A 144,179-nucleotide genomic window follows, 5' to 3' on the forward strand; every position below is an offset into this window, starting at 1 on the left:
TAGCAAAGGAGTTTAGCTATTTAGGGAGTAAAATAACTGATGATGGTCGAAGTAGAGAGGATATAAAATGTAGACTGGCAATGGCAAGGAAAGCGTTTCTGAAGAAGAGAAATTTGTTAACATCGAGTATAGATTTAAGTGTCAGGAAGTCGTTTCTGAAAGTATTTGTATGGAGTGTAACCATGTGTGGAAGTGAAACATGGATGATAACTAGTTTGGACAAGAAGAGAATAGAAGCTTTCGAAATGTGGTGCTACAGAAGAATGCTGAAGATATGGTGGGTAGATCACGTAACTAATGAGGAGGTATTGAATAGGATTGGGGAGAAGTTTGTGGCACAACTTGACTAGAAGAAGGGATCGGTTGGTAGGACATGTTTTGAGGCATCAAGGGATCACAAATTTAGCATTGGAGGGCACCGTGGAGGGTAAAAATCGTAGAGGGAGACCAAGAGATGAATACACTAAGCAGATTCAGAAGGATGTAGGTTGTGGTAGGTACTGGGAGATGAAGAAGCTTGCACAGGATAGAGTAGCATGGAGAGCTGCATCAAACCAGTCTCAGGACTGAAGACCACAACAACAACAAAAGGAAGGCTAGTAATGAGAAGGTGCCGATAACTTGCCTGCTGCTTGGAGAAAGTTTTAAAGCTGTCCCTAATGCAAATGGTCACCTCCAGGGTCCAAAAATCTGTCTCTATAGCCGAGTTTAATTCTCCTACTGCTACACAAGTCATACAAGTACTGTGAGATCAATCAGTAGCTTACCCTAACCCCAACAGTCCATCAGATTAATATCAGCCATGGAAAAATTTACACATATCGAAAAAACTTTCCATCACTCCGGTTGCCCAGAATTCCTGAAGATAGATGTTGACTGTGGATATTGTATCACAGACACAGTCCCACTGACTGTTCAGAGATTCACTAAACGCGCCCAAAGATGTGAACAACCATGCATTAGCAGCGCCTATTAGACGGAGGGGCTCTGACAGCCGATCAGTTCCAATCATTCCACCAGGGAGGAGGTACACGGCTCGTGTTGTCTAGACGGTCAATACCGCGGTTCGATCGCGTCCGCATTGTTACTTTGTGCCAGACTCTCAACAAGCGAGGTGTCCAGGAGTCTTGGAGTGAACCAAAGCGATATTGTTCGGACATGGAGGAGATATAGAGAGACAGGAGCTGTCGATGACATGCCTCGGTCAGGCTGCCCAAAGGCTACTACTGTAGAGGATTTCTACTTACGGATTATGGCTCGGAGGGACCCTGACAGCAACGCCACCATGTTGAATAATGCTTTTCCTGCAGCCACAGGACGTTGTGTTACTACTCAAACTGTGCGCAATAGGCTGCATGATGCGAAACTTCACTCCCAATGTCCACGGCGAGGTCTATCTTTGCAACCACGACACCATGCAGCGAGGTACAGATGGGCCCAACAACATGCCGAATGTACTGCTCAGCATTGGCATCATGTTCTCTTCACCGATGAGTGTCGCACATGCTTTCAACCAGACAATCGTCAGAGACGTGTTTGGAGGCAACCTGGTCAGGCTGACCGGCTTAAACGCACTGTCCATCGAGTGCAGCAAAGGGTGTTTTGCGGTGGTATTATATGGGGCCGACGTACGCCACTGGTGGTTATGAAAGGCGCAATAACGACTGTACAATACCTGAATTCCATCCTCCGACCGATAGTGCAACTATATCGGCAGCATATCGGCGAGGCATTCGTCTTCATGGACGTCAATTCGTGCCCCCATCGCGCACATCTTATGAAGGACATATCTCGACTAGAGTGGCCAGCATGTTCTCCAGACATGAACTCTATCGAACATTCCTGGGATAGCTTGAAAAGGGCTGTTTATGGACGACGTGACCCGCCAACCACTCTGAAGGATCTACCCCGAATGGCCGTTGACTAACAGTGCCTTGATGAACTTGTGGATAGTATGCCACGATGAATACAGGCATGCATAAATGCAAGAGGACGTGCTACTGAGTATTAGAGGTACAGGCGTGTACAGCAGTCTGGATCACCACCTCTGAAGGTCTCGTTGCATGGTGCTACAACATGCAGAGTGTGGTTTTCATGAACAATAAACAGGGTGGAAATGATGTTTATGTTGATCTCTATTCCAATTTTCTGTACAGGTTCCGGAACTCTCGGCACCGAGGTGATGCAAAATTTTTTTTGATATGTGTACATTCACCAAAGGAGAATGAAATTGTATGATAATCACCAAAACACAATCAAAGGGATGATGCCTGATGGGTACTACCACGGCAGTGGCCTGTCCAGTGTTCATACCCCAACAACACTTTACTTAACATAATAAAAGCTATTTTGTTACTGACTGCACATTTGTGCCATTGCGGATACCAGAGTTGATATAATCAATCATGGACACATGACATATCAATTTCGACAAGGCCCTGCACCAGTTCTACACCTGTAATGACACTATCGCCCCGTTTTCTATTCGTAAAATACGATGTTCTATAGTTTCACTGTGGGTGCTCTTGAAACACAGCAGCCATTTCTGCATGCCGTTTACATCAAAATCAGAGTGTGACTTTGTAACCCAGAGACTAACAACAGGGTTTATTGATGAAGTGTGATCATCGTGACTGGGAGTACAGTGCTCTATGTAATTGTCATTTCTTTCCATTATTAAGATGGTGATGCACTCACTGGTTTGTGAAAGTTTTTGGTGCATAGGCGAATAAAAAGTATATCATATTACAAATGGCGAGCACGGAATGTGACGGACAAATAGGGCTGATTGGGGTCAGGGACAAGCCCTCAGGAGGCCAGAATGCGCATCCTGAGAGATGGCAAGCTATTGTCCACCTATAAAACTTTACAGCCTTATGTCCAGTTGGCGATTAATACAGCTTCGAAGATAGTCATCTACCAGTTGTAGCAAGTATGGGCTACACGACACAGTCTAGGCTCACAGCGACTCTTGATTTATTTCTCGAGTGCTGAGATGCGAGGCTAATGGTGAAGGTAGGTGAACGCGCGATGGTAGAAATAGTGTGTGACGTCAGGACTGCAGCTCTGAAGTCAGTGATGTTCTTGTTGCGATTGGCGTCCGAAGTAGACGCGCTATTTTGGGGGGATTCTCTAGTTGAAGGGAAACATCGCAATTGGGCAGTAATACCTCTTAATTTTGCAATTGACAATTAGCACTGTTTTGGCTGAAAAGAATTAGGAGGTCATAAGTGAGTGCCACTGCAGGTGTTTTTCAAATCCTGTATTGATGATCCCTACGTGGGTGATACTTTGGCGACTGAGAAATATCTTTAAATTCGTCACTTAATAGTGGTTCTTGGGCTTTTGTCACACAATTTGCAGATTTTTTCAAGAGCCTGCAAAATGATCTTTCTCGACATCTCTGTGACATTCTCCCATAAGTCAACAAACCTGTGACTTTTTGTGTTGCTCTACATTTGTATGCAATACACGTACTGATATGGTAACACTGCTCTGCACTGCACTGAAATTGTAAACATCAGCATCTAAGTTGTTAATTTGGTTAATATGGGCAGTAGTTCAATAATGAAATGTGCAGTAATAGGACAATAATTATACTCAGTCATCTCACACACAGAGTGGTTTTTATCTGAATGCTACTTGTAAAAAGTAACTTTCTTGGCACATTGTCAGAAGCACTCAGGGTGCTGTCTGACCTATGCTAGTGATTTCTAATGTGTTCTGGGGCTCATTTTTCAGAGATGATTCTAATGTTTCAGTGTATAATACCTATTAATTTGACAGAATTTGATGTTAAACTTGTTTTTCTTTGCTGCTTTCAGCTGGTCTTGCAGTAGCTGTGTATCCATTATAAATAAACAGTTATCAAATCGGTTTCCTAAGACAGCATGTACTGTTGTTTTTACAGAATGTGACTCTACTTTAAGGTCTTTTGCGTCAGTGCTTAACTATTATTCTGCAAGAGCATATGATGATAGCAAATGGGGGCAACTTGTTTCATGAAAGATGCAATTTGTATGTCCACAGAATTCCTTCGATGTAATGGTTAGTGAATTTATGAGTAAGAGTTTAAAATGACTGTATTTCTGAACTTCAGTGCTCACAAGGGGCACCAGTGGTTACTTGATAATCACGTGGTATTACAGTCTAATATGACTAATGCTGTGAGAAAGCTTGAAGTCTTTTCCTCACATAATGAAAAGTGGATGCAAATACAGTAACCTAATCATCTTTGAAGATTACTGAACAAGATTTAAGATAAAGTATACTGATTAATAAGTTGAAAGTTTGTTTTGTTTGTGAAAGTGAAATAAAAATTTAATTAAACAAAGCACTGGAGTATTGTTTTGTTGCATATAAAATAATCACTTATGTGTATAAACCATTTGTTGCTGTAATTCCTTTTACAGATTCGTAACTGATTGTATGCTCCCAGTGATTGTAATGTAAGCTGAAATCCTGACTGAAATATGTATTGCCGACTGTGCAAAGCTGTTAAACTGACTTGGTAGTATGTAGAATGACCTAAGCATTCTTAGAAGGAGCAAAATTTCTGAGAGAGATAAAAGAAGGCTTTACTTGACGTTAAATATGAGCTTTTGATTTTAATATTAATGTTTAATTCTACCTAATCTCAATAAATAATTTTCAAACAATATTGTCGTGTGCCTCTGGCTAAAAGGTGTCATTGCAGTATTTACTTTCTGAAAACCATATATTTTGGTAGTGAAATGATTGGAAGGATGTTGTGCTGTTTATACTGTTAACTATTACAGCTAATAGTTCGGTTTCAATTAAAAAGATGGACTATTTTGCCATGATTTTGGCAATGTTTAAGAAATGAAATTTCGCATCAATGAATTAAGTTCTCAATCATCTGATTATGTGTATGCCTGCACAAAAGTAAAAAATCTAATTACGAACTCACATGTGATTATCAATTCAGTTGCTTGCATTAGAGAGGTTAAGTTTTGCACAGGATTTTTAGGGAAAAACCCTTGTCTTGGTCTCAACAAAGTGGAGGACTGCGATTGCCTTCTGGCTTCAGCAAATGCCTGATCTCAGCATATTTAACACCATCTCCATTTTTCTAACCTCCTTAATCTGTGGCATAAAAATAACCTCAGAATGAGGAAAATTAAATTATGGAATGCCACTGGGTTCAGTACTCGGTCCATTCTTCTTTGTAACCAACATAAATTATCTCCCAGTGAAGTTAAGCGTGAGCTCAAAAACTGTGAGGTTTCCTTTTTATACAAGCACAGTAATCAAGGGTCCAAACTCAACCTTAGCAAACATCACTGAGTAGATAGTTTAAGTTGCCTACATAACTTCACATGTAACAGTTTAAGTCTTAATATCACAAAGACTCATGTTAAAGAGTTTCAAAGAGCAATAACGAACTTGTAGCGTCAGAAGTAGGCAGTAATGCTAACAGAGTGAAAGAAATACCATGTGTAAAATTCTTTAGTGTCCTACTGGATAACAAGTTAAAGTGGAGTGTATCGATGTATAAACTAATCAAGAAGCTCAGTTCAGCATGTTATGTTTTTAGTAGGCTCTCTCTTTGTGGTGATCTAAAGACAAGAGTGTTGCCATATTTTGTACACTCCTGGAAATTGAAATAAGAACACCGTGAATTCATTGTCCCAGGAAGGGGAAACTTTATTGACACATTCCTGGGGTCAGATACATCACATGATCACACTGACAGAACCACAGGCACATAGACACAGGCAACAGAGCATGCACAATGTCGGCACTAGTACAGTGTATATCCACCTTTCGCAGCAATGCAGGCTGCTATTCTCCCATGGAGACGATCGTAGAGATGCTGGATGTAGTCCTGTGGAACGGCTTGCCATGCCATTTCCACCTGGCGCCTCAGTTGGACCAGCGTTCGTGCTGGACGTGCAGACCGCGTGAGACGACGCTTCATCCAGTCCCAAACATGCTCAATGGGGGACAGATCCAGAGATCTTGCTGGCCAGGGTAGTTGGCTTACACCTTCTAGAGCACGTTGGGTGGCACGGGATACATGCGGACGTGCATTGTCCTGTTGGAACAGCAAGTTCCCTTGCCTGTCTAGGAATGGTAGAACGATGGGTTCGATGACGGTTTGGATGTACCGTGCACTATTCAGTGTCTCCTCGACGATCACCAGTGTGTACGGCCAGTGTAGGAGATCGCTCCCCACACCATGAGGCCGGGTGTTGGCCCTGTGTGCCTCGGTCGTATGCAGTCCTGATTGTGGCGCTCACCTGCACGGCGCCAAACACGCATACGACCATCATTGGCACCAAGGCAGAAGCGACTCTCATCGCTGAAGACGACACGTCTCCATTCGTCCCTCCATTCACGCCTGTCGCGACACCACTGGAGGCGGGCTGCACGATGTTGGGGCGTGAGCGGAAGACGGCCTAACGGTGTGCGGGAACATAGCCCACCTTCATGGAGACGGTTGCGAATGGTCCTCGCCGATACCCCAGGAGCAACAGTGTCCCTAATTTGCTGGGAAGTGGCGGTGCGGTCCCCTACGGCACTGCGTAGGATCCTACAGTCTTGGCGTTCATCCGTGCGTCGCTGCGGTCCGGTCCCAGGTCGACGGGCACGTGCACCTTCCGCCAACCACTGGCGACAACATCGATGTACTGTGGAGACCTCACGCCCCACGTGTTGAGCAATTCGGCGGTACGTCCACCCGGCCTCCCGCATGCCCACTATACACCCTCGCTCAAAGTCCGTCAACTGCACATACGGTTCACGTCCACACTGTCGCGGCATGCTACCAGTGTTAAAGACTGCGATGGAGCTCCGTATGCCACGGCAAACTGGCTGACACTGACGGCGGCGGTGCACAAATGCCGCGCAGCTAGCGCCATTCGACGGCCAACACCGCGGTTCCTGGTGTGTCCGCTGTGCCGTGCGTGTGATCATTGCTTGTACAGCCCTCTCGCAGTGTCCGGAGCAAGTATGGTGGGTCTGACACACCGGTGTCAATGTGTTCTTTTTTCCATTTCCAGGAGTGTATATTTTCACTCCCTGTTGACTCGTGGAATTATGTTTTGGGAATGCAGCCATAAAGTAAATAAAGTGTTTGTTCAGCAAAAGGGGGCATTAAGAAGTGGATAACTGAACAACTCGCAAAAACTTTTTTAATGGTCTTGGAATTCTTACACTCACATCCCAATCCGTTTACTCCATAACGATTTCTAATGTCGCTTAAATCAGTTTGAAATGTACTGTGATATAAATTGTCACAATACAAGAGACAAAAACAATTTTCCTTAGCACTTTGGTTTCTTCTTTAGGATTCAGACATTAATTGTATTCACTGATGGTAAGATATTCAACAAGCCCCATCTAATCTAAACAGGAAATTGGGAATCCCTACCAACTGAAAACAAAATTAAAAACATATCTCATTAGACACTCTTCTACAAGTTATTCAGGGACTCAAAAATTTTGTTCATTACATGGTCAGTGCCAATATTTATTGTAACTTTGTATGACTAGTATTAATGCACTATAAATAGGACTCAGTATATAAATAGGTGTAAAATATCATTGTAATTAAGTAAATATTAACCGAGGTACTTGCTTCAGAAAATTGTAGGAGCTGAACCATGTGGCACATATGGGAGCCTTTATATTTTATCAAGTAACAGCTTTTTCATGAGATGAGAAAACATTTTATTTTCCAAGCACAGATCAAAAACTGACAAGAATAAACAACTCGTAACCAAGCAGACTACGGCAAAGACAAATATCTATCAGCTGCAGCTTTAACCCGCTGTTTTTGGTGCAGTGGATAAATGACGTCGCCACATCAGCCCCCCTCCTTTTGAAACCAGGTGCACCAGGTGTGTGGTTAAACTTGCACTTGATTTTTCTACCAGCTCTCGTGAAAACATCTGGTGCAGGCAATGGCTGCTCCTGTTCTGCACTTGCTGCTTCGTTGTCCTCTTCTGAAACCGAGGGCTCAGCGAGACTCTCTGCTGTTTCTTTGGCCTCCACGTTTGAGGGTGATTTTTGCAGACCGAGGAAGGAGTGTACCCTCTTCGGTGTAAGCAGGTTTAAGCCGCTCAATTGAGACTGTCTCTTCTTTACCATCCTTCTCAATTTTGAAGCTGTGGCTTCCTCATGTGATTACCCTGTACGGTCCAGAGTAAGGTGAAACAAGCGGCGGGTGCACCATATCATCCCTAAGCCACACGTGGGACGTTGCTTGCAGGTCTTTATCTACAAACACTCTCCGGTCTCCATGTCCGACAGGGTTAGTGGGTTTGATGTTTCTCATTCTAACGTTGAGTTGTCTCGCGAATTGCGTGCATAGCTCAGGGGCGAACGGCTGTGTAGATGCTGGAACGATAAATTCTCCAGGAACCCTCAATTGCTCGCCATAAACCAATTTTGCGGAAGAGCATTGTAAGTCCTCCTTCACAGCCTTTCTCAATCCGAGTAGGACCAGCGGTAGTGCTTCAGGCCATGAAGTGGAACTACACATTAATGCAGCTTTGAGTGTGCGGTGTAGTCGTTCCACCATTCCATTACTAGATGGATGATAGCTTGTGGTGCGTAGGTGGTTGCACCAGCACAGTAGTAAAAGTTCATTGAAAAGTTGGCTCTCAAATTGCCTTCCGCGATCTGTTGTTATGTTTTGCGGAACGCCAAACCTGGAGAACCATGAATGCAACTCCGCAGAAATGTCTTGTATTACAACTACTTCTGGCCACTTGGTAAAGCGATCAATGATTGTGAGCAAATAGCATTGTTCTGAAGAGCATGATAGCGGGCCCACAATGTCCACATGTATATGTGAAGATCTTGCAGATGGCGTCGGGAAGTCAGCAACAGGTGTAAAGACATGTTTGCTGATTTTATTACGCTGGCATGTTAGGCATGCATGCGCCCATGCACGACAATCTTTTTGTATTCCAGGCCACACTACTTTGGAGGAAGCTAACTTGGCTGTAGCTCGTACTCCTGGATGTGATAGGTTATGTAGTGCACTATAAATCTCGGGATGATATTGTTCTGGTATGTAAGGTCGCTCCTTTCCTTTTGCTACATCACACCAAATTCCGTCTGGAACATTTGGGACAGACACACGTCTGAGCCGCAGCGCAGTTCTCTGTTCCTCTATTAGACGGCGCAGGAAAGGATCTTCTCGTTGTTTAGACGCTAACTCGGTCCAACGAATTGAATTTAAACTGGCACAATTCCTAGACAGGCAATCTGTGACCAGGTTGTCTTTTCCTGAAATGTGACGCACGTCAGCTGTGAACTGTGCAATGCACTCGACTTGCCTGCACTGACGTGGTGAATTGAGCTCTGTGTCTCGTTGAAATATAGCTACTAACGGCTTGTGATCGGTAAAAATTGCAAAGTGTCTCCCTTTGACAGACGTGCGAAAATGCTTTATGGCTAAGTAAATAGCAAGCAACTCACGGTCAATAGCATTCCATTTTTGCTGCTGTCGAGTCAGGTTTTTAGAGAAAAATGCGAGCGGCTGCCATCTGCCATCAACTTCTTGCTGTAGCGCTGCACCCACTGCTGTTTGGCTCGCATCAACCATGAGCGCTAAAGAAGCGCTCAATCTTGGATGTCCCAGTAGTGTTGCCCGAAAAAGACATTTCTTTAAGTCATGGAAAGCTGCTTCAGCATCTGGAGTCCATGGAATTTTACGATTTCCTGTTGTATAGCATGCCTAAAAATCTGCAAAGTCCTTTGTAAGTTGTGGGAAGGGGCATCTGTTGTACTGCTTCAACCCACTCAGGCAAAGGTGACAGGCCTGCTGCTGAAACCAAATATCCCAGGAACTTAACCTCCCGTTTTCCAAACGTGCACTTTGCTTCGTTAATAATTATGCCATACTCTGTCAGACGGCGGAAAAGCTGCCACAGATGTTCGACATGCTGATATACAGAACCAGAGAATACTAAAATGTCGTCCATATAACAAAATACGAATGGTAATTCTCGAAGCACCTCATGCATGAATCTTTGCCATGTTTGGGCAGCGTTTCTGAGATCAAATAGCATAAAATTGTACTCAGACAAACCGAATGGTGTGATAACTGCTGTTTTTTTAATGTCAGATGGAACCATGGGAATCTGGGAAAATGCTTTGGCGCAATCAATCACACTAAATATTTTGGCATTGCTAATCGTACTGTTAAAATCAGTCACATTGGGTACTGGGTAGCGGTCGGGAATTGTGCGGGCATTGAGCGCCCTGTAGTCTCCACATACTCTCCATGAATTGTCTTTTTTACGGACCATGTGCATTGGAGATGCCCATGAACTATCAGACCCTCTTACAGTACCTGTTTTTAGAAGTCTGTCGAGCTCAGCTCGCGCAGGTCTAGTGTAGTAGGGGATACAACCCGTCGGCTTTGAACAATGACGTCATTCCTTAGTCATAGATAGTAATGTCTTCACTTTGAGGCATAGATAATAAAGCAGTTCTGTGTTCTAATAAGCGCTACCATTAAAATAATTGAATGTGAATCTAAAAGCGATCGCTTGATATTAGATACAGATGCTTCAGTAGCTGATAAGTGTTTTTCGGCTTTTAAAAAAAAAATCTCTTGAGATAGAATAAACTGATCCTAAGATACAGATGCTTCAGTAGCTGATAAGTGTTTTTTGACTTAAAAAAAAAAATCTCACGAGATAGAATAAACTGATCCTAAGATACAGATGCTTCAGTAGCTGATAAGTGTTTTTTGGCTTTAAAAAAAAAATCTCAAGAGATAGAATAAACTGATACTACTTTATGTTAGTAATAGCGGAGACGAAATAAACAGCACATCTACAATTTGTATCCCGTGTTCCACTTAGGGTTTACTGTAGCGGAGGATACATCGTTCAGGTGAAGAACAGGACAGTAATGTTAGTGAAAACGAAGAAATCGCCTTACGACAAACTCGTATTCCGTACTGTACTTAAGCAACACACTTCGAATTAGCTTTTAATCTCTATCGGGTGTTTCATTTACGGTTTAGTGAAGCAGGGGATACAGAGTTCAAGTGAACAACAGGACAGCAATGCTAGTTGAAACTAAGAAATCGACTACGCTGAACTTGTATCCCGTACTGCACTTAAGCAATACAGTTCGAAAGACTTTCGAGATACAACTGACATACATGTAACGTGATGTATTCTTTGCTAGTAATTTCATTCATTTCTTTCCATTGTATTTTGCGGAGAAATACTGAGATACAAATACACGATATCGTTAACGTGAAAATACTACTGGCCCTTACATATGTGAAATAAAGTTTATCTCTCTCGCATTCCTTTGTTTCTCAACATTCTCCTCAGCTCTTTCATCTTTGTAATACATGCTCTCTGGCGACTTGTGACGTCATTGTTCAAAGCCGACGGGTTGTATCCCCTGCTACACTAGACCCGCTCGCGCCGCGAGCAGCTTCTCTGGAGGCAGACGCCTCGGGCGGAAGGCAACGGGTTGACCTCGTGTCGTGCTGATGTGGTGTTGAGTATTGTGTTTGCATTCCCTGGTTGCGTTGACGGGTTCGGTAAGTGCTGGAAAGTCTTGAAGCAGTTTACGGAAAAGTGATTCCTCCGACAGTGCTCTGATATTGCCTACAGTATACGAATCGTTACGACTGTCGGGTGTCTTCTTGCGTGACGCACACGTGTGCGCCCCGCTTAGTTGCGGGTACGAAATCGTATCACAATATCCCGACGCGGATGACGCGGTTGAGGAGCCGGAAATCTTCGTGCAGAAAGACACGGGCACATCGCACTGCACTTGAACCGACGCGGAAGATGCAGTAGGCATTATCCCTTCTGTGGGAACTGTCACCAAATGACGGTTAACCAGGTCGGGCATAAGTCGGTAGTTCCGCAAAAAGTCCGCGCCAATTATAGGACTCGGCACATCAGCAACCACAAAAGTCCATTTTGGATGGAAGTTGAAATTCAGATGTAATGCCTACTGTTTCTCACCATAGGTAGATATTCTGGAATTGTTTGCTGCAGTCAGCACATGTTGCGTTGTTGTCGTGAGTATATCACCTCTCTTTCTTGGATAAACACTGACTTCTGAACCTGTGTCAATCAGAAACTTCTCACCTGAAGAGAGGCCCAACACAAACAATCGGTGTGATTGGTTGACTGCAGATACTGTGGCGTCTTCACCTCTTTGAATTACGCTATGACTCGGGCGCCTATGTTGTTGTTGACGAACGTTAGCGCCCTTTAACGCCCGCCTTTTAAGTTCGGGTACCTGCAGGGTTGAATACATTGACAGGCAGTGTTACCGAAGCGTCTGTGGTACCAGCACCATTGATCTGTCAAATCCTGTTGGATAGCATTTCTTCGTCTTTTCCAACTGCGACTTCGTAGCTGCTGGTGGTGTGAAGTTACTTGCACGTTGAGTTTTGCCACTTGTGCTGCCAGTTGCTGTATGGTGGGTTCGGTCGATGAGCACTGCTGTTGGGAAGTATTATTGCATGTTCTTGGCTCACTGACCTCAGATTCCATCACACTACACGTTCTTGGCCCTCTATCCTGGCTATAGTTGGCCGGCCGCGGTGGTCTAGCGGTTCTAGGCGCTCAGTCCGGAACCGCGCGACTGCTACGGCACAGGTTCGAATCCTGCCTCGGGCATGGATGTGTGTGATGTCCTTAGGTTAGTTAGGGTTTAAGTAGTTCTAAGTTCTAGGGGACTGATGACCACAGACGTTAAGTCCCATAGTGCTCAGAGCCATTTGACCCATTTGAACCTGGCTATAGTTGAATTCGGAACACGCAGAAACTTCGGTTAAGGTGTTTGCGATGGTGTCTGCCTTTTTTGCTAAGACTTGCAATGGTAAGTCTGTTTCTGCTGCAATGACGGCACGGATGTTGGCAGGAAGTTTACAAAGCCATATTAGACGTAAAGGCTCTTCAGGTAGGAGTTACGGGCCGGCTAATGTACGTAAGGCTTTGAGTACTTGTGACGAAGACTTGTCGCCCAAATCTTCGTATGCGAAAATTTTTTGTAGTCGCAAATCTGGTGACAACATATAATGCTGTATGAGAGCTTCCTTTAGCACAAAGTAATTTTGTTGCGACAAGGTTTCTTCTACTTGCTCTGTCACTTCTAAATTTATATGTGAAACAACTATATTAAATTTGTCAATGTTGTTAGACACCCCACGCTCCCGAAATATGCATTCAGCCTGCGTAAACCAAAGCTGGGAGCGCGTCGGCCAGAACGCGGAAAGCTTAACATTTCCGTGTAGCGCGTAGGTACTCCCATCTTTTGCATTAACATCTGTCGTTCCGTTTTGTGGCGAATCAAAGGGCGTGGACCGCGATCCTTGGTCGAACAGACCGTAGTCTTCAATCTTGATTCCACTGCCCCATGCTTTTGTCTCTGAATTCATTATTCTCGTCGGTATATATATTTTCTTTATGCTTCTGTTACAATTTTTCGGGGTCACCACTATGGGAGCCTTTATATTTTATCAAGTAACAGCTTTTTCATGAGATGAGAAAACATTTTATTTTCAAAGCACAGATCAAAAACTTTTCAAGAATAAACAACTTGTAACCAAGCCGACTACAGCAAAGATAAATATCTATCAGCTGCAGCTTTCACCCGCTGTTTTTGGCGCAGTGGATAAATGACGTCGCCACACACAAATAAATTTATGTTGTAATGTATATTTTACATTGAACAGCGGAAGTCATAAATAATAGACTGGTTTGAATTTTTGACCTTTTGTCACCCTCAGAATTAAAACAAAATATCGACATGTTAATTTCTGTGCCTCAAATGGTGGTAAATGATAAGCTTAAGGTATTTTTCCATCCACTCATAATTTAGTACTGTAGCGTATAACATATCAAGCACACATTAATATATTTTTGTGGGTGTATATAATATGTACAAACATTGGACAGGAATGGGGCGAGAGCAACATTCATTACATCTTTGAGGATATATATTGATGAGAATTTAAATAGAGAAAGAATTAATTTTAAATTAAAGTATTTTGTTTATCATTTGAATATGTCCTGTGAAAATATAATTTCTGCACTTAATCTTCGTTAAGGAAGAATGTTTCTATTGGAAAAAGAGCTGAATGTGAATAATCTGTAGATCTCAGTGCTCTAAAGAGGCAGTTGACAGTTATTTTGACTTCATCATGACTGCAAGCCCTACATATGACTTTTGCTGTGAAATGGGATGCAACTAGCTGATGTCAGCTGAGAACGAGTTACGTATATGCAGTTACAATACCGGTACTAGAAGAAAAAAGTACCTTCCTCTCCATTTATTAATACCTACCTGTAACTTGGAATAGAGCAACACTGAAGATAGGAAAATCGTCGATCACTTACTAATGACAAAAAATGCTTCATAGACGGCAAAGCTAAGGATCAAGGTTATGTAAATTGTTGCTTCTCACCAACTACTTTTTAATTGTCAAGTTTTTCATTCAAAGTGTAATGTATTTGATGCAAAAGAATTACAAGTTTAATTCCGTTGTTAATCTAATTTTTTCTGTTATGTATATTCCTTCACAAGTGGAATGTATGCAATTATTTCTTGTCTTCATGGAGGTAGTTTTCGGCGTTCGTGAACATTGGAATTTCGATTTAAATATTAATTAAGAAGGAATTCCATTAATTATTTTATGTATGTACTGCAGCCGTGGCTAGAGAAAATACGCTGTGATAATTCTGGACAGATTTTTCATTCAATGTGTTCAATGTTCTACTCCAGAAATTGTAACAATAGCTGTCCCTCTTCTGTTTAGTGATAACTGGTTTTAACTGTTACAATTAAAAGAATTTTTAGGAAATTCATGTTTATTAGTATTTTGAGACTCTTATCTATCCTTTATGGCTATAAAATCAGGGAAACTAAATGGTGCCCATTTGTGTAGCAGCATCATGCATCTGACGGCAGACACTGAAATCCGAGCTGCAGTTGCATCTTTGTTGAGTGTTTGTGCGCTTGTCACATCTTTGAGCACTTCTTAGAAAATTGTGGCAGTGTTTAGGGTATAATGGTTGTTTGGAATTGACGCAGCAAATAGGTTGAGGGCTTTGTCGTCGAAGGCTTTTCGGAGGTAAGGAAGTAATGTTAATATAGTTAACTGCTTTCCAGTTTCTTTGAGTCACTAATTTTATATGCGTGATGAGTATTTAGCGTCTGATACAAACTGCAAGGCAGAGGAACTTTTACGGTAAATTTATTAATTTCTTACAGCATGGAAAACAAATCGGAGCCTGTCGGCATTGCCGCCCTTGGAAAAGGAGAAACTGATGGATCCCAAAACAGAGCTGTGGGAAATGGAGAAAGTTCGGACCATCAAAAAGAAAGAAAGACAGACGAGCCAAAACCACAGACATCAGACGAAAGTTGCCGCAAGAGAAAAGTTAAGCTTGAAAGCAGTGAAAAAGTTCACAAAAGAAAACGAATGCTTGTTCAGCGTTTGAAGCTGAGGTCTTTAAGGAAGAAAAATGGTGAGTAGTGCGTAGTATGTGTAATGCTCCCTTTGTTTGGACTGTTGTCTTGTCTGAAATTACTTACAGCTGTTTAGAATTATGAAACTATACTAACAACGCTTTGAAGAATGTCGTTGTGTTATGTAGGTCTAATGCAAGCGAGTGGCTCGCTTTGGGTATATGTTTGGATGGTACAGTAATTTGCTTTCTTATTCTGTTAGTTTCTTTCGAAATAAAAAGAGACGCCACAGTTAGTGCCTCAACATTTAACAACTAACCCCTGTTACATTATATGGAAGAGATGTAAACTATCGATGAATGTTGATTTTTTATCGCACTGACGTTCTCAATTACAAAAACATCACGGTAGAGCCTATTTAAGTGTTGCGGAGGCCACACGATACCACAAAAACTTAAAATAGATCTAATACAAGTTACATTTTAAGTCAATGGAAAACTCATGTGATAAGCTGCAATTTGAAAGTATAGATATCATCAGATTTAAGTGGTTAGTTTTACCAATTTGGACAGTGCAAAATGTTGACGTTTTTGGTTGCCTGTTTGTATGTTTAATCACTCCGTGCACTTGAATCTGTAGTGAAATATCTGTTAACTGGTGCCTTTTATAAGAATTAAATGATTTTTACTCCTGTGGCTTTTAATTATGTTGCATTTTAAGTATAGGCCCATTTTGTAGTGGTGGTATTGTGTGTGGCAAATGTCAAAGTGTTTTTCAAAGCACTGTCTCAACCACTTGTTTTTATTTTCAGAAGCGGCTAGAAGAAGTGCTCAGCAGTACGGTCCAAGTCTCACAGACTTGTCAGACGAGTTGCTGCTGGTGGTGTTGCGTTCACTGCCACCTCGTGACGTGCGCTCTCTCGGGCAAGTGTCATCACGGTTCGTTAATGTGGTTGCTGACCATACGTTGTGGGTGTCTCCAGACTTCCGTCACCAGAGAGGATTGTCTTGTGATCAGTTCTGTGAGCAGTACTTGCCATTCTTAGGCCCGTGGACAACTTCGGTGGCTACTCGAGGTCCTCTCCTGTCTCCAGAACCAGCAAGGTACTTAATGTAGATGCAACTGTTACCAGGTATAAATGAAATGTAAGCTATGTAGACAGTAGAAGAAAGACTTATTTCAGCAGACGTGAAGGTTTGCAAATTTACAGGTACCTACATTTAACACAATAAAATCAGGTCAATGGAAGCATCCGATTCCAGTTGTATGCTTTGACCCATGATGTGATAGTATAGTGTGTGACGCCATTACGGTGTGGAGCTTTAGAGTTGGTTCTGTTTGTAGATATCGTGTTGTTTATATTTGATGGTATCCTCTGGTAGTGGAGGTTTACGTGCCAAGTTTAACTTCCTGTATTGCGTTCAGTTGAGTTTCGGTTGTCATCATACTAATGTGGTTTTGAGTTTATGTAGTTGGTGCAGTAATGGGAAGTGTTTTCAGTGGGAGATTAAGATTCGTTTTTGTTTATGTGTTTGGTGTTTTTGTTAGGTCTGGTTAGTTTGGTGTTTGTTGTGCTGAAAGAAGTTTTTTAGTACTTTTTCATTAGATGTGGATATGACAATGAAGTTCATGAGTGTATCATTACGTTCTGAGATGTGTGGTGGTATGATGTCTGTCATACAGTTTCTGCAGCTACTCAGTCTTCTTGCTGAATATGTTGTGTGTCACGTTTGTGTGGTTGCATTGTCGTGTGTGTGTGTGTGTGTGTGTGTGTGTGTGTGTGTGTGTGCGCGCGCGCCTGCATGTGCATACGTACGTAGGTGGTAAGTGATTTTTGTCATGGTTTTATTGTACATTGTGATGTTTTGTGTTTTGCATAGTTGTTTATGGTAGGTCAGTTGTGTTGTTTTAATGTGAATGTGGCATATTTGGGTTTTTAAGTTGTGGGGGTCTAGGTTCCACTTTTCAGAGTTGTAGGTGTTTGTTTTTTGGTATTGGTAGCCATGTTCGAGCTGTATAGGTCAAGGGAAATGTCCAGTTCCTGTGGTTTTGTTGGTGTACCAGAATGTCATTAAAATTTTTTTTTATGTTATTTGTTTTGGGATAGAGGGTTGTTTTTCATTTTATTGTACATGTAGCTTGTCCTCACCCTAACCCTACAGTTGTCCTGTTAGTTTCATTTTATTTTTGGAGTGAGAAGTTATTGGTTACTTACTTACTCCGTGGTGCTACAGCCCATGTAGGGCCTTGTCTTTTCTGATGATCACGGCCCAATCCTGATGATTTTCTGCTCGCTTCCTCAATCTCCTGACTCTAATCTTTCTCAAATCATTTTCGACATCCGCCAGCCATTGTTTCTGCGATCTACCTTTGCCACTCGGATTTCCCGTGTGAACCTTTCTGGCAGCTCGATCCTCTGATATTCGCTCTACATGGCTCAATGGCTCAGCCATCTTAATCTGTTACACTTAATTTCAGTCACCAAGTCAGGATTTCTGTATAGTTCTTCCAATTCCTTGTTTCTCTTTATCCTCCATTGCCCCACCTCATACACAGCTCCAAAAAATCTTTCTTGATATTTTCCCCTCCCATCTTCTCAAGAGCTGCTCTTCTGCTAAAGTCATTGTCCATGTTTGAGCCATACATTACCACCGGTCTTATGACTGTTCGATAGACAGTCACCTTCGATTTTCTGCTCAGTCTATGTGACTGAAGGATCTTGATCAGGGCAATCCTAGATTTTATTTCTTCTCTTATTCTGCTATCCTCCATAACCAGCACTCCCAGGTATTGGAACTTCTCACATCTCTCATAATTGCCTCTGTTCAACTTAATATATTTCTCTTCAACAGCAGCATTTTTCCTGAAGCAAAGTGATACTGTGTTTTTGTGTTGTTTACTCTAAGTCCCAACCGTTCTGCCTCCTTTTCCAGTCTGCCAAATTCTTCTTCCATTTCTTTCAAACTTCTAGACAACATACACACATCATTGGCATAAGCTAGATTTCGGTGCATATGCTTAAACAGTGTCACCTCGGTTAACAGTCTCCACCCTTCGCATTACTCTCTCCAACACTATGTTGAAGAGTAGAGTGGATAATACGTCATCCTGTCTTAACCCTTGGTAGACCTCAAATTCTTTAGAAAGTTTTCCTTCTACTTTTACCTGGTATTTTGTGCTGGTGAGGGTCATGTGTACCAGTCTAAGTTTACTTGGGAATTCCATCTCCATTAAGGTGTAATATAGCTTTTTCCTTCTAACACAATCATAGGCCTGTTTAAAGTCTACAAAAAGTTGGTGTACATCCACATTATATTCATAACAGTTTTCCATTATTTGCCTTATAATGAAGATCTGGTCTATTGTTGATTTGCCCCGTCGAAAACCACACTGGCAGTCTCGAGTATTTCTTCTGTAATTGGTGTAAGTCTCACAGCAGTGACTTTGGCTAATACTTTGTACACATTGCTGACTAAAGCAATAGCGCGATAATTTTCACAGTTAGCTTTGTCCTTCTTCTTATGAATTGGGAATGGAAAGGCCATGTTCGACTGGTCTGGCATCTCTTCCTGGAGCCTTATTATTCCTCTATTGTTGGTATAGTTACAGGTCTTTCAGCCTGACTAACGTTCTGCCACAGTTGGTGACCCTCTGTTTCATTTTCTTCCAGAACTACTCTTTCTGTTGTAATATTCAGCAGCTCACTGAAATATTCTGCCCATCGGTCTAGAACCTGTTCTTCTCCTCCTATAAAATTTCCTTCTTTATTTCTACAGAATACCGTATGAGGTTTTCAGTTCCTGAACTCTCTTGTGGATTTTTCTTACTTCTTGATCATTATATTCTTCTTCTAGCTCCGTAATCCACTCCTCTCTAATTCCTCCCTGCAAATCATTTCTGCCTCTTTCCTTTTCTTCATGAATTCTTCTGTGTTAGATCTTGTTGTCCTGTTTATCATTTTCTTCCTTGCCTCATTTCTCTCTTCCACTGCCTTTTTACAGTCATTGTTCCATCTTGTCCTTCTCACCCTTTCTTCTAAACTTAAGACTTCTGCAGTTTCTAGTGAAGTCTTTTTAATCATACTCCACTTCCCTTCGATGCTTTCCACAGCTTGGCTTTGCTTAACCTCACACTTTTTCTGCAGTTCTGTTTCAGACTTTTCAGATACTCCCTTCTCTTTCAATTTGGAAACATTGTATCTTCGTGGAGCTTTTGTCTTCCCTCTGGATCTATAGACAGCTATGTGTTGTCTGTACTTCACTGTTACTATATAATGATCCGAATTGCGGTGAGCCCGCCTGCAGCTGTCAACTTCAAGGATGTCAGACACATGTTGGCTGTCGATTACCACATGGTCAATTTGATTAAAAATAGTGCCATCTGTCGAGCGCCATGTGGCTTTCCTTATGTTCTTTCTCTGGAGCCATGTACTCTTCACTACCATTTCATTGCCCATGGCAAAGTCTATAAGTCTTTGTCCAGTTTTATTCGACACCTCGTACAGGCTTTCATTTCCTACTGTATCTCTAAAGGCTTCTTCTTTTCCCACTTTTGCATTGAAGTCACCCATCACCATCTTTACATCATTCCTTGGTATGCCTTGTAATTCCTGTTCCAGTCGACCATAAAACTAATCTTTCACTTCACACTCCTCATTTTCTGTGGGTGCATCCACACATACTAGAGTGATGTTGAAGAAGCGGGCTTCATTCTCAAAGTACACATCCTTTCATTTGTTGTTGTTGTTGTTGTTGTTGTTGTTGTTGTTGTCTTCAGTCCTGAGACTGGTTTGATGCAGCTCTCCATGCTACTCTATCCTGTGCAAGCTTCTTCATCTCCCAGTACCTACTGCAACCTACATCCTTCTGAATCTGCTTAGTGTATTCATCTCTAGGTCTCCCTCTACGATTTTTACCCTCCACGCTGCCCTCCAATGCTAAATTTGTGATCCCTTGATGCCTCAGAACATGTCCTACCAACTGGTCCCTTCTTCTTGTCAACTTGTGCCACAAACTCCTCTTCTCCCCAATTCTATTCAATACCTCCTCATTAGTTATGTGATCTACCCATGTAATCTTCAGCATTCTTCTGTAGCACCACATTTCGAAAACTTCTATTCTCTTCTTGTCCAAACTATTTATCGTCCATGTTTCACTTCCATACATGGCTACACTCCATACAAATACTTTCAGAAAAGACTTCCTGACACTTAAATCTATACTCGATGTTAACAAATTTCTGTTCTTCAGAAACGCTATCCTTGCCATTGCCAGTCTACATTTTATATCCTCTCTACTTCGACCATCATCAGTTATTTTGCTCCCTAAATAGCAAAACTCCTTTACTACTTTAAGTGTCTCATTTCCTAATCTAATTCCCTCAGCATCACCCGACTTAATTCTACTACATTCCATTATCCTCGTTTTGCTTTTGTTGATGTTTATCTTATATACTCCTCTGAAGACACTGTCCATTCCATTCAACTGCTCTTCCAAGTCCTTTGCTGTCTCTGACAGAATTACAATGTCATCAGCAAACATCAAAGTTTTTATTTCTTCTCCATGGATTTTAATGCCTACTCCAAATTTTTCTTTTGTTTCCTTTACTGCTTGCTCAATATACAGATTGAATAACATCGGGGAGAGGCTACAACCCTGTCTTACTCCCTTCCCAACCACTGCTTCCCTTTCATGCCCCTCGACTCTTATAACTGCTATCTGGTTTCTGTACAAATTGTAAATAGCCTTTCGCTCTCTGTATTTTACCCCTGCCACCTTCAGAATTTGAAAGAGAGTATTCCAATCAACATTGTCAAAAGCTTTCTCCAATTCTACAAGTGCTAGAATCGTAGGTTTGCCTTTCCTTAATCTTTCTTCTAAGATAAGTCGTAGGGTCAGTATTGCCTCACGGGTTCCAGTATTTCTACGAAATCCAAAGTGATCTTCCCCGAGGTCCGCTTCTACTAGTTTTTCCATTCGTCTGTAAAGAATTCGTGTTAGTATTTTGCAGCTGTGGCTTATTAAACTGATTGTTCGGTAATTTTCACATCTGTCAACACCTGCTTTCTTTGGGATTGGAATTATTATATTCTTCTTGAAGTTTGAGGGAATTTCGCCTGTTTCATACATCTTGCTCCTTTCATTTATAGGATTAAAATTTATGATTGCTGCTTTATACTTATTGTCTAAATGATAGCCAGAACCACCTTCGATACCACTGTCTCCTCCACTATACATAATTGTGTGATTACGACTTCTTATGATGCCATCTCCTTTCCATATGACCTCTTGAATTGCTGCTACTCCTATATGCAGGGTGTATACGATCTGGGAAAAATCCAGGAATTTTTCCATCTGGGGAAAAACTGGGTATTGTTTAGAATTCCGGGAATTTTTAATTGTTTTAGTTTTCAGTTAAAATTTTGTGATTTTGACTGGTAAAAACCAATATTCTAACAAAGGATATTACTGTATCCTGCTACCGCAGAATAATACTGCAGCAACAAAACATGAACGAGAGAAAAGAAAAACGAAAATAAAACTTAAGTTGCAAAGGAAATGCGCCGTATACAACAATAAAACTGCTCATACAAGCGTCTGCCAACATCAAAGTGTGTCAAAGGCTTTAGGAAGACTATGCAATGCTTTATAATAACAAATTGCCTCTGATGAGTGTGATGTGAAAACTGTTTAAATGAGATTCATTTGAGCTGTTGCGGGCGGGCTCTTGAGCATGCACAGTTGAGTCGCGTTGAGTAGTACGTTTTCCCACTTCTGGTTACAGAAGTGTGGCTGGGCGCCACTACTTAATATTACCCGGTTCGGAAATATCTGGGGCTGATGCACAGAGCAGTCTGAGTTGAGGTGAGGAGTCTCCACGTGATCCGTATTTACGTTCAGTGATTTTGTTGTTTCCTCTTCGTTTATTGCTCTCACATTAAATAATAACAAAACGGATTTTTGTAGCCGGGAGCTATTAAATGAATTAAAATACGTTCGCATAATTACGGAAGGATAACATATGTTATTAGTTTCAGATTTTATTTCCGTCTTTCTGACAGTTGAGCATTAATCGCCTTACAGAACAGTGAAGTTTATTTTGCCGGCTTGCTAAAGAGATTTGGCTTAAAATTAATTTTTTCTGCTAAGGGAGTCAATTTATTTGAAATGAAGTGTTTAATTTCACTATATTAGTTAGTTTCAACTGTTCGCTGCATTTCAATAGCACACATGGCATTATGCCATAATAAAGAACCAAATATTAGATAATACAGTACTGGTACTCCAAGAAGATTTACATACAAATGTCCACTTTAAGCCAAATTATGTGTTTTAGTATGGTTCACGAAGTTCCGAAGCTCTTGGAGTATTGTCTGATGTCTTGTTTATAACATATGTAAGATCTCTTATGTTTTACACCAACAAACATCTGGGCTTCCTGAGTCATCGTAACTGCACAAGCGCAGTAACGCCTGTTATCTGGTGCTCTCTTGCAACTGCTGAAACAAACCTATTTGTAACTGGTCGCTGGAAAATATTGTGCGAATGGTGGTTTGAAAAGCGTTACATTCAAAGCAGATTTCCTTTTACGCGAGAAGAACTGTTTGCGATAATGTACGATGAATTTCTTAAATCACAAAGCATTTGAATCTCATTTAAAAATCAACTTTTTAAGGGCAACCATTTAGAAGAATTTAGAGCCCAGATGATCAGACATTTACGTCGTTATTAAAAATTTTACTGGCACATTTGTGTGATGTATCTTAACCCTGCTGTTCTGTTCACTTTTACTTGACATATATACTGTTCGGGTCAATATGACCCGACATATCAAAATGCTTTAGAAACATAAATTTTGGTACAGTTTTAGCTATCGACATTGTTGTTCTATTCCAGTACCTTGTTAGTAATAATAATAATAATAATAATAATAATAATAATGGTAATAATAATAATAATAACAATGCATACAACTTTATTGAGGGATATTTTTCATTTAAATATGCACATAAATTTGAAACAACAGACAGTTTCCATTACAGGCATTCAACTTAGAAAGCACTACAGTTTTTCCATACTTCTATTCTTATTGTTGACAGTTTAGACGTAAGTATTGACATTTTCTAACAACAGACAGTTGTCATTACAGATATTCATCTTAGAGCACACTACAGTACAGAACACACTACAGTTTTTTTATTACATTCCAACATAGAAAGCACTACAACTTTAGAATCCTCTCTTCTTACTGATTGTAGTTTAGGCACAAGTATTCACATAAATTTGAAACAACAGAATTTTCAATACAATCATCTTATAAAATACTACAGTTCTTTTCTTACTGCTTGCACTGTGGACACAAGTAGGTTACATGTTTCTTGCAAATATGTTTACTACATTTTCCACACACCATGTTTGTTTTATTGTCATTACTTGATGGACAGAACTTACAGCGTGCACGTTTTGTAGATTTTCTTGTTGTTACCGATTCTGACACACCACCCACATCATTCGGGTTTTGGATGCTTGTGACCATTCTCAAAGAATCTTCTGTTCTTGGGAAATGCGTTCTTGATGCAATATGTTCTTTTATCAGTGACTTTCCAAGTTCCTCCAAGAATATTCTCCTTCTAGTCAATTTGCTTGCATTCCAATTAGGGTCAACCGAAATCCACAAAACGTATGCATTATAAGCAGAAACATCAAGAATATTGTAGAAAACTATCATTGGCCACCTATTACTTTTTCGTTTGCATGTATATGTACCTAATAACTGATCAAGCGTGTCTACAGCACCTTTGGTTGAATTATAGTCCAAAATCATTTTTGGCTTCTTATCAGCCCTGTCACTGATTTCCGCATCATGGTGGAGAGTGCTCATAAGTACAACATTCTTGTGTCTCTTAGGAATATAATTAACCACAGTAGTGTCATTTGTGAAGTAAAATGAAGAGCTGTGTACCTCCTTGTTGGTCATTTTGTGTGGAAGCTCCGGCTTATTTTTCCGTATAGTTCCCAACATAGTCAATTTCCTTTTCAGAAGCAGCTGCCCCAAATTGTACGACGTAAAAAAGTTGTCACACGTGATATTCTGACCACGTAACTCAGAAGTGAGATCAGATACCACCCTCATTCCCTGATTTCTTTCTGGTGCCGCTCCACTCACCTTTCCTGTATAAATTTGGGCTTTCAGTACGTATGAAGTTTTGCTGTCACACATGGTCCATATTTTGATCCCATATTTTGCCGGTTTACTTGGGATATACTGCTTGAATGGACAGCGACCTCTAAATGCTACTAACTGCTCGTCAACAGTAACATTTTCTCCTGGATTATACAGTTTAGGAAGGACCTCTACCCACTTCTCCCAAATACTACGAATTGCGGCAAGTTTGTCAGTACGTCGTCTTTCCTCTCTAGTAGATTTCTTGTCAAATCGCAGGACACGTGATATCTTACAGAATGTTTCATGAGACATGGTTGCTCGAAATATGTTTCGCCCAGTATCTTTATCCCACAAACTTTTTGTAGACTCCCCATGAGATCGATATACACCCGCTAGGAGTAAGAGTCCTAAGTATGCATGGAAAACAGAACCATCAATATCTGTCCACTGTTCACCATAAACTCGCTGCCCTTCAATATTTGTCATCTCTATTATTTCATTTTGAAGCGCTGTGTGAAATACTGCTTCAAATGAACATTTTACATCAGATATTCTGCTGACTGCATACCTGGTAACTCCTGGGGTACTCTTGATGATGTTCGAAGCTGGTAGGCGACCATGTTGTGCTGGTGGATGCAACTGCCATTCTATATTCCCATTTTTAGAAAGAAAAGTCTCTACACTATTTTGTATGGGCTGTGGACTGTCGTAACTGTCATCGGAACACTCGCTTTCAGATGCATTGCTGATGTGATCTTCAAACTCAGAAAGTGATCCTTCATCTGGTGAGGCATTTACTATTTCTTCCAACTCACGATCATTCAATGGTCTCATCGCCATGGTGTCACAAGTCAAACTGGGCAGAAACAAAGCATTCCAATTATTGAGAACTGCCAATTATTATTTCCTGGGGAAAGCAACAAACAAGCCCATTGTTGTGAACGCATGGAGCTTTAGGTGATTGTTGAGAGTAAGTTGGAATGATGCAGTCACTATTCCCACACAACACAACAAAAATAATTTTCGCCATTTCCAGATTTTAGAAATAAATACGAGTTACACTAAACATATTTGTGTCGGGTCATTATGACCCGAACATTACATATGCAACTATTACAGTTGAAGCCCAAACTTCTTAAACTTTTTTAAAACCTTTTAAAACACATGCTGCTCATCCATTTTCAGACAAAGTCACAAAGTTTCATAAATATATATTGGTATTTACATAATGTAAAATAACGTTCATATTCGTTTCGGGTCATATAGACCCGAACAGAACAGCAGGGTTAAAGTGTAACATGTGCAAAAAAGGTCAACATTATAGTGGAAACTTAGCTTCTCTTCCAGCTTATTAATCTTAGAGACACAATATTATATGTGAATGCTATGTATATTAATTTAAACCATTAACTTTTCTTATTTGTGTGTTCGCACTACTGAAGAGTGATCTTACTATTGGCTCACTACATCATGTGTTCTATGCTGTCATCAGCTGGGGAGATCACATGACATGAGCTATGACTGTCTTACTAAAGCGCATCGCAATCTTGATTTCAATGTTTCGGAAAGTAACACGGGGTGTTTGGTGGAATTCAAATTTATACCTTCGTAATACAAAAATATGCAGCGTACATGTTGCTGCACATCAAAGGTCTTTCAAAAAGTGTTTTTTTCCCCCTGAGTTTCTATTTCTGAGGTGCTGGGAAATTCTACCCTGGTATATAAAACCACAAACATTCAAAGGATTGATGAGTTTTACTGTGCCGAGGAAGAGTATACTGTCACTTGACATGGAGAAAGTGTATTTTTAACCGGGAAATCTGGAAATTTTTTTTCCTTGTCCATGTATACACCCTGTGTATGATATTTCTCCATCTCTTGTTTGAGTCCATGTACACCTCCTGGTTTGTTCAAAGTTCTTAAATTCCAAGTAGCAAAGTATGTATCATTTCTCCATTTACATTGTCCTTTTCCTTGCATGGGTCGTTCATCAGTATTATCAGTCCAGGTGTCCCTATCTTTTATTTAGTATTGTAACAATGTTTTTTCTTATGTGGGATTGTTAACCTCGTGATCAACCCCAACCTGGAGGTCTTTGATTTGTATTGGGTTTACGTCGTTAGGGAGACTGGCTTCACCATGCGTCTAGAGCCCTCCCTGCGCTATGTAGGAAATTGAAAATGATAAGGAAAAAGGATCGGATAGGATGGGAGACAGGTTATTGATAGGACGTTGAGGGACACACTTTGTCTGGCTCCTTCCCTTTGGCCTCTCCGGCATGGGTGACCCTGTTGGTAGCTATGCTACCGCCGGCATAGTCCTCCAGATCCAGAGCACGCAAACCTTGCCCACACGGACAGTGCTACATTAATGCGGTGTCCCCTGAGAAGTTATTGTGCCTTTTTTATTTTTGTTTGTGTTTGTTGGCGTGTGTGTGTAGTGATGCCATTTTCGGCATTTTGTATATGCTGGAAGAACCTGTTTCTGCCATATTAATGATGTCATGGGTTTAAGCAGAGGGGTGGAAATGGATGCTTCTGTAATGCCTAAAGTTCTTATGCTGGGTAAAAGTGACTCTATAACTCGAAGACGCGAAACGGTATCGGAAATTTGTAAAGTTTTTTATGGGGTGTTGCTTAAGACTTTGGAAAATTGTAGGTGCGGTAGACATCATAATGTTCAGCTGGTTAAGAGTTGGCTAGAAAATACGATTTTAGGGGTCAACAGAAGTGTCCGGCCCACACGTCGGCTTTGACCCGTGACGTAAGGGTGTTGGCGTGTGTGACGTCATGAAGGCGAGGAGTTTGGTTTGTGATTGTGGCGTGTTTGTAGATGTTGTTGTGTTGTGGTTTGTTGTGCTCTCTCGTGGTATGCTCAGGGTCTTTATTTGTGTGGTGTGATGTGCTCAGTTTGCTTTTGCTCGTTATCCAAAATTGTTAGTGTGTCGGCTGTGTTTGTAGTGGAATTCATTTCACCGAGTTAATGGTTTTGTGTGAAGGTTAATTTAGTGTTGTTCGCTGTATATCGTGTGGTAATTTTAGTAAAATTAATCGGTTGTTGTTTTTGTTCAGGAATGGATGTGACGGATAAAATTAACAGTGTGCAGGTCAACGGAAGTGTTCGATCCCAATGGTTGGCTGTGTATGTTGATATTGGTATCAGGAGATGTTTTTGAGCTATATAGGCCAAGGGAAGTGTTTGATCCTAATTTATGGGATCGGGAGCTGCTGTTGAGCTATATAGGTCAAGGGAAGTGTCCGATTCCAGATGATGTGTTTAGTGGTATATGGGGAGTTTCGTGATGTCGGTTTTTTTTGTCGTTCTGTGTGGTTTTGTATGGGGGTGGGTGTCCAGATTTGTTTATATTTAGTTTCCCCCTGCCCAAAACACCCAATTTCCCACGCTTGTCCCCTTTATTGTCATTAGGCTTTTTGTGGAAAGTGTGTGTGTTTGTTTTTCAATGTATTTTCGTCCTCATAATGTGTACATACCGACTTTATATGCGCCATATTGGAATCGTGGTTTATGGTCGTTTCCGCCATATTTGTGACGTCATGGGTCAAAGCAGACGGGCGGGATCGGATGCTTCTGTATTTCCGTTTTTAGTTTACCTTGCAATTTAGCTTCGCCATACCCCTGAAATTTATTTTGTTGCGGTAGTATTCACGTCTTTGAGCCGAACTATTTTTTTTTTTATGCAGATTGACACAGGTCAGTTTTTAATTTAGTATTGAAATTGGGTATGACTTTAGCCCTTGTGAACTTATGGGCAATGATGAGTGCTGGCAATTGTGTGACGTTTATATTAACAGGAACGCCTTGTTATGAAATATTCAGGTTACAAGGATAACTAATTTACTGAGCGGAACAAGGGTATATAAAAGAATGTGTCAACCCTAGAGCAGGAACAGCATTGATTATTTACTTCGTGGCCAGTTGTTGCCTGCATCACCACACCACACCGCCACTGCCCCAAGTAAAATGTTATCTGGTTGGCCACTGGACAATCATGTGAGAGCACCCCCTGTCGTGCCTACCTGTTCAGCATGCTTAATGCATGAAAAAACTTTTATTCAAGATTTATTCTAGGAAATAGACAGGGAATGGACATTGATTGAAAATATTCAGTCTGTTAATTTACTGATAGTTTTAACTCAGTTCTTTAAAAGGTTGTAAATGACTCTTTTTTCCGTGTTTGAATTACCATTGATATGCTGTGCAAAACTTTTGGAAGGAATTTGAGCTACTTATTCACAATTTAATTAATTATTATTACATTTTTTCAGTGCAGTGTTGTTAGTAAATAACACCATTTTGCTGGTATTTTTCTGCAGATCAGTTAGAACAGTATAAGGCAAAACTGCTGTATTGTGCTAGGAAGGAAGAATTGCATACAGGTGCCCATTTCTAACTGTTAAGTGAAGCAACAGACTTCACAAACTTCAAATGAATTTCTGTTGGTGATAAACTACTGGAAATAAAGAATTTTATGACTGCGTAGTATTCCAGTTATTCAGTTTGAATGAAATGCTCAAGTGTGCTTTAAAGTTCCTTGTAAACAAAAGTGGTCCACATATAAGTTGACAACTTACTTACAGTGTTCTGCAACATTGTAACAAAAGCATTATTTCACTGATAACTCTGTGTTTATGCTGGTACAAGGATTTGTCAGGGTAAGATCTTTGTGTACAATGAAACTGAAAAGGTATTACCATTTAAAGGTTGTTTCCTGTGCGTGTGCTATGTACTTTCTGCTTTCACTGGGCATCTACTGGCTTCGGGTATGAATGTTTGGCGTACCTTCTGTCAAAGGATTGCTGTTTCTGAAGAGCCTTTATCTTATCCCTAAGCTTATTGATCCATTGTTTGTTTCTGCTTCACTACTCTTCTAACATTTGTAGTCACAGTCGATTACTTTTCATTTTGCGCAGGGAATACCTAACTGCCTCTGACAGCAAGTCCTTCGCGTGCACTGTGTCCACTTCTTTTGTCGACATAGATGGTGCTATCCCTTGCTGGCCCAAATCCCTGGGGGACTAGGAAGCCTGGCCCCTAAGCCCCAAGTATGAGAGTTGTGGTCTAAACTTTGCAATGGACCGTCCGTGTGCTGCATTTGTTAGTAGTGTACAGCAGATTTTGGCAGTGTGTTTCTGTGTATGTTGGAAGCAGTTTTTCACAATAGGAGGATAGTAGTGGTAGCCAATGAGCAAAGTGATAAGATTTACACTACCAACATGCAAATGAATGACAGTTTGGTGACAGCTGTTCCTTCACATTCTGCTTCTGCCACATATTGAAGTTTTTGTTATTGTTAAATAGCACATGCACCTTTTATTTAGGCATTTTATTAAAGATTTTGTCTGAATATGGGAATTACTTGCATCATTTTGTGCCGCCGCCCCCCCCCCCCCCCCCCTCCCCGTTCTTTTTCTGCTTTTACTACTTAACATCCATTTCTTTTGGGGTCAGGACAAATATTACATTCGTGAGCCGTCTGTAATGTTAACGGCTGCTATGGTATCACAGTTTTGTTGCATATATTCAGTTTTGTTGTTAGCTGGCAAAGCTGACGAATGGGAAAGCATATGAATCTGGTTGTGGCGAGTGAGTGATCTGCAGCTTAGCCCGAGGTTTAAGTTGTCAGAAGTTGTCAGTTTGGTTGTTGGTTACTGGAGTCAATGAATGTGAAAGTAGAAAAAATCCTAGCTATGGTGACAGATTGATCTGTGTGGTAGCCACAGGTCTGTGTTAGCTTCACAAGCTGATAGTTTTATTTCCACCATTTTCTGTTCATTTCCACCCAGAGTCCTGCAGCATATACGGGGTGGACATTAATAAAACTGACAAACTATTGGAAATAGAGGAAGAAAGCTCCAATGAACATGCTCGGAAATGGACGGTGTGTGTGTGTGCGCGCAACGTCAACAAATTGTCCTGGAACACAGAACAGAGCTGCAGCACATCCACATCACACCAGATTTTCAAAGTGGTGTCTGTGAGAGACAGTGCACGTGTTCACACGTTGCATCACGGATTGCCTCACTCTTCGCATGTTCTGGCCTCTCTCCGAATAGTACCACAGGTGTCGTGAACACACCGTTGAAAGTTCTGCACATTAGAAACTGGTTTAGCATACACAGTGTTTTTCAGATGCCCACAGACATAAAATCCAGGGGATTTAAGTCTGGTAATCTAGCAGGCCATGCTAAAGGATCTCCACATTGAATTCGACATCTGGGGAAGATGTCCTGTTGAAACCAATCCTTCAAATCTGGTGTAGACACAGTCTGTATTTCTGAAAGGACCCACGATCACACAATCTGCCACAAAGGGTTCGAAACGCTTGTGGTTGTTGTCTGTGAGGGTACTTGTTTTGGTATAGGCGTGCTGCCTCTCAACTGTTTCCATCTGTTTGGCCCTCCACAGACACCATCTTGGCTTGTTCCATGAATACCGGACTGTTCTGCTGCTTAAAGTATGCTGCGTCAGTCACATAGTCTGCAACATACAAGGAACACCCTGCATATGTTCAGAGAACTTTCATTCGCTAGTGCCATCTACCGAAGCAACAATGCATTTCCAGACACATGTTCGTGGAACCTTTTCCCCTCCATTTTCAGTTGGGAACCTATCACTACAGTGTGTTGGTTTTATTAATATTACCCAGTATATCTATAACAGAAATACAAAGTTGCAGCAAAAGCAGTTAATTGAAATTCGGTGTTAAATTATTTTTTGACCTATGTGGGCATTTGTCCCTGAAAAGTGCTTTTGTGCAAAAATTTGTTTTGGCTCTTTCTAGCCTGTGGTATGTTAACCCTTTTGATGCTGAGAGTGCCGTAACAGTGTGTGCGTACCCGTGTATGTGGTCGGGCCGCCGTGCTGGCCATGTTATGGCGCTACGCACTGTTGTGCTGAGCTTTTATCATTGCGGGCTCTTCTTTTTTTTTTTTTTTAAACCTCACCATTAAGTTATTAAATTAAAGTTGGAGCTTTGAATATTCTTTATTGTTGGTGCTCATAAAACTGTATAACATTACAAAGAAGCACATTTATAAAGTTTTTTGTGTGATATGTTTCAAAACAAGGTGCAACACACAGTCCCACATCATTTCACATACAATATACAGTCCCACACCACTTCACTTAAAACAGTAACACGTTCTTGTTGCATTCAGTGCATCTTCTTAGGGGCCGTGTTGTTTTACTGACAGTTCAGCAGTGCCATTAAAGTTCCTTTCTTGAAGCCACAATGGATTTTCTTCATCTGATCGATGGTCTCCAGATGCATTCCTTTCTCAATACTATGTCTCTAAATGGGGATGAAATGAAATTCACTAATTGAAGTATTGTTTCTGATTCAGCCCTCATAAGTGACGTGAGAATGTAGCATGCGCTTGTCGAAGAGATGAAAACAGTTTTTCGTAATGTTTCAGTGTTTTGTGAGCGCATTGTCGAGATGTGCAGTGTGTTGCACTTGTCCGCTCCTCCCATAGACTGATTGTAATGGGACACACATTTTGCTTTAAATTTTTCGGTATTAATTTGATGGTCCATTTTCCTAGCTGATTTTGTGTTAGCTGTAAGGCATGTAATCACCATACATATGTCTTTTGTCATACCACTTAAAAGCCATCACAGTGGATGTCTAACCTAAATGCCATCTCTCCTCTTTGCAGTTTGGCTTCAAGTTTTGGTGTATCTTTCCTGTTTGTACTAACTGTACATTGCATTGCAGTACAGTATTTGTTCTCCTTCGGAAGACAGATAGACTTGTGTAATAATTGTCCACATATAGTGTGTCCCCTTTTCCCAAACAAGTTTCCAAAACTTTTGTCACAGTGCTTTCAAATCAAATGATTTTATTCTGTCTTGAAGTATTTTACAATGCACCTGATGCCATCATACAGAAACACAGGAAATACAGTAGATAAAAACAAATACATAGAAAATACATGGACATTTTATACGGAGGATATGAACTGGTTAAAATAGAGCCAAAAAAGAACTACAGGACTTCAACAATCTCACTTGTAAGAGTGTCATCAGTAAATAAGGTTTTCTTTACATTATGTGTGAAACTCTTCTAGTGTATAAAAAGCTTTATCTGTTAGCCATTTCTATGTGAATTTTTTAAAAGCAAATGGTGGAACATCATATGCAATGAATTAAAAAAAAAAAAAAAAAAAAAAAAAAAAAAAAAAAAAAAAACTTCTAAAGACTGGTAGCTGTTAATTCTCTTCTGAAGCCTAGTTGCAGGTGTGTCTGTTTTCTTTATTAAGAATGAACATGAACTGTCACAACCGCAAGAAGCTTTTTTTTATGAGATTATCAGTTTTGGTCTGTTTCACACCATCTTCAAACCTCACACCGTGATGACAGGAGGTGGCAGTTATCAATCGTGAAGTGAAGCGCCTGCTCCGTTCACAGCCATTTACCATCATGGTGTGAGGTCTGAATGGTCTAAAACAGACCAAAACCGATAACCTTATATAAAAAAGTTTCTTGCATTGTGACTGTTACTTTTTATTTTTAAGTAATAAAAAGCTACTGAACCCCAAAAGAAACATTATCAAAAATTACTGTTTTCTTTCTGTCATGTCATGTAGGTGAATAAATTTTCATAGGGGACATTTGTTTTGATTTTCCTTAATGTGTAGTAAACAACTGAATAAAAATAATGATCAGATGATCAGTATTTTCAGGCTTTTAAAGTGCACTGTGCAAGAAGCTCTACTATCAGAAATTGGCTTTTTTCCAACTAAAGACTTTCTTTGCTCCTGGTGAGTTACCGCATAGCAATATCCCATGTGTTAGGTGTGTATGAAGAAGGCACAGTATGAAATAAGCAAAGTTCTAAGTTTACCCAATAAATGACTTTTGGGTAATTTCCAAGAATGATTGCCTATCGAAGTTGTAGGGCTACAAACGATACATGTCGGAAGTGCGATAGTAAATCGATTATGGAAGTCTCGTGGCGTGCGTTAAGAGTATGTTTGAAGGTGTCACTGCAGAATGACAAAAGAAAAGCGTTAGAGAAGCACTTGCAAATTGAAAGGAGACAACTTACCTTAGTTGTCGTCGGTGTTATCGTCTTGTGATAGTCCGTGTGATGTATAAACTGCAGGGACAATTCCTTTTTTCCCGTACCCAGGGTAAACTCTGCCAATATCGCGCAGGATTGTCGGCAGAGTGTCGCATGCGTCAACTTTCTCCTGCAAACGCAAGTTGTGAAAGTGTAAGTACTGCAACAAATACAGTTCGTCCCTCTGTCCTGGACGCTCTTCTCTTTTTATGGTAGACTTGACAGACTTCCACAGCCGTTCTATATTCTCGGTATGGACACTTGCGTCATCTGAAGAGACAAACTCCACAGAGTGATTCATGAATTCGTGTTCGAACCCTTCAGCTTTGAGAGTCTGGTACGACTGAAACCCGTCTGTGATGACTTTTGTTCAGGCAGTACGAAATGTTTTACGAGACCCATTAAAGTCACATTGTCTTGGGACAATACCCTCACAACGAAACACTTGCGTGACTCCCTTTCTATCCCATCAAAAACCCAAATATGATCTACTTCACTTTTAGAAGGTCGTCCTCTCTGATTCTTTCGTCTAGCAATATGAGACTCGTCAACTTCCACCAATTGGCACACTGTCATTTGTCACTGTCACATAGCACCCTTCTCGGCAAAACCCGAAGTAGTCACAGACGGTATTGGCGATAGCTCAGTTTCTGATGCTGTGGCCTGCAAAGTATAATCTCGAATCCAGCACGACACAAGAATTACGCTAGTCTGAATCGATAATTTAGAGGACTCGAACCACGTATTTTTTCTGACGCTGGTGTGCTTTCTGCAAAGTCCGCAATGAAATTGCAATGAAATCTGTGTCCACACTCCTCTTACGCAGTTTCACAGACTTCGCAGCACCACAGTCGACACACTCTCTCCTTTCGTTGCCTGGCAGAAGTCCATATTTCTGGCAAAAAGTCAAACATTTGTCTATACTGGATATGCATGCAATTAGAGTTTTCCATGTGAGGCAATCCGCAGAAGAAACTTGAGAAGCAGCACACTCGGTATTAAGAGAAACTGTGTCAATTTCCCAATGGAATCACAATCAGTTACAGTGGGAATGTAATGTACTCGAACTGAAGAAACAACGCAAAACTGATAAAAATGACGTTCACAAATAATTTATCATAACAATCGCCACGAGACTTCCATAATCGATTTGCTATCGCATCTTTGATATGTATCGTTTGGAGCCCTCCAACTTCGATAGGCAATCATTCTTGGAAATTACCGACTTTTGCTAGCTCTGTGCATATAAAATTCGTATTTGTCTCCCAAGTTAATACTGAGGAGCTTTGCTGATTTATCTGTTTCTATATTCTGTAGACTGAAGAAGTATAATTCCCAAATAGTCCTTGATGACTACTGTATCACACTTTGCCCTAATGTAAACTACAAAGTCAGGTATAAATCTCATTTCACAGTCATACATAAACAATCATTTCTACACCAAAATGATGTCTTTTAGACGGACTGTACTGTTCGAAAGTAAAGTTACTTCAAAGAATACGAAACTTTCGCAAACACAAACTTCTTGGAGTGGAGTGACTACCATTCTGAACTTCTCTGTTATGAAACAACGAGTCTTATTTTATGTAATCATTCATGTGAAGTGGGAACTTTATTGCAAAAAATTCTGCATATGTCACTAGACTATTTCACCAAAAACTGGAGTTTTAAGGAAAGGTTGAATTGACAGAGATTTGGAAGTTCATTTTCACCTCAAAATTTTCCTCTATTGTAGACTATAGTGCAGTTCGCCTGTCAGCAGACTACTGCCACGAGTCGGCGACTACTTGTCGGCGGAGTTCGTCGCCAGACTGGAGGCGCGCTGTCCGAACCTGAAGGCGCTGGTACTGCGGGACCACCGCATCGACGCACGTGAGGTCTGCCCGGGCACGCTGCCGCGCCGCCTCGAGCGCCTCTCCTTCCGCCGCTGTGGCCTGGTGGGCACACAGCCGGGCGACTCGTACTTCTCGGGCTTCCACACTGCACTCGCCCACCTGCAGGAACTGGAGCTCAACAGGTGCCACTTCCGTATTTCTGTCGAGGGAAAAACTGATAGATTGAGAGATAGTAAGGGTTCCATTGTCAATCACTATTTCGGCCTATTTGTGCCACGCCAGAGCGAGCTTGTAGTGAAGTTTATCAGTGCGATCCAGTTATTGAGAAGGTAATGTTCTCATGTCAGTTGTGTGTATATATTGCACATATATAAGAAGATGGGATATTCATCACCTCTGTAAAAGAATGTTGTGCTCCGTGTAATAATTACTGTTGAATCTGTTGTCTGTGCGCGTAATTTCCAGTGTGCAATCGCCTGATGTTAAATTTGAGAAATATGTTGATTTTCACCAATTAAAACTGATGTTGGAATAGGTCCGGTGGTGTACTTACGTGTTTTGTGGAGCAATGTTGTCCGAACTTGCCAGGATATATGATTAGAACAGAAGGTGTTTTATGCAGTCAGTGGGAGAGCTGCAGGCAGACAAAGTGTTTCAATGTAACACATTCACAAGAAAGGGTGAAACATTGCTCTAAATGAGGATTATAAATTTAATTGCTCCTTGTGTGTCACAGCTATATAAGCTGCGCTAGTATCTGCAAACAAAGGATAGCGTTGCAACCCACAACATATTCAAAATAAAGCAGTGAAATAGTTCTCTGTTCTTTGTTGCTATGCAGTCAGTCTGTGTGAGCACATCGAGTTAGTGGATCAGTATTTCTTAATTAAATCATGTGAGGAGGTAGGTGTATCAGTGTTCATTAGTATATGTCATTGATCCATCTACCTTCCCCATTGACTTAATAACAATAAAAAAAAGTTGATGTACTTAGTGAGTTTGCACAGATTGATTGCGTGGCCATTTCATGACATTTGATACATTTTCGCGTTTGCCCATTTAATCCGTGAGACACCCACCAATGGCCAACAGTGTCATGCAGAACTAAATGACTTAAACCAGTTAACTTTGTCGCATGCACTGCCATATTCACAAAATATCTCTCTCAAAACACACTAATAAACCGAAAAACAGCAAACGAGACACTTTTTTTTGTTTTGGCAGTAGAAATATGTTCTCTCTCTTTTCGTCTCTCACGTCAAAGAATCATCGCATTGGACATGTGAACTGATGTGCTGCCAACCTATGAGCAATAGATAGTCACCACAGTGACTTCACTGGCCCTGATTTAGACTTCAGTCCAGTGAAAAATGATCTGATGGTGAGTGACATTCCCAAAAAATGTAAGATACTAAGGACAGCGATTGACACAATGAAAATAGCCTGTTTTAGAAAAAGTGAAGATTCATGTCTTATTATAAATGTAGAATGTTATCGTGATAGAGAAAGGACATTATCCTCGTAAGAAGAATGATGCATTGACAGACTTTGTAGTGAGCACTGCTCGGAAATGGCGCAGTAAGTTGAAATCGTGATTGTGGTGAATAAATATGTTTAACAGCAGAAAATATTGTCCTTAGTTAATATTGCAGGACTTTGGGCATGGTTAAGCAGAAAATATTTGACATAGAGTTGCTTTGCTTAGCAAGGTAAAATGTGTAGTACTGTCAATAGACGGTACAGAAGTGAGAGTGACATATTACCTAACAGAGACAAAGGGCTCAACACACATACCTTCTTACTGACTGAAAAACTGATAAATTGGATGTATGTAGGCATGTTAGCCAACAGTCTGACTGATGTTTCTCATTGGATGGTCGGTTTGGTAAGAGCACCCGTCTATCTGTTTTTCAGTTTGTGGGTTTCTTTTCCGATTCTTATCGGAAATGAAATCTGAAAAGTGGAAGACAGAGTAAATATGGACAGCCGGTGAGCTGTTGGTAAAAACACATTTGCTTCTTTGTTAGAAGTGTTAAAAAAAATCCAGCCCATCACCAAGTCTTCAGCTATAAAGACCAAAGAGTAGGACTACTTTCACAATGCTAAAAGCTGCTAAATGCTTCATTTTTTATGTATGTGTTGGTCTATTTATTACATGATTTGCACCACCAGCATTTGTAGCCTTTCTGCTTCTAATTTTAAATTAGTTCCTTAGACTTGTAGGTGACATCTTTTATGCTGCTTACATTATAAGTACACGAGATTTGCATCAACATTGTGTTTTATTTGTTTTGCTTTACCGTGATGTAGTTCATCACACAACTATACATCACAATGTGGGTTTCTAGAATCATTTTAGGTAGTAATTGTGGGGATACAACTGCACTGAATTTGAAGTCCTTGGAACTTCTGCCAGTGCTAGGAATGGTAATACAGCTAACAACCTCTCCTTTCAGCGTACAGCTTCTCTCAAGACAATTCTATTTTACCACATGTGGTTTGATGACAAACAGCAGCTCCAAAAAGCAGTTTTGTCATCTGTTAAATAATTCTGAAACTCTTCAGTTTTCAGCTCCTTAAGTAAGAGTCTGGGTAAATTTCTTCCTTTGCATTAGCCATTTCTCAGTCCACAGCTTTCTCTTGGCTTTTTTTGGCCATGTTAAGTCTTAAACAGTCATGGAAAGTCCCACTCTTTGTGTCAGAGTAATGCCGAGTGGCATCTCGTACAAGATAACCTCAATGAACATAAAACACTTCGCAACTAGTTATAGGAACAGGTCAGTGCTTTAGTCACGGACTGCTGTCGGTCATGACATTTGTAGCCGAGAAATGAAATTGGTTAGTCAGTTGGTCTGCCGATAAACTGGTGCTCGTATAGGCCCCTTAGTAGTTCCTTTCTTGGAATTGTGGACTAGGTCACTTGGACGCTGGGATTAGGAGGATTCTCCTTTAATACGATCGATGGTAGTAAAGGTTAGTGCGGAAGGAGTCAAGAGGTGGCATATTAGTAATAAATACATAGCTGAATAAAAAGTATAACAGAAAAGAGTGGGAGCTGTGTTAATAGAGATTAGGTCCAGGAGGATGTATGGGTGTGAGGCTCTGACAGAATGCGAGTTCCCACCTCCAGCATTTGAGATGGCAGATATGGGATTGGTATGGGGAGGCTGTCAGCCACATAGTAACTCTTTTCAGTGATTGACTCAAGAAACTCATTGTCTGGGTAGAGTGAAGTTTGAGGCATTCCAGGGTGACAGTGGTGGTGGTGGTGGTGGTGGTGGGGGGGGGGGGTTGTCTTTCTGCTTGGGAAGTCGGAACTGTATTTGTCAGAGGGTGGGGTAATTGTGGGTGAGGAAAGCCTGGGAGAGGTTGTTGGTGTAAATGTTGAGAGATTCTATTGTGAAGTGCACACATTTGCCATGCATCCCTGCATTTACATTCATACTCCGCAAGCCACCATGTGGTGTGTGATGGAGGGTACTTTGTAACATAGTGGTCATTTCCTTTCCTGTTCCACTTGCAAATAGTGAGGGGAAAAAGGACTGTCTGTATGCCTCCCTATGTGGCCTAATTTCTTTTATCTTTGTGGTTCTTATGTGAAATGTACGAGGGTGTGCTGAAAAGTAATGCTTCCGAATTTTTTAATGTGAAACCTCTTACAACGCGGTAAATGAAACAGATGTTACTAACATTTTACATCTTTATTCTTCATGTGTACGTATTTACTTTGCAATATAGTCACCCTGATGATGAACATATTTCTCTGAACGAGAGACTAGTTCATTGGTATCATCACTGTAGAATGTTTCACTTTGTCTATGGAACTATAACATTGCTTCTGCTTGCTTGCTTCACCACTGTCAAAGTGAAATCCTTGAAGCCATTCTTAAAGACTTGGGAACAGATGAAAATTGGAGGGGGCCAAGTCAGGATCATGAGGAGGATGACCAGTGTCAGTGAACCTGAGGTGTCGGGAGTGATTCAGATGTCACAGTAGCCATGTGGTCTGGCATTGTCGCATTCCATATGCGGATGAACTCTTCGAATTCGATACTCGATTACAGCACGCTGTTTCTCCCACACCGACATTAGTCCATTCACCAACTCCCCAGGGGGTTCACAAAGCTTTTGCATGTGCTTGGCTACCACGGGGTCCCAGATTTTGAAGCATTACTTCCTTTCCGTGCTGCATGCTTATACTTCCACTATCCCTTTCTCCCTCTGCTTCTGTATTGAATGGTTTTCTTGGTGATGACCCTGCTTGGACCTGCTTTATGATTGGCCTCAAGTTTCCTCTTCCAACTTATTCTACAACATCTCGTTAAATAAACACAGTCCTCATTGTTGGGTTTAACCTGTCACCAATTTTCAAAATTCTCCAGAAGTGCGGATTGTGCAGGGAAAGTTGCCCAGTGAGGTGTGTTCTCCACCTTTGTGCCTTTCCATTTATGCACCCTTGCCTTTAATTCAGAAACACACCCAAAACACAGCACAGTAGCCATTCCATAGGGGGGGGGGGGGTCGTCAAGTATTTGCATGGTGGTAGCCTCCTGACCATGCAGGGATCGCACTGTTGGTGTCTGAGCTGAAAACTCCTCATGCGTACAGAGGTGTATGTGCTCATCGTGGCTGGGGGATGGGGACTTCCAGCAGTGGATTACTAGCCAGGTAGCCATTGCTGAAGCTGGGTGGCGCCCATGGGAAGAGCACTCATTCGGAGTGGGTGGTACCGTGGACAATCAGCCACAAATGAAGTGGATGACGTTACCTCCCACTGGTGGCCATACGACCCCAGCAGTCTCTATGAAAGGACAGCCCTCTTTCAATGCAGAGAGATAAGACTCTAAAATGTTCCATTCTCTGGCTCTGCCATGGGACAAATGCAGGGCTGAGCAGCAACTAGAGCAATACTCCATGCAATACTTGGTTTGGACGAGGAGTAATGGTGAGTTCTTGGCCACAAAGCCCTTTTTCTATGTGGAGAACTTAGAAGACAAGTTTGGGGAAGTGAGAGCCATCTCTAAAAAGAAAAGTGGGTCAGTTCTTTTTAAAATGACATCCCTTTCCTAGTCGCAGGTATTGCTTGCTTGTAACAAGCTGGGTTACACTCTAGTGACCCTCACTCCCCATGACAATTTAAATTTAGTTCAGGGCATCATTTTCCACAGAGATTTGCTCGTACAATCTGATGAGAAACTACATGCCAGCTTGGAGTGATCTGGTGTACAGTTTGTCTGTTGTGTACTTAGGGGGCTAGCAGACAGTACGATTGCTACCAGAGGCTTCTGTGGCCTTTGAGGGTGATTAATTACCTGAAAAGGTGAAGAAGATAGTGTACCGATGCAGTCGAAAGCACCCTTCTCATTGCTCACCAGATTGCACTCGTTTTTCCAGAGAGAATAGAAAATTCAAGAATACAAGACTCCGGACAAACTCAGTTATCAAGAAGGCAAGTAAAAGTAAGAGCCGCTGCACCCTATATGTCAACTAATGACGTGTGCTACAGCTATAATGACTTTGCCCACTTCAGCGACGGTACTCCCACCCGTTACACTTCCTAAAATGGACCCTTAGGGTCGCTCAACCGTGCCTGCCCCCGTGATAATTGGGGGCTCCCCTCTTGCTGCTTCCCCCACATCCATTTTGGGATCAATGGCTTCCCACTCACCACTGATGTTGGTCCCTACTTCCCTGTCACAAACAGATCACCCTTCAGTTGCCAGTCAGGGGCCCCTCGGGACACTTTCATACTAAGTTTCCACTGGTCTATAACTAGGCACCAGACACTCGCTAAAGGAGCCAAGGACTGCTAGTCTTTACCTGAAACTGATGCAGAGGAACTCAGGCAATCGTAAAAATTCTTTAAGGAAAGGAAAGACAAGAAAAAGTCCTCCAAAGAGGAGGCCATTCTGGTGGCTGTCATGCCACCAGATCTTACCTCTTCCACTCCTGTGGCCGAGGTGTAAATTCTGGTGACACCACATGACGGAAACCGGAACTTACATATATTGACGCCATAACCTGTCAGCCAGTGGCAACAGGTGATCCTAAGGCATAATGTGCCCCCTTGATCCCTTCATGGCCTCACTGTACATTGACAGCATTATACCCCAATGGGATTGTGACAGTTTTTTCACCATGTGGCTGATCTATGACATCTTTCAAGCACATCATCTACCTTCTGCATTGCCCTTCAGGAGACTTGTTTCCCAGCAATGCAGACTCCAGTCCTTCATGGATACTGGGGGTATTATAAAAATTGTGCTACCTATGACAGGGTATCTGGAAGTGTGCAGATACGTTCCAGATAATATATAGTGAACTTGTGCCTCTTAATACTCCTTTGGAGCCTGTGGCCGTTCGGGTAAGGGAATTTCAGAATATTACCATCTGCAATGTTTACCTTCCTCCTGATGGTGAAGTGTCTCGGAACATTAGGGTTGTATTGGTTTCTCAGCTCCCCCACCTTTCCTAATCTTGGCTGATGTCAGTGCACGCAACTCTTTGTGGTGTGGAACTTTAGTGACTGGCTGTGGTAAGGACCTTGAAAATTTACTGGCAGAACTTGACCTTTGCCTCTGGAATATTGGTACCCCCACACACTTCAGTGTGGCACATAGAACCTTCTCTGCCATAGACCTTTCTGTTTGCCCCCCTTGTCTTCCCCCATTCATTAACTATAGGGTTCACGATTACCTGTTTGTTAGTGACTACTTCCCAATTATCCTGTCCCTTTTGTCATTGTCACTGCCCTGGATGCTTGCCCAGATGGCCTCCCAACATTGCTGACAGGGATGCTTTCCCCTCTATTCGACAACTGATTTTGTGATCCCCTGTTCCTCGGGCCCGTCCTGACGGAGGACAGTACATTGGTGGTCTGCAGAAATCACGGAGGCCCTTTGAGATTGTAGGCAGTCTCTCCAACACCATAAGCGGACCCATCAGTGGAGCACCTCATTGCCTTTAAGCAGCTCTGTGCCCAGGGCTGCCACCTAATAAAAAGACAGAAGTGAGAATGCTGGGAATGGTGCCACAAACCTCTTCTACGCAGGTTTGGGCTAAGATCAGACATCAGTGGACACCGGACACCTACGGGTTTACCTGGTAAAGCCTCGAATGGCACAGTCTACACTGACCCAGTCGCCATCGCCGAACATTTCGCTCTGTTCTATGCTCGAGCGTCAACGTCTGAAGACTATCAGTCTCCAGCAGCAGTTGGAGTGAAAGCAATTATCTTTTATTACGTGCCACGTGGAGCCACTAATGCCCCAGACAGTGAGTGGGAATTCGTGAGTGTCTTTGCCCACTGCCCTGATATGGCTCCAGGTCCAGACCGCATCCACAACCAAATGACCAAGCACATACTGGCGGATTCACAGTGTCGTATCCTTGACACTTTAACCACATCTGGAGTGAGGGCGAGTTCCCATCGCAATGGTAAGAAAGCATCATTGTCCCATTACTGAACTGGGTAAGCACCATGTAGAGATGGACAGTTATCACCCAGTAAATCTCACTAATGTTACCTGTAAGTCGCTTGATCCCACAGTGAGCCAGCGGCTGTGTTGGCTGCTTGCGTCTCAGGGTCTTCTGACTCTTTCCCAGGGTGATTTTTGCCGAGGCTTTTCCACTACTGTTTTACCTGGAGTCTGCCATTTGAACAACTTTTGCCTGATGCCAACATCTTATAGCTGTCTTCTTCGACCTACAAAAGGCTTATGATACCACAAAATGACACCACATCCTTGGTACTTTACATGAGGGGTGTTTCAGAGGTCCGCTCTAGATTTTCATCCAGAGCCTCCTGTTGCACCGTACTTTATGGGTTTGAGTTGGTGCTTCTTACAGCACCCCCTCCCATCCAAGAGAATGGGGTCCCACATGTCTCTGTACTTGTATCCCTCTCTTTCTAGTAGCCATTAATGGTCTAGCAGCAGCTGTGGCGTCCTCATTACCACCCCCCTTGTATGCCGATGACTTTTGCCTCTACTGTTGCTCCTCTAGCATGGGTGGCACTGAACATAGATTGCAAGGTGCCATACAGAAGGCACGGGTGTGGGCCCTCACCCCATGACTTTTGATTTTCTGCCACAAAGCCTCATGTCATGCACTTCTGTCAACATTGTACCCTTCACCCACAACCAGAACTTTACCTCGATGACCAGTTACTCAATGTGGTGGAAACGTATCGCTCGGAAGGACTGGTCTTTGATTTTAGATTGACATGGATTTCCCATCCTCACCAGCTTAAGTGAAAGTGCTGGGTGCACCTAAATCACACTATTCTTCTGCACCTTTACAAAGCCTCAATTATGGGAGTCCGGCATACGGTTCGGCGTCACTCTCGGCATTGCGGATACTGTACCTGATACACCACTGCGTGGCTTGACTTGTGACAGGAGCCTTTCGAACTAGCCTTGTGAACAGCTTACTCTTGGAGACCAGGGGTCAGGCTGCAACAATTATGCTACCCATATTCGCAGCTCCCCTAAGCATCCAAACTACCATCTCCTGTTTCCAAACATGGTAATCCATCTCCCATAACTGCAGCCCTGATTGGGGATGACAACTGTAATCCACATCTGGTCTATCCTCTCTGAACCGCAGTTGCTTCCACTTCCATGTGTCCTCTGGACCCACCCCGTACACCTCCACGGTGAATTCCTCGGCCACAGTTTTGTCTCGACCTATCGCTAGACAACATTCAAACAAATCGTATAAATGAGTTTTCAGTATGATAAGGTAATTATAATACTTAACTTTGTGTTATACAGATCTGTCACAAGCAAAGGGTGACATGCGAAATAAGAAATCTCTTCAGAATAAACAATCCTAAGTCGCTGCTATACAAGTGCGTAATCCAGAGGCTGCTCTTCGACAGGGCCGTGACCGGTTGTGTGCGGCGCTTATGTTCTCTTCACACAGGGACCGCTGCTGTCGCGTTGTCCTGGAGAGGAGTTAGTCAGCAAGCAAAGCTGACCTCTTCTCACAGCCCTCTCTATAGTATTGTTCCTGACTGGCATGCCAGCACTTTACTTTACGCCGTAACGAAAACTGCTGTTGCATTTCTTACTGTATTCGTAAATGAAACAGGAAAACATTGCCTACTTTCTTGTGCCTACATTTATACCAGTCGGCTTCCAATGTAGTAATGCTACACAAATATTGCCCAGTGTGGCTACCTGCACACCAAAATGTTTCGGTGCTGTGATCTTGCTGCGAGCACACGTGACCGTTGCTAACTAGTGTGCAATGAGCCTGAGTGTGGACGGTTCTTGCGTAGTGTCAGAGAGACCTGTGCTTCTGTTTTAACCTCCACGACATATCCCTCTGTAGTCCCCAAAGAGCCGGCTGGAGTGGCCGAGCAGTTCTAGGCGCTACAGTCTGGAATCGCGCGACTGCTACGGTCTCAGGTTCGAATCCTGCCTCGGGCATGGATGTGTGTGGTGTCCTTAGGTGACATCAGAAGTTAAGTCCCATAATGCTCAGAGCCATTTGAACCATTTAGTCCCCAAAGAAGGAACTATTACCAGAATGAGATTCTCACTCTGCAGCGGAGTGTGCGCTGATATGAAACTTCCTGGCAGATTAAAACTGTGTGCCGGACCGAGACTCGAACTTGGGACCTTTGCCTTTCGTGGGCAAGTGCTCTACCATCTGAGCTACCCAAGCACGACTCACGCCCTGTCCTCACAGCTTTACTTCTGTCAGTATGCCGAGTTTGATTCTCGGTCCAGCACACAGTTTTAATCTGCCAAGAAGTTTCAAGGAACTATTAATTTGGATAGCTGGGTTAGTTTTTAGTACTTTTGCGTATCTGCGTGGTACTGAAATGTTTCTTCCAGAAGGTGCTATGTGAGTAAGAATTGTATCACTTTAATTTTACGCTTGCCAAATATAACTTTTGTTGAGCAGTAGATGGGCAAATAAAGCAAAGGAGTTAATATTTGCTGAATCTACTTCACAATGTATTCTTCAGTTATGTTTATCTCTTATATAAGAATAAATTTTTTCTGCCTTTTGCAATTGATTATTGTTTTTAACCAAACACTTTGCCTGTTTGTGTTGGGCATAATCAGTGGTCCATAAAAATAGTAGAAAATTGTTCAACTATAAATATTTTGTTTTGAAATACATAGTGTATCATTGCATCACATTTACATTATCTTATTATTACATTAATGAGAGTTAGGAATTTCTGACTAGCACTTTTATGTCTCTTGTTATTTTTGTGTTCTAGTGCTTACACTAGAGCCCATGAGCACATAAAATATTTGGATAATATGATAAAATAAGACGGTGGTGTGTGTAGTTCACTAAATCTCGTAGTAACATACTGTACCTTACAAAATCATTTAATGACTAGCAAGGCACAATGAGACAAATGATTACTGCTTGTAAATAAGTCGTACACATGTGCAGATTTTACATTTTCAGAATTTTTTATACTGGTATGCAGGCACAGTCTGTTGAATGTAATACGGTTTCTTGACAATGGTGTGTGTGTGTGTGTGTGTGTGTGTGTGTGTGTGTGTGTGTGTGTGTGTGTATATACAGGGTGATTCAAAAAGAATACCACAACTTTAGGAATTTAAAACTCTGCAACGACGAAAGGCAGAGCTAAGCACCATCTGTTGGCGAATTAAGGGAGCTATAAAGTTTCATTTAATTGTACATTTGTTTGCCATTTCAGCCAATAATGTTTTTGGTCCCTTTTTCTTCGAAGGTGCTACTGTAACTGGACTACAGTATCTGGAGATGTTAGAGAATTGGCTGTTCCCTCAGCTCGAACAAGAAGCACAACAATTCATACTTCAGCAGGATGGAGCACCACCACATTGGCACTTATCTGTCCGTAACTACCTGAACGTCAACTACCCGAGGCGATGGATCGGCCGCCAGGCAGCCCGTGACAGAGCACGTCATCACTGGCCTCCAAGAAGCCCTGATCTTACCCCCTGCGATTTTTTCTTATGGGGTATGTTAAGGATATGGTGTTTCGGCCACCTCTCCCAGCCACCATTGATGATTTGAAACGAGAAATAACAGCATCTATCCAAACTGTTACGCCTGATATGCTTCAGAGAGTGTGGAACGAGTTGGGGTATCGGGTTGATATTGCTCGTATGTCTGGAGGGGGCCATATTGAACATCTCTGAACTTGTTTTTGAGTGAAAAAAAAACCTTTTTAAATACTGTTTGTAATGATGTATAACAGAAGGTTATATTATGTTTCTTTCATTAAATACACATTTTTAAAGTTGTGGTATTCTTTTTGAATCACCCTGTATATATATATATATATAGATGGGAACATTCCACGTGGGAAAAATATATCTTAAAAACAAAGATGATGAGACTTACCAAACAAAAGTGCTGGCAGGTTGATAGACACACAAACATACACACAAAATTCTAGCTTTCGCAACCAACGGTTGCTTTGTCAGGAAAGAGGGAAGGAGAGGGAAAGACGAAAGGATGTGGGTTTTAAGGGAGAGGGTAAGGAGTCATTCCAATCCCGGGAGCGGAAAGACTTACCTTAGGGGGAAAAAAGCCACTCGCGCGCGCACACACACACACACACACACACACACACACACACACACACACACATATCCATCCGCACATACACAGACACAAGCAGAAATTTGTAAAGGCAAAGAGTTTGGGCAGAGATGTCAGTCGAGGCGGAAGTACAGAGGCAAAGATGTTGTTGAATGACAGGTGAGGTATGAGCGGCGGCAACTTGAAATCAGAAATTAGCAGAGGTTGAGGCCTGGCGGATAACGAGAAGAGAGGATATACTGAAGGGCAAGTTCACATCTCCGGAGTTCTGACAGGTTGGTGTTGTGGGAAGTATCCAGATAACCCGGACGGTGTAACACTGTGCCAAGATGTGCTGGCCGTGCACCAAGGCATGTTTAGCCACAGGGTGATCCTCATTACCAACAAACACTGTCTGCCTGTGTCCATTCATGCGAATGGACAGTTTGTTGCTGGTCATTCCCACATAGAAAGCTTCACAGTGTAGGCAGGTTAGTTGGTAAATCACGTGGGTGCTTTCACACGTAGCTCTGCCTTTGATCGTGTACACCTTCCGGGTTACAGGACTGGAGTAGGTGGTGGTGGGAGGGTGCATTGGACAGGTTTTACACCAGGGGTGGTTACAAGGGTAGGAGCCAGAGGGTAAGGAAGATGGTTTGGGGATTTCATAGGGATGAACTAAGAGGTTACGAAGGTTAGGTGGACGGCGGAAAGACACTCTTGGTGGAGTGGGGAGGATTTCATGAAGGATGGATCTCATTTCAGGGCAAGATTTGAGGAATTCGTATCCCTGCTGGAGAGCCACATTCAGAGTCTGATCCAGTCCCGGAAAGTATCCTGTCACAAGTGGGGCCCTTTTGTGGTTCTTCTGAGGGAGGTTCTGGGTTTGAGGGGATGAGGAAGTGGCTCTGGTTATTTGCTTCTGTACCAGGTCGGGAGGGTAGTTGCAGGATGTGAAAGCTGTTTTCAGGTTGTTGGTGTAATGGTTCAGATTATCCGCCAGGCCTCAACCTCCGCTAATTTCTGATTTCAAGTTGCCGCCGCTCATACCTCACCTGTCTTTCAACAACATCTTTGCCTCTGTACTTCCGCCTCGACTGACATCTCTGCCCAAAATCTTTACCTTTACAAATGTCTGCTTGTGTCTGTGTATGTGCGGATGGATGTGTGTGTGTGTGTGTGTGTGTGTGTGTGTGTGTGTGTGTGTGTGTGTGTGCGCGAGTGTATACCTGTCCTTTTTTCCCCCTAAGGTAAGTCTTTCCGCTCCCGGGATTGGAATGACTCCTTACCCTCTCCCTTAAAACCCACATCCTTTCGTCTTTCCCTCTCCTTCCCCCTTTCCCGATGTAGCAACCGTTGGTTGTGAAATCTTGAATTTTGTGTGTATGTTTGTGTTTGTTTGTGTGTGTCTATCGACCTGCCAGCGCTTTTGTTTGGTAAGTCTCATCATCTTTGTTTTTAGATATATTTTTCCCACGTGGAATGTTTCCCTCTAGAGAGAGAGAGAGAGAGAGAGAGAGAGAGAGTAAGAGTGTGTGAGTGAGTGTGTGTGTGTGTGTGTGTGTGTGTGTGTGTGTGTGTGTGTTTCGTAATAGTAGTAGTAGTAGTAGTAGCAGCAGTACAATGTCAGAAATGGGAATCAGCAGCGTCTGCATGTGCACATTTAGTTTGTGACTGGTTTGTGTTTGTGCTTGGTACAGGTGCCCATGGTTCTATTCACACTCACTGATGGCACTGAGCAAGTGCGCTCACTTGAAGGTACTCCGCATCACACAGTGTCCCGGCATCGTCGACTCGCTCCCGTACATCAGCCTCTCCTGCCGGTTTGGCTTCAAGAGCTTGGAGGTTTGTGCTTACTTTGTGCAACTTTGTTTTGTCTGTCACACCTATTGAGGTGTCTTGAAGTGCGTTTAACTTGATGTGAATGTTTGGAAGGTTTTTGTGTCAGTGAAACGGGAAGTATTAATCAGTCAGTTTGAGGAGACTGTTGGCACGATGGCTGACAGGATTAGCTATTTCTGAGAAGTCTGAAGGCAGTGCGTTGCTTTGCGCCGATATTCACTCGTTACGGTCACAACTGAATTTAGTTTTCCATACTCTGCTCAGAGACAATATTACTAGAATATATGAATAAATTTCAATTGTTTCAAACTTAACATTTCTGTAATTTTTAAAAATTTTAACTATTAAGTCTGCTTTTATTTATGAGTATGTTGACACAATTGACAAGTGTGTCACCTGCTCTCTGAAGTTGACAGGCTGCCTGGGCCGAGGAAGCTGCCGGTACCGACTGTAGCCGTTACAGCAATACAACTACTTCTGTCAGCATCAGACTTGTTTATTCATACCAAAATACAAAAAAATTATTACAAACTTTGCAAATTGAGATGTTTTTTATGCTCACATAAATAGTTGTCCCACTGGGAACAGATTTCAAGCACAGGTTGAATTTAAAATGAAGATTGTTGTAAAAAAGTAATTTAGTCATATTCATCACTTATTATTTTTGTCCGTTGCTTAATCAGATCGGCACCGACAGCAGCTGCTGTGCACGATCTCATAACTGAGGAACCCTCGACTGCTGCCTGCATTTCAATATCGAGATGTAAGCAAAGCGTTTCTTTGTGATCGAAGTCAGGATCGGGACCCACAGGAAGGCGGGACAAGGTGTCCGCATTGGCATGTTTAAACATAGATCGAAAATGGATTTCATAATTGTAGTGAGACAACAACAGTGCCCAGCTTTGTAGACGGTGTGCTGCTTTGTAAAGCAAGGAATGTGAGGGTTAAACAAGGAAACCAGCAGTTTATGGGCAGTAATAAGGTGAAACTTGGAGCCGTATAAAAAACATGAAATTTCTGTTAAGCATAGACTATGGCAAGAGCCTCTTTTTCCACCTCAGAGTAACATTGCTGGGCTGGAGTGAGAGATTGAAGTGGAAGCAATAGTTTGTTCAAAGCTTTCAACAAGTCTGTGCACTATGACTGCACCGAGGCTATAGTGTGAGGCAAAACTCTGTGCTGGTCCAGAGGGAACATAGCTAAACAAGGGGCCAAGAATAGTTTGAAATTCAACATCTGAAAAGAAAATTCGCAACCCGGACTCCAGCAAAGTGGTACATTCTTGTGCAACAAGTTGTGCAATGGGAAGGTCACTGTTGCCATCCCGGCAGTAATTTATGGTAGAAGGTTATCTTCTGCAGGAGGGCCTGAAGCTCCTTTGTGGATGAGAGGTGGGGTGTGGACGTAACAGAAATGTGGTCTGGCAGAGGGTGAAACCTTCTCACGAGATCTTTAACCCCAGATAAATAAACAATAGAGGGTTGAAAAAACTGAGATTTTGCGAGGTTTTACAGTAAACCTGCGGACGAGAGACAGAAAACAGTGCACAAATTTTTCAAGCGATTAGTCATGGAGGAGCCCATGATTACAGTATCATCCAGATAATTAATGCAACCCAGGACAGGCATAGTCAATTGCTCTTAAAATTGCTGTAAAACAATACGGGTGCAAATATTGAGACCAAAAGAGGTATTCAAAATCAGAACTTGCCTAGACTCTTCATCCGTGGGAATATGCAGACATATTTCAGACAAATAAATTTTAGAAAAGTACTGGCCACTTGATATTTTCCTGAGAGGCTGTGTATCCACGATCGACTGCGTGTTGCCAGTAGTACTGAAGTCGCCGCAGAGGCAGAGTTTCTCAGACGGCTTCTGAACTACAACCAGCGGAGATTACCATACGTGTGCCATAACAGGTTGCATCACCTTAGAGATTGAAATATGTCCAATTCTGCTTTCACTTGACCTCTCAGGGTGACAGAAATAGGACGCGCACATAAAAATGAGGCCGAGCTTTGGATTTTAAAGAAGTATGAGCAAAAACAATTCATAGCACACCCTATACCTTCTGAAAACAAGTCTGACAACTCCTCACACAGTATTTCCAACTGAGAATACGGTGCCTGATCGGACACAGGGTAAACTGTATCGGTGACAGAAAATCCAGATGCCTGAAATGCATCCCTCCAAAAAAAGTTTTCAATACTGGCATCAGCAACCACCAAAAATATAATGGAACGAACCACTGACTTGCACGGGGCAGATGCCGTAAAATGTCCCAACAGCTCAATCTTCTGTTTGTTACAATTTACCAGCTGCCACGGGACTGGTGTCAATGGCGGCAAGCCTAAACTCACGTCAGTTTGAGAATGCCATAACGTCACTGCGGCACCTGTAGACAGATGACTTACATCCAAACTGCCAGATGCCACTCAGATCTGTACCAAATGTTGTATGTCTATAAAGTATCAACCAAAATTCCAATCTAGTGCGTTCTGTGTGCTGTCGTCCAGCAGAATGGATGCAAACATTAATAAAAGTAACACCAGAATTACCAGAACACAGGAAACGTGTGTTTTTGAAGATGTGCACGTTGCTGCTGTGGGTAAGTTGGTAGAGCGTTAGGTTGTTGTACCAAAAGTCCTGGGCTCATATCTGAATTAAGAATTTTTTTTTTAACTGCTTACACATGGAACTGTTATATCTTTCTCTTCTTCATTGACACTACATCCCAAGATGGTACTTAGCCTCTTTGACAATGTTCCACCATTTCTCTATGGATTTCACGGTAGACCTCCAGTTATGTCAACCAACTCGTGCAGTGTCTTCTCCAACCTTGATCGTCCTCTTGCTCTTGTTGCTGCAGGTTCAGTGCAGCAGGCTTTCCTTGCAGGATCTCTCTCATCAAGTTGTATTACTTGTCCAACCCATCTCAATCTACACAACTTTATGAAGTTGACCACATCATCCTCCTTACAGCAGTCACAAAGCTCGGCATTCCTTCGCCTCCGCCAACTCCCATTTTCATACACAGGTCCAAAGATTCTACTCAGTGTATTTCTTTTGTGATCTCAGTCTACTTTCACCCTGCTCTGTAGCTGTCCATGTTTCTGGACCATACGTAAGTACTGGGCATATCAGAGTGTTATAGAGTCGGCACTTAGTCACTCGTGATACAAGCTTGGGTTTAAAAAGTCACAGCACTCCAAAATAACATCAATTAAAAGCACTATGCAGGCCATAATTTCAGTCAGTGCCGCCATTTGTTTCTATCTTTGCGTCCAGATAAGTGAAACATTCCACTCGTGCGAAAGTCGTTGTGTTATGGGTTACTGTGTGCTGTAAAGGTTGATTTGTTCCATTATACAGGGTGATCCCTTGATCGTGATCGGGCCAAATATCTCACAAAATAAGCATCATACGAAAAAACTACAAAGAACGAAACTTGTCTCGCTTGAAGGGGGAATTTAGATTGCGCTATGATTGGCCCGCTAGGTGGTGCTGCCATAGGTCAAACGGATATCAACTGCATTTTTAAAAATAGGAACCCCCATTTTTTATTACATATTAGTGTAGTATGTAAAGAAATATGAATGTTTTAGTTGGACCACTTTTTTCGCTTCGTGATAGATGGCACTATAATAGTCACAAATGTATAAGTGGTATCATGCAACATTCCGCCAGTGCAGACCGTATTTGCTTCGTGTTACATTACCCGTGTTAAAATGGACCATTTACGAATTGCGGAAAAGGTCGATATCATTATGATGTATGACTGTTGTGATCAAAATGCCTAACGGGCGTGTGCTATGTATGCTGCTCGGTATTCTGGATGACATCATCCAAATGTCCGGACCATTCACCGGGTAGTTACATTATTTAAGGAAACAGGAAGTGTTCAACCATGTGTGAAATGTCAATCATGACCTGCAACAAATAATGATGCCCAAGTAGGTGTTTTAGCTGCTGTCGTGGCTAATCCGCACATCAGTAGCAGACAAATTTCGCGAGACTCTGGAATCTCGAAAACATCAGTGTTGAGAATGTTACATCAACATCGATTGCACCAGTACCATATTTCGATGCACCAGGAATTGCACGGCAACGACTTTGAACGTCGTGTACAGTTCTGCCACAGGGCACAAGAGAAATTACGGGATGATGACAGATTTTTTGCACGTGTTCTATTTAGCGACGAAGCGTCATTCACCAACAGCGGTAACGTAAACCGGAATAATATGCACTATTGCGCAATGGAAAATCCACAATGGCTGCGACAAGTGGAGCATCAGCGACGTTGGCGGGTTAATGTATGGTGTGGCATTATGGAGGAAGGAGAATTGGCCCCCATTTTATCAATGGCAATCCAAATGGTGCAATGTACGCTGAATTCCTACATAATGTTCTACCGATGTTACTACAAGATGTTTCACTGCATGACAGAATGGGGATGTACTTCCAATATGCGTGCGGTTGAAGTGGTATTGAATAGCATATTTCATGACAGGTGGATTGGTCATCGAAGCACCACACCATGGCCCGCACGTTCACCAGATCTGACATCCCCGGATTTCTTTCTGTGGGGAAAGTTGAAGTATATTAGCTATCATGATCGACCGACAACGCCTGACAACATGTATCAGTGCATTGTCAATGCATGTACGAACACTATGGAAGGCAAACTACTCCTTGGGGAGAGGTATGTTGTTACACGTATTGCCAAATGCATTGAGGTTGACAGACATCATTTTGAGCATTAATTGCATTAATGTGGTATTTACAGGTAACCACGCTGTAACAGCATGCGTTCTCAGAAATAAGTTCACAAAGGTACATTTATCACATTGGAACAACCGAAATAAAATGTTCAAACGTGCCTATGTTCTGTATTTTAATTTAAAAAACCTACCTGTTACCAGCTGTTCGTCTAAAACTGTGAGCCATATGTTTGTGACTATTACAGTGCCATATATCAGAAAGTGAAAAAAGTAGTCCAACTAAAACTTTCATATTTCTTTACATACTAGACGAATAGGTAATAAAAATGGGGGTTCATATTTAATAAAATCCAGCTGATATCCGTTTGACCTATGGCAGCGCCATCTAGCGGGCCAACCATTGCGCCATCTGGTTTCCCCCTTCAAGCTAGACGAGTTTCGTTCTTTGTAGTTTTTTCGTTTGACGCTTATTTCCTGAGATATTTGGCCCGGTCACGATCAATGGACCACGCTGTATATGTACTTTGTCTTCTCTTCATTAATTTTCTTGACCCATCTTCTCCTCCCTCAGTTTTTGAGCTGAGAAGGCTCTTTGTAGATCTCTAAATGTTCTCATTCGGTCCATATCATCTGCATATCCCATCAGTTGTACGGACTTATAGTAGATAGTACCTCTTGTCTGGATACCTGATCCTTGCACCACTTTTTCCAAGTGCCTGATTGAAGAGTAGGCAGGAAAGCTCACCCCTTGTCTTAGCCCAGTTTGTGTGAAGATTGGGGTGATAGCATATACTGCACTCACACAGTACACAGGGGGTGCCTTAGGGTGACTTCTGTCAAATGCACTAACTCCTCAGGCACTCAAAATTTCCGTATTGCCTCATAAAGTTAGGCCAAATTTATCGCGCCATATGAAGATTTGAAATCAATAAAAACATGGTCTTTTCTACTGTTTGTGGGAGAGTAAATATCTGATTCACAGTTGACTTTCCTGGTCTGAACCCACACTGATAACTTCCAATAATGTTTTCTGCTGTGGGTGAGAGTCTACTTCAAACACGATATTTGACAATACTTAAAATGCAATATTTAGGAGTGTTATGCCTCTGTATTTGCTGCATTTAAATACACTCCTGGAAATTGAAATAAGAACACCGTGAATTCATTGTCCCAGGAAGGGGAAACTTTATTGACACATTCCTGGGGTCAGATACATCACATGATCACACTGACAGAACCACAGGCACATAGACACAGGCAACAGAGCATGCACAATGTCGGCACTAGTACAGTGTATATCCACCTTTCGCAGCAATGCAGGCTGCTATTCTCCCATGGAGACGATCGTAGAGATGCTGGATGTAGTCCTGTGGAACGGCTTGCCATGCCATTTCCACCTGGCGCCTCAGTTGGACCAGCGTTCGTGCTGGACGTGCAGACCGCGTGAGACGACGCTTCATCCAGTCCCAAACATGCTCAATGGGGGACAGATCCGGAGATCTTGCTGGCCAGGGTAGTTGACTTACACCTTCTAGAGCAAGTTGGGTGGCACGGGATACATGCGGACGTGCATTGTCCTGTTGGAACAGCAAGTTCCCTTGCCGGTCTAGGAATGGTAGAACGATGGGTTCGATGATGGTTTGGATGTACCGTGCACTATTCAGTGTCCCCTCGACGATCACCAGTGGTGTACGGCCAGTGTAGGAGATCGCTCCCCACACCATGATGCCGGGTGTTGGCCCTGTGTGCCTCGGTCGTATGCAGTCCTGATTGTGGCGCTCACCTGCACGGCGCCAAACACGCATACGACCATCATTGGCACCAAGGCAGAAGCGACTCTCATCGCTGAAGACGACACGTCTCCATTCGTCCCTCCATTCACGCCTGTCGCGACACCACTGGAGGCGGGCTGCACGATGTTGGGGCGTGAGGGGAAGACGGCCTAACGGTGTGCGGGACCGTAGCCCAGCTTCATGGAGACGGTTGCGAATGGTCCTCGCCGATACCCCAGGAGCAACAGTGTCCCTAATTTGCTGGGAAGTGGCGGTGCGGTCCCCTACGGCACTGCGTAGGATCCTACGGTCTTGGCGTGCATCCGTGCGTCGCTGCGGTCCGGTCCCAGGTCGACGGGTACGTGCACCTTCCGCCGACCACTGGCGACAACATCGATGTTCTGTGGAGACCTCACGCCCCACGTGTTGAGCAATTCGGCGGTACGTCCACCCGGCCTCCCGCATGCCCACTATACGCCCTCGCTCAAAGTCCGTCAACTGCACATACGGTTCACGTCCACGCTGTCGCGGCATGCTACCAGTGTTAAAGACTGCGATGGAGCTCCGTATGCCACGGCAAACTGGCTGACACTGACGGCGGCGGTGCACAAATGCTGCGCAGCTAGCGCCATTCGACGGCCAACACCGCGGTTCCTGGTGTGTCCGCTGTGCCGTGCGTGTGATCATTGCTTGTACAGCCCTCTCGCAGTGTCCGGAGCAAGTATGGTGGGTCTGAAACACCGGTGTCAATGTGTTCTTTTTTCCATTTCCAGGAGTGTATATCTCCTTTCTTGTGCATCAAACACACTGTCATTCCATTCATCTGGCAACTCTTCCTTTTCCCAGATACGGCGCAAAAGCTTGTATGCTCTGCCATTTAACTCAACTTATCCAGCTTTCAATAGTCTTTATATTAGGTTACCAGTCCCTAATGCTTTGTTCTTCAGTTGGTTGTCTACTTGTCCTTGAGAGAGAGAGAGAGAGAGAGAGAGAGAGAGAGAGAGGGGGGTTGGGGGGGGGGGGGGGTGGTAGGAAGGGGGGTGACTATGGCCTCCTAATCTTCTTCAGGGTGGATTAGGATCTCTTCAATAGGGGGCTCTGGAGCATCCAACAGTTCACTAAGATATTCTATCGTCTTGATCGTCAGTTAGTAATTCCCCATTTTTCCTTTTACATATATTAATATGCAGCTGAAGTGTTCTTCTTTCACCATTAATTTTCTGATAGAATTTTCTGACATCATTTGATTTTTCAATTGTCTCCAATTCTTCAGTCTGCTTTCTTCCCTCTCACTTTTCTTCTTCCAAAGCAGTTTCTTCTCTTCTCTACTTTTATCTTAATAACTTCTTACCACTAAATGTGTAAAAGATTTCTGAAGCATTTTCCTATAAGCCAAGTTTTTTTTTCATGTCTTATTATTTTACAATCTTCATCAAACCAGGAATTCCGTGGTCGTTTTCCTTCTTTCCCTAGCACTTCTTCTGCTGCCTTAGTGACTGTGTCCCTGCAAGAACTCTATTCCTGATCCAGACTACCACTTACACAGGGTGTGTATAGTGTAATATTCTAAACAACCTTCTCAGAGTACGTTTCAGCAAGCTATTCATTACTTAGCTTTGATGCCACATACTTTCTTTGAGATCTTCCTTTCCATCTTTCCTTGCATTAGATATTAGAGCTCTTAGTTTTGCAGATACGAGGTAGTGGTCTGACTCCACATTAAGTCCTCTGTAGGTATGTATGCCTGCCGTCAATAATTACGTGATTATTTCGGCTGTAGGTATGCTGATCAGTGCTAACAATGTTGCTTTATGGGTCCTTTTGTGTGGGAACATTGTGCTGCCTACAACCATGTTATGTTATAGTGCAAACTGAACAACTCTGTCCGTTATCGTTTGTTTATTCGTGGAGGCTATGCTTACCTTTTGCTGGACGGTAATGATCTTCTTTCCCAATCTGTACATTGAGGTCTCCAATAATTATTTTAACATCTTGCGCTGGACATTCATCGTAGGCTCTGCCGAGGCTCTCGTGTACGGTGTCTAGTTAATCCACCCACTATAAGTTTAAATTCTTGTCTTGCTATGAACTCTGTACCAAATTCATGGTTGCTCTCTCAACCATGGAACTACTATATGGTAGATCTTTTTGTGACATGTAAAAAGATTTCCTGGAGTTTGTAGAAATGTTGTCTTGGCAGTCTGCTTTCACTTTATTTCTTTGAACGTAGTATGTATAGAATACATTTGTAGTTTTACAGAACATACAATCAGAACAGAAAAATAAAGAAAGAATTGCATCACATGTGCAGTAGTAGTAGTAGTAGAAGTAGTAGTAAAGAAAATAATAAGATTAATAATACATATATAAAGTTCAAAAATCAATGCAAATAAAACCCACATGCACATGCACGCATGCGCAGTGTTACTCATTCGTTGCCCATCCATCCTGTAGATTGCAGAATGAAAACCTGTGTCCGAAACAGAACTGTGTTGAAGTTTCAGAGGGTCTGGGTTCATCAATGAGTTTAGCCATTATCCACCTGTGATGTTGAGAACTGCACACTGAAGACCCAAAGAAACAGATACACCTGCCTAATATTGTGTAGGGCCCCCGCGAGCTTGCAGAAGTACGACAACACGACGTGACATGGACCCGACTAATGTCTTAAGAAGTGCTGAAGGGAATTAACACCATAGCTGTCCATAAATCCATGAGAGTATGAGGGGTTGGAGGTCTCTTCTGAAGAGCATGTTGCATGCATCCCAGATTTGCTCAATAATGTTCATGTCTGGGGAGTTTGGTGGCCAGTGGAAGTGCTTAAAGTCAGAAGACTGTTCCTGCAGCCACTCTATAGCAATTCTGGACGTGTGGGGTGTCGCATTGTCCTGCTGGAAGTGCCTAATGCACAATGGACATGAATGAATGGATGCAAGTGATCAGACAGAATACTTAAGTACGTATTATCTGTCAGTCATATCTATACATATCGGGGATCCCATATTGCTTCAACTGCACACACCCCACAGCATTACAGAGCCTCCACCTGCTTGAACAGTCCCCTGCTGACACACAGGATCCATGGATTTGTGAGGTTGTCTCCATACCTGTACATGTCCATCTCGATACAATTTGATGTGAGACTCGTCTGACCAGGCGACATGTTTCCAGTTATCAACAGTCGAATGTCAGTGTTGACAGGTCCAGGTGAGGCGTAAAGGCTTATGTCGCATAGTCGACAAGGGTACACGAGTGGGCCTTTGGTTCCGAAAGCCTATATTGCTGATATTTCGTTGAATGGTTCGCACACTGACACTGAACCCTCTGCCAGACACTTAAGTGTGATGTGCAGAGTAGCCACGTAGTAGATGTAGGCAGATTCGATCTGATTCAGCCTCACCTTTGTGCGTCTGTTAAGTGGCAGGTTAACACACTTGGCTATCTGCACAGGTATGTGGCATTTGAGCAGCTAAATGAGGCATATATAGGCAGTGGAGGGAATAAGAGGTGATTGAGGAACCTGTTACAGCAAACACTGAGGTTCTTAAATCTGGTGGTCTGTCATTCGAGCATATTCCACTATATTAATGCTTTGACTATCTGGAAAATGAGACCCTTTCATCAGGAAGATAATGAATGGAGAGCAGAAACAGAAAAATTGGCTAAATATATCCCAAAAGTTAACTGAAAGAAAGGCTAAGATCCCGATTTCGAGTCTCTATCTGCCACACAGTTTTAATCCTGCAGGAAGTTTCAAAGTGATACGGATTAATTTAGTGTAAGTGTAGTTTTGTAAATAAATTGTCTATTTCTGGCAACTAATGTGTCTGGTGTGCAGAGGATTTTAAAATGTGAAATGTAGCTTGTTTTGTAAATATAATAAATAGCAGTTTTCGATTGTCTGGATTTTGATCTGCTATTTGTTCGGTGTCAGGTTCTCGTTAACTCGGATACTCCAGAGCTCGCTGTAGTGCAGATTTAAAATGGTCCTTTTCCCTCGGGTGTCCCGTATTTTAATTTTTGTTCGCGGGTGTGGCAGGTGCTGGACTTGAGGCAGACACCGGTGGGGGATCCGGAGGTGATGTGCTTCAGCCAGCTGCAGCGGCTGGAGGAGCTCCTGCTGGAGCGGCCGGGCGCCGTCGCGTCCGCCGTCGCCGACAGCTCGGACTCGTCGGACGGCAGTGACGCCGAGCTGCTGCCCTGCACCGCGGGCGCTTCCGCGGCCGGGCGCTGGCCCGTGCCGCGCTGTCGCTGCGGCGAGTCACCGCCCGAGTGGGGCGGCGGCAGCGGGGCCGGGCGGCCCTGCTACGGCGGCGCCAACTGCGGCTGCTGGGGCACCGGGGGGCGCTGCAGCCCGCCGCCCGACGACGTGGACCACCACCAGCACGCCCACAGCAGCTGGCACCACGAGGTCGGGCACACGGTAACGCCGTAGTCATGTCGTCTCGCGGTTCCCCTGCTCTCTCTAGTGGGTTGCCTTTTCTGCAATTACCTCTGTCTGATTTGCGGTGAGTTAAGAGTGACTCTGCTGGGGCACTCTCGCACGTTATTCCTGTACGGTGTATTTGCAGTGAGTTTTCCAACTGCCAGTGGGAGTTGTGGGGAGCGGACGGAGTGAGACGGACTGCTGTGTAGACCACGGGGTAAGGAGACTTTCCGGGGAGGGGGGAATGAGCTGTGCCTGCCTCTCTCTCGGATTGCGGGCAACGTGTCTCGTGCTTTATGCTTCTGCGAGACAAAAAGTTGAACATGTATGTAAAAATTCCTCAGTTGCGCTTTGTATTCAGAACTGAAATCGTTTTATGCAGTGACACCTTTACTAAAGATTGTAACTGTTACAATTAAGAAAATCCATCACCAGGAGAAGAAAAGTGTAAAACAGAGAGAAGTGCAATGCAGCCATGCAGCAGATGATACTGTAAATACACTCATGCTCATAAATTAAGGATAATTGCAGAATTGGCCTTACACAAAACTGGCACTAACAATATAGGCACACACGGCACGGATCTGTAAGTCTACGGTATTGGTGATAAGTTGAGAAAGCTGTCCCAAACACATGCGCTACAAAACGCCACTGTTTCCTCCGCCTGTACCCTGACATCAATATGGGATATGATCACCGTCCACACATACACAGGCTGCACAACGGGTTGGCATACTCTGGATCAGGTGGTCGAGCAGCTGCTGGGATATAGCCTCCCATTCTTGCACCAGTGCCTGTCGGAGTTTGAAGACATGCAGTGATATGTCGACCGAGAGCATCCGAGACGTGCTCGACGGGTTTTAGGTCTGGAGAACAGGCAGGCCACTTCATTCGCCTGATATCTTCTGTTTCAAGGGGTACTCCTCCACGCTGGCAGCTCAGTGGGACTGTGCATAATTATCCATCAAGAGGAAGGTGGGACACACTGAACCCCTGAAAAGGCGGACATACTGGTGCAAAATGATGTCCCGATACACCTGACTTGTTACAGTTCCTCTGTCCAAGACATGCAAGGGTGTACATGCACCAATCATAATACTACCCCACACCATCAAACCACGACCTCCATACAGGTCCCTTTCAAGGACATTAAGAGGTTGGTATCTGGTTCCTGGTTCGCGCCAGATGAAAACCCGGCGAGGATCACTGTTCAGACTGTACTTGGTCTCGTCCGCGAACATACCCTGGTACCACTGTTCCAATGACCATGTACTGTGTTCTTGACACCAGGCTTTACGGGCTCTCGTGTGACAAGGGATCAATGGAATGCACCTTGCAGGTCTCCGGGCGGGCGAATAAACCATGTCTGTTCAGTCGTCTGTAGACTGTGTGTCTGGAGACAACTGTTCCAGTGGCTGCAGTAAGGTCCCAAACAAGGCTACCTGCAGCACTCCGTGGCTGTCTGCGGGCACTGATGGTGAGAGATCAGTCTTCTTGTGGTGTTGAACACTGTGGACGTCCCGTACTGTAGCGCCTCGACACGTTTCCTGTCTGCTGGAATCATTGCCATAATCTTGAGATCATACTTTGTGGCACACAGAGGGCCCGTGCTACGACTTGCAGTGTTTGACCAGCCTCCAGTCGCCCTAGTATTCTACCCCTCGTAATGTCATCAATATGTGTTCTTTGAGCCATTCTCAACACTGTCACTATTACCATGTCTGAAAACGTCTGCACACTTACTCGCTGCACCGTACTCTGACATGCACCAACACACCTCTGCGTATGTGAACTGCTGCCAACGCCACCGTGCGGTGACCGCAGGTCAGATGCACCGCATGGCCATACCCCGAGGTGATTTAAACCCACAAACTGCCCACCATTGCGTTGTTTCACCATGTATCAGCATTATCCTTTATTTATGAGGATGAGTGTAATAACAGTATAAGGAAAAACATAGATTCCTACTCACCATAAAGGTGACAAATTGAGTTGCAGGCAGGCAAATGAAAAGACCATTACACATTTAGCTTTTGATCAACACATTCTTCGGAAAATGAAACACAGCTCACACACATGATGACCACCTCCTTCGGGTCTGACTGGAATGCATTTTGGAATGTAATGCCGCTACTGTTGTTCGGGCATTGTAATGAGGTGGACTATATAGGCTACAAGTGGTGGCCTTTACTTTACTCTGTTTGTTTGACTGGACTGTGTTGCTCTATCTGAAGACAGCACACTGTTCTCGAAGATGCCAAGTCCGTGCCCACCAGTCACCACAAAATAAATTCACATGCTGCTTCTTTATTGCACACGCATTTTACCTCTTTTGTATTCATTCCATGTTAGATTTTTCTATAGCATACAACTTTAATGAAGCTCACAATCAGTATCTGCATTTGTAATTTAGCTCTGTTCTCTGTGTCTCTCCCTTGACAAGTGACTTCATGACCATTGTCTCGCACATGGAGATTCTGTGGTTCACAGTGAATCTCTGCAGTGGGATGGCGTTTTCACATAATAACTGCACCTATGAATGAGTGTGTAGGAATCCAGATGCCCATCACCCCTGCCTTGCAGATATGCTGCATCCATTTTCACTCTCGTTACATGCTTCCTGCATAATATGTGACACAAAACAAACACTTACTGAAATAACAAAAATGCTTGCTCAAGGTTATGACTATCATTTTTCAGACAGAGAGACAAATTTCTTCGAAGTGGTATGTCACTCCTGAAATTTGTAGTGGATTTTTAAGCCTTCTATCTGCTTTTAGTTTCTCCAATTTTATGACTTTCGTTCCCATTGCTGCTGGTTTTCAATTTTGGTTTTTTACTGTTTCCTAAGCCACGGACCGGGCGCTAATGACCATAGCAGTACTGCGCCCTAAAAAAAAAAAAAAAAAAAAAAAAAAAAAAAAAAAACAACCACCACCTCCTGAAATTGTTGAATAGCAGCAGTCTGGAGGGGCCAGGGAAGGGGAAGGGACAGCAGGGCACAGGTGGGGGAGAGGAGAATGCTGTTCGGTGGAGCATGCCGGGATTAGATGGAGAATGACAGAGTGCCACCAGGTGCAGTATCTGTGCTTTGGGGTAGGGAGCAGGTGGGGTGGGAAACTGGAAATGGAAATGAGAGGAGCAGTGAATGGGAGGGGGGGGGGGGGGAGGAGGGTGTGCGTGGTGTGATGATGAGGGAATGTGCCACATTCTGCCAACATCCCCCCCCCCTCCCTCCCCCCATGTGTTTACTTGCTTGCTTACACGCGTGTGTGCGTGCATTCGTGTGTTCTGGGAGCTGTCAGCCATGTAATTTCGCTCTGTTGTGGTGATAGGTTGTGAGAGACCATCCTCATGAGCATACTTACCGTGCCAAGTATATCTAATTTTTCTTTTACCTTCGCTTCATCTCTAATTTTCGCATCTCAAGCGGAGCTGCTAGAGACTGAATTGGCTGTCTTTAGCTGCCGGGTTTATTCATATGAAGTGGTCCAGTGATGGTTGCTTGACCAATTTTAAATATTTTAATTTTTTATATGTGATTGCCCTATATTTGAGAAGTTCAAAACAGTTTTTTTAAAATAATTTATCTGTCACCTTTACTGGATGGCAGCCATTTTTATTTGCAGGTGCGCGACGATTGTTCAGTCTGGAGACATTAGTGAAAATTTGAATATCTCTGCACTGGGTTAAGTTACAACATTGCAATTGACATGATTGTTTTTAGAAAAGTGTCCTCTACAACATTGTCTCTGACACAAAATATCCAAATTCAAAAATAACCAGTCTAAATTAACTCCAAAGTTTGGTATCCAAATTTTCATAAATCCATCTTTTAGGCCTAAAAATAACAAACAAGGAGTGATTTATGAGTGTCTATTTTTTCCTATAGTTAGATATTATACACTACTTGCCTCATATAGAGCAAAAACACTTGCAAATGTTTCCTTAAATTTTTATGAATTTTTGAAATTTGGAAAATTTTTATTTTTTGTAAAGTTTGAAGTTAGTTATCTCAGGTGAGACTAAGTATAAAAATATGATTTTTGCACAGTTTGTACACCTATATGATAGCAACGTACTGTAAAAATTTCAACATTGATATCTGACTGAACACTTCATCATAATCAAATTTCCTTCCTCAAAAATCTCTCTGCACTTAGGAGAAAAGGTAGTAGGCACTCGGAAGCTAGATCCGGACTATAGGGTGGGGGCAGGGAGAAGGGGTCAATCTCCTAGAAGCCACTTTTTTTTACTGTGGCCTTGGCAGTTGCCTACAGGTGCACTGGCGATTGTCATGGAGAAAACAAACACCACGTGAAACCTTCCTCACCTCTTTAGTCTGATGGAGTTGCACAATTCGTGCAGAAGTGAAGCATTGTATTGTGCTCAGTATTCTTTTCTTTGAAATCAGCTAAGAAAATTCCTCTGGAATCCCCTAAGAGTATTGCATGACTCTTGTGGACTTTTGCTTTTCCTGGTGAAACTTCTCCTGGTTTACGCCATTTGAGAGATCCTCTTTTTGACGGAGGATCGTAATAGAGAACTATAGTTTTGTCCCCCGTAACAATGGTTTCTAGTACTTATTTCAGGTTGCCATGACACAGCTCCAAAAGTTCGGTGCAACAAGTCGTGTGCTGCTCCTTCTGCATTGCAGACAGAAGTCCGGGCATCCATCTTGCACTGGCCTTTTCTATTTGCAAATGATCGTGCATGACCCAGAAAACAGTTGTTTTAGATATCCTAATTCATGTTCTTGTTATTCTCCCCCTGATTTTCCATGGTATATTTTTATTCATGCACAATGTAGGCTTTTCTCTCTGCAAGTATTGTAAAATCTTAGTGCCCAAAGTAAAACAACAAAATGGATTACGGAGAAAACCCATCATTGTAACAGGAGTGATGTTAGTAGATAACACCATAGTTCTCTACGTATCCACAGTCGGTTGATCATTCGTGTCATTGACCCACTCGTGATGTGATCGGTAGCAGAGTTACTCATAGGTGTGACACGTGTCACGTAAAACAGGCCTTTGACAAAGCTTTGTGGGACACTAGTGTAACACAGAAGTCAGACTGAAACAGTTTCAAAGATTGTCTGCCACACACGAATATCCTGAATAATGGGTCACTGGTAAGTCATGGGTGTGACACAGTGAGACGATTGACGGTAACCACCCTCTTTATAGTAGGGGTCTCAGTCAGATTGTTATCTACAACAACCAATTTCCATATTGTGCATGATCAGTTGCACACAAAAAAAGGTCAGTGTAAGATGGGTATTTAGACTTCTCCCTGCAATGCAGAAGGAGCAGGGGGGGGGGGGGGGGGAGGGGAGTCACAATCAATCACTGAGGTGTGATGCGGGAGCTTTATTGGGATGCAATTTTCACAAGTGCTTTTGCAACAGGTCTGGCCATTTTCTTCACATTGCTTCACGCAAACAGCGCATAACTTCCAGGTAGTATTCCTTGTTGACTGTATGGCCATAAGACAGGAACTCAGACTGCACTATCCCATTGTAATTGAAGTAAACAGTGAGAAGAACCTTTGCATGTGATAGAACTTCTTTGTGTTCAGCTTTTCAGGCAGATACCACTGGGATGATTGTGCCTCGGTTTCGACGTCATAGCTATAGAGGGAAACATTCCACACGGGAAAAATATATCTAAAAACAAAGATGATGTGACTTACCAAACGAAAGCGCTGGCACGTCGATAGACACGCAAACAAACACAAACATACACACAAAATTCAAGCTTTCGCAACAAACTGTTGCCTCATCAGGAAACAGGGAAGCAGAGGGAAGGACGAAAGGGTGTGGGTTTTAAGGGAGAGGGTAAGGAGTCATTTCAATCCCGGAAGTGGAAAGACTTACCTTGGGGGAAAAAGGACGGGTATACACTCTCTCTCGCGCGCGCGCACACACACACACACACACACACACACACACACACACACACACACACACACACATATCCATCCACACATATACAGACACAAGCAGACATATTAAAAGACCAACCTGAAGCACGCAGTACACTGTCCTCAGACACTAGTACAAATACCTCCAGGTATGCCTATTACACTGTGAGAGAGAGAGAGAGAGAGAGAGAGAGAGAGAGAGAGAGAGAGAGAGAGGGGGGGGTGGGGGGGTGGGGGGAGAGGGGAATTACCTCAAATGTTTTGTACTGAGGCTATTTCTTCTTCTACCTGCGATAGGACTGAAAATTAAAACAGTTATGAATATAAGAAAGTGTTTATGAGGAGAATATACAGGGTGAAGCGAAATTCGCGATCTGTCACAAAATTTCGTCGTCTGGCAGGTACATCCGGCAGAAAAAGGATGTTAAAGAATGGCAATCTGGCAAAAGCAGGTTGACGGAAACTATTATCTTTGTTCAGCGCTCCAAAAATATGGAAATCGCGTGGGGAGAGAGTGGGGCTGTCTGGAGGATATATATATATATATCTGTGTGTGTGTGTGTGTGTGTGTGTGTGTGTGTGTGTGTGTGTGTGTGTGTGTGTGCGTGCGTGCGTGCGTGCGTGTGCGCGCGCCTGCGCGCGCACACACACAAGCAGATATATATATATCCGCGCGAGCGAGCGAGTATATACCTGTCCTTTTTTTTCCCCCTAAGGTAAGTCTTTCCGCTCCCGGGATTGGAATGACTCCTTACCCTCTCCCTTAAAACCCAAATCCTTTCGCCTTTCCCTCTCCTTCCCTCTTTCCTGACGAGGCAACCGTTGGTTGCGAAAGCTAGAATTTTGTGTGTATGTTTGTGTTTGTTTGTGTGTCTATCGACGTGCCAGCGGTTTCGTTTGGTAAGTCACATCATCTTTGTTTTTAGATATATTTTTTCCCACGTGGAATGTTTCCTTCTATTTTATATATATCTCCTTCCCCCAGCCCCCCCCCCCCCCCTCCCGAGTCCTTAGAAATTCTGGATCATTATCGACTTCATTCACCAATTCTAGAACGATGTCTGCATGATGATTTTTTTTTTTTTTTTTTTGGTCAAAATTCAACAATTTTGGAACAAACTTTGCTGCTAGACATTTCATGCCAAAAACAACTGAAAAAACTGCTTGATATGAGTCAAAGGATATGCAGACATCACCAGCAACCTGCCTGCTGCTGATTCGGCAGTTTTCCAGAACCATTTTCTTTATTCCTCCCACATCAGCAATCAATGTGCTTGAAACATTTACATCGCTCATAAACTTTTGTCTTGCACATATTAGAGTCATTAAAAGCTACAATCGACATTTTGAATGCGGTGCTGCATTTATTCCACATTTCAAGCAAAATTTAATGCATATTCTTTGCTAGAACCTTTTCATAAGTAAAAATTCGTTGAGCCCTCAAAAATGTGTAAACCCTTTAGACTGTCAACAATAAAGTAAATATTCAAAACAGCTGAAAATACATACATACATACATCTGGAATTTGTACCAACAAGATTCAAAAAAGTTTTGAAAATCGGGTGACGAAGCCCACGAAATAAAAAGAAAATTCCAGTTACTTCATCACACCTCGTATATAGAAATTTTTCCATGGAATAGAATGATCTTAGGTAAGATTTAAAACATTCTGTGCACCTGTCAGACATATTATTGTGTTGGGCAAATGATCAAAGATTTTTGTTGCTGCATATTGAACTCCTGAGTCAGACACCTTTAATAAAGGGTAATGAGGTCATTTTTCCCTCTAGTATTGTAGGTATGTACCTCACTGTTCTTCTCAAGCTCCTTGAAGTGGTGCCTATTTGACATCTGAGGTTGAAAACCACATACTATTCGTAGTACTCGTTTTTGTGCAATCAATACATTCTTTCGAAGTGGTGAGTTACCATAGAAAATTATTTCACAAGACATTGAGTGGAAATAGGCAAAATATTTCAGGAGGGTGATTTTCTTACTTTCAAGACTAGCAGTTAAAAATTGGACAAAAGTAGCTAAATTTATTTGCTTAATGAGTTCAAATTGTCATCAATATGCACTGCTAGCCACTGTAAATGCAACACCCTGAAGGAAGCATCCGAATCAAGTGAAATTTACACCATGGGTTTGCAGCGATGAGATATGCAACTGATTAGAATTTCAGCGCAGACGCACATCACGCGCGCCTGTGGCGCCACCTCATAGCGCCATTTAAGGCTTGGCGATTTCGACGAGTGTACGTTCGGCACGTGTGTTACCTTGTGGTTGTTTCACAAGGCGATCAGTTATGCCTCGTAGACAACAGCGAACATCGTTTGATCAAGTATCCGAGTTCGACAGAGGAAGGATAGTGGCTTACCGAGATTGTGGATTATCATACAGAGAAATCGCTAGTCGTGTTGGACGAAACCAAACAACTGTAATGCGGATATGTGACCGTTGGATGCAGGATGGTACGATGGACCGACGTGGTTGATCGCATTCACCTCGGTGCACCACTGCACGTGCTGATAGGCAAATTGTGCGCATGGCAGTGACGGATCGCTCAGTGACATCCCGAACCATAGCAAAGCACATTGCTTCTGTAACGCATCATCCAGTGTCTGCGCGTACCATTCGACGCCGTTTACAGCAGAGTGGTCTGTCCGCAAGACGTCCATTGCTTCGTCTACCATTGACGCAGAACCACAGACGTCTCCGTCGCCAATGGTGTGATGACAGACGGATGTGGACGGCAGAATGGAATGACGTTGTCTTTACTGATGAGGAACGCTTCTGTGTGCAGCACCATGATGGTCGGATTCGAGTGTGGAGACACCGTGGAGAGAGGATGCTGGACAGCTGCATTATGCACCGCCACACTGGTCTTGCACCGGGTATTATGGTATGGGGCGGTATTGGATATTACTCTCGCACGCCTTTAGTACGTATTGCCGGTACTTTAAATAGCCGGCGCTACATATCCGAGGTGCTGGAGCCAGTTGTCTCCCTTACCTTCAGGGCTCGGCCACAGCCATATTTCAACAGGATAATGCGCGACCACACGTGGCATGCATTGTCCAAAGGTTCTTCGTCAATAACCAGATTGAAGTGCTTCCCTGGCCGGCTCGCTCTCCGGATCTTTCGCCGATAGAAAACATGTGGTCCATGGTTGGCTCAACGAGTGACCCAGATTACATCCCCAGCTACCACACCAGATGATCTTTGGCAACGTGTGGAAGCTGCTTGGGCTGCTGTACCCCAGGAACACATCGAACGTCTCTTTGACTCAATGCCGAGACGTGTGGCAGCGGTGATCTCCAACAATGGCAGCTACTCTGGCTACTGATTCTGGCAGGAACCACATGTCACAGACGTCTGTAAACGTAATCATTTGATACTTGGTCAACATGTTATCTACAAAATAAATTTTGTTGTGCTACCTCTTGTCTTTCTTGGTGTTGCATTTACGGTGGCCAGCAGTGTATATACCCTAAAATTTGGAGCATGCTGCCCAATTTACTGACTCTTGTTCTTGTACATCATCAGTTGTTGATATAACTCTATTTGTCGTACAGAACTGAATATATTGTGTTTTTTTTTTTCCAAGAACTGGGATGTCCATTTTCAGACAACCATTTAATATTGAAACTTCCTGGCAGATTAAAGCTGTCTGTTGGACTGAGACTCGAACTCAGGATGTGAAAGTCAAAGGTCCCAGGTCCGGGTCCCAGTCCTGCACACATTTATGATGTGCCAGAAGGTATACATAACTTGTTGTTAGCTATATTTTGTCACTGACACATTCAGAATTTCAAAGAATATTCGAGCAGACAACATCAAAAGTGATATAAAATTAGGATTTTGATTCTTCAGTTTATCTTTGTACATAAGTTACATGGACTGGGCTGCATCGCATGTTCCTACATTTCTTCCTAATGCAGATGGACCTTCCTGAGGCTGAACTCTGTGTTTTTCGTTCTTCTACAAATAATTTGTCAGTATTTTGCAGCCATGACCTATTAAACTGATGGGTCTGTAATTACCCCCCCCCCCACCCCAAAAAAAAAAACAAAAACAAAAAAAAAAAAAAACTGGAACAATATTGCCGTGGGCGGAGCTAGTGTAGTACGCATTTCTGCCGCTAGGCTTGTGTAGCGCAACTCATTGTCAGTTCAGTGCCACCTGTGTTGTCGACCTGGCTTGTTCTTTTCATCTGCAGTGATTGTTTTTGCTAGCGCTCTTTCGTTCTTGTTCCATTTTTTATAATGGCAGATTGAAGTGAACAGTGTGCATCTATGAATTTTTGTTTTCTACTCGGTAAAAATATTGCCGAAACTCTTTTAAATGTTGGAAACAGCTTATCAAGATGACGTTAGGGGGGGAAAAGTACTAGTGATTTGCTTGATTTAAAAATGGCAACATGTCGACTGATGACAAACCTTGTTCTGGACACCCATCAGCAGACAAAATCGATGAAAATATTGAAAAAAAATAAGAGAGCTTGTGGTCACAGACCATCGACAGACAATTGATGAACTGTCTGAGATTAGTGGGTTCTCTTGAAGCTCAGTTTCATGGAAGATTTGGGAATGAAAACTGTTGCTGCCAGGTTTGTTTCTCAGGTTCTGACTGACAATCAAAAGAACATCTAGTTAAAAATATGTCGTGCTTTGAAACAGCAGCTTCAAACTGATCTAGATTTTCTGCCGTAGATCATTACTGGTGATAAGTCATTGTGCTATGTTCATGACCCAGAAACACAGTCAAGCAAATGGAAGATGTTGTCGTCACCCTGTCTGAAATATTGCTGAGTCAAACATCAAAACAATGCTGATTGTGTGTGTGTGTGTGTGTGTGTGTGTGTGTGTGTGTGTTTATTTTTTTTTTATGCCAAAGGCATTGTTCATTCAGAGTTTGTTCCTTCAGGTCAGACTATCAATCAAACCTTTTAGCTGAAAGTTTTGAGAAGCTCGCGCAACAGTGTTCATCAAAAAGACACGATTTGAGGCAGACGGAAGACTGGTTCTTCCACCACGACAACACACTAGCACACCTCTGTTAGACAGTTTTTGGCTAAAAATGGCATGGATCCGCTGCCCCATGCACCTTATTTGCAAATAAGCCTGATCTGGCTCTGTGCGAGTTTTTCTCATTTCCACACATGAAAAGGGGCATGAAAGGACACCGATTGGACAACATTGAAAAATTTAAGGAAAAAACCAATGGAGGAGCTGTCAGCCATATCTAAATATGAGTACAAAAAATGTTTCAAACAGTGGAAGTATCGATGGGACAGATGTGTTGTAATGGAGAGTATTTTGAAGAGGTTAAACAGTAGAGGGTAAACAGTTTGAAAATATGTAGCTTTTAAACAGTAATAAGTCTTTTTTTTTTCTTTTCTTTTTTTCCCCCTCCTCATCCCCCAATATTCACACCTGTCAGCAGTTGCCTTTTTTGCTAGTAGCCTAGAATTAAACAGTTTTTAAATTTTTTATTTATTTATTTATTTTTTTTTTTTACATCTTTCTACCCATACTATGGGATTCCGGATTCCTTTTTCTCCATGTGAACTGTAAACACCAAAGCAAGAAGTGAAAGCTTTTTCTTTTATATAATTTTGTGTGTGTGTGTGTGTGTGTGTGTGTGTGTGTGTGTGTGAGAGAGAGAGAGAGAGAGAGAGAGAGAGAGAGAGAGAGAGAGAGTGTGTGGGTGTGGGTGAGAGGAGGGTGGGGTGGGAGAGCCTTTCCTCCCTCTCCCTCTTCCAGCAGCTCCTTTACCGCATGAGGTATTCATTGCCATTGACAGTTGCAGGGTCGTCATCCAGGAGTCAACTGCGTGGACTGGTCACCCAGCTTGATGGAGTCGGTATCTGACACAGGGATCTGCTCCCTGGGGAAGGGCACACGCTCCGCTCCGGGCGTGGTCGTCGTGCGCATGGTCGGCATCGCCCTGACGGAGCACAACCCGCGCCTCAGGAAGCTTGTCGTGCGCGGGTCAGTATTGTGTGTAGAACAATGCCATGCCTCTGCTGTGAGTCCTTACTTACTAAAATTGTGTCCTGGCAGCAAGTTTCACATAGATGGTTTTATATCATTTACAGTGTTTGCTTATTTTTACTGAACAGGCACCAGTTACAGTGTATAACAAACTTTGTTCCCATTTCTAATATTATTGCCTCAGCCTGCATTGTAGCAATCCTTGTTTGAGATAAAGTGCTGCCCAATATGGTGATATGAGGTGTGTTAAAAAGTAATGGGAATCTCAGTTTTTTTGTAAACATTTTTATTTCTGCGTATACTCCAATTATGTAGATACACCAGCACTTTTTTTTCAATCCTCAAAACACTTCTGGAACTTTTTACCTTCGGCATAACTTTTAATGCTATCAGTGACGCCATTTTAATGTCATCGTTTATGCTTGTAGAACAGAGTACGTTTAATGTTTTCTTTATTTTTATGAAAAGAAGAGTTGCACGGGCCCATTTCTGGCGAGTATGTGGGCTGAGATCTTGATTACAGTGCTGTTTTTGGCCAAATATATGTGAACGAGCAACAAAGTGTGAGCAGATGCAGAATAGTAGCGCAAAAGTGTTAAATTACTTAACTGTAAATAGGTGGTCTGCACCAATTTTTCCTGAAAGCAAGTTGGTTTTAATTAGGATTCCAATACACTATTTTATTCCCCACTCTTTTGGCAACAAAACCTATTTATTAACATAATCTCCATTTCAATGCAACTGGCTTATACCACTTTAGTGGGAGGGCCCATATACCTACACTGCTCAACTCTACTGATCGACGTCGGAGTCGACGTCTCGCTGCATCGGTAACTTCTCCATCATCCGTGTACTGCTTCCTCCTGAGTGCATTCTTCATTGGACCAAACAGATGAAAGTTGAAAGATGAGAGATCCATTCTGTAGCATGGATGAGGGATAACAGTCCAATGAAGTTCACTAAGTCCCCTCACATGCACAGACTTCTGTGAGGCCTCGCATTGTCATGGTGTTTTCCTGAGGATAGCATGATACATTTCAGCATTGTTTGCAGCACCATGAGGGACTGATTGATTGATTTTAACAGGGAAGCTAAAACAGCTTAGGTCCGACCCGCCACTGCCCTCACCGAAACTAGGTTTATTGTGCTGTATCGCTCCCTGTATATCTAGTAAAGCCAACCAGTGCCCTTAAATAGTGCAAGGAGTCCATCTACCAGTTTTTTTGCTAGATAAAATTTCTTCAGGTCTAGTTGTCCCGAAGATCCTGTATCTTTTACTCTCCAGTGCCATGCATTCCGAGATTAGGTGTGATGCAATTTCTTCACCCTCGTCACAGATCCTACATTTAGGGTCCTCTTCCGTTATACCCATTGTGTGCAAGTGTTTTTTGAAATTCCCATGGCCTGTCGTCAGTCCAGTCATGAGTTTAATCTCTTTCCTGTTCAATCCCAGGATTACAGAGCTTCTTTTAAAACATGCCTTGGGTATCATTACCTTACCATGTTTTTGTTTATGGACCTCGGTCCAATATCCTACGTGCTGTTTACTAAGCCGGTTCCGTACTTCTAATTTGATGATAGCCTCGGTGATTGTCAGGACAGGTTCCGGTCCAATAAATGGAGTTGTTGTCCGCATCCTAGCCAATCTGTCGGCTTGTTCATTGCCACAGATCCCTGAGTGGCCAGGCACCCACACTAGGTTTACCCTACTGCTTCCCCCTAGCTCCACCAGAGCCCTGTGGCAATCTGCAGCAATCTTAGATCTTGTTGCAGGCGCTGCCAATGATTTCAGGGCTGCCTGGCTGTCTGAATAGATGTAGATGCTACGGTCATTGTAGCACCTACGTATATTATCCTCCACATGTGCCCTGATTGCAGCTTGGAATACCCCTAGAGAGATGTTGCTTTCCAGTTTTGGCTGAACCCTGTACACCCCTGCCCCAACGCCTACTGTGAGGGAAGACATTAGATTAACCTCTCAAGAGTACCAGAAGGTTTTACCAGCTGAGTGTGCACCTTTGAACTTTTTCTTCAGGTGAGAGGTGGTGTAAGGTCACTCACAAGGGAACCTCCCCATCGCACCCCCCTAGGATTTAGTTATAAGTTGGTACAGTGGATAGGCCTTGAAAAACTGAACACAGATCAATCGAGAAAAGAGGAAGAAGTTGTGTGGAACTATTAAAAAAAAATTAGTAAAATATACAAACTGAGTAGTCCATGCGAAGATAGGCAACATCAAGGACACTGGGACTCCAGGAGCGCCGTGGTCAGCAAGAGCAGCTACGGAACGGAAGGTCCCAGATTCAAGTCTTCCCTCGAGTGAAAAGTTTAATTTTTTATTTTCAGTATATGTGACAAACTCTTATGTTTTCATCACTTTTTTGGGAGTGATTATCACATCCACAAGAAAACCTAAATCGGGCAAGGTAGAAGAATCTTTTTACCCATTCGCCAAGTGTACAAGTTACGTGGGTCGACAACATTTTCCCGTCATGTGACGCACATGCCGTCACCAGTGTTGTATAGAATATATCAGACGTGTTTTCCTGTGGAGGAATCGGTTGACCTATGACCTTGTGATCAAATGTTTTCGGTTCCCATTGGAGAGGCGCGTCCTTTCGTCTACTAATCGCACGGTTTTGCGGTGCGGTCGGAAAACACAGACACTAAACTTATTACAGTGAACAGAGACGTCAATGAACGAACGGACAGATCATAACTTTGCGAAAATAAACAAAGTAAAATTTTTATCGAGGGAAGACTTGAACCAAGGACTTCTCACTCCGCAGCTGCTCACGCTATCCGCGGGACGACGGTGCTTCTGAGCTCGTAATCTCCTTGATGTTGCCCATGGACTACTCAGTTTGTATATTTTACTAATTTTTTTCATAGTTCCACACAACTTCTTCCTGTTTTCTCCATTGATCTGTGTTCAGTTTTTCAAGGCCTATCCACTGTGCCAACTTATAACTAAATCTGAGGGGGTGCGATGGCGAGGTTCCCTTGCCAGCAGATTGCCATTTTGTTTCTGGTTCAAAGTGATGAACCCACATTTCATCACCTGCAACAAGATTCTCACAGTGAGCCTCGTAACATGCAAACAATTAAGTACAGGCGATGCTATGTTGCTCTTTATAGTCTTTCGCCAGGCATTGAGCGACTCGGCAGGCACACACCTTTGAGTACCGCAACTGGTGGTAGAGTGTGTCAGCACTACCAAGAGACACATCTAGTTGTGCAGCAAGGGCTCAGATTGTGATCTGTCAATCACCTCAGATGAGCGTCCTGACATTCAAACGCTGCAGGAGTCACAGCTGTGCGCGGCCGGTTGGTGTGCAGATGATGATACGGATTTTTTGCAACCTTGTTGTGATACTGACAGATGTCTCGCCCAACAACTCACTGTACTTTTGTTAACTGCCAGGTTTCAGTAGCCATTCTGCAAGTGCCTCAGTTTGAGGTGGGTTCTTTAAGTAAGGTCCGTTTTGTTGTAGGCACTAGTATTTGGCGCGCATACCACGAGCACGTGCGTTGTGTACCGGCAGGCCTCGGGAACAACTGTGCTCAGTTTCAGCTCTGTAGCTAACCTCTACAGTTCTGTTCTGTGCTTTCAAAATGTTTGACTACCAACTTGCTGCCGCATGTGAGGTTTGCTCAGTGATACAGTTTCTGTCAGCAAGGAACCTGTCTGCTGCAGAAATTCATCTACGGAATTGTGAAGTGTACAGTGATACTGTTTTGAGTGAAAGCAAAGTGCGTAAGTGGGTATGAGAATTCAAAGATGGCCGTGATAATGTCCGTGATGAGGACCTCTGGTTGCCCTTCTTTGATTACAGACGGTTTGGTGGCTTCAGTTGAAGTGGGGATTCGTGACAACAGGCACTTCGCAATAACAGGTCTCTCACACGAATGTCTTGGCGTGTCGAGATCAGTGCTTTACAACATTGTTTCTGCACACGTAAAATTTGGTAACTGTGCTCCCATTAGGTCCTGAAACTCCCAGGAGAGGACCACAAAAACCAAAGATTTGAGTGTGCGATGAAGTTCTTGACTCATCACGAAGAAGGTGACGGCTTCGTGAGTCAGAATGTACCTGGAGACAAAACATGGGTTTCGCATATCACGCTCGAATCGAAGCAATAGAGCATGGAATCGAGACACACACACTCGCCTGTAAAGGTGAAGGCCAAATACTCTATCCCAGCACAAAATCATGGCATCGGTGTTTTGGGATAGGTATGGTGTTTTGTTGGTCAACATCATACAACGAGGAACCACTATCAATGCAGAAGCATAGTGCCAAACCCTGAGAAAGCTACGCAGAGCGATTCAAAACAAACGGCGCAGCATGCTGACAAAGGGAATTGTTCTTCTTCATGACAATGCAAGACCTCACACTGCAGGTCAGACCCGCAATTTATCGGACAGGTTTGGCTGGGAGTATTAGACCAGCCTCCGTACCGTCCTGATCTTGCTCTGAGCGATTACCATCTGTTCCCCCACATCAAACAACACCTCAGTGGCAACCGTTCCAATGGCGACAACATGAAAACGGCAATGAACTCTTGGTAATCAGAGCAGGCGGCAAGTTTTTATGAAGCGGGTATTTTAAAATTGGTACAGAGATACGATACGTGTTTGAACAAACTTGGCAACTATGTCGAAAAATAGTGTATTTTCTGAAAGTAAATTTACGTTTTTGAAATAACCTTATGTTGTGTACTTATGTTCAAATGGACCATATTTAAAAAAACACGCCTTGTATTTGCAGTACTCTGGTTTTGTGCTAGAAGAAATGCAGTGACAACTCTGTGATTGGATTGCACCTCCGTTACAGATTCCATTCTGATGGCTATGCACAGCACCACCACTTATCGGAACTTCATGAAATTACAGGGGCTGGGAATGTTCCACATTGTCCCATAACAAATTGAAATTGGCTGAGAATAAACAGTGTTGTATTACGTATTGAAAGTTCCTCACAATACTCTTCACAGATAATTCGACCTTCAGTCAACAGCTCATGGTATACTGTGCTGATAAAATTTAAAAATACAATAAGGGTAATGGGTCATTCCACATCAAGTGGACCAAATGAGATGGGACCCGGCAGGACCATTTCAGAATCCCATGAAATTTTTGAGTAGGTCCCACAATGTGTCACACAGATATAAAAAAAAGTCAGCTCGATATCTCCTTTGATTCCATTTCTACACCCTCTCGTAAATAGGTCTCCCAAATATGCGTGACCTGTATGCATGCTAAAGTCTATCTTTGGATAATCTTTATGAAAGGACTCTTGTCCCAGAAGTGCCTGATGTTGTATAGTTAAACAATGGTCCACTTCACAAGGAATGACCCTAACCTACACATTGAATTTGCCAAACTTTTTTGGGTCTCAGTAATCCACAATGTGACGAATAGGACAATGGAGCCTTAGTTTCGATGTAGAATCCTTAAACCTGTGTTTCATCGTGTATTCTGACACATTTCAATATTTCTGCATCTTTTGCTCACTTCAAATGCGACTCGTGAGCAACTTGCATTCACTGGTGTTTTTGTTAGAGATTCAGCAGTATTACTGTCACAAGTTTCATACCTAAAAAATCCGAAAAAAGAACTCACGGCACGAGCAACATCTCAGGTTGTGCTTCAGTGATCATTCACAATAATTTCTTTCAACATTGTGTCGATTTTACCAGTTGATGATGCTTTGGGGCGTTTGGTGTGCTCCTCATCTTAAACCTCTTTGTGGCCTCCTTCAAAATGCTTCTACCAGTCTTAAATAATTCTTTTACTTTCATCATACTAACCAAAAGCAATATTTAACATTTCTAAAGGTTCACTGCATGTTATTACATTATTACAGGGAGATGTAATAATGGGTCACTGATTTATTTCTATACAAAAAAATCACCAGTACTACCAATACACATGTAACCTTTTTGCAGCTGACATCATACTAAGTATTGGATATCGCTAACACTGTACAAATACTTCCCAGACATCTTTACCAACTCAATAAAGAAAAAACTTAGAACAACTGTTTCAAGCAAAGTTGGTGTATAAAAGACTTGGCTGGAAAAGTCAAACAATGGAAATTACATGTAGGAATATCAACAATGTAGGAAAAGATAAATTGCTACTTACTGTAGAGGTGACGCATTAAGTTGCAGACATGCACAATTAAGACACTTACACATAATTTTTCGGCCACAGCCTTCATCAGAAAACGAAAGATAATCACACACCATTCATTCACACAAGCAAACATATCTCGTGTACATGACTGCCAACTCTGGCAGTTCAGACCAGAATACAACTATTGTGTGGTGGAAATGGAAGCAACAGTGGGGGAAGGGGTGGAGAAGGGGTAGGGATAGCAGGTACAGGAAGGGTGGGGGGGTGGGGTGGGGGGGGGGGGGGGTGGGCTGGAGAGGTACACTGTCTGGCAGAGTGGAAACTGTTGGGTGCTAGGTGTGGGGACAGTGCGTTACCATAGGTTGAGTCCGGGATAAATATGGGAGTGGAAAATGTGTTCTAATGGTAACTCCCATCTGCACCATCAGGAAAGTTGGTGGTGGAAGGGAGGAGTTTCCACTTCCTCTGTCCTATCACCTCCTCCCCATTCTCATCTCCTACCCTCTTCATTTGCCACCTTCTGCCAACATGCCAGCCCGTCTTTCCCAACTCCTCTCCTTTGTCACTCCATATTTAAACAATCATCTTCCCTTTCTAACAGTGGAAATTCCAGGATGGAATGCAACAATATTATGAAAAGGATAGTTGCCACTCACCATACAGCACTCTGGCAGTGTGGTTTCAGGTGTATGAGGTTGCGTTTGCGTGTTAGTGGTCTATTGTTGACGAAGGCCTTAATGGCAGAGAGCTTTATCTGTGACAGTCTTCTTGTTGTGCCTATCTGAAACTCAGCATCTCCGCTGTATGGTGAGTGGCAACTATCCTTTTCATAATATTGTTGCATTCCATCCTGGATTTTCCACTGTTAGAAAGAGAAGATGATTGTTTAACTACACGTATTTTCAATCTAAAGATTGAGATTTATAACTGACTTTTACATTTCCTATGCTTATTCTTGTTCACATTGGCTCTCGTCCAGGCACCAGATGAACACAAGATGAGTTGCCACTTTACAAGTCGCAGTAGGCATTTCATTGGACATTACATAGCTTTTTTTAGGGTTGACAGAGTGATTAGTGCATTTTTAAAATCCCACTATTGAGCAAGCAACATAAAAATACCTGTAGGTGGGGTATCGGAGTGCCAACCCCCTGCATCGAGCAATATTGAGGGCCTCGAGAGCTTTCTCATGAGTCACTGTGCAGTCAAATGGTGTTTTAGCACAGCTTGGGAAAGAAGGTCCTTCACAGTTGACAATGCTGTTGCCAGCTTACAGCTGTGAAACAAATAGCTGCAGGCAAAAATGAAAAAATGACCGTCATCTACAGAGCAGTGACAACACTGAGGCTTAGCCACAGAAACATCACATTATGGAATCGGTTGAGGTAAACACACAAAGCAACCGTGCAAGCCCAAACAACTGTCAGTCTTTTCTTCTGCCGTCTCCATTATAGGGGCATATTAACCTGACAGATTGTTTATCCGGATAACAATGTAGGAAAAGACAGATTGATACTAACAGTAAAGATGACATGTTAAGTAGTATACAGCCCCAATTAAGACACTTGCACATAAGCTTTCACCCTGAACCTTCATAAGAAAAAGAAAGAGAAACACTCGCCATTCACTCACATGTGCAAGCACACCCAACACACAAGACCACCAACTCTGACAGCAGCTGACACCAGAATGCAACTGCCGTGTGGAATGGAAACAGTTATCTGGAAGGGGCAGGGAAGGGGAACGGATCATAGTGTACAGGTGGGGGGAGAGAGGAATGCCATCTGCAGAACATGCAGGGACTAGAATGCTAGCAGGCGCAGTGTCGGGAGGTGAGGGAAATGGAGTGAAAAAGGAGAGGAGTTGGGAAAGACAAGCAGGCGTGTTGGCAGAAGGTGGCAAACGAAGAGGGTAGGAGATGAGAATGGGGAGGAGGTGATAGGACAGAGGAAGTGGAAACTCCTCCCTTCCACTGCCAGCTTTCCTGAATGGTGCAGATGGGAGTTACAATTACAACACATTTTCCACTCCCATAATTATCCCGGACTCAACCTATGGTAACGCACTGTCCCCACACCTAGCACCCAACAGTTTCCACTCTGCCAGACAGTGTACCTCTCCAGCCCCCCCCCCCCCCCCCCCCCCCCCCACCCTTCCTGTACCTGCTATCCCTACCCCTTCGCCACCCCTTCCAGACTGCTGCTTCCATTCCACACAATAGTTGTATTCTGTTCTGAACTGCCAGAGTTGGTAGTCATGTACACACGAGACATGTTTGCTTGTGTGAATGAATGGTGCTTGTTTATTTCTTTTTCTTATGAAGGCTGTGGCCAAAAGCTTATGTGTAAGTGTCTTAATTGTGCTTGTCTGCAACTTAATGCGTAATCTCTACAGTAAGTAGCAATCTATCTTTTCCTACATTGTTGATACTCCTACATGTAATTTCCATTGTTTGACTATTCCAGCCAAGTCTCTTATATACCAACTTTTCTTGAAACAGTTGTTCTAAGTTTTTTCTTTATTGAGTCGGTGAACATGTCTGGGAAGCATCTGTACAGGATTAGTGATATCCAATACTTAGTATGTTGTCAGCTGCAAAAAGGTTACGTGTGTTTTGGTAGTACTGGTGATTTTTTTTTGTATAGAAATAAATCAGTGACCCATTATTACATATCCCTGTAAGAATGCAATAAAGTGCAGTGAACCTTTAGAAATGTTAAATATTGCTTTTGGTTAGTGTGGTAAAATTAAAAGAATTATTTAAGATGGGTATAAGCTTTTTGAAGGAGGCCACAAAGAGGTTTAAGATGACGAGCACACCAAATGCCCCAAAGCATCATCAACTGGTAAAATTGATGCAATGTTGAAAGAAATTGGTGCGAATGATTGCCAAAGCACAACCTGAGATGTTGCTCGTGCCGCGAATTCTTTTTTCGGATTTTTTAGGTATGAAACTTGTGACAGTAATACTGCTGAATCTCTAACAAAAACACCAGTGAATGTAAATTGCTTACGAGTCGCCATTGAAGTGAACAGCGATGCAGAAATATTGAAATGTGTCAGAATACACGATGAAACACAGGTTTAAGTATTCTACATTGAAACTAGGGTTCCATTGTCCTAATCATCGCATTGTGGATTACTGAGACCCAAAAAAGCTTGGCAAATTCAGTGTGAAGGTTAGGGTCATTCCTTGCGAAGTGGACCACTGTTTAAGTATACAAAATCAGGCACTTCTGGTACAAGAGTTCTTTCATAAAGATTATCCAATGTTGGCACTTCAGCATTCATACAGGTCATGCATAATTGGGACACCTATTTACGAGAGGGTGTAGAAATGTAATCAAAGGAGATATCGAGCTGAAACTTTTTTCGTATCCGTGCAACACATTGCGGAACCTACTCAAAAACTTTCACGGGATTCAGAAATGGTCCAGCTGGAACCATTTCATTTGTTCACTTGATGTGGAATGACCCATTACCCTTATTGCAGTATTGCCATCTGTGAAATTTTTCTTGTACCCTTTTAATCTTGACACTTTTGCTTTTGCTTTCGCTTTCACTGAAGGTTGTTTCATTTCTTCTGAATGTGGAATCGTTCCTGACAGTGACCATTTCTTTTTTGATTTGCTCACTTTTTTTGCAGTGACTCTGCCTTAGCTTCTCTGCACTTGCTATTCATTTCATTCCTTAGTCACTTACAATGATGTATTCCTGGTTTTCTGTGAGCATTTTTGTACCTCCTTCATTTGTGGGCCAGTTGAATTATTTATTCTGTTGGCCTGTGTTTCTTAGGTACCATCCTTTTGTACCTATATTTGTCTCCCGAACTTCTGTGAATGTGTGTGTGTTTTTTTAGATATGTCGATTCCTGTTCAACAGAACTGCCTTCTGTGGTGTTTAGTTTCTACAGCTTTGGAGCACTTCCAGTGCGTGTCGTCATTCCTCAGTGCTACAGTATCCCAATACTTACCACATTATTTGTTCTGTAGCATTTCTTGAACTTCAGATTACTGTTCATCCTTATTAAGTTGTGATATATATCTGTATTGGCTCTGAGTATGGTACACCTTAGAATCTCACATCTCGCCATTATGTAATGGAGCTCCAATCTTCCCATATCTCCTAGCCATTTCCAGGTTACTCTTTCTGTGATTTTTGAACAGTGTATTTGCTACTACTAGCTTAAATTTTAGCTCAATTAGGCTCTCTCTTCTCTCATTTTTTTTTTTTTACAGATCCCATGTTATCCTGTAAGTATTTCTTGCATGCCCTTCCCTAGTACCACATACCAGTCTCCCATCTCCATTTACATACGGAATTACCCAAATATTCAGTCTCCTCATATACTTTCTCTACATCTGCTTCTGCGTGTGATATTGGCATGTATACTAGCACATTTCCCATTTCCCTTTTCCCTTTTCAAGTTTCCTAGATTCCCTACCACATTCAAACTTCAGACATTTGACACTTCGACTCGTAGAGTATTACCCTTCCACTGTTAAAGGCTGCATTTCTCTTTGCTTTTTTTGGAAACACACTAACACACCCACAACTTTACTCAGCACATACTGGTATAAGGTGTATTACATAATGCTTCTGAATTTTGTTCATTTTTTGCTCCATAATTGTTTTGTATGCTTGATCTTGGTCTCGATATTGATATTGGTCTCCGTTACTCCATACAGACTTTTCTAATTTCAGAATAATTGAAATTGCCAAATTCCAAAAATGGTTGTTATTTATGCCAAACATAAATGCAATTACAGAACCGTCACACAATTATAAAGTGAAAAAACTGTGTGCAGATTAGTTAATGTTTTCACTCGAGATAAAATTAAAATTGTTAATCCTATTTGTGGGAACAGACATGTTTCTCTGACCTTAGTGTCAGAGTGATCTACTGTCTCGCCTCCAGGAAGGGACTGTTAGTTCTAAAACCTAGATGGTGTGTTACTTTCATATGTGTTATTGGTAGTTCTGTACACTTCATCTGAAGGTGAGAACTGGCTACCATTTCTGTTTCATAGTTTATTAGTTTCCTCAATTGAATTTTAGCATTAATTAACTCTTTTCGTCAGGGAGATGAGATGTTCATAGCTTGTGTTTAAAGTCATTTAAATCTAAGGTCAGTTCAACCAGTTCATTGGCCACATTTATATTTAAAGACAGCACTAGCAAAACCCCAATTGAAAATATGCTTACACATTACTTCTTGGTTCTGATTAGTTAGGTCATCTTATGTTCCACAAGATGATTGTGAATACTAAAAATCACCATTTCAAAGATTGCTCGGGGATATGTAGTGAAGTGAAATTTAGATCCTTCCTCTACATGTAAAATAACTGATATTGTCACAGTGATGAGTGTTTCCTTATAAAACAGTGTGTTAAGTAGATCAGTCAATTTTATTTTGTTACACTTATTCAGTATAAATGTAAATTGTGATAGCAATTCCCTCTCGTGACAGCTCTATGAATGACGATTCGATACAGTGGCTCCTAGTCCTGTCTCTGGTCACTTACAAGCCAGCAGCACAGAAATGAGTTTTTCTCATTTTGAAAGCAGATAGTCGTACTGAGAAAAGGATGAAAGTATTAGTTTTTTTCGTAGCTTACTGCCACAAAGTAATAAAATTTTTGTCGCATGTGTGTTCAAAAGAATTAGTCTGCTCTCGAAACAGTAACAAAATGTAAACATTGTGAATTGTGATAAATAATGGAATTACATTTTTCCTTGAGACATAAGAGTCTCAACTCTATCTTTGATAATGATAGAAACTCAAGAAATGAATTACAATTTGTGTCACGGCTTGGACTTCAATCCAAGTCTCCTGCATACTAGGCAGATTTGCTAACCATCACGTCACCTTAGTGATACAGCTAACACAGCTGCGTCCAGTGCCCTCCGTAGCACAAACTTTAATTCACTTCGTCAGCTTCTGTCATTATCAAAGATAAAGTTGAGACTCTTATGTCTCAAGGAAAAATGTAATTTCGTGACATCCATAGAACATTTATGCCTGAGGCACAGACAGGGTTTTCCCATTACATACAAAGCTGGGGTGCTATTCCAGTGCCAGAGAGCTTTGGCAGTACTGACGATTTAAGAAGGGGGGAAAAGAGCCAAAGGCGTGAATTGAAGTTTGTTAGGGAGGACATTGGACTAGTATAGTCTATTCAGCTTTTGTTACACATACTGCTATGGTGATGTAATGGTTAGAACGTCTGCATAGCAAGGAGTCGTCCTGGGTTTAAGTCCCAGCAGTAGCACAGATTCATTTCTCCAGCTTCTGTTATTGTTTTGTTGTTGTCTCTGGTCCTGAGACTGGTTTGATGCAGCTCTCCATGCTACTCTATCCTGTGCAAGCTTCCTCATCTCCCAGTACTGACTGCAACCTGCATCCTTCTGAATCTGCTTAGTGTATTCATCTCTTGGTCTCCCTCTACGATTTTTACCCTTCACGCTGCCCTCCAATGCTAAATTTGTGATCCCTTGATGCCTCAGAACATGTCCTACCAACCAGTCCCTTCTTCTTGTCAACTTGTGCCACAAACTCCTCCCCAATTCTATTAAATACCTCCTCATTAGTTATGTGATCTACCCACCTAATCTTCAGCATTCTTCTGTAGCACCACATTTTGAAAGCTTCTATTCTCATATTGGCCAAACTATTTATCGTCCATGTTTCACATCCGTGCATGGCTACACTCCATACAAATACTTTCAGAAACAACTTCCGGACACTTAAATCAATACTCGATGTTAGCAAATTTCTCTTCTTCAGAAACGCTTTCCTTGCCATTGCCAGTCTTCATTTTATATCCTCTCTACTTCGACCATCATCAGTTATTTTGCTCCCCAAATAGCTTCCTAATGTAATTCCCTCAGCATCACCCGACTTAATTCGACTACATTCCATTATCCTCGTTTTGCTTTTGTTGATGTTCATCTTATATCCTCCTTCCAAGACACTGTCCATTCCGTTCAACTGCTCTTCCAAGTCTTTGCTGTCTCTGACAGAATTACAATGTCATCGGCGAACCTCAACGTTTTTATTTCTTCTCCATACCTACTCCGAATTTTTCTTTCGTTTCCTTTACTGCTTCCTCAATATACAGATTGAATAACATCGGGGACAGGCTACAACCCTTTCTCATTCCCTTCCCAACCGCTGCTTCCCTTTCATACCCCTCGATGCTTATAACTGCCAACTGCTTTCTGTACAAATTGTAAATAGCCTTTCGCTCCCTGTATTTTACCTCTGCCACCTTCAGAATTTGAAAGAGTATTCCAATCAACATTGTCAAAAGCTTTCTCTAAGTCTTCAAATGCTAGAAACGTATGCTTGCCTTTCCTTAATCATTCTTCTAAGATAAGTCGTAGGGTCAGTATTGCCTCACGTGTTCCAACATTTCTGCGGCACCCAAACTGATCTTCGCCGAGGTCGGCTTCTACCAGTTTCTCCATTCGTCTGTAAAGAATTCGCGTTAGTATTTTGCAGCTGTGACTTATTAAACTGATAGTTCGGTAATTTTCACATCTGTCTACACCTGCTTTCTTTGGGATTGGAATTATTATATTCTTCCTCTGTTATTATCACAATAAATAAATAAATATGCACAGCAATAACAAGTTATAGGAAAATCTTAAAACATTGATTACATTGAAGCGTTTGCTTAGTCTCCTGATATTGCAGCAGTTCATAACAATTGTCTCTCACTTAGACAGTGGCCTATTGAAAGACCGAGTCTGGCAGTTATTTTACCCCCGTCGTCTGCTACAGGTTCTCATACGTGACTGATGCGAGTGTCCGCTACCTGGCCCTGGTGAACACACTGCGCCACCTGGACCTCGCGGGCTGCGGAGTGACACGCCGTGGTCTTGAGGCGTTTGCTGCTCTCCGCCCTGACGTTGAAGTCGTGGGACTGCAACGGTAGTCACACTTCATTTCTTTTGTGTGTGTGTGTGTGTGTGTGTGTGTGTGTGTGTGTGTGTGTGTGTGTGTCTCCACTGTCCAACATTTCACACATTTTCTAAATGTTTCTTTTGTTCATTAGTGTTGAAAGTTCAGTGTGTATAATGGCTTTTGTTTTGGTTTGACTGACTGATATCACATCTTAACGGTAATTTATATTGCATCTTAGTGGCAGCTGACTAACATTTGAATGTTCTGTCTGAGTAAAATACCTCCAAACTTGAATGGAAGCTAGATCCAGTATAGAAACTGAACTTGTAATACTATATGTTTAGCAGCTGAGCACAACAGAACATTCACTCCCAACCACAGAGAAAGTACCGTATTTACTCAAATCTAAGCCGCACTTTTTTTCCGGTTTTTGTAATCCAAAAAACTGCCTGCGGCTTAGAATAGAGTGCAAAGTAAGCGGAAGTTCTGAAAAATGTTGGTAGGTGCCGCCACAACTAACTTCTGCCGTCGAATATATGTAGCGCTACACAGGTGTGCTTTGCAGGCACAAAGATAAATACTGGCACCAAAACCTCTGCGCCAGCAAATAAATTAAAAGAAAAGATAGAAGAATGTAAACATTATGCCGTGTATTCTTTTGTGTTTGCTGCTATCTCATTTAAATCCTGACTGCCTAATAAACTACGAAAGTAGAGTGAGACAACAGCAAATACGGAAGAATATAAATATCATGTCATGTTTATATTCGTATTATCCTTATGCTGAATAGTGATACAGTCAGAAATTAAGCACGACAACTGACTTGATTTTTAAATCTAAGATGACGAATTTCTGTGCAGTATGTAATGTACTAAGGAGGCATCTGCAAAGAGTTTCAAACGGAGAAAAATTTTCCCTAAACTCGCGTTCAGAACGTCTTCTATCATACGCTGTATATTATTTGGTTCTTGTTATCATTATCAAAGAAAGCAGCAGTGTAAGTAACAAGAAATAGCAGTCTCTTGCCATTGTTTCGCTTCTGAGACAATTCCTCTCTTTTTTTTATTGTAAGCGGTGGTAGTGCGCACAAAAGCGAGCATTGCCGCGAGCGGCTACAGGTCGTAAACACTCATTATCAGAATGCGACAAACAATGAATGACACAGTTCAATAATGCATTTTCAGCTTAGAGTGACGTAAACACCTATAACAAAGAACGGCACTTATCAGATCAAAGCACAATAAGCAATCGATTCAAACCGGACGAAGCGCATGAAAAAGAAAGGATACACTTCAAATACGGACAGAGCGCCTGACACATAGCAATGGCTACTTGGTAAATCTTAACTGTTAAGCTTACAACTCGAACCAAACTACTGTAGCTGTATCTTCATCCATTCGGCCTGAATTATCTCTCGTGTTACAATGGACCAACTTTGTTTCGATTTGGAGGCGTGGTCTAAAACTTTTCTCCCCCCTTGAATTTAGAGTCTCAAATTCCAGATGCAGCTTAGATTCAGGAAAATTTTTTTTCCTCGATTTTGAGTCTCATTTTTCAGGTGCAGCTTAGATTCGAGTAAATACGGTAGTTAAGACCCGTCAGAAGTGATTAGGGATGTGTCGTGAACTACAATTGAATTATTCCACCATTCTTTAACATGGAGGGTGGGGGGGGGGGGGTATTAGAAACCGAGTTACGTTCTTGACTCTCTCCTCTTTCTGCTTCATTTGTTCTGTACCTGTACTGACACCAGAGTGGAATGAAAACGTCATTTACCACTACCAGTAATCTCACTAGTTGAACATTCTTCACTGGAAAAGTAGGCTGAAAAAATATCAGTTGCATGCATTTTTCTTTTTTCCTCCTTCCCCCTCTCTATGTCTCTCCTTTTCCGCTAACTATCCCTCCCCCTCTCCGCCCCAGCCTCCTCCTTGCCTCCATCCAGTCGCCACTCCCATCATGCACTGGTGCTGCTGCTTACAGTGTGGTTTCACTTTTTATACCTGGGATTCACAGTCATGTAGAACTTTATAAAAGACATCATTTTACGCCAGTGACTGTAAAACTTTCTTTATTTCATGATTGCAATTTCGGCCTTAGGCCATTATCAAGTGCAGCTTTTTAGCTCGTTTTGCTGCCGTGGAGGTAGCTTTAATTTTCACATTGATATATTTTGGAAAAACTTCATTACTCTTGCACTGTTAAAATTTATGTATGAACTTTACATAAAGTTTGTTAAACTTTATGTATATATCCTTTCGTCCAGGAATGATAGTCTTGCAAGTGTTACACATGAGCTTCTGTGAGGTTTGGAAAGTAGGAGATGATGTACTGGCAAAAGTGAAGCTCGGTCAGAAGAGCACTTGCCAACAAAAGGCGAAGATCCCAAGTTCAAAGCTCGCTCAAGAACTCGGTATTACGCTGCCAGGAAGATTGCATAAAATGTTGATTTCCGCCCCATATAATGTTAATTTCTGACCACCTGTTCCTGATCTCAAAATACTCAGTTTAGGATTCTCTACTGCCTATGTAATTTTGACATAGATGCAGAATGAGATTTTCACTCTGCAGCGGAGTGTGCGCTGATATGAAACTTCCTGGCAGATTAAAACTGTGTGCCTGACCGAGACTCGAACTCGGGACTTTTGCCTTTCGCGGGCAAGTGCTCTACCATCTGAGCTACCAAAGCACGACTCACGCCTGGTACTCACAGCTTTACTTCTGCCAGTATCTCGTCTCCTACCTTCCAAACTTTACAGAAGCTCTCCTGCGAAACTTGCAGAACTAGCACTCCTGAAAGAAAGGATATCCTTTCAGGAGTGCTAGTTCTGCAAGTTTCGCAGGAGAGCTTCTGTAAAGTTTGGAAGGTAGGAGACGAGATACTGGCAGAAGTAAAGCTGTGAGTACCGGGCGTGAGCCGTGCTTCGGTAGCTCAGATGGTAGAGCACTTGCCCACGAAAGGCAAAGGTCCCGAGTTCGAGTCTCGGTCGGGCACACAGTTTTAATCTGCCAGGAAGTTTCTTGACCTAAATGGTTTGGGATAGTATGTGTAAAATATTGACAGGTAACTAAAGGTCACTTTTGGCTGTGATAATTATGACAACTGTGTACCGATTAAAAGTACAAACTATGATACCTTGGGTTCACTCTGTTGTCTTGTCAGTCGTTGCACTCCCTCTTATTTATCTTCAACTCTTACACCAGTATCTGAATGTCACAGAAAAAAATACTCATTGTCAACAAAGTAACATCCTCTCTATACCACTACATAGCACAGCCATCTGTTTCACAAACCCAACATCAGAACACTCTTCCTCAAAATATCGGGGAAATTAAATTGTTTCCAAACTTCAAAAGGCACCTCATGGTCTAACTTTTATCACAGTAGGAATCTCTTCCACACACTAGTCTGCAGATGACTCTTGTCAGTAGCAGAGCCCTCTATTGAAAGTCAGTGCACTCTTACCAGCTGCTGTCGCTGTTATTTCAATCTTCTCCATTATTAATTATTCTTCCCAATCTGATTAGTAACGCAGCTTCAGATGTGCTAAACTAATCAATATTTTTCTTATTTTTAATGTCCTTTATTGTTGTTGTTATTATTTCTTTCCTTTCTCAGACGTTATGTCTGGTTAAAAATGGAAAGTGACGTGGACCTTGATCAAGCGTGACTTCCTTTTAACTGTACGGTATATGTTACATTGCATTTAGGAACGTTGGGTAATTGAACATGTATCAATAATTACAGATTTCTGTAGTTGTATATATAAGTTTGGATGTAGCTGTATTGCGTTGATGTACTGGTGGATATTGTGTGGTATGACTCCTGTAGTTGATAGTATAATCGGTATAATGTCAACTTTATCCTGATGCCACATGTCCTTGACTTCCTCAGCCAGTTGGATGTATTTTTCAATTTTTTCTCCTTTCTTCTTTTGTATACAGGGTGTTACAAAAGGTACGGCCAAACTTTCAGGAAACATTCGTCACACACAAAGAAAGAAAATATGTTATGTGGACATGTGTCCGGAAATGCTTACTTTCCATGTTAGAGCTCATCTTATTACTTCTCTTCAAATCACATTAATCATGGAATGGAAACACACAGCAACAGAACGTACCAGCGTGACTTCAAACACTTTGTTACAGGAAATGTTCAAAATGTCCTCCGTTAGCGAGGATACATGCATCCACCCTCCGTCATATGGAATCCCTGATGTGCCGATGCAGCCCTGGAGAATGGCATATTGTATCACAGCCGTCCACAATACGAGCACGAAGAGTCTCTACGTTTGGTACCGGGGTTGCGTAGACAAGAGCTTTCAAATGCCCCCATAAATGAAAGTCAAGAGGGTTGAGGAGGAGGAGATTAGTGTTTAACGTCCCGTCGACAACGAGGTCATTAGAGACGGAGCGCAAGCTCGGGTGAGGGAAGGATGGGGAAGGAAATCGGCCGTGCCCTTTCAAAGGAACCATCCCGGCATTTGCCTGAAGTGATTTAGGGAAATCACGGAAAACCTAAATCAGGATGGACGGAGACGGGATTGAACCGTCGTCCTCCCGAATGCGAGTCCAGTGTGCTAACCACTGCGCCACCTCGCTCGGTCAAGAGGGTTGAGGTCAGGAGAGCATGGAGCCCATGGAATTGGTCCGCCTCTACCAATCCATTGGCCACCGAATCTGTTGTTGAGAAGCGTACGAACACTTCGACTGCAATGTGCAGGAGCTCCATCGGGCATGAACCACATGTTGTGTCGTACTAGTAAAGGCACATGTTCTAGCAGCACAGGTAGAGTATCCCGTACGAAATCATGATAACGTGCTCCATTGACCGTAGGTGGAAGAACATGGGGCCCAATCGAGATATCACCAACAATGCCTGCCCAAACGTTCACAGAAAATCTGTGTTGATGACGTGATTGCACAATTGCGTGCGGATTCTCATCAGCCCACACATGTTGATTGTGAAAATTTACAATTTGATCATGTTGGAATGAAGTCTCATCCGTAAAGAGAACATTTGCACTGAAATGAGGATTGACACATTGTCGGATGAACCATTCGCAGAAGTGTACCCGTGGAGGCCAATCAGCTGCTGATAGTGCCTGCACACGCTGTACATGGTACGGAAACAACTGGTTCTCCCATAGCACTCTCCATACAGTGACGTGGTCAACGTTACCTTGTACAGCAGCAACTTCTCTGACGCTGACATTAGGGTTATCGTCAACTGCACGAAGAATTGCCTCGTCCATTGCAGGTGTCCTCGTCGTTCTAGGTCTTTCCCAGTTGCGAGTCATAGGCTGGAATGTTCTGTGCTCCCTAAGACGCCGATCAATTGCTTCGAACGTCTTCCTGTCGGGACACCTTCGTTGTGGAAATCTGTCTCGATACAAACGCACCGCATCACGGCTATTGCCCCGTGCTAATCCATACATCAAATGGGCATCTGCCAACTCCGCATTTGTAAACATTGCACTGACTGCAAAACCACGTTCGTGATGAACACTAACCTGTTGATGCTACGTACTGATGTGCTTGATGCTAGTACTGTAGAGCAATGAGTCGTATGTCAACACAAGCACCAAAGTCAACATTACCTTCCTTCAATTGGGCCAACTGGCGGTGAATCGAGGAAGTACAGTACATACTGATGAAACTAAAATGAGCTGTGACATGGAAATTAAGCGTTTCCGGACACATGTCCACATAACATCTTTTCTTTATTTGTGTGTGAGGAATGTTTACTGAAAGTTTGGCCGTACCTTTTTGTAACACCCTGTATTTGTTGTATTGGGTATGGATATTTCTATTAGTTGTGTTAATTTCTTCTTTTTATTGGTGAGTATGATGTCAGGTTTGTTATGTGGTGGTGTTTTATCTGTTGTAATGTTTCTGTTCCAGTATAATTTGTATTCATCATTCTCCAGTACATTTTGTGGTGCATAATTGTATGTGGGAACGTGTTGTTTTATTAGTTTATGTTGTATGGCAAGTTGTTGTATTATTTTTGCTACATTGTCATGTCTTCTGGGGTATTCTGTATTTGCTAGCATTGTACATACGCTTGTGATGTGATCTACTGTTTCTATTTGTTGTTTGCAAAGTCTGCATTTATCTGTTGTGGTATTGGGATCTTTAATATAATAATAATAATAATAATAATAATAATAATAATAATAATAATAATAATAATAATGACAATTCTGTGCTATTGATTGTTAATACTTGTGTTGGTGATTGTAATTATTCTCATAATAATTACTCAGGTTTACATAAATGAACCAGAGGTCTATTTAGAAATTGAGTTTCGTAATATGTTTTAGAATGTGCTGTTCCTGGTCCGATGCGCGAGAGAATGTTAAGGCCCGAATGCAGCCGTACTAAGTAAACAAAAAAAATGTTCAAATGTGTGTGAAATCTCATGGGACTTAACTGCTAAGGTCATCAGTCCGTAAGCTTACACACTACTTAACCTAAATTATCCTAAGGACAAACACACACACCCATGCCCTAGGGAGGACTCGAACCTCCGCCGGGACCACTACGTAAACAAAAGTGATACATTCATTTCCTCATAATATACATCTGAACTGGGAAAGGTCTCTGCCAGTGCCGATATATTGTCCACAGAAAATAGTATGTGAAGTGTTCCGAGATTTTAATGCGTCTCGGAGAGATCAGAAACAAAATGAAATTATCAATATGCCTGGTTTGGTTTACAGGAAGAGAACAGAATGGGAGGAGTACAGGGACCGGATCGAAGGGTCCCTGGCGGACAAGGCGGCGAGGGACGTGGCGATACCCGAGAATGCGAGGAGTGCCGGCCACTCAAAGACGTCACAGAGGACGGGCTGAGAACCGGCACAGGAGCAGCAGGAGGCGGAAGGGCGGTGAGTAGTGTGACCTAGGCATCGGGGTGCGGAATGGGAAACACACTCTGGTAAGGACGTGGCTTAGAAATATCGTACATGTGCTGTGTGCCAGTTCAAACTGCCGTACCGTGCGGGGACTGTGTACTGAGTGAGGGCAGTCCTAACCTGTAACAGCTATATTGGTATTGCTGAAGGATTGGTCTGTGAAGTGGGGATGATGTGATTGTCTATTTTTTTTTAACTTTTTACAATTTGTGTAAATAATGTTAAGAGGGCAGCAGACCAAACAGCTGCTATTGTTGCTTTCACCTGTAAAACCACCAATTTTCATTAATGTCTTGTAAAGTAATGTTTGTGGAAGTTAGCGCTTTACCTCGTTTCTTCTTGATAACAGCAGCTCCAGAGTCTTTTTCTGTGGCCTTCTTCTTACTGGATAAATAAATTTCTTCTGACTGTGTCGTATCGATAAGGCATATTATCTCTGTGATATAAAATTTTTGTAGAAGGGATTGCAATGGACTTTGGATTTTCCTCCTCCTGAATAAAACCTCACTCAAGGCTTGTAATAAACACTGTATTGAGATAAAAGTTTACACTTTTTTTGCTTGACACAAAAGACAGAATGCCTCCATGAAACATTGTACTGTGGAGACGTCCAAAACAAGAGAAGAGATTAATAAAAGAAAACTGTTAAGAAATGAACAGCAGGGAATTTGGAATTACTGAGATAACGTAGATTCAGTGCCACATGTAGTATAATCTTCCTATAAATAATGAGAGAGAGAGAGACAATCAATTTAACAAATTTCCGGTCTTTCAGGTATCTCAGTTTCGGTACAGTACAACTGCCCCCCTTACTGTATACTGCCGCTGTCCAGACTTTACTAGACGACAGTATACAGTTCTGGTGCAATTTTCTGGTTGTTTAGGGTTTGTTTGTTTGCTGCTCAGAGTAGACATTACGTTACAATTTCTGTACTAGGTCCTTGACCTGTAGGGGGCAATACCCTTCATTGTTTGGCCAGACTTAATAAGTTTTTATGTTTTAACTTTTTTAGTTTTCCTTCACATGTCAACTCTTTTCTTTCTATTGATTTTACAAAATTCTTTTATACAATAATATTATTTGCAGTACGTAATATAATTTTTCTCATATCTATGCCCTCCTTAGTTCAGTTGATAGTTTCTTACATATTGTTCCTGCAGTGGGTGTATTGAGTGTTTAAATCCATTCTCCACTTTGCATTGTTAACACACAACCGTCACAGAGTACTTTAGCCAGACAGTATGTCTGCACAGCATAGTGACCTTGTGTATTGTGCAACTAAATGAAAATAGTCTTTCAGCAGGAGCAGAACTTAGTAAACAAGTTTTATCTTTAAGGGTAATCTTTTTTATTTCTTTTTTACATTTGGATATCTGTTCAAGGTAACTAAACTATTGTCATTATCTTTTAAATACTGCATTATTTCTAGATGTATTATAGTATTGGCAGTATTACTCACTACAGAAGAATCAGAGTAATTTTATTATATATATATATATATATATATATATATGTCTGCTTGTGCCTGTATATGTGTGGATGGATATGTGTGTGTGTGTGTGTGTGTGTGTGTGTGTGTGTGTGTGTGTGTGTGTGTGTGTGTGTGTGTGTGCGCGCGCGCGAGTGTGTACCTGTCCCTTTTTCCCCCTAAGGTAAGTTTTTCCGCTCCTGGGAATGGAATGACTCCTTACCCTCTCCCTTAAAACCCACATCCTTTAGTCTTTCCCTCTCCTTCCCTCTTTCCTGATGAAGCAACCGTGGGTTGTGAAAGCTTGAAATTTGTGTGTGTGTTTGTGTTTGTTATTGTCTCTATCAACATACCAACGCTTTCGTGTGGTTAGTTACAGCATCTTTGTTTTTAGATATGCTTTTCCCATGTGGAATGTTTCCCTCTAATATATATATTTTCAGAGTGTTGCAAGCTCTTCCCTTGTTCTCGTTCCCCTGTATTTCTGGGGGACGGGGCGGGCAACACCAGTTCTTTAACGTATTCTCGGCTAGCTTTCGATACCCATTTTGATTTGAGAAAAAGGATAAGGTGTGGATGCCAATATGCCATCCTTTGCTTTTGGTTACTCTAATTTGTAGATTCTTTCAAAACGCCTATTAACCCTTTCACGGCTACAAGGGCTGAGTGTCCTGGCTGCCCGGCTGACTGTTGGGAGGAAACACAGTGTGCGCTTGGCCGGCGGGCGGTGGACTGAACCCTGTAGTCGCTGTAGGCTACGGCCACTGCAGGCTTCCCTCACATTCCGGTGCGCACAGAACGACTGTTCAGTGATATTCTTCCTAAAAACAGTATAACCTGTATGGTCACAGTGGTTATAGTTTCTGATAACCACGAAAGAGAGCTTCAAAACTAACCAACACTTTCAGTTAGATTACTTATTGTGGGCTGATAAACAGTTTGTTTAGAAAAATGGGAACTTTTTTTATTAGTAATTCCTGTAACTTGGGACTTAGACTGTCAATATGTCTCCAACATATTAAAATATCATTGACATCAAACGAATGTGTTTGAAGATATATGGTTTTAAAGTGAGTTGCGCATAGCAAAAACACCGAAATCTCTGACAATTCTTGCTACTATCTTAAATAAAAAATAATTACAGAAATTTAAAACCACATTGTGTCATGTATCCAGACTCGGCGATAAACAAAGAATATATCTGCATAACACTTTTTGAGATAGGCCCATGGCTTCGTTTGTAATTAAAGTCGAGAGTCGATTCTCCACAGTAAGAAATCGGATAGTAAACGTCTACTTCTTCTTGCTCGCTGTTTTCTTTTTTAGCTTGTCACGTTCAGTACGGTTTACTTTAGTGGTTTCCCATTCTCATTTTTGACGCTGGCTTTGGACTGCCACTGGCTGTGTTAAAAACCATTTTTTTTTACTTTTATTTAATTTTTTATTTTTATATTTTATTTTCCTTTACTTGAAATGTACACAGTTATTAAAACATCCTAAAATTTCTTTAGTGTGTGATATTTTTCGAAACATGTCACCATGCAGAGAGCCGCATCACACTTTTTACATCTTATGAATGAGCAGTACATACTACAGTGTCTCTGGGGAATCTTTTTCTCCTTACTACGAGGAACCGTGGATGACGTCCCTCTTCGTTCTGCAGTCTGAAAGGGCTCTCTCCTTTGGTTGTCTGTGGGATCGAACTTTTACACGTCTGACTATGAAATTTATCAAGCAACTGACAGATTATTTTCAAGTGGTATTTCCCTAGTGGTACCTTCTGTTGCTTTTGTATTACAAAAATAGTTTTTGCATTAAGCACACACAAGTCAGTCAAATGAAAGAATACTTTCTTGTACCACTTCATTGTCTTTTGGATGCACTGTTCAGAAGATAACAGCATATCTGTCTTATCAACTGCTCCCATTGGCTTATTATAGCTGACAACACAGGTAGGTTTCAATTTGTTTTGGCCCGTTTTATGTTCTTTTTTCTTTGACTCCACAAACTCTTGTCCATTTACGGTTAAAAGCATCCAGACTTCTTTCTTGTCCATCCATTTTAGTGCCATTAACGTTCTACAGGATTTGAACTGTATTTCTACATTTTTCAGGTTGTCTGCCAACGGTGGTAAATGTCTCCTGTTTTTGAGTACTGTTACGCCGGTGTTTATACATTTATCATAGAGCCACAGGAATAATTCAGAGCTTGAATACCATTTGTCTAAATAAATGGTATGACCTTTGTTGAGGTATGGCAATAACAACCTCACAACAACATCGCCTGATTTTTCCCAAATCAGCATTTCCGGGTTCTATTTCCGTAGTGGCACCAGTGTAGGCAGTATAATCCAAAATATAATTGGTTTGTACGCCACAAAGGATGAAAATTTCAATGCCAAAACGGCTATGTTTATTTGGTATGTACTGCTTACATTGGAGCCTTTCCTTGAAAAGTAACTGACTTTCGTCAGTGAGATGCAGTGGAATTATCACTGAAGTGCAATAAATGCAGGATCAATTTGTACCGTTCCTGGCTCTTATGTTAGAAAATATGGATGTTTGAAGCAAAGAATCTGTCGACCAATATTCATTCACTGATTTTTTACTTCTAGGCATAAGCAGAGAACACACTAGAAACAACAAAATTCTGCTGGCTCTATATGCTTCCAGTGAGTTAACCTCCTGGATACTGTCATTTCTTTTTCATTAATAAATTTATAATAACTATTGATCTGTGTACAGATGGCATAAACAAATTCCCTGGACATGAAGTAATAAGAAAAATCTAAATGGCTTGCTGACTCTTCGAAATCTGCTTTTAACCTGCTAAATATGTTCACAAAATGGTGTTGTTTCATCACTGGATGATTATCTGCCCAGTCATACTTTCTTCTTCCTGATGAAGTTTCACTTACTTCATCTTCTTTTCTGTCTTCAGAGGAAGAATCTTCTGTTTGTGACATCGAGGATTCAGCAATACGTTCAGATGCATCCAACACTTCGTCGGAAGAAATCCAAGAAGTATCACTACAATCTTCGTTGCTACTATTCGTAAGAATATCCACGATTTCCTTGTCTGATATATAGTGTCCCAATGTGGCAAAGCCTACACACGCAAACTCCGTCGTCTCACCAGAAGCCAAAAGAAGACTGGCCGAATGTACGACTCGTAAGCAGAAAGGGCCAAGGGAGGTGAAAACTAAAGCCCTTTCCTACTTTACAAAGAAGACCAGATAATGACTCTGTCGTCAGAAATGTGGACAACAGTGAGTAGCCAATCTGTTGTGTACATTTATGTGCTCCCGAGCTTGGGCATATATGAATGCCATTAGCCATCTTGACTTTCCCCTGCCGGGCATACATGAATGCCCGTAGCCGTCTGGACTTTCACCTGCCGGGCATACATCTACGCCCATAGCCATTTCGCCTTTTTACCTGCCAGGCATCAACGTATGCCCATAGCTGCGAAAGGGTTAAGATTTCTTTCAATAATTTCTACCAGCACACCACAGTTCGTAGGTCTATCCATTTGCAAGCTGCTTAGCACACATTGCATTCTTATTAATTCTGGCAGAAGGCATCTATAGTATGTGCTGGTACCTTTGTCACCTTCTGCACTTTCTTTTGATATGGCATTGCAAGTTGTATGTAACTTGATTTTACATTAAGGGTTAATTTCCTAACTTAGTACACTTAGTACATTAGTACATTACCCGTAGGCAACTACAGCCAGTCACTGCTTACAGACTGTTCCGAAATACCATTAAGTGACAATCATTATTACTGTCAATACCTTATGGGGCTTGTCAGGTAGGCAGACCTCGTAATAGGGTCATAGAGTTACACATTTCTGACCAGCACTTTCTATTCGTATCTCTAATATTATTCTACATATTTATATAGTTTTGTAACTGCAATTGTGTTATGAGTTATTTTGCCTTAGTGTGTCCCTGATTCATCTTGTTTCTGTATCACTATATAATGTTTAATTTTCTCTATCATCGTACTGTCACTTAGTGTCATGGTTATGTTTGGTGCAGGTCTATATAGTGTCACTTCTGTGTATTCTTTTTGTAACATTCTTGATATAGTGTCTGTTGTTCTGTCCCGGTCGTCTCCCCATTGGTCTGGATTCCTGATGGAATTGTATATGTTGTTGTGTTTCATTCTTTTGTCTTCTACCCTGTGTATGGGAGTCTGGGACTGTTGTTGTTATGTAATAAGTAAGTTCAATTTTTTAGTTTAGCAAATTGGTGGATGAGCCTCTCGTATTGCAAGGAAATTGCCACAATCCAAAGAGGAGGTACTTGTACATTAAAGACAATTTGGACATTTGTGACATTATTTGTGCACATGTTAATGAGTTGGCAAAAAAATAAATGTTCTGCAACATCCACAGAGTTTTATTATAAGGGCTGCAGTGCGCACAAAAATTGGCAGTAAAATCGTTGGTCACTCTAGAAACAGATGGGGGGAAATACAGCACTAAGTTCACAATGTTGTCGACCTTTTTGACAGATGGTCATCTGAAAGGAAATGTAGAATACTTAAAAAAATATTGTCAACTCTGTGGAAACTACTTCCTGTTATAACACAGAAGATTCATTTTCTGTGAGACTCGCATTCGGGTTTTCCGTGATTTCCCTAAATCGTTTCAGGCAAATGCCGGGATGGTTCCTTTGAAAGGGCACGGCCGATTTCCTTCCCAATCCTTCCCTAACCCGAGCTTGCGCTCCGTCTCTAATGCACTCGTTGTCGACGGGACGTTAAACACTAACCACCACCATTTTCTGTGAGAGGAAGATGTTCTGCACAGGACACGGTGCACTTTCATTGGTAGAGAACTGGAAGTATACGAGCTTCCTGGCAGGGAGAACTGATGTAACTAACATGTGCAGATGCTTCACACACTTAAGGAAATTAAGAAACAAAGGCAGAAAGTTTTTCTTACATTGATGAAATGTGAATGGGTGTACAATATATGTGCAAACTGACATACAGGCATTGCAATATTTATTTGAAATGTACACCAATTATTAAATTAAATTAAGCAATGTTGTGCCTGACAAAAATACACTCGCTGGTATAATGGTGGGTTCTTTCGTTTGCTCTGGGAGGAGACGGAGTGGATACCGTAAGTTGTAAAATATTAGTTCACTTTATTACAACATAGATCAGAAGAATTACTTAACTTTGTACAATTCATTTCCACAGCGATGCCATGAGTATTTACAACTGTCTCTGAACATTACTGTATTGCTTGATACAGAGAAAAGAGAGTTTCTCCATCAGACTACACTTAACAATAACTTTCACTTATAGTTGTGAGTTCTACCTAAGACACTGAGTTTACAGTTTGAAAACAATGCTCTTGTCTTACTCAGTGATGGCAAATGGCGATGAGCTGCCCCGTGCTCGGTGGTAAATAGATGAGCAGATGCTGCGGTACAGCGAAGCATTTGTGGGTGTGGCTACACAGGTGTGACTAACTTGTCAGCCCGGCTTGCAGTGACTATCGTACCTTGTGGTTTCATTGCAAGGTAACAACCTTGCTTTGGCACCTCACTCTTTGAATGAGACACATTCCTCCCCTCCAAACCTCAACACCGTTGTCGTGTAAGGCTGTGGCTCCCAGCGGTGGAATGCGGGCAGACTGGATGCAGATGGGGCTCTCTGACTGCACCCTGATATCCACTTTGCGAGTGACCGGGAACAACGGCTGAGAAACTGGTCAGAGGGTGCACACCCGTGCTCTGAGACCAGTCGCCGTGGTTGGGCACACAGCAAGTTTACTGTGGTGGAGCAGTGATCGTCTGTGGGCAGCGCGTCCACACACGTCAGTTCATTGGCAGCGGTGCCAGGACATTGACATCTGTGGACACCACTGTGGACGGTGTGGGCTGCAATTGGCAGAAAGCCAGAGACAACTGCTTGCGGGGACCACAGTGGCATACCAGGGTTTCTGGGTAAAAACTCTGTGGCAGAATCTGTGCCGTACTTGGAAGCACACCATAGCTGGTTGTGGTGCAGCCCAGTGGAACCTTGTAAAATGTAAGAAGAAATTACAGTGGCTTTTGTAATAATACTGTGCTCACTATTTCTCTCCAAAAAGTTTGTAAAATATTTCATCTTGTGGCTGAAACTTTCTCTCCTTGCAGAACGAATTGTTTCCGTAGTGGCCGCAGGAAATGTAACAGGGTGCAGTGACTAAGACTGTGTAATTCGAGAGTGGTTTGAAAAGTTCTCGGAACAAAATAGAAAAAAAGTACTTACAGCACTGAAACTTTAATTTTTCAATGTAGTCTTTTTCTAGATTAGTGCACTTGGTCCAATGATATTTCAGTGCTTTGATCCCATCTCGAAAATGAGTTTCCTCCAGGCCTGCAAAATAGTTGTCAACTCCAGCTATCAGTTCTTCGTTCGAAGTGAATCTTCATCCACCGAGAAAAATTTTCAGTTTTGGGAAGAGATGAAAGTCTGATGGAGCCATATCAGGTGAATAAGGCAGTTGTGGTAACAATTCATACCTTAGTTCGTGTAATTTTGCCATGGCGGTGGCACATGTGTGTGGATGCGCATTGTCGTGATGGAAGATGACTTTCTTCCTTGCTAAACATGGCCTTTTTTTGAGTATCTATTGTTGCAATTTGTCCAGGTGGTTAGCATAGTATTCTCCAGTAATTGTTTGTCCAGTGTGGAGATAATCTACAAACAGAATCCCCTTCGCATCCCAGTACACTGGTGCCATGACCTTTCCTGCCGAACAAATTGTCTTTGCTTTTTGCGGTGGCTGAGAATCAGCATGTTTCCACTGATTTTACTGTTGTTTTGTCTCTGAGGTATAGTAGTGCACCAAAGTTTCATCTGGGGTCACAAACTGGCGCAAAAAATCTTGTTCATTTCTCCTAAAATGGGCCAAACATTGTTACAATATGTCCATTATCGTGCGTTTTTGATCCAGCATAAAGAGTTGCGGCATCCATCTTGCAGATAATTTTTTCATTTCTAATTCTTCAGTTAAAATGTGATGTAACCTTTCAGATGACATCGGGCAAGCGTGAACAATTTCTCGCACTTTCAATCGGCGATCCTCCGTGACCATTGTGTGCACTTTTGCCATGATTTCTGGAGTAGTGACACATCTTGGCTGAACACTGTGCAGAACATCACCTAAGCTCTCCTGACAAAGTTTAAATTCATTTGTCCACGTGACAGCAGTTGAATATGAAGGAGTAGAGTCCCCCAGTCTTTCTTGAAATTGGCATGAATGTCTATTTGCTTTCTTACCTTTCTTTACAAAGTACTTAATCACTGCTCGAATCTCGATCTTTTTCTGTCTTCGCAAATCACTACATGGGAACAACAACACAGGCACATCACAATCACAACTCTCTACCAAGAGCACTGATGTGTCACGTGTTTACAGACAACAGTCCAATGAATATCACGTGAAAAACTCATTGCGCTAGTGCTGACCTCTCGTGGTGATTCCGAGAACTTCTCAAACAACCCTTGTAATTCTGCCAGTGACATCCCACCACATGGCAAGGAGGGACAAAAGAAGAAGAAGAAAAACAAAAAAAAAAAAAGAAAAAAAACCTAAAGGCTTGCTCCTGTATATGTGGGAGGAACAGAGGTTCTCCATGTGTCATTTGAATGCTAGAATAAACTGTTCAGCTTCACCATTAGACTGGGGGTGTAAAGATGTAGTAGCCACATGGTGGATGGAATTGGCAGCATAAAACTGAATTGACTACCATGAATGGTGGTCGACTGTCTGAGACAGTGATCTCAGGAAGACCTTAAAGACATAAATTAGAAGATAAAGTCAAAGCCCTACTTTCAGTAGTGGTCGATGCCCGGGGGACAACTAAAGGAAGTTAACTGTGTGCTTCTACCACCACCCACCATGGCAGAGACTCGCAAAATCAATATGGATATGTTGCCACAGTTTGGATGGAGCTGGCGACTCATAAAAGCATTGTGGTGGAGCTGATTGATGTTCCGCAGAAACCTTTTCTCAATCTGAGCATCCATGCCCTGCCAGATAAAATGATTTCTGATGAGTTGTTTCTTGCAAACTATGTCCCAATGACCGGGATGTGATAAGGACAAATCTCCTCTCTCAGGGAGAGAGGAATCACAACATGTGCATCGTCATTCTCTGTATGCAACAGCAGAACACTTGACCATTCAGGTAGTGTGTGATGATGCAAAAATAGCGACGTGCTGCTGAGTGGAGAATTTCTATCAAAGTACGTGGCCACCCATGGTACATGTATTGCAAAATGCCGAAGAGCTGGGTCAGGAGCAGTTTCTGCGGAAATACACCAGAAATCGAGAAAAAAATTTTGAAGATTTTCAAATTCTTGCATATAGATTTAAAAATGATACAAAGCATTAGAGCCCAATTAGAGCTGATAGAGGCCTATGATCTCTAATGAAATAGAACTTCCAGCTGTCCAAATATTGGTGGGATGTGGTAACACCAAAGGTCATGGCGAGCACCTCTTTCTCGAGCTGACTCTGTTTTAAATTGCACTGTGTTTTGTTAACAGTTTTTGAGGCAAAAGTAATAGGTCTATCAGAAAAACAAATTATGTGCCAGAGCACAGCTCCAGTCCCATAATAATGCATCCACAGCTAACACAACAGGCTTAGCTGGTCAAAAAAATCAAACAAAGATGATTTAATAATGTGTCCTTTTAATTGCCGAAATGCATCCTGAAATTCTTGGTACCTCACGAAAGGAACATTTTTCCAATGCTGCCTGTTCGGTGGAGTAGCAAATTGTGCAGTGGTTTTAATGAATTTGATATAGTAGGTAAGCTTCCCAATGAGAGCTTGGAGCTCCTTAATGGTACAGTGCACCTTGCACCAGCGTATCTTTTATTGCAGACGATTGCAAAGTAGCAGGATGAATTCCCTGTGCATTTATTATGTGTCCTACATAGTAAAAATTTTTTTGGAAGGAGTAGTACTTTTCCATATTGTACTTTAAACCATCCACGGAAAGAAATTGAAATAAGCAGTCTAAATTTGCCAAATGTTTAGCAGGCGTACAACCGACGGCTAGAGTATTGTGCAAATACGAGAGTAATCCCAAACGTAAGGTCTCCTATTTTTTTTACAAGTACATAGACCTGTTTATTCCTACAATGGTTTACATTAGTTTACGGCTTGAACATTTAGCTATTTTTCGACATAATCACCATTTCTGTCGATGCACTTTTGTAGACGCTGTGGTAGTTTTTGTATGCCCATGTCATACCAGCTCGCTGCCATGCTGTTCAGAAAGTTATGAACATCTTCTTTCACCGCGTCATCAGAGCTGAATCACTTTCTGGCCAAATGTTCTTTTAGCCTAGGGAACAGGTGATAGTCACTGGGTGCCAAGTCGGGACTATAGGGTGGGTGGGTGATCATGTTCCACCGAAACTGTTGCAGGAGGGCAACGGTTTGCCGAGTGATGTGTGGGCGAGCATTGTCATGGAGAATGTGTACGCCCTTGCTCAACATTCCTCTTCTTTGGTTCTGAATTGCTGCCCGTTTGAGTTTTTTCAGAGTCTCACAGTAAATGTCAGCATTAGCGATTCAGCTCCGATGATGAGGTGAAAGAGGAGGTTCATAACTTTCTGAAGAGCATGGCGGCGAGCTGGTATGACATGGGCATACAAAAACTGCCACAGTGTCTACAAAAATGAATCGACGGAAATGGTGATTATGTTGAAAAATATCTAAATGCTCAAGTTGTAATCTGATATAAACCGTTGTAGAAATAAACAGGTCTGTGTACTTGCATAAAAAAAAAATAGGAGACCTTACTTTTGGGATTACCCTCATAATTTTTACAAGAAGGGACTTTTGCTGTTCATGGTTCCAGGCGCTGATGAGAAATAGCAGGAGCTGAAACCCTTCTGAACGGTAATCGCTTAAAAATCATTAGCCCATACTAAAAGTTGGTCAAACATTCAGAAACATTAGTGTGACACACTGAAACACTGATTTGTAACATCAAACAAGTCTAACCGAATATGTTTGCTCTGTTTCTAGAACTGACAAGGGAACCTCCCCATCGCACCACCCTCAGATTTAGTTATAAGTTGGCACAGTGGGTAGGCCTTGATAAACTGAACACAGATCAATTGAGAAAACAGGAAGAAGTTGTATGGAACTGTGAAAAAATAAGCAAAATATACAAACTGAGTAGTCCATGGGCCACATAGGCAATATCATGGTCGCTATGATCTCAGGAGCGCCATGGTCCCGTGATAGCGTGACCAGCTGCAGGACGAGTGGTCCTTGGTTCAAGGCTTCCCTCAAGTGAAAATTTTACTTTCTTTATTTTTGCATAGTTATTATCTGTCCGTTCGTTCGTTGAAGTCTCTGTTCACTGTAATAAGTTTAGTGTCTGTGTTTTGCGACCGCATCGCAAAACTGTGCGATTAGTAGACGAAAGGACGTGCCTCTCCAATGGGAACCGAAAACATTTTATCGCAAGGTCATAGGTCAGCCGATTCCTCCACAGGAAAACACATTTGATATATTCTATACGACACTGGTGACGGCATGTGCGCCACGTGACAGGAATATGTTGTCGACCGACCTACCTAACTTGTACACTTGGCGAATGGGTAAAAAGATTCTTCTACCTTGCCCGATTTAGGTTTTCTTGTGGATGTGATAATCACTCCCAAAAAGTGATGAAAACATAAGAGTTGGTCACATAAACTGAAAATAAAAAATTAAACTTTTCAGTCGATGGAAGATTAGAACCAAGGACCTTTCGCTCCGCAGCTGCTCACGCTAACCACGAGACCACGGCGCTCCTCCGTTCCCAGTCTCCTTGATGTTGCCTATCTTCCCATGAACTACTCAGTTTGTATATTTTTGCTTATTTTTCCATAGTTCCACACAACTTCTTCCTGCTTTCTCAATTGATTTGTGTTCAGTTTTTCAAGGCCTATCCACTGTGCCAACTTATAACTAAATCTGAGGGGGGGTGCGATGGGGAGGTTCCCTTGTGAGTACATGAAACGATACTCATTTTGTAATTCCAGGAGAAGCTGCTGGCAAACTGCACACGGCAAGCACTGGAATTTTGTGTGCATTATAGGCAGATACAACAGAAGTAGGCAGCTGTAGCTGTCCACTCTTAAGGGACAGAAAGCATGTCGTCCTGTCTACGTACTGCAACAGAAGAGTTCTGCGATGTGAAAGTGAAGCAATTGCCTGTCTTGGCTTTTATGACATTTCTGTTACAGAATGCACTTGTCGCTAACTATGCTGTGGCTGTGTGCTCACAAAGCATCTGCATTGCTTGTAAACGAACTATTGGAATGTGACCTTGCTTTCCACATTAGAAATATTTTGCATCACGATTAGAACAAGCGTTCTGCTCATCATTCGAAAAGTACCGAGGATGAGACTTCCCCACTGTATTCGATAGTACATGTTGTGCACCGTGAAACTGAAAGTTTTTGCCACAGTGTTTACTGTTTGTCTGAGCACTATTTTTATTCACTTTAATACTAGGATTAACATTAGGGAGTGTGTCTTGCACACTTCAAACAACAGAAATGTAATGAGGCCTAAAATCAACCTCTGTTGAGCCTACAGTAGTTTAAGATTCCACGATAGACAGAACTGTTTTCAGATCAGGATTTGACAACTTGAGAATGACAGTGTGAATATGTGTCTGACACATTCTGCCTGATTGCATCATGTAACATGTATGGGGAACTGGAATTCAATAGCTGGAGAAGGAATAGAAGGGAAAGTAGTAGATGAATATGGAATGGGGGTAAGGAATGAAAGGGGAAGCCACTTGGTAGAATTTTGCACAGAGCATAACTTAATCACAGCTAACACTTGGTTCAAGAATCATGAAAGAAAGTTGTGTACATGGAAGAAGCCTGGAGACACTGGAAGGTTTCAGATAGATTATATAATGGTAAGACAGAGATTTAGGAACCAGGTTTTAAATTGTAAGACATTTCCAGGGGCAGATGTGGACTCTGACCACAATGTATTGGTCGTGAACTGTAGACGAAAACTGGAAACAGCAAAAAGGTGGGGATTTAAGGAGATGGGATCTTGATAAACTGAAAGAAGTAGAGGTTGTAGAGAGGTTCAGAGAGAGCATTAGGTAATGATTGTTGTCAAGAACAGGGGAAAGAAATACAGTAGTAGAAGAATGGGTAGCTTTGAGAGATGAAATAGCGAAGGTAGCAGAGGATCAAGTAGGTAAAAAGACAAGGGCTAGTAGAAATACTTGGGTAACAGAAGAGATATTGAATTTAATTGATGAAAGGAGAAAATATAAAAATGCAGTAAATGAAGCAGGCAAAAAGTAATGCAAACGTCGCAAGAATGAGATCGATAGGAAGTGCAGAATGGCTAAGCAGGGATGGCTAGAAGACAAATACAAGGATGTAGAGGCATATATCACTAAGGTAGACATTGCCTACAGGGAAATTAGAGAGAACCACGTGTATGAATATAAAGAGCTCAGATGGAAACCAGTTCTAAGCAAAGAAGGGAAAGCAGAAAGGTGGAAGGAGTATATAAAGGGCCTGTAAAAGAGCGATTTACTTGAGGACAATACTGTGGAAATGGAAGAGGACAGGACATAGGTGAAGATGAAATGGGAGATATGATACTGTGTGAAGGATTTAACAGAGCACTGAAAGACCCGAGTCGAAACAAGGCCCCAGGATTAGACAGCATTCCATTAGAACTACTGATAGCCTTGGGAGAGCCAGCTCTGACAAAACTCTACCATCTGGTGAGCAAGATTTATGAGACAAGCGAAATACCCTCAGACTTAAAGAAGAATATAATAATTCCAATCCCAAAGAAAGCAGGTGTTGACAGAAATTACTGAACTATCAGTTTAATAAGTCATGGCTGCAAAATACTGACAGGAATTCCTTATAGACAAATCAAAAAACTATTAGAAGACAACCGTGGGGAAGATCAGTTTGGATTCCGTAGAAATGTTGGAACACGTGAGGCAATACTGACCCTATGACTTATCTTAGAAGAAAGATTAAGGAAAGGCAAACTTGTGTTTCTAGCATTTGTGGACTTAGAGAAAGTCTTTCACAGTGTTGAGTATAATGCAAGCCTTTGACAGTGTTGAGTGGAATACTCTCTTTCAAATTCTGAAGGTGGCAGGGGTAAAATACAGGGAGCGAAAGGCAGTTTACAATTTGTACAGAAACCAGATGGTAGTTAAGAGTCGAGGGGCATGAAAGGGAAGCAGTGGTTGGGAAGGGAGTGAGACAGGGTTGTTGCCTATCCCCGATGTTATTCAATCTGTATATTGAGCAAGCAGTAAAGGAAACAAAGTTCGGAGTAGGTATTAAAATCCACAGAGAAGACATAAAAACTTTGAGGTTTGCTGATGACATTGTAATTCTGTCAGACACATCAAAGGACCTGGAAGAGCAGCTGAACGGAATGGACAGTGTCTTCAGAGGAGGATATAAGATGAACATCAACAGAAGCAAAACGAGGATAATGGAATGTAGTCGAATTAAATCGGATGATGCTGCGGGAATTAGATTAGGAAATGAGACGCTTAAAGTAGTAGATAAAATTTTGCTATTTAGGGAGCAAAATAACTGATGATGGTCAAAGTAGAGAGGATATAAAATGTAGACTGGTAATGGCAAGAAAAGTGTTTTTGAAGAAGAGGAATTTGTTAACATCGAGTATAGAATTAAGTGTTAGGAAGTTTTTTCTAAAAGTACACACATCAAAAAAGTTATGCATCACCTTGGTTCCGAGAGATATGGAACCTGTACAGAAAATTGGAACAGAGATCAACATAAACATGATTTCCGCCCTTTTTTTATTGCTAATGAAAAATAAACATTGCATGTTGTACCACCATACAGCGAGACCTTCAGAGGTGGTGATACAGATTGCTGTACACATCGACACCTCTAGTACCCAGTAGCATGTCCTCTTGCATTGATACTTACCCGTATTCATCGTGGCATACTAGCCACAAGTTCATCAAAGCACTGTTGGTCCAGATTGTCCCACTCCTCGACGGCGATTCGGCTTAGATCCCTCAGAGTGGTTGGTGGGTCATGTCGTCCATAAACAGCCCTTTTCAATCCATCCCAGGCATGTTCGATAGGGTTCATGTCTGGAGAACATGCTGGCCATTCTAGTCATACAGTGTCGTTATCCTGAAGGAAGTCATTCACAAGATTTACCTGTTGGGGGGCGTGAATTGTCCATGAAGACGAATGCCTCCCCAATATGCTGCTGATACGGGTGCACTATTGGTCGGAGGATGGCATTCACGTATTGTACAGCTGTTACAGCGCCTTCCATGACCACCAGTGGCATATGTCTGCCCCACATAATGCCACCCCAAAACAGCAGGCAACCTCTCCTTGCTGCATTTGCTGGACAGTGTGTATAAGGCGTTCAACCTGCCCGGGTTGCCTCAAAACACGTCTCTGACGATTGTCTAGTTGAAGGCATGTGCGACACTCATTGGTGAAGATAATGTGATGTCAATCCTGAGCGGTCCATTCGGCATGTTGTGGGCCCACGCTGCATGGTGTTGTGGTTGCAAAGGTGGACCTCGCCATGGATGTCGGGAATAAAGTTGTGCATCATATAGCCTATTGCACACAGTTTGAGTCGTAACGCAATGTCCTGTGGCTGTGCGAAAAGTATTAAACGTGGTGGCATTGCTGTCAGGGTTTCTCCGAGCAATAATGCATAGGTAGTGGTCATCGACTGTGGTAGTAGCCCTTGGGCGGCCTGAGAAAGGCATGTCATCAACAGTTCCTATCTGTCTCTTCTCCATGTCCGAATAACATTGTTCCAAGACATCTGGAGACCTCCCTTGTTGAGAGCCCTTCCTGGCACAAAATAACAATGTGGACACGATCGAACTGCGGTATTTACCATCTAGGCATGGTTGAACTACAGACAACACGGGCCGTGTACCTCCTTTCTAGTGGAATGACTGGAACCGAGTGACAGCTGTGAACAGTCAAAGGGACTGTGTCTCTGATACAGTATCCACGTCAGTTCTGTGAATCGGGCTGATGCAAAACATTTTTTGGTGTGTGTGTTTGTATGGAGTGTAGCCAACACACATTCACACAACCAAGCAGACTGTGTGCGCTCGCTCGCTTGCTCGCCATCTCTGGCAGGTTGGTTGGGGGCATCAGTGTGGAAGGATCATGGAAGGGGAAGGTATAGGATGCCATGGGTGGGGGAGAGAAGAGCACTGTCTGGAGGAGTGTTCAGGGACTAGACTGCCAACAGGTGTAGTGTCAGGAGGCTGTGGTGAAGGGGGGGGGGGGGGAGAGTGAAAAAGGAGAGGAATGGGGAAGGGGAAAGATTGGCAGTTACATTGGCAGAGTGAGGCACACACAGATGATGGGGGGTGAGAATGAGGGGGGGAGGGGTGAAAATTGTTGGGGGGGAGGGTATGGAGACAGTAGGTTAGAGTAGGTTCCCCACCCCGTCAGGTTGCTGCTTCCATTCTCCTTGACAATTCCATTCTGGTCTCAGCTGCTGTAGATCGCAGTTGTGTGTGTAAAGTGTACTTGCTTGCTTGTGTGAACAAATGTGTGGGTGCGTTCATTTCTTTGACAATGGCTGTGGCTGAAAGCTAGTGCTAAAGCTAAACTTTTTCTTGTGCCTCTCTGCAACTTAATGTGTCATCTTCATGGTAAGTAGCAATCTATCTTTTCCTTTCATTGTTGATATTCCAGCCTGAAGTTTCCATTGTTTGTTTTTAACTATTTTTGTTCATACTTCATAGCATTTACTCTTTAATAATGTGATTTAAAAGATGCAATCGTACACTGTATTTTGTAAACTGCTAACACATTTATTGGAAAATAAAATACAAAGTTACCTTTCTGTCCACGCACAATGTGTTGCCCCTTCTAAACACACACTACAGTTGGGCCAGTGTGAACTCATTGCGGGGCAGCCTCACTGTGATGGAGCTGTTTCTCACATTCCCACCTCCAGTTTGCCAACGGACCATATGTAGCTGATGTACAAGGTGCATTCAAGTTCTAAGGCCTCTGATTTTTTTTTCTAATTAACTACTCACCCGAAATCGATGAAACTGGCATTACTTCTCGATGTAATCGCCCTGCAGACGTACACATTTTTCACAACGCTGACGCCATGATTCCATGGCAGCGGCGAAGGCTTCTTTAGGAGTCTGTTTTGACCACTGGAAAATCGCTGAGGCAATAGCAGCACGGCTGGTGAATGTGCGGCCACGGAGAGTGTCTTTCATTGTTGGAAAAAGCCAAAAGTCACTAGGAGCCAGGTCATGTGAGTAGGGAGCATGAGGAATCACTTCAAAGTTGTTATCACGAAGAAACTGTTGAGTAATGTTAGCTCGATGCGCGGGTGCGTTGTCTCGGTGAAACAGCACACGCGCAGCCCTTCCCAGTCGTTTTTGTTGCAGTGCAGGAAGGAATTTGTTCTTCAAAACATTTTCGTAGGATGCACCTGTTACCGTAGTGCCCTTTGGAACGCAATGGGTAAGGATTACGCCCTCGCTGCCCAGAACATGGACACCATCATTTTTTCAGCACTGGCGGTTACCCGAAATTTTTTTGGTGGCGGTGAATCTGTGTGCTTCCATTGAGCTGACTGGCGCTTTGTTTCTGGATTGAAAAATGGCATCCACGTCTCATCCATTGTCACAACCGAGGAAAAGAAAGTCCCATTCCTGCTGTCGTTGCGCGTCAACATTGCTCGGCAACATGCCACACGGGCAGCCACGTGGTCGTCCGTCAGCATTCGTGGCACCCACCTGGATGACACTTTTCGCATTTTCAGGTCGTCATGCAGGATTGTGTGTACAGAACCCACAGAAATGCCAACTCTGGAGGCGATCTGTTCAACAGTCATTCAGCGATCCCCCAAAACAATTCTCTCCACTTTCTTGATTGTGTTGTCAGACCGGCTTGTGCGAGCCCGAGGATGTTTCGGTTTGTTGTCACACGATGTTCTGCCTTCATTAAACTGTCGCACCCACGAACGCACTTTCGACACATCCATAACTCCATCACCACATGTCTCCTTCAACTGTCGATGAATTTCAATTGGTTTCACACCACGCAAATTCAGAAAACGAATGATTGCACGCTGTTCAAGTAAGGAAAACGTCGCCATTTTAAGTATTTAAAACAGTTCTCATTCTCGCTGCTGGCGGTAAAATTCCATCTGCCGTACGGTGCTGCCATCTCTGGGACGTATTGACAATGAACTCGGCCTCACTTTAAAACAATGTGCATATTTCTATGTCTTTCCAGTCCGGAGAAAAAAAATCGGAGGCCTTAGAACTTGAATGCACCTCGTACTGAAGGAGTATGCCATCCAAATGATGTCAAAGTGCAGGGAGCAGCAAATGCAACTGCCAACAGACTGAGCGGTGCGAGTGAAAATGAAATCTGTTTCTCATGTTGCAGCTGATATACTGTGCCGCTCCTGCTGCTTCTCAGAGGACTGCTTCGTTTGCTGTACACCAGTATTACTTGCGGTGGACCACATAGCGGCTGACTGGGCCAGAATACTCCCAGATGTGTGTATTCAGTGCTTTTTCTCTGTTTTTCAAATTAGTGCATCACATTTTCGCTTTATAGCACTTTGTATTTCCTGTGTAAATCGTCATCTCAAAAGACTGTCTGTTTGACAAACCTTTACAAGTTGGATGTCAACAGCACACTTGAAACTTGTGCCACAAAAATATTTAGTGAAGAACATATGGCTAGTTGTTTTATGTTTACATTATACTAACAGATGTTTTACATACACAGTGTTAAATGTTTTTTGTGCACACGCTCGTGTGTGTGTGTGTGTGTGTGTGTGTGTGTGTGTGTGTGTCAGAAATTTCATAACTGATTAATGTTGTCTGCAAGGAAAATTGTGTGAAAACTTTAGTGTAGACCTTTTCTGGAAAAGGAATTGTATTCACATAAGTTACGCTTCGTAGTCCTTCTGCAGTGTACTGTGAATGTGTCTTTCATTTTGTTAAATGAGGAACTTCATGTGGTTACAGAATATGGGACATTGCAACTCTTCTGATATTTATTCTTAATCACAGGTTGTGTGAAAGACTGTTTGAAAATTTGAGAGTGATTGGAGAATATTCGTAAGAAAGATAGATGTTACCGATGGTTTTTATGGAGGGAACTAAGAACAGAGGTACCCACTAAGAATATAATTGATCCTATAGTCACCAGACGTGATGCAGGTAGTGTTGTGACATTATTTATAACAATGACAGCCACTGAGGTATTTGTAGGTAAACAAATGATCAGAGATTTGTCATCGATCACCATAAGAAGTTGTGGCAGTGATAGCCTTCCCAACTTCGTTTCACGAACAGTCTCACGTACAGGTAAATCACGTTCGGGGGAATAATAAAACAGTGGCCTCGACATGGGATTGAACGGTGGGAGTGCTAAGATTCTAGCATTCTGATTTGAAGAATTTAATTAATGCATTAGAAGATGCAGATGTCAGAAGAAAACGACAAAGTGCTGCACCATGAATTCTGATCTGAGCAATGGAAAGGACAGTTTCATTGCTTCCAAACAGGAGTTAATGAATTAAACTGTGAATTTTGCGATCATCATAAATGTTCTATGTGTGGAAACAAGAGTTAATGAATTAAACTATGAATTTTGCAATCATCATAAATATTCTGTGTGTCATTTCTTAAGGGCAAGAATGTTGCATGATAAATACTTTAGTTTGTAGTGTAGCCAATGAACTTACTTAGATGTCTGTAAGCCCTATCTATGTGATGTGTTGGCAGTGGCCTCTCTGTGTCAAAACTCGTAGGTTTCTGTACAAAGCCAAAGATGTAACACCACCATGTTGTGCAAAAATAACTAGCTCAGAAGTATAGCTTTGTATTACCTGTGAACATCTTTTCGGATGGCTTTTATTTTTGCCCATATGTTGTATGAGATACTTTATGTTGATGACACTGATTTCTGTTATATGCCAGCTGTTATCGTATTGATCATTCAAAGATTCCTAAAGCGTGACTGAGTTTATCGTTGGTTATACATTCAGATATTGGAATGTATATTTTTTTCATTTATGTGACAAATATTTAATTTGTTGAAAATTGTATAAGAAAATGTATCTCTTCACATGTTAAATGTCGAGAATAGTAAGTACACGTATTTTCTAAGCTAAATATCAACAATTTAAAGTAGTAGCATCAATCTGAATGTAATTTTATTTAGTACAAATCCTTTGTAACAAAGATTGTCGATACAGAACCAAACTAATTGTTCAGCTTGTAACTATATAAATGAATAAAAAGATCCCTTTGTCAAGTACAGTCATCATCTCTCTAGATATAACAAATTTGTGATTGATTCTAATATAGGCTTATTTAAGAAAGATGATGCAAATGTAAAACTGACTTCAACTTTATTGCAATGACATAATTGTATATAATGATAGGTGAACTTTACATATTCTTTGTCTGTAAGCTTTATGCCTGTTTTAGTTCATGAACTCGTTGCACCAAAACACTATAGTTTTTGGTTACTAAATAGCTCCTCTGTGCCTCAGTAGGGAGTATCGTGGTTGAATTGACACGCGTGTGCGTTGTTGTAACTGATTAGAGAAACACAGTGTAATGAATGACCACAAAGTGGGAACGTATGATCACATTAGCTGCAACAGTGCCAGCTGCTGGTTCTCTCTGCAACCCAAGAAATGTGAAATAGTCACAAATTGAATGTGCCCCAACAGACTACATGACGTATTCTATGAAAACATGTCTAGTAGGTCAAAGAAACTGGAATGCAATAAAAAGTTGCAACTGGCAGATAACCTGAATTTAGCTTCAGGAGACAAAATCATGAGCTGTTCCAAAAGTTTCCAAGATTTGAATTCTACGCACAAATTTTTACACGGAAATACTGCTAGGTGTAAGTTCTTGAATCAGTATGGCAAGCAGCTGTGAGTAGAGTTGTTTAGTCAGTCACTGGTTAATAGATTTTCATTTTTGTGTCTCCGTCGCTTTGCCTTTTACAACAGCTGACTTGAGAGAATAGCATGTCTGTGTAAAGCTTTGTTTTAAACTTGGAAAAACTGCTGCAGAAAAGTGTCAAATGTTGAAGCAAGCTTTTGCATACAACACTTTGTCAGACACAACCTTACAACTAGTATAAAAAATTCAAAAATTGGTGAACATTGACTGGTTGCTACAATCATTTTGAAAGACCTGTAACAGTGCTACCCCATCAAAATATATTAAAAATTGTTAGTTTAACAAATTATAGAGCTAGTGAATGTAATGGTACAACACCATATTTTTAACACCACATACCAGTGATGGATGCTAGAATGTTAAAGATAAAACAGCAATACACAGGTTTGGTTGTGAGATATGTTTGTCTCGGGTTTCATTAAAGGAGATAATAGGATACTAAAACCCCTCAGTTTTCACTTTAATGTTAAAGGCAAAAACTATACACTGCAGACAGTTAGTTATTACAGATTCATTGTGCAAATTTCATAACAAATACCGAACCCACATGCCAACAGCTCAGATGATGACAGCCAACCAGGCCAGATCCTTTGATATCTATGCCACTGACAAATTTAAAGTTTCTTAACAGCTACTGCTTCCCATTCTTTTTTACAGTGTCAGTTACACACAGACAATTTCAAAACTGACTTCTTGCGATAACCATTTAATATTTTCATCTAAAGTCATTACAATCATTGAATTTTATGAACATTGTTTTTTACTAACACAACTACATGGTTTTCCAGTGTAAAAGAATGTAAAGAAAAGAAATAGACCATGTGTACAGCCTGCAGCCAATAAAATCAAATACGCTGCTGTGAAGTACATACGCAAAGCATCTGATGAAATTGTGCGTATATTCTGGAAAAAGGGTTGCAATTGCCTGCAGAGCAGAAAATAATACAAAAACATTAGTTCTTTGTAACTTTCCAGTTGAGACTAATAAATATGGAAAATCTGGGGTCCACTAAATATTATGCCGCAACTTCAAAAAAAGTTATATCGGCTATACAGGCAGGTCCTTTGACTTGAAATTTAAACCAACAATAAAAAAGATTTAGATACTGAAAATGAAGGATGTAATAGTGGTATTATTGACAACTACAAATTTTAGACAACTTGAGAAAGGTAAACAATTACACACATTAACTGACAAAGCAAATTAAACACATAGAAGAGACCACCAGATGACAATGTAACTTCATGCACAAACACATCATCGGCATGTGTGTAAGTGGTTAGAGTTGCAGTTCTCTGTGACAGCTTGAACAGCTGCTAGACTGCATTAGGGTTGTTCGTGTTCAGTGGTGTTACCAGGCCGGGTATATAAGGTGAATGGCGTCAGATGTTGTGACCCCTCTGAAGGACTCTGAGATACTGTGTACTCATTCAGACAGTGTTATAGGCACCTGTTGGGCTTTAAAATGGGTCTCATAGTGAGTCCCCATTTGGCTGGTTGGCTTAATTGTGCAATATCCAGATTGGTGGGTCATTCAGAAGTGACAGTGGCCTGATGTCGAGTTGCATGCGAACTTGAGGACAGTTACTCACTGTCAAGGTTCTGGCCAACCGCGTCTCACCATCAGAAGGAAGTGTCGCTGTATTGTGCACCAAACACATTGTAGATCCTGCACGTCTGCGGCTGCCATATGAAAATGTGGACTTGTTTTGACTCCCAACTGCAGTCTGTCACACCACACCATCAGAGACTAGCATAAGGTGGACTGCCCCATGAGTGGGCTGCTGTGAACACATGGCTGCATTTGAAGTGGTGACATGACAGGGAAATGTGTACTGTCGAACAGTGTTGCCTCATTGAATGATGAACCACAGTTCTGCATTACCCCAGATGACCATTGTTGGCAAGTATGGTAGCAGCTTCAGGAGAGGTCAAATTCGTGTCTGTGTCTAGATGTAACGTCAGGTTGCAACAACGAGGTGTAAGGAACGGACCTACAATGACAGGTGGTTCCACACTACTACTCTGTTAGCAGCTGAAAGGAAGTGACTTTCAAATGAGAACCGCAAACATTTGATGACAAGGCGACAAGTCAACCGAATCTTCCACAGGAAAACAAGTCTGGTGTGTTATACATGGCATTAGTGACAGTACGTATGTCATAGGAATCTCTTACCTATGCACCCAATCTGTACACCTGGTCAGGGAGTAAGATACGCTTCCTTGTCCAGTTTAGGTGTTCATGTGAATGTGAATGTGATCACTCTCAAGGAAATGATGAAAACATAGTAGTTTGTCTCACAAGCTGCAACAAATGAAAGCAAAAGTTTCACAATCTCACAGTTTCTCCGTGCTCTGTCAAAATATATGTTTTGAACGTTTCCAAAGTTGCATTCCATTTGGAAGTTTTGACTCTTCAATTCCTTTGTTACAACATAGTTCACACCCCCCTGTTTGTTGTTTTCATTTCTGTGAGACGTCTACATGATACCTCACCTTATCTCCCTATTCATCACGTTTACTTGCGACAGTAATGTATTCATTCCACATGACATATTCTACACAGAAGTGCCAAAGAAACTGCAAGAAAAATAGCAGTGCATATTCAAATACAGAGGGGTGTAAACAGGCAGAATACGGCGCTGCGGTTAGCAATGCCTATATAAGACAAGTGTCTGGCACAGTTGTTAGATCGGTTAGTGCTGCTACAATGGCAGGTTATCAAGATTTAGGTGAGTTTGAACGTGGTGGTGTAGTCAGCGCACGAGTGCTGGGATACAGCATATTCGAGGTCTCGATAAAGTGGGGATTTTCCCATACAACCAATTCAAGAGTGTACCGTGAAAATCAGGAATCCAGTAAAGTGTAAAATCTTTACCATCACTGCAGCCTGAGATGGATCTAGCAAGAATGGGACCAATCATGACTGAAGAGAATCGTTCAAGGTGATAGAACTGCAACCCTTCTGCAAATTGCTGCAGATTTCAATGCAGGGCCATCAACAAGTGTCAGTGTGTGAACCATTCAACAAAACGTCATCGATATGGGCTTTCGGAGCCGAAGGCCCACTCGTGTACTCTTGATGACTGCACGACACAAAGCTTTGCAACTTGCCAGGGTCTGTCAACACCGGCATTGGACTGTTGATGACTGGAAACGTTGCCTAGTCGGACGATTCTCTTTTCACATTGTATAGAGAGGATGGACATGTACAGGTTTGGAGACAACCTCATGAATCCATGGACCCTGCATATCAGCAGGTGATTGTTCAAGCTGCTGGAGACTCTGTAATGGTTTGGGGCATGTGCAGTTGGAGTCATATGTGATACGTCTAGATACGACTGTAACAGGTGACACATACGTAAGCATCCTGTCTGATCACCTGCATTCATTCATGTCCACTGTGCATTCCAGCGGACTTGAGCAATTCCATTACCCACGCTCCCAGAATTGCTACAGAGTGGGTCCAGGAACACTCTTCCGAGCTTAAACACTTCCCTGGCCACCAAACTCCCCAGAAATGAACATTATTGAGCATATCTGGGATGCTTTGCAATATACTGTTCAGAAGAGATCTCCACACCATGTATGCTTACGGACGTATGGAATGCCCTGCAGGATTGTGGTGACATTTCCCTCCAGCACTATTTCAGACATTATTCGAGTCCAGGCCACGTTGTTTTGTAGTACTTCTGCGTGCTCCCGGTTTCTTTGGCTCTTCAGTGTATAACCAGTGTACAGTATAACTGCCAAGAACACAGAGAAGAAACATTTCAGTGACCGGACGGACAGTTAATGGTGTTGTGAAGAAAAAAAAGAAATAAAAATAAAGTGCTTTAGAGTGATTTGAACACAGCTCGCCCGCATGGTAGCGCAACATTGTGATCACTTAACCACGAGGCCATTACTGTTTGGGCTTCTCTGCATTACATGTCTAGTCTTTCGACTGTTCACTGTTCATGTTTTGCTCGTTTTTCACAGTTCAGTACACCTCCTTTCACTTTTTGTGCTTGATCTCTGTTCAGTGTGTGATGGGCTATCCACTGAGCCGTCTTACCACTAAATCTCGGGGGGGAGGAGTGATGGAGAGTTTCTCTCATTAGTACAGCACTGAACAGTGACAGACAGACATACAACAGTGAAACTTCTGGCAGTTACACATTAAACACAAGTGTATGCAGGGAGGCCAACCACGTTTTGCTCCACACACCAATGGTGTGAAATTATGAATGTTCTGGATTTTTTTTTAACAGATCTCGTACGTGCACAGCTCATATAGTTTGCAAGGGAAATATCCCTGTGGGCGAGAAGGATAGGGAAAACCTGTCCAATTAGGTGGCTGAATCTGTCTGATAGGGTCTCTCAGTGATTCATGTTTTACTACTTTACTTAACTCAGTTAAGATTGACACACACACAAAAGAAAAAAAGCACGTTTGATGTGGCCGGCATCTCGCGCAAGGTTTTTTATATGCACCAAGTTTCGCAACTTGTTTCTCAGTTTCTGTGCTTATTTTGCCCCCACAGCTTCCCAATTGCTCTCACAAGGCTGGCTGGTGTGCATTGCACCTTTCTACAAAATTCTGTGTTCACCAGGAATTGAAATTCACTCTCCAGCAGTGGTAGCACTTTACGCTAAAAACTTCACCGCAGAGCGCGTCCATACTGGGTCAATATAAGACAGAGCTCTGCTGACAAGCTACTACGCACCAGTTTGAAGAAAACTTACAAAAACTATGATTACTAGGTGATATGGCATTTGATAAAATTTTGTTTATTTGTCTGTGGAAATTGATGAGACTTACCAATCCACCAAGGTATGAAAATTATCGACTGCAAGGCTTCAAATTTGATTCTCCTGCTCCCCCTCTGCCACACGAAAAAGACATAAATAAAAACAATGTTCAATATTTTTACACTGCTTTGGTGTCCAAAGAAGGGTTAGTGAAATTGGGAGAGAAATTAGGTGAAATAGGACGCAGTTGGGTTATCAAAAGTGCTGGAAATAAATGACGAACAATAGAATTATAAACAGGTCATATATTTTATTACAGAGGAGTAAAACAGAGATGAAATTCAGGTAGCGGCTTATTGCAAACATTAAAATTGTAACAATATCATAGATGGTAAGGAGACCTCAGACAGACTAGTAAGACTTATTCAAAAAATAAACAAAAGTAATCTTTCAATCTGTTCACCAACATGATAATATGATAATGAGAAAGAAGAAACAGAAAGTCGTGAGCGATAATAAATAATAGCAAACACCACTGCAAGATTGTTATGGCAGATTTTAACACAGAAGTAGAATAAAAACTGAAGAATGAGCCTCCAGCAGGAAACTCGGTCTGGTGAAAATGATATTCGAATACACTCTGTTAAAGCTGCATGTAAAGTAATACACAAGAAACTTGCTAAATCGTTTACAGAGTGCCTGTGGAGAAAGACAGTTACGAAAAATTGGAACAGACTTGTACTTACTCTGCTTCAGGAGAAAGAGAGAGAGAGAGAGAGAGAGAGAGAGAGACAAGATATTTAAAAAAAATGACATACCTGTCTCCTCTGTGTGATGTACAAGAATCCAATAAAGTTAGACAGATCGTGGGATTTAAACAAATAGATTTTACCAGTGAGTGTGGCACAGTGGTTCATTTCCAAGCCAAGAATGAAATTATGGAATAGAACACAGGGTATAAAAATGGGAAGTAACTTATGTGGATCGCATGCCCAATGGCATGCTGGTCCAACTTTGGAGCACATATAACAGAGTTCCTGCATGGCACAGATTCAACAAGTCCTCAGTAAGTTTCCAGAGATTTGTGACGCCAGATGTCTATCATTAGGCGGCAAAACTTTAGGGGCAGCAAAGGACGGAAAAAATTAATTTCAAATCCAACAGCGAAAAAATTGACCAAATGAGGAGAAAAAATGAAAAAGAGGAAAATATAAAACGGTTTTCAAAACCATATGGAATAGTTACTCAATAAGTTTTTACTTATTTTGACGAAAGTAAACACATTGTCTCTACCTACCTCAAAACTAAAGCAGATACTACTAAGACTTTTGACTCTACAGTTTAATGACCACTGTGGGTAACTCAATGGGCTATAAACAGTCGCACGTCTATAATTTAAGGTCACTGACTGGGGGGGAAGGGAAAGTGCCAGTGCAAAGACAAATACAACACCAATACCTCACTGCGATTCAAAGCCAGACTCCTCTCAGATGAATGCTTAAACACTAATCGCTTAGTTTAATGATTAAAAGATTTCGATTGTTGTGCTTTTGGATGTTGGTGGTGGTGGTGGTGGGCGGGGGGATATTGGGGATACTGATGGTAGCAAAAGAAGAGTGGGTGTCATTTTTCAGTTCTCGTCTAGGGTGCCAAAACACCTGGAATGGCTCTGGGCACAATTCGCGCAATTCACGTAAATTACGGATCAGTGGTTTGTGAATGTGGAACTGCATCTTATAATGTCCCAAATGTGTTCCGTCGGAATCAGCTCAGGTGAGTTTGATGCCCAAGACATCAATGTAAGTTCACTGTCACGCTCCTCAAATAACTGGAGTACGATTGTGACCTTGTGACATGGACAGTAATTCTGCCGGAAGACACCGTCATTGTCAGGGAAGACACTGAGCTCGAAGAGATGCAGCTGTGGTGGTGCCATCAATTACTTTACTACCACAGGTCCCACAAAGCCCAGGTGAGTGTGCCTCAAAGCGTAATACACTGAAGCACCAAAGAAACTGGTATAGGCATGCATATTCAAACACAGAGATTGTAAACAATCAGAAAACGGCGCTGCGGTCTGCACGCCCATACGAGACTACTCTCTGGCGCAGTTGTTAGATCGTTTACTGCTGCTACAATGCCTGGTTATCAAGATTTAAGTAAGTTTGAACGTGGTGTTGTAGTCGGCGCACGAGCGATGGAACACAGCATTCTGAGGCAGCGATGAAGTGGGTATTTTCCCGTACGACCATATCACGAGTGTACTGTGAATATCAGGAAACTGGTGAAACATCAAATCTCGGACATTGCTGTGGCCGGAAAGACATCCTGCAAAAAGGAGGCCAACAATGACTAAAGAGAATCGTTCAACGTGACGAAGGTGCAACCCTTCCGCAAACTGATGCAGATTTCAGTGCTATGCCCTCAACAAGTATCAGTGTACAAACCATTTAACGAAACATCATCGATATGAGCTTTTGGAGCCAAAGCCCCACTTGCGTACCCTTGATGACTGCATGATACAAAGCTTTAAGCCTCGCCTGGGCCCATCAATAGTGACATTGGACGGTTGATGACCGGGAACATGTTGCTTGGTCAGATGAGTCTCGTTTCAAATTCTAACAAGTAGACAAATACAACACCAATACCTCACTGCGATTCAAAGCCAGACTCCTCTCAGATGAATGCTTAAACACTAATCGCTTAGTTTAATGATTAAAAGATTTCGATTGTTGTGCTTTTGGAGACAACCTCATGAATCCATGGGTCCTGCATGTCAACAGGGAACTGTTCAAGCTGGTGGAGGCGCTGTAATGGTGTGGGCTTGTGTAGTTGGAGTGATATGGGACCCCTGATACGCCTAGATACGACTTTGACAGGTGACACATCCTGTCTGATCGACGATCCATTGTGCATACCGGTGGACTTGGGCAATTCCAGCAGGGCAATGCGCACCACACATATCGAGAATTGCTACAGAGTGGCTCCAGAAACACTCTTCAGAGTTTAAAACACTCCCGCCAACCAAAAAACTCCCCAGAGGTGAACATTACTGAGCATATCTGGAATGCCTTGCAATGTGCTGTTCAGATGAGGTCTCCACCCTCTCCTACTCTTACGGATTTATGGAAAGCCCTGTAGGATTCATCGTGTCAGTTCCCTCCAGCAATACTTCAGACATTAGTTGAGTCGATGCCACATTGTGCTGCGGCACTTCTGTGTTCTTTTGGGGACCCTTCACGATATTAGGCAGGTGCACCAGTTTCTTTGGCTCTTCAGTGTATATTACTAAATGGCTAATTTGGTACATAATTTGGTTCACAGTGTATTCTCCCAGTTGCAGGTTGTTTATGTAATGGCTTCCTGGGACAATAAAATTTTGTTTTCAGTATCACATATGTAAGTATCATTGGGCAATATGAAAATATACAAGACCGGAAACTGATGGAAAGATATAAAAACAGGATGTAGAAATGGCAGTGGAGGAAATTAGAACAAGGAAGGCTGCAAGACCTGATGGGAATTAATGAAGTACAGAGGACCAGAGGTGCTAGAGGAACTTACTAAGCTGTTTCAGAGAGAGTGACAGGAGAATAGTATCCCTGAAGAATGGGAGAAGAACTTAGTCATACCATTGCATAAGAAGGAGAGCATGACTGCGACAATTACAGGTCTATTTACTTATCATCAGTAGCCTATAAAGTCTATAGGCGAGTACTGGAGAGGCAGCTGAGAAGGGCGGTGGTAGAGGAAATGGATAAGGAGCAGTCTGCTTTTAGGGTAGAGTGGCAGACACAGGACCATATCTACACCGTAAGAACAGGTACGGAGAAAAACAGAGAGAAGACCGGGAACCTTTATGTCGCATTTATCGATCTTAAAGCTGCATTTGACTCTGTGCCAAGGCAGTATGTGTGAGAGGCACTGGTAGCAAACAGAGTGCCAATAAAATTAACGAATACAGGGAAAAGTGCATACGAACAAGTGTGGGAGTGGTTTGTATTCATGATGAGAAACCAGGATAATTCCCAGTGGGGCTACATGATTGACCCAACCTATTATTTTTGACATCTTTCTACTTAAAGTAACAAAAATATGCAACTGTCAAACACATAGAACAAAAAAAATCTTGGAATGTGAACACTACAGCCAGTCTATGTGCAACCATTGCTCTGTGCAGATGATACAGTATTGCTGGATGACACACCAGAAAGATTTCAGCAGACTCTAATGAATGCTATGAAAAACTGAAAAGAAAGGGAAAGATGGCGAATGCAGGTAGAGGTAATATCTTGGCACCATATTAAATAGTGATGGGAGACTAGACCAAGAGGTGGCAAACAGAACTAACTGTAAGAAAACAGTCTAAGTCAGATGAGTGACACAGTAGTAAGGAAGAAAGAGGATAGTATGAAAACTAAAATGCAAATTTACAGCATAGTTATGGCATCAATTAGAAACATATGGCATGGAGAGAGTGGCTCTATGAGAGAAACATCTGTGTAGGATTGCTGTCACAGAAATGATGTTTGTTAGTAGAGCAGTAGAAAAGATAAGTAGAAATGTAGTTAGAATTGAAGGAATTCGAGAAGAGGCTGGCAGGCAGGATCGAGCAACTGGGACAAAGGTGTGAAATCGAAAAGATTGTGCGAGAATAGGGTGGAGAAACAGATAGAGCGATATTCCCTGGTACTTGATATGGGATTGAAGAAAAAGATGTACGAGGCGTGTTTTCTAAGTAAGTACCGTTTTGCCACACCGCGGCCGCAGCACTGCGGTCGGCGTTCTGCGCATGCGCACTGGCTACCTACATCTGTTGTCTATGCACTGACGCCATTACAGTCTGATTCTTCCTTGTTTACGTTGTGTACTGAGTGTTGAAGATGCCTCCGATAATCGTGAGTCCCGCCGACTGTGAAGTATGGGCTGTTATAAGATTTCTTAGTGATAAAGGCCTAAAAGCGATCGATTTTCATCGTGAGATCTGTGCAGTTTACGGAGAAAACATTATGAGTGATGGAATGGTAAGAAAGTGGGTGAGAGGATTTAAAGATGGCCGCGCAAATGTGCACGATGAACAACGGAGTGGGCGTCCTACGGTGGTTAATGAAAGTTTGGTGCAGGAAGTGGACAATAAGGTGAGAGAAAACAGACACTTTACGATTTCCTCCATGCGGGATGAGTTTCCTAATGTTTCTCGTAGTGTTTTGTATGGCACTGTGACCGAGCACTTGAATTACCGAAAATTGCGCGCACATTGGGTACCGAAAATGTTGACGGATGTGCACAAAACCAAACGTTTAGACAGTGCATTGACTTGAGCGGTACCACAACGATGGTGATGATTTCTTAAGCCAAATTGTTACGGGCGATGAAACATGAGTGGCCTACGTCACACCAGAATCAAAGCAACAGTCCATGGAATGGCGGCATTCAGTTGCACCCAGAAAAGTGAAGTTCAAGCAAACAAGTTCTGCCCGGAAAATCATGCGCACAGTTTTTTGGGACAGAAAAGGAATATAGCTTGCGGAATTTCTGCCTCGTAATGAGACAATCAATGCAGCAGCTTACTGTAAGACATTGCACAATCTGCGCCGTTCAATTCAGAACAGAAGACGTGGCAAGTTGAGCAAGGGCATCGTTTTACTGCAAGACAATGTCCGTCCGGATGTGGAGAATCAGACCAAAGATCTCATCACAACTTTTCGATGGGAAAGCCTAGATCATCCTCTGTACAGCCCCGATCTTGCGCCCAGTGACTACCACCTGTTCATGCACTTGAAGAAACACCTGGGCGATCAGCGTCTTCAAGACGATGACGAAGTCAAAACAGTGGGGATGCAGTGGTTAACAAGTCAGGCGGCAGACGTCTATGAGGAGAGTATTCAAAAACTGGTACAGCGTTATGACAAGTGCCTCAATATTGACGAAAATTATGTAGAAAAGTAGATTAAGGTACAGGCTTCCACGTAAAACAAAATTATTGATATATCTTAGCACGTCTTTTTTTAATTTCAAAACGGTGCTTACTTACTCACGGAAGTGAGACATGGACGATAAATAGTTTGAACAAGAAGAGAATAGAAGCTTTCGAAATGTGGTGCTACAGAAGAATGCTGAAGATTAGATAGGTAGATCACATAACTAATGAGGAAGTATTGAATAGGATTAGGGAGAAGAGGAGTTTGTGGCACAACTTGACAAGAAGAAGGGACCGGTTGGTAGGACATGTTCTGAGGCATCAAGGGATCACCAATTCAGTATTGGAGGGCAGCGTGGAGGGTAAAAATCGTAGAGGGAGACCAAGAGATGAATATACTAAACAGTTTCAGAAGGATGTAGGCTGCAGTATGTACTGGGAGATGAAGAAGCTTGCACAGGATAGGGTAGCATGGAGAGCTGCATCAAACCAGTCTCAGGACTGAAGACCACAACAACAACAACAACAACTTACATAAAAAACACGCCTCGTAATTATTGACCAAATTTGAGGTTTTAAAATGCTGTTATGATCTCCTCGTTAAGAGCTACAATCTTACGTTAATGGTGTAACACAGTCAGACAAATATTACACTTAGAAACCATGTAAATGTCTTGAGGCTGTGTAACTCATGGCGATCAAATACTCAGACTATAACCGTCCAGTATTTGAGAATGAGAGCGCTTAGCAACTTACCAGAAGCTTAACACATATGGTACATTCAAACCTTTATGAACCTTTTTCTCTCTGACACTCCCCACGAAATGATGAAATGGGAAAAAATCTGTCGCTTACTACATTTTCACTGTTTGGGCAGAAAACTTGGGCATCTGATATGTTCTACATCCTGGAGGACCTCCTCACTACAGATCAATTGGAATGAAAGTAAATCTAATCTAATCATCGAGCAAGTCGTTTTGCTACGAGGGCTATGCCGAAAGTTTTTAGCTAAGGCGGAGGACAATGGGGTTGTATTCACGCGAAAGAGCGATGTTTTTCGACCTTGGACTGACGTTCCGGACGACGCGAACACCTAGTGCGACCTAGTGTTCGCGTCCGGGATAACGTCAAAAAATGAAAATCCAATAATCGCTAAAATGACCATCACAAGCCCTTCCTTTACTAATAAACTCATGGCGTTCAAATACTCAGACTATAACCGTCCAGCATTTGAGAATGAGAGCGCTTAGCAACTTACCAGAAGCTTAACACATATGGTACATTCAAACCTTTACGAACCTTTTTCTCTCTGACACTCCCCACGAAATGATGAAATGGGAAAAAATCTGTCGCTTACTACATTTTCACTGTTTGGGCAGAAAACTTGGGCATCTGATATGTTCTACATCCTGGAGGACCTCCTCACTGCGGATCAACTGGAATGAAAGTAAATCTAATCTAATCATCGAGCAAGTCGTTTTGCTACGAGGGCTATGCCGAAAGTTTTTAGCTAAGGCGGAGGACAATGGGGTTGTATTCACGCGAAAGAGCGATGTTTTTCGACCTTGGGACGTGCGCGCGCAGCCCCTGGCTATTGGTGATCCCCTACTGTGCCGTAAGAAAGTACAAGCAGTGCTGAGTCGAAGAGAGTGCAGGATGGAGCTGTCGCGCCGCGACTTTCGCGCCACGATTTTTTACGATTATAAAAAGGGTTTAAGTGCCGAAGAATGCCATTCTTCTTTGCTGCGTGTTTTTGGTGAAGCTTCCCCTTCTAGGGCCACAGTTGGAAATTGGTTTCGCGAGTTTTCGAGGGGTCGGCGGTCAATTGGAGATGAACATCGTCCCGGTCGGCCAGCAACAGCTGTGACTTCTGAAAACATTGATGCTGTGAAAAAAACGATCAAAGAAGATCCACATCTTACATTTTGCGACATTGAAGGGACCCTAAATATTGGATCAACAGCAGCACAGACCATCGTTCATAGTCACTTAGGCCTTACTAAGAGATGTGCCCGTTGGGTGCCACATGCTCTGACAGAAAGCCAAAAGGAGGCGAGAGTGGACTGGTGTCGTTTCATGCTCGAAAAATTCAATGGAGGGAAGTCCCAAGACACCTACATTTCCGTCACAGGTGATGAAACGTGGGTCTACCATTATGACCCTGAAACGAAGAGACAGCGGTGCTTTCCAGGGGAGGAACCACCCACAAAAGTTCGACGAAGCCGGAGCTCTGGAAAAAAGATGGTGGCAACCTTTTCACAAAGATCGAGCATCTCACCTCTGTGACCTTGGACACACGTCGTACAGTCAATGCTGAATGGTACGTGAATGATTGTCTTCCAAAAGTCATCGCCACATGGAAGTCACAGCATCCAAAGTCCAAGAGTGGGCACCTTCCACTGCATCACGACAATGCATCTGCACACAGGGCTGCCAGAATGATGGACTTTCTGGAGAAGGAAAAAGTGCCAGTGTTACCCCATCCCCCCCCCCCCCCCCCCCCCCCCATTCACCTGACCTGGCCCCCTGTAACTTCTTTCTGTTCCCTAAGACTAAGGAAAAAATTCGAGGGCAGCGGTTTTCATCAGATGAAGAGGCCACTGCAGCGTACGAGAGTGCACTAAGTGACATCCCGAAAGAAGCTTGGACTGACACATTTTATAAGTGGTTTCAGAGAATGGAAAAATGCATACATGCTAATGGAGAGTATTTTGAAAAGTTGTAAACGTTTTTTTGCAAATGAATTTTTTTCACACATTCTGCTAAAAACTTTCGGCATAGCCCTCGTACTAACGCTATTCGCAGCACATTGTGCAGACAGTATCTGCATACACCACCAAATGTACCTGCAAAATTACATCGTTGTGAGACACATAGTTAAGGAAATATGACGTCATAAACATTGGGATGCGCGGAAAATTAGTTATTGCTTAAAACGGAGAGCAGATTAAATAGCCTACACTCATCCTGTGTATGACAATGATAGCACTCGAACAGCTGACTGGCTCCGCCGTGTGGACGTTGATTTTTTCCGAGGCGCCGGGCAACAACAGTCTGACCTTTGTCAGAGTCGATTTCTCCATTTGCGCCCCAGTTCATCGCTAGAATGATTCCCCATTCGTCTCTGCTCCACTTATGTTGTTGTTGTTGTGGTCTTCTAAACCCCCCTTAACGCGTCACGTGCTGGCAACGCACTGGACAGCGATCAGAGTGTCTCGGCTCTTCAGTGTGTGTTCCCTACAAGCCACTGTACACTGCATGGCGCAGGTTGCTTTCATACAGTACAATACACCAAAAATAGGAAAGTAGCTAGCGTGGATGTACTGATCCCTGAATTCTTTGGTACGGACAGACTGAAGTGCCTAGCAGAATTGTTTACGACAATCATAAACATGGGTCAGGTTCCAAAAATATGGAATAAATCGAAAGCTATCCGAAAGCCTGGAAAAACTGATCACCCAAAAGATTACAGGCCGATTTCGCTGCTGTTCACTATTTACACTGAAGAACCAAAGAAACTGGTACACCTGCCTAATATCGCGTACGGCCCCTGTGACAACGCAGAAGTGTCGGAACACAATGCGGCATGGACTCGACAGTGTCTGAAGTAGTGGTGGAAAGAATTGACACCGTGAATACTGCAGGGCTGTCCATGAATCCGTAAGAGTACGAGTGGGTGGAGATCTCTTCTGAACAGCACGTTGCAATGCATCCCAGATATGCTCAATAATGTTCACGTCTGGGGAACTTGGTGACCAGCGGAAGAGTTTAAACTCAGAAGAGTGTTCCTGGAGCCACTCAGTAGCAATTCTGGACGTGTGGGGTGACGCATTGTCCTGCTGGAAATGCCCAATGGATATAAATGGATGCAGGTGATCAGACAGGATGCTTACGTACGTGTCACTTGTCAATGCCGTATCTAGACGTATCAGGGGTCCCATATCACTCCAACTGCACACACCCCACACCATTACAGAGTCTCCATCAGCTTGAACAGTCATCTGCTGACATTCTAGGTCCACACATTCATGAGATTGTCTCCATACACGTACACGTCCATCCACTTGATACAATTCGAAACGAGACTCGTCCGACTGGGCAACGTGTTTCCAGTCATCAATAGTTCAGTGTTGGTGTTGACGGGCCAAGCCTCCTGACATTTTGTTGACCAAAACCATGAAAACCACGTAACATTTTTACATAAAAGATTTAACAACACTGGACTATTTTTTTCTTTTGTTCTTTGAACAGCTCGAACTAATTAATGAGCATAACATGATGTCATAGGGGCAACAGCGTATTACTAAAAATCATCCATAAAATACTTGAAAATGGCCTAAGGCCGAAACTGTACAATCGGACAAGAAATCCCTCAAAAAATTCATTGCAGCTGCGGACCCTATCGCATTGAAAATTATAGAAACACTGGACTTTTCACGAACTGATTAGGGACAAATCTCCTAAAAAGAAAGTGAGTGTTAAAAAGACCTTTAATAGTTTTTTTGAAGTAGGAAGAGGGAAGTTCTTTATTACTTTGATTTTCTCAGAATAATTTACAATACCTGTAGGTGAAATGATATATCCGAGAATTTTAATTTTATCATTGGCAAGTTTTGATGTTTCTAAATTGGCAGTTACTCCACTACTTATGAATTTCTTTAACACTTTCTCCAGCAGCTGAACATGCTCCTTTGAAGTTGGGGTGTCTATCGATAGACCGTCTACACCAGGGGTGTCCCCCCTTTTGCCATACCTGGTCCACATTGTAAGAATGTGGTTACTTTTGGGCCACACATGCTATAGTAGTAGTAGCTGTAGTAGTAGTAGTTGTTGTTGTAGCTTTATTCATCCATAGATCTCTTTTTACAAGGATATAGGACATGTCAAAGTATTTACAAGTTTAGACCAATTTAAAATAAACTAATTCGTATGCACATATATTTACAGACTTCTAGTTACAAACAGTCATTAGATTCGCTTCTGGTATACAATACCTTGTTTACAAATAATGTAATGCCACACCGTTCACTCATATCTCAATATCAGTCACTGCACACACTCAACATACATTGTTTCATAACACTTCACTCACTACACACACACACACACACACACACACACACACACACACACACACACACACACACACACGCATTGAGTCTCTGTTGATCTCTGGACCATTTTCTGTGCCACTACTTCCCATTTGCTATCCTGAAAAATTGATTCAGCATCCCTCCATAATGACTGAGACATTGGGCTCAGAAAGAGGAAAAGGTGTTAGTATTGTGCTATGCATAGCTTGGGGGTAAGTATTTCTAGAAAGGAAGAAAAAAGGAAAAAAAAACACAAAGTGAAGGTGTTATGTGGAATGTTGGATGTTTTATAATCATTATTGTTATTATTTGTTTGTATAACATTTTTTTTATCAATTGCCTACTCTGTTTTATCTAAGTTATCCTTCAATGTATAAAATGTATTGCTTAACAGATACTTTTAAGCTTCCTTTTTAAGTAAGTGCATTTTTGCAATTTCTTTAATCTCTTTTAGTAACTTGATATACAGTTTTATTCCTTGGTAGAAAATGCTGTTTTGAGTTTTGTGTTTATTTTTTCTTGGTAAATGTAAGTTGAGTCTATCTGTTGTTGCATGGTCAGGACAGAACTGTTTGTGCAGTAATTACCAATGTTATTTTTGATGTGTGCAACTGACTGGTAAATGTATTCACACGGAGCAACTAAAATCCCCAGTGTTTTGAACAGATCTTTACAATGAGCTCGACTAGTATTTTTGGTTTTTATTCTTATGGCCCTTTCTGGAGTTTGAAAAAAATGGTTCAAATGGCTCTGAGCACTATGGGACTTAACATCTGAGGTCATCAGTCCCCTAGAAATTAGAACTACTTAAACCTAACTAACCTAAGGACATCACACACATCCATGCCCGAGGCAGGATTCGAACCTGCGATCGTAGCAGTCGCGCGGTTCCGGAGTGAAGCGCCTAGAACCGCTCGGTCACCGCGGCCGACTGGAGTTTGAAAATTGTGTTCATATTTTGTGCGTTTGTTCCCCCAAAAATGAATGCGATAGCTAAGAATTGAGTGTACATACACTTGAGGCTAACAATAACTGCTCAGAAAATGACGGTGGGTCGGAGATACACAGTTAACACATTTAAGTAATTTAGAAGTTATTAATTTATGAATATTTATTCTAAAAAAACAAGATGGAATTAATTTAATTGGCCGTTGTCGACTGCCGCCATCCGCTGCTGCTGTCACCCAATGGTGGAAGACCGGTTTTCAGCACCAGAATCCAAACGTCATTCAATTTCACGCCCTCCTCTTTCTTATTGAAATTCCTCAGGTGTTTCACAATCGCTATGGCCCGGCGGTATTGCCTTTCATGCTGTCCGCTTGTGGCTGCCAGTACTTGAGGCCTATAAAAATAAATGTGGTGGAGTCCTGGCTATAAGGCATGTTCCGTAATAGCTGATCTTTCATTCTCCCCTCTTCTACAGTTGCTCTTGTGCTCTTCGAGTCGTTTAACTCTGGGTGAGAGAAATGCCATAAAACTCCTGTATGAGGACGATAGTGTTGTCATTGTATCCGCTGACAAGGGTATGCAACTGTTTTTTAAATGTGACTCACTATCGTAGTTAGATTATCGACTTATTAGATCTGCAGACGTATAGGAAACTATGTAGAGTCACCACTGACAAAGTTCTTAGAACTGTTACGCGGCTGATAAAGAAGTCCTCTACCGAACAGAGCGTTCAGAAAAGTTTGTTCAATTCAGCTGCGCTACCACCAAGTCTTTACGGATTGTCAAAGGTGCACAAAGAACGTGTTCCTCTAACAAGGGGAGGCCGCCAATTTTGAAATTCAGATTCGATTCATACTGCGCATAATAAAAGCTCATGGCCAGAGGTGTAATGTGGCAAAGCACCAAGATGCACTTCTCAGCCGTTGTCGAGAAAATCGACAGTTAAAAGAAACCGTTGCAGTGAAATACTCTCTACGATTAATAATTTTCTACACCGTCGTGGCGCAGCGGTAAGCGCTCGGGTTCGTAATCCGAAGGTCACCGGATCGAATCTCGCGCCATGCAACCTTTCTTTTCTTTCTTTCTTTTTTTTTTTTTTTAGTATTTGTTTTTTGTAATTCAAATGTGTATATACACACACATATATATATATAATTCCAGACAATCAGTTGCAACAATTATGCATATAATAAGTTGTTGAAAGTCGTTTGTCGTGGAAAAACTGGCGACTTCGAACATCATTATGTTAATGTTATTGCCGGCCGAAGTGGCCGTGCGGTTAAAGGCGCTGCAGTCTGGAACCGCAAGACCGCTACGGTCGCAGGTTCGAATCCTGCCTCGGGCATGGATGTTTGTGATGTCCTTAGGTTAGTTAGGTTTAACTAGTTCTAAGTTCTAGGGGACTAATGACCTCAGCAGTTGAGTCCCATAGTGCTCAGAGCCATTTGAGCCATTTGTTAATGTTATTAATTGTCTTCATAATGTTAACCATGTATAGTTAACGAAAGACGTAGAAACGATATTCCGAAACGAATACGTATAGCGTAAGTTAAACGTTCGAATTGGAATAGAGACGCCACGAACACAAATTTGCTGTGGCAGGTATGAAATATAAACTCCGTTACTCGCTCGTTACACTTGAAGGACAATGTTGAATGGGCCGAAACGAGCCGCCACATAACAGCGTAGTTGCCTGCCAACTTCGAAAGAAGGTAGATGCGGTCGCTAGCGCAACTTATAACATCGTCGAAAGTCAGTGCGGACGTGAGAGCTTTGGTACACCCTGTTAAACAAACGGAAAAGTGGAGGCGGTACAATTGGAGAGCCATCCGCCTTCACCAACATGCATAAACAATTCATTAATAGTATACAAAGGTCGCCGGATCGAATCTCGCGCCATACTAATAATAAAAAAAAATTGTATGGCGCGAGATTCGATCCGGCGACCTTTGTATTACAAACCCGAGCGCTTACCGCTGCGCCACGACGCTGTAGAAAATTGTTAATCGTAGAGAGTATTTCACCGCAACGGTTTCTTTTAACTGTCGATTTTCTCGACAACGGCTGAGAAGTGCATCTTGGTGCTTTGCCACATTACACCTTTGGCCATGAGCTTTTATTTTGCGCAGCATGAATCGAATCTGAATTTCACAATTGGCGGCCTCCCCTTGTAAGACTTATAGTGAGTGCTACTGCTTCGCCCACCTATTCCATTGCCAAGTTCTTGACAGCGTTATTACAACCGTATGTGGGCCGATCGGATTAGTATACCAACAAGTCGGCACATGTTATCAGTAAATTAAACATCATAGCGGTACAAACTAAACTCCGTCCAATGGTACCGATCGGCCGCCGTGTGATCCTCAGCCCACAGGCATCACTGGATGCGGATATGGAGGGGCATGTGGTCAGCACACCGCTCTCCCGGCCGTGCGTCAGTTTACGAGACTAGCTGAATCGGATTTTTCCTCCTGATGTTGCAGAACTGTTTAAATCCTGCCTCACAACCACGTACTTCAAACTGAACGAAGAGTTCTATGAATAGACGGATGATGTCGCTATAGGGAGCCGTTAAGACCGGTTATAGCGAGCTTCTTCACGCAAAAATTCGAGGAACAGGCATTGGAAACTGCGACGAAGAAACCGAATATCTGGTTCCGCTACATGGATGATATGTTTGTTTGGTGGCGGCATCGCAGGAGGGAACTGGATAGTTTTCAGAAACATCTGAACGGGATGAATCCGAAGATAAAAAGAAAAAGGCTCTCAGCACTATGGGACAACATCTGAGGTCATCAGTCCTCTAGACTTAGAACTACTTAAACCTAACTAACCGCCGGCTGGAGTGGCCCAGCGGTTCTAGGCGCCACAGTCTGGAACCGCGCAACCGCTACGGTTGCAGGTTCGAATCCTGCCTCGGGCATGGATGTGTGTGATGTCCTTAGGTTAGTTAGGTTTAAGTAGTTCTAAGTTCTAGGGGACTGATGTCCTCAGAAGTTAAGTCCCATAGTGCTCAGAGCCATTTTGAACCTAACTAACCTAAGGACATCACACACATCCATGCCCGAGGCAGGATTCGAGCCTGCGACCGTAGCAGCAGCGCTGTTCCGGACTGAAGCGCGTAGAACCGCTCGGTCACAGCGGCCGGCGCGAACATTCGGTTTGCCACAGACGAGGAGGCGGGCGGAAGGTTAAATTTTTTTGATGTGTTAGTTTTCAAGAAAGAAGATAGTAGCTTGGGCCACACGGCTTGCCGAAAGTCACGCACACTGACCGTTACCTACACCGGGATTCGAACCACCACCCACAACAAAAGTGAGGTATCATAAAAGCATTGGCGGATGGAGCACGGAAAATCTTTGAACCAGAGCTGCTTGACTCAGGATTAAAACATCTCAACAATGCACTGCTCAAGAATGGTTATCCGTTCGCTGAAGTGAAAAGCGCGTTAAGACCACTGCGTAGAAATAACAGTGATGCTCAAGCGCTGGTGAAATCGAAAGTTTTCCTGCCGTCCATTAAGGCGCACAGGAAAAATCTTGAAAAAGAATACGGCGCTCCGGCCGGAAACGCCTATATAAGATGACTAGCGTCTGGCGCAGTTGTTAGATCGGTTACTGCAGCTACAGTGGCAGGTTATCAAGATTTAAGTGAGTTTGAACGTGATGTTGTCGGCGCACGAGCGATGGGACACTGAATCTGCGAGGTTGCGATGAAAAGGGGATTTTCCCGTACGACATTTCACGAGTATACCGTGAATATCAGGAATCCGGTAAAACATCAAGTCTCCGACATCCGTGCTGCCCGAAAACCTGCAACAACGGGACCAACGACGACTGAAGAGAATCGTTCAACGTCACAAAAGTGCAAACCTCCAGCAAATTGCGTCAGATTTCAATGCGGGGCCATCAACAAGGATGAGCATATGAACCATTCAACGAAACATCGTCGATACGGGCTTTCGGAGCCGAAGGCCCACTCGTGTACCCTCGATGACTGCACGACACAAAACTTTACGCCTCGCCTGGGCCCATCAGTACCGACATTGGACTGTTGATGACTGGAACATGTTGCCTGGTCGGACGAGTCTCGTTTCAAATTGTATAGAGCGGATGGACGTGTACGGGTGTGGAGACAACCTCATGAATCCATGGAGCCTGCGCGTCAGCAAGGGACTGTTCAAACCCTGTAATGATGTGGGGTGTGTGCAGTTGGAGTGATGTGGGACTCCTCATACGTCTAGATACGACTCTCGACAGGTGACACGTACGTAAGCATCCTGTCTGATCACCTGCATCCAATCGTGTCCATTTTGCATTCTGTCGGACTTGGGCAATTCCAGCAGCACGATGCGACGCCGCACACGTCTACAATTGCTACAGAGTGGCCCTAGGAACGCTGAGTTTAAATGCTTGCGGTGGCCACCAAACTCTCCAGACACGAACATATTGAGCTTATCTGGGATGCCCTGCAACGTGCTATTCAGAAGATACCTCCACCCCCTCGTACTCTCACGGATTTATGGACAGCCCTGCAGGATACATGGTGTCGATTCTCTCCAGCACTACTTCGGACGTTAGTCGAGTCGATGCCACATCGTGTTGCGGCACTTCTGCTTGCTCACAGGGGCCCTACACGATATTAGGCAGGTGTGCCAGTTTCTTCGGCTCTTCCGTGCAGAAAGCAAAGATCTTGCGGTAGAAGTGTTTCACTGTATCAAAGATGAACAAGTGCTCATAGCTGCATTTTAGAGCCCTTGTCTATTAGACTTATTTTCTTTCACTGATTGTTCCTGCCATATCCCTGAATATTAACGATTCCTCCTGTGACACCCTGTACCCTATATTATACAGGGTGATTCAAAAAGAATACCACAACTTTAGGAATTTAAAACTCTGCAACGACAAAAGGCAGAGCTAAGCACTATCTGTCGGCGAATTAAGGGAGCTATAAAGTTTCATTTAGTTGTACATTTATTCGCCATTTCAGCCAATAAAGTTATTGGTCCCTTTTTCTTCGAAGGTGCTACTGTAACTGGACTACAGTATCTGGAGATGTTAGAGAATTGGCTGTTCCCTCAGCTCGAACAAGAAGCACAACAATTCATATTTCAGCAGGATGGAGCGCCACCACATTGGCACTTATCTGTCCGTAACTACCTGAACGTCAACTATCCGAGGCGATGGATCGGCCGCCAGGCAGCCCGTGACAGAGCACGTCATCACTGGCCTCCAAGAAGCCCTGATCTTACCCCCTGCGATTTTTCTTATGGGGGTATGTTAAGGATATGGTGTTTCGGCCACCTCTCCCAGCCACCATTGATGATTTGAAACGAGAAATAATAGCAGCTATCCAAACTGTTACGCCTGGTATGCTACAGAGAGTGTGGAACGAGTTGGAGTATCGGGTTGATATTGCTCGAGTGTCTGGAGGGGGCCATATTGAACATCTCTGAACTTGTTTTTGAGTGAAAAAAACCTTTTTAAATGCTCTTTGTAATGATGTATAACAGAAGGTATTTTTAAAGTTGTGGTATTCTTTTTGAATCACCCTGTATTAATCTAACAATATTTACAACTGCAGGCTTACGAACAGCAGACTACAAATTTACGTAAACGGTACCATGTGTACAGTACTGTTTCCATGCATGTCTTCTCTTGTGTTCCGTCAGATATCTGCAGCTTCAGTTTTACAATGTGTAGCGGGAGTCACCCGTGACAGAAAGCGAATGTCGAAATTTTAGCCTCGACTTCATTTTTTCTGGGACTCAGTAGTGAAAGAAGCAATTGAAATTCGGTTGGCGACGAATTTAGTTAATAGAGATAGCAGCTTCAGCTTGGACAAATCATGGAATCCGGTGGTTTCTGTAATTAAATCACGAACACATCGCGACGGTGCAGCTCGCAGTGACACAGCGATATCACCGCGTGGACCGACTGCGCAGCCATAGATTTAATTTCCATGCATATGTTACACCTCTTCGCCGTGTGTCAACGTCTTTTGCGCCTTGTATGTCTTTGGCCGCACACGCCATGGTTCGGTCCTCGGGTTTAAAAGGACGGAGCACGTGTTGGAACGTTAGTCACCTCGGCTTACTGTGAAGATGACTCGACGTTATTCAGCCGAAATATTAGAAGTTGAATTTATGAGCCTGCACGCCCGAAATTTTATGGAACACTTAATAATTCTTTGAAAAACGTCATTAATAACCTGTAATGTGTCCTGTTTTTTTCTTTCTAATGACATTTATTATAACACTAGTACATACTTCTGACAGAAAATCGAAGAACAGGTTTTTAAAAAAATAGAAAATTGCACTTATGAAGTAATGATTCTACTATCGAAATAATTTCGTTGGCTATCTACACACAGTTACTGCTGGTCTTGGAAGCAAACAGGGAAATTTTCAACTGTGTTGCTTATAAGTTCATTTGTCACAGCCCGCTGGATGCCTGTAATGAACTACATGAAAAAAAACTTAAATTATTTACGAACTACGGCGTGCACACATTTTATTCAACATGTTAACGCCACTTCAAATTCTAAGCTGTTTCTACTTAAGCGTGACACTACTCTTGAGAACATTATTTGTTCGTATATTTTACAAAGAGATGTCATTGAGCAAAGAGGACGAAAATTAAACGGAAGAGCTAAAGAAAGTGGTACACCTGCCTATTATCGTGTAAGGCCCCCACGAGCGCGCAGAAGTGCCGCAAAACGACGTGGCATGGACTCGACTAATGTCTGAAGTAGTGCTGGGTGGAACTGACGCCATGAATTCTGCAGGGCTGCCCATAAATCCGTAACAGTTCGAGGGGGTGGAGATCTCTTTTGAACAGCACATTGCAAAGCATTCCAGATATCCTCAAAAATGGTTCAAATGGCTCTGAGCACTATGGGACTTAACATCTGAGGTCATCAGCCCCCTAGAACTTCAAACGACTTAAATCTAAGTAACTAAGGACATCACACACATCCATGCCCGAGGCAGGATTCGAACCTGCGACCGTAGCGGTCGCGCGTTTCCAGACTGAAGCGCCTAGAACCGCTCAGCCACACCGGCCGGCCCACATATCCTCAATAATGTTCGTATCTGCGAAGTATGGAGGGAAAGGGAAGTGTTTAAGAAGAGTGTTCCTGGAGCCACTCTATAGCAATTCTGGACGTTTGGGGTTTCGCATTGTCCTGCTGGAATTGCCCAAGTCCATCGGAATGCACAATGGGCATGAATGGATGCAGGTGATCAAACAGAATGCTTACGTACATGTCTCCCTTTAGAGTCGTATGTAGACGCACCGGGGGTCCCATATCGCTCCAACTGCACACGCCCCACACCATTACAGAGCCTTCACTAGCTTCAACAGTCTGCTGCTGACATGCAAGATCCATGGCTTCATGAGGTTGTCTCCATACCCGCACACGTCCATCCGCTCGATACAATTTGAAACGAGACTCGCCCGATCAGGCAAGACGTTTCCAGGCATCAACCGCGCAATGTCGGTGTTGACGAGACCAGGTGATGCGTAAAGCTTAGTGTCGTGCAGTCATCAACGATACACGATTATATCTTCGGCTCCAATAGCCCATATCGATGGTGTCTCGTTGAATAGTTCGCACGCTGGCAGTTGTTGATGGCCCAGCACTGAGATCTGCAGCTATCTGCGCAAGGGTTGCACTTCTGTCACGTTGAACGATTCTGCTCAGTTGTCGTTGGTCCCGTTCTTGCAGGATCTTTTTCGGCCGCAGCGATGTCGGAGATTTGACGTTTTACCGGATTCTTGATATTCACGGTACATTCGTGGAATGGTCGTACGGGAAAATCATCACTTCATCGCTACCTCGGAGATGCTGTGTCCCAGCGCTCGTGCACCGACTATAACACCACGTTCAAACTCCCTTAAATCTTGACAACGTGCCATCTAACAACTGCGTCAGACAATGGGTGTCTTATGTAGGCGTTGCCGATCGCATCGCCATATTCTGCCTGTTTACATACACTCAGTCGCGAAAGTATTCGGACAGTGGGAAGTTCCACAATGAGTACTCGAGTAACACTGACTATGAAACCCAAACATATTTATTAGCAATATGTATGCGTAACAACATTAATTACAAAAGAATTATTGTATTATTTCGTTTCCAAAACATAAATAACAGAAAAATTAACAACAAAAGTGGAACATCCTGCACACCCTGCTGCTACAAAAGTATTCGGACACTGTCCAATAAATGTTCGTAAGTTGTACGACGAAAATGTCAATACCTTGTGGGTCCACCTTTCATTTTCAATACCGCCTCCAATCTACTAGGAATACTTTCTACGAGTTTTTTCGGGAAATCTGGGCCTATATTTGCCCATTCTTGGTGCAGTTTCTCTTTCAAGGTGTCCTTCGTATAGATTTTGTCCGCGCGGAGGGTCCGTTTCAATTTATCCCACAAATGTACGAGTGGGTTAAGGTCCAGCGATTGGGGAGGGGGGGGGGGGGGTGCAATACTTTCGGGCAATTGAAGAGCAACCACATTTGTACAATATGCGCGGTATGCTTGGGATTATTATCTTGATAAAAATGAAAGTTGAAACTTCCTGGCAGATTAAAACTGTGTGCCCGACCGAGACTCGAACTCGGGACCTTTGCCTTTCGCGGGCAAGTGCTCTACCATCTGAGCCACCGAAGCAAGACTGACGCCCGGTCTCACAGCTTTACTTCTGCCAGTGTCTCGCCTCCTACCTTCCAAACTTTACAGAAGCTCTCCTGCGAACCTTGCAGAACTAGCACTCCTGAAAGAAAGGATATTGCGGAGACATGGCTTAGCAAGGCCTGGGGGATGTTTCCATAAGGTTCGCAGGAGAGCTTCTGTAAAGTTTGGAAGGTAGGAGACGAGATACTGACAGGAGTAAAGCTGTGAGGATGGGCGTTGAGTCGTGCTTCGGTAGCTCAGATGGTAGAGCACTTGCCCGCGAAAGGCAAAGGTCCCGAGTTCGAGTCTCGGTCGGGCACACAGTTTTAATCTGCCAGGAAGTTTCATATCAGCGCACACTCCGCTGCAGAGTGAAAATCTCATCCTGGAAAATGAAAGTTGTTCGCAATACCCAGATGTCGTGCACTCTGCTTCAAATGTCGTCGCAGCATATTCAAATACGCTTCCTTGTTCATCGTATCATCGATGAACACTAAATCACCCATACCACTGCCGGACATGCATCCCCACACCGTGATGCTCCCGCCTCCAGACTTTACTGTTGGTCTGACGTTCCTGGGATTCAGCTCTTCATTGGTCTTTCGCCACACGTTTGCCTTTCTGTCGCTTTGCCGTAATGTAAATTTACATTCGTCGCAAAATGTCACCCGATTCCACGAAGCCTGATCGTATTCGGCGTATTCCCTCGCAAACTGCATACGTTTCTTCTGGTTCACTGCATTTATGAATGGCTGTCGCCGAGCCACTCGACCACGGTACTGCCATCGTCGTAGTACTCTCCGCACGGTTTCAGGATGCACTTTTATACCAAGGTCTCCCTCCACCTCGCTTGCAATTCGTGTGGCAGATATTTTCGGATCCTTTTGTACCTTTCGCACAATCACACGTTCATCTCTCTGTGAAAATGTTCGTGGCCGTCCTGTACTGCAAAGGAATTCCAGTCGTTCTTCTTTCTCGAACCGTTTAATAATGTGAATAGTACTTTTCTTCATGTTCACTATTGCGGCAATTTTCCTGCGGGTTTTCCCCTTCGCGTGATGATAGACGACAAGTTGCCTTTGCTCGAACGTAGAACACTTCCCTCTGCGTCCCAACGTCGACCTGCACAGGCTCGCGATACGTGTTTACTAATCATCGCTAACGTCTTGCGGAAATGTCGGACACTCTGCAGTCACTTCATCCTCTGTGCGTCTCGGAATGAACTATTCTCTCACGTTGTCCGCCTTTGTCCGAATACTTTTGTTGCACCTTCCCATGCCGTTTTGAGGAAATATTACGTAACACACACACGTCCAACAACAATTCTTCGTATTTGACGCGTGTTTCACGTTACGACATCGTACCCAGAGTCCCAAATACATTACAAAGTGCAATTTCTGTACAGGGCTATTACAAATGATTGAAGCGATTTCATAAATTCACTGTAGCTCCATTCATTGACATATGGTCACGACACACTACAGATACGTAGAAAAACTCATGAAGTTTCGTTCGGCTGTAGCCGCACTTCAGGTTTCTGCCGCCAGAGCGCTCGAGAGCGCAGTGAGACAAAATGGTGACAGGAGCCGAGAAAGCGTATGTCGTGCTTGAATGCAGTCACATCAGTCAGTCATAATAGTGCAACGACACTTCAGCACGAAGTTCAACAAAGATCCACCAACTGCTAACTCCATTCGGCGATGGTATGCACAGTTTAAAGCTTCTGGATGCCTCTGTAAGGGGAAATCAACGGGTCGGCCGGCAGTGAGTGAAGAAACGGTTGAACGCGTGCGTTCAAGTTTCACGCATAGTGATGTGAAAGATTCAGTGTTTAAACCTCCTCTACCAAGAAACGTGCCAGAACTGCGAGCTCGCATCAACAGTGCTTTCGAACTCATTGATGGGGACATGCTGCGCAAAGTGTGGGAGGAACTTGATTATCGGCTTGATGTCCGCCGAATCACTAAAGGGGCACATATCGAACATTTGTGAATGCCTAAAAAAACTTTTTGAGTTTTTGTATGTGCGTGCAAAGCATTGTGAAAATATCTCAGATAATAAAGTTATTGTAGAGCTGTGAAATCGCTTCAATCATTTGTAATAACCCTGTATTTGTTCATGCGGCAAACTGCAAAATTATGCGCCGTTACGTGCTGTCCGAATACTTTTCTGACTGAGTGTATCTCTGTATTCGAATACCCATACCTATACCCGTTTCTTTGGCGCTCCAGTGTATTTACGTCATTCTTGCTACGTGTCTTCTAACGAAGTTTAAGAACTGCATATTTTAATCTGTCTAGAAGTGCCCTCGGTCACACACCGTTTCTGGAGTATAGTTGTAGATATATGTAAGTCTACATTTGGATAACATCCATATGATGTTTATTGTCAATGGATCGATAACTAAAATGAATAATATTACGTTTTCTTCGGGTCGAAACGAATTATTGCAGTTCGGAGAAATCAGAAACGACGGTAGATAACAGAAGTGCCAGAGTGTTTGACGCCTTACTCGCTGACAATCTATGTGTGTGTGTGTGTGTGTGTGTGTGTGTGTGTGTGTGTGTGTGTGCGCATAAGGAAAACAGGCGCATCCTGTCTGCGATTGGGTCGGCAGCGGCAGCGTTTGATAAGATTATGCCGACTACTTTGTGCCTCTTGAAGAAGCGATACGCCCGTACCTGTCACGTCACTGTCGTAGGCGGGTAGACTCCGGCGGCGTCGCTACCGAGTTCAACACCGATGCCCGACCAGCGCGAGCAACGATGAACGCAGGTACCGTACCGCGAGCTGCGCCCAGCTGTTTACCTGCTGTTTACCTGCTGTTTACGCGCGCCGACAGTCCTGCAATTAGCTACTGTCCCGCAAGCGCGAAACCTGAACCGGCTATCAGTAGCCGAATGCCTATCTAACAGCTTCAGCGGCAGCAAAAACGTGGTTTTCAATGTTTCGCGTAATTATTGACCGAGTTTAAAAATTTGGAATGCTATCATAGTCTAGTCATTCTGAGAGACATACTCTGAAACCTTCCCGGCTCCTCTATACCTCTTTTCTTAATGATAACCTTTCCTTTTACAATAACCTATGTAACCTTTCCTTAGGATTTCTATCTCTTGCTTAATAATAACAAATGAAATCTTCCCTTTGAAATTTATTCTCTTTCTCAATCTTCACATCGCTGCTTTTTAAAAGTGATTTTCCGATTATTTCGACGAAACATTCAGGGTTTCCAGAAAAAGACTCCCTAATTTCAAAATTAAATATCTCGAAAACAAAGATCGATAGAGGAATGCAGTAAACAGTATGTTTATTGTGAAAGCTGTAAGAAGTTTATACAGCAGTTTGAAATAATAGTTACAAAAGCTGCTAACAGATGGCGCTGTAACCGCCATACGTAATGCCTAGTATAAATAGTGATCCGAAGCCCAGAGCGATCAGTTCCACTATTGAAACGTGAAAGGAGGTTAGCGTACCGAAGGAAGAGATTAAAAGCATGTACTCCATTGAACAACGCGTTTTTCTGGTGCTAGAGTACCACAGGTTAGAAGAGAGTCCTACGGCAACAAGGCGAAGTTTTCAAGCACAATTTAATGTTCCAAAAGGATCCGATGCGAAAACCATTCGTACGCTCTTCGCAAAATTTCAACGAACAGGCAGCGTAACTGATGATCTAGTGGGGCATGTTGGCCGCAAGCAAACCGCAGTTACGCCTGAAAATATCGCCACAGTTTCTGGAATTATTCAGCGAAATGCAATGTCATCCGTCCGTAGAATTGCATCTGAGACTGGTTTTTAGCGCTCCAGCACGCAGGAAATACTGAGAAAGAGCCTACACATGTTTCTATTCAAAGTTCAAACGCACCAGGCCATACCCGTACGAGCTGTGCAACAAGGGGTTGCCTTTGCTAATCAGATGCTCACAATGATTGATAGTGAAGGATTTGATGTTGGCTGCATCTGGTTTACAGATGAAGCACACTTCCACCTGAATGGATACGTGAATGAGCAGAACTGGCGACTTTGGGGTTCTGAAAAGCCATATTGGTGTGAAGCGAAACCCCTGTATTCTCCTAAAGTTACTGTGTGGGCTGCAGTATGCAGCAGAGGCATTATTGGCCCTTTTTTCATTCGAGAAACGGTCACTGGTGCACGTTACGTTGCAATTTTGGAAAAAATTGGCGCCACACAGCAAGCGTTAGAGGATCGACCAGGTACTGAATGGTTTATGCAAGATGGAGCCCGACCACATCGGTCCGAATAAGTGTTTCGCTTTCTTGAGGAATACTTCGGGAATCGAGTCATTGCTTTGGAATATCCCAAATTTACTGGTGCAGGCATGGATTGGCCTCCATATTCGCCGGATTTGACTCCTTGTGACTTTTTTTTGTGGGGTACAGTGAAAGACATGGTCTACCCGAAGCATCCCGCCACGCTGGACGAGCTTGAATCGGCGATCTCTGTGGCAGGTGAATCCATTTCTGTTGAGACACTACGAAATGTGATGGCGAATTTCATTCTTCGTTTGCGCCACCTCTGTAGTGCCAAAGGTGAACATTTTGAAAACATTGTGATGTGATTGTTTGCAAAG

General features: G+C 42.6%; 1 protein-coding gene across 1 annotated transcript; it reads left to right on the forward strand.

Annotated features, from left to right (window-relative positions):
* The first annotated feature begins 14,988 nt into the window (after positions 1-14,988).
* On the forward strand, positions 14,989-113,556 carry LOC124718667. Its single transcript, XM_047244293.1, has 10 exons — positions 14,989-15,097; positions 15,238-15,494; positions 16,247-16,538; positions 35,448-35,702; positions 48,765-48,909; positions 59,438-59,809; positions 71,556-71,743; positions 85,674-85,823; positions 92,522-92,689; positions 111,668-113,556. The coding sequence occupies exons 2-9, from the start codon at positions 15,239-15,241 to the stop codon at positions 92,652-92,654; spliced, it is 1,791 nt and encodes a 596-aa protein (XP_047100249.1). The 5' UTR covers positions 14,989-15,097; position 15,238; the 3' UTR covers positions 92,655-92,689; positions 111,668-113,556.
* The last annotated feature ends 30,623 nt before the right edge of the window (positions 113,557-144,179 follow it).

The sequence above is a fragment of the Schistocerca piceifrons genome, chromosome 10, assembly GCF_021461385.2.
Source record: "Schistocerca piceifrons isolate TAMUIC-IGC-003096 chromosome 10, iqSchPice1.1, whole genome shotgun sequence".
In the NCBI taxonomy this organism is placed as follows: Eukaryota; Metazoa; Arthropoda; class Insecta; order Orthoptera; family Acrididae; genus Schistocerca; species Schistocerca piceifrons.

Excerpts from the sequence above, each read along its gene's own strand:
- LOC124718667 (XM_047244293.1), top strand. The coding sequence starts at position 15,239 with ATGGAAAACAAATCGGAGCCTGTCGGCATTGCCGCCCTTGGAAAAGGA. Across the intron at positions 15,495-16,246 it reads GTCTTTAAGGAAGAAAAATG|AAGCGGCTAGAAGAAGTGCT; the intron begins GTGAGTAGTGCG and ends TTTTATTTTCAG. Across the intron at positions 16,539-35,447 it reads CTGTCTCCAGAACCAGCAAG|ACTACTGCCACGAGTCGGCG; the intron begins GTACTTAATGTA and ends GCCTGTCAGCAG.